Genomic DNA, 127342 nt, shown 5'->3' on the forward strand with positions numbered 1-127342 from the left:
TACATGCATTATTGTTTCATATTGCCCTCCGGTCCGTGGCACATTTATGATGGTATATAGGCCTATGAAAAATTAATGGCATTAATGTTCTTTTAAAGGATATCGGTGATTTTGTTCATTGGTTTAGTTTTATCCTTCAACTATGTGATTTCATCAATTGTTTGAACAGATTCGGCCAAAAATACAAAGAACACATACTTTTCAGTTTTCTTGATTCACTGTGGCAATTTTGGCCGTTGACGTTAAGGCTTTGATATTGACAAATTGATTACAATTTGACTAACGAACACAGCAATACAGAGTCTATCAGTGCACATACACATGCATAATTTTGGGAAACGCCAAGTTACAGTACCGTTACCGCGCTATCAGTATTCATATAACCGCAGGTTTCCATGGTAAAGACAAGAGACAATCGTCAAACATATCTAGTGAATTAACATCTATGAATAAACATTCAACTCAGGCGCAGATTCGTATTGCATTAACCAGGAAATTCCCTGTATGGGCTAAGCTAACAAGAAACAACCGGTTTCGAATCCATTCTAGTTTGTTCCGGAAAATGATACTGAACATGCGCAGAAACGTTGACTAAGAATGGAAATGACGTAAACAATTGTAAGCAAACGTACGGCACGTTTAAGTTTCCGTACAAACGTTTATAGAACTAGCTTATATATACAGTTGCGCATTTAGTCATAGAACGAAGACCACTCAACATCTGACACAACAGTTAAACGAAACAAACCTTACAACAAACACCAGAACAAACGTCGAATAGTTTACCAATTCTTCGTATCTTTTTGTACCTTTTGGATTATAATATTCCTGACCTTGGACGGTAAGTTGCTTATGTTTCTTTTATTATTTTTGTGAGTTGATATATTTTCTGATCTGTAATACACCTGCATGGCAATGCCTTACTGTAGTGTAACTTTAGCCGTGCTTACTGTGTGCAGTACGGTCTGCTCCAAATCGCTCATTGTGGGATTTACACCGGTATCCCAATGGCTGAAATTAGTGTTCAGTTGACCAGTGAAGGAATATACTAGAATCCTTGCATTAACCCACTGCAAAATATATAACTTTTCTAATAAAGACTGCCATGCTTACTTATTAATACTGTAGAAAGCTAGATGTAGATAATAGCGCTATGGGTGCCTTCTGTATGAGCAGTACAGTTACCGTACTGTTTATAGGGTTCGGCAGGTCTCTACATGACTGGGCTGTTACTAGTGTACGGCGTTTCATCCGTCTAGTACTGGGAATGATATTCTAACTTTCCTGTTCAGGCTGATCAACTCCATTGTTATGGGGGTATTAATACTGAATTAGCATCTAACTATGAATCAATCAACTGCTATTCTGATACTAAATGCAGGTTAATGCATTTACACATGAGTATACTGTAGGATAGCTGATAGTGTGCTAATATCCATTTAGGTTGTTACAGTATACAATCACAGTTTTTTTTTATCAACAGCAAAAATGTCAAAAAGCATACATATATGTTCATTACAGATGTTAGGCTAAAATGATGCAAAATTCTTTGGAATCACTTGGAACAGTGCAAATTAATTGGAACTTATGGACTTCAAATTATGTACATGTGTTGCACACATTGCTTTATTTTTATATCATTTTTCTTCATGCCTCCCCCCTTTTTGTCTTATAGAGTCTTGAATATGTCTGTCTCACCACCAATACTACAACAAATGGAGAACCTGGAAAACATCTCAGCAGATTCCACACCGTGTACAAGTGCAACCAATGTGGGGGATTACCAGACTTGCGAAAGGCGAATTTTGGAACAATTGAGAGACGTGACAGTAATGAATGACAAGTGGCAAAAATATAACAAGGAACGTGAAAGATATGTCGACGGGATACGAAGAGACCTCGAAAAAACGAAGAAGAAGCTGCAGGCCAGAGACAAAGAACTCATGGAGATGAAGGCCAGAGAGAGGGAACTTGAGAAAACTATTAGGGACAATCAAAATATCATTAGCAACTTCAGTAAACTCATGGACGATTTGGATGAGAAAGAGGCCAAAGAAAGGACATTGTCGATGAGAGTGTGCGAGCTTGAGAAGGAAGTTGACTCTCTAAGACGAATGAACAATACCACAGAAGCCAATGCAGAGAATGAACAGCTATTGCAACAACAGGTAATTAAAAGAGAGTTTATTGATCCTAAAAAAAAAAAAACTATTTTGAGTAGAGTCTCAAGCTTTGTCAGTAATTGTCTCAATCCCGGTTCAAATAATCAAAACATGTCTGGGATAGCCTGGCATGTGTGTGATGAACACTTTATCTTATGTAAGTGTCTGATGGGACAAATTTCAGATTATCATTATAATTGAACTATTGAGGATAGATATTTATTTTCTTGGTTGATTTTTTATCACAATCGTATGGGAGGAAAGATAAAGGTGCCTGAAATACGTTTGCCTGTTATGTTATAAAATTCAACTTAAATTGCAGCCAATACGATGTTTGTAAAAGTGAGGTTTGCAAATGAAGAGATCTGATTATGTCATTAATCACTCACTCATGATGAGATATACCTGTAAGACCAACTGTTCTAACCAAAAGTTGTCTCTCACAGTAGTTATAACCAAGGCAGATTGCAGCTTTACTGCTTGAATGTTGCAGAAAATTTGGGGAGTAATCTTTCCACCCATGAAAGAGCAAAATAATCTGGCGCTGTGTTTATTCCAGGCAGTAGAATTAGGTTATACAGCTCTGTGCAGTATTCTTGATTTTTAAAGTTTTCTTACTCTTGATCCTATTTTAGTGTTTGTTCTTCCTTTTTGGATATTCTCGTTTATATATTTTAAAAGAAAAAGCGTGAACAAAGCCTCAGGCACTGGTTCATGGCCTTATCATTTCTACTTGTGTTTCCTTTTCTTTTCAATTTTATATTATTATATACTTTATTATTTTTATTTTTCAGCTTCAAATATGCATAGAGGACTTCAAGACAGAAAAGAAGGAGAAAAACAAGTACAAACAAGAGGCTATCAGTTTGAGAAAGAAGTCGATGGAAGCAGAGTCTCTCCTTCAAGATTATCAGGAAAAGGTAACATTTTAAGGAAAAAGAAAGCCTAAGATTTACAGAGTGTGTGAACAGAAGCACATGGTTCCAACTCTCAGCTTAACACAGCTTGTTTCATTGTTGAGATATTCACTTCTATTTGGATGAGTACATTGTGTAATAATATGTGACGCCATACACAAACTACATCAACAGTTCTCTTTGATTTGTAACTCTGAATGTTTGAGGGCATTTTAGTTTAGGTTAGTAAGGTTGATCAGGTGTGTTCATCTAATCTAAACGGTATTACTGCTTGTGGAGGAGTCATCATTGCGTGATCGGAACACAATGAAACGCAGAGATGGTCTGATGTGTTGTCCATGACTGACATCATGAAGGATTACACAAGTTAGTAGCTCAAATAAAATGAGTCAATCTCATGATAATAATAATAATAATAATAACCACAAAATATCTCCGCAATGGAACAAGCTATCAAGATGTGTGTTGGACCAATGTGTATATTTTTTCTTTCTAAATCTAAGACTTAGTTTGTCCCATTAATTCTGAATAGCCTGCCCATAGCCAAACCAACAAGAAAGTGTTAAAGAATTACAAAAAGGATTTTGTGTGATCCAGATCATCTTACATAAGTTTGCTTTCATTCTCTGCCTTTTCTACATTTTTCTGCTGTAAACATCAGGCCAACGACTGACTCAGTTGAGTCCATCTTTTGAACAGAGAACCTACATTTTATAACGCACACATTCACGTTCAACATGCAAATTTTCTCTTATTTTTGCTGCATCTAGATCGCTCTGATCAAGTCACTAGAATTTCCGACGATGGCCAGAGAAGATGAAGAAAGATACAGGCATCAAAGAAGACAAAGCAGTGCACACCCCAGAAGACAGGTGAGGGAACAATTGTTACAATGTTGTGTTTTACAAGTCAATAATGCACAGAGAAAACTTTCAAAATTTGAAGAAAAAAGTTAAATATAAGAAAGAAGAAAATAACTCCCATAAATTTAAAAAAAAAGGAGCAAAAATTCATTACGAGAATAATTGTCTAGGTGAAGATCAGAAGCTTGATAGTTATGAGAATCTTGACGTCAGAAAAGTATCAAAGACATCATTTAGCAAGGCATGGATTCTTGTAATGTGTCCAAAGGGTTGTTATCTTTTTTTTGGTAAGTTCATGAAAATTTACAGTATGGTTTGAGAGAAATCCATCAGGAGAAACATAAGGACATTTAAACTGACGGGCATGACCTTCATTTGCTTGGTTAGAAAAGCAATTTTTGGTCACAACTCAGGTGAATAGCAGAAGTGATGGGGTGCATGCAACAAGAACAACAAAGATAATAGGAATTTTATAGTACAGTATATTCAATGCCATCGCCACTGAAACATTCATCTTGTATGATATCACTGTTATACAGTGATATAAAGTTTTATAAAAGGGGGCAAGGCTTTGTTTAGAGCATCAAGCATGGAAGAACTATGGATGATCATTTCAATCCGTTATGTTTAAGTGAGAGGGGAAAATTTTCAAAATTTATCAATCAATCCCATCTCTTCACTGATTCATTTACAAATGTTTACCAAATTGAAGTTACCAATTTCATTTTTTTCATTACTTTTGTCATGTTTAGACAAACTGCAAGACACCAAAGCCTAGTTCATGGCCTCACCAGTCAGACCTCCTAATGTTTGGTGATGTCATTGAAGCAGACTCCACCAGCATTCAGGGATCACAGAGTGACAGTGCTGTAGAGGACAGAGCTGTAGAGCAAGTGGGTGCAACAGCTCGAGTACCGGTGAAGCCCCTATTTGAATTGTTTCCTCAGCTTAAACTACCATCGAGGAGTTCTGAAAGTGCTTTCGAGATGGATTCGGTATTCGAACACGAACACGATGAAGGTGAACTAATTCGACGTTAGTCTACAGCAGGAATTCTAAAGCAAGTTTGACATGCTTCTTTCACTAGCTTAGTAGCCTTATCGGGGGGGGGGGGGGGGGACTTCATTTGTTTCTCGCTTTGATCTAAGAAGCTTCCTAATAAACCATATTTCTACCTCAGGGAGCAAGTCATCAATTTCTTGGTGAGGGGAGGTGGGGGGGGGGGGAGGTTTAGAGGGTTGTAAGATGCAGACCCATTTTCAGCAATTTAAAAACTAGATTAATAAATGGCAATAGAAATCCAGCTGCTTTCAAAGTTTAAAAAAAAGGAAAAATCTATGCAAAGTTATGACATTTCCTACATATTTACTTTAATGTTTCCTCCGTAAGGATTCACTATACGATTCATGCGGGGTAGTATCGTGCAATCATATTTATATTCAACGAGTGTGCTCTTATATTAACTGCTAGTAGCTGAAATTAAAAATTATATTAGTGGGTTGCTGGTGTAAACTTTGTAGCCAACTTTCACACAAGTCTTTCAAAGTAATTTAACTGAGGCAGCTAACCCCAAAAAAAAAAAAAAAAAAACAGGCTATGTATGCATGTTACAATAACATTTCCTTTAAACAGGTGCAATAAGAGTATCTAAGAAAAATGTAATTAATATGTAATTTTTGTTCTTGTCAATTATGATTGACTTAGACATTCATAGTTTTGCAAATTCAGCATGTTGTTGCTATAGAAAGAGAATAGAGCTTTTCATTTTATCATTTTAGATTGGGTGAAAAATCATTATGGTGATATACAACATAAATCAGAACAGATATGAGTACCACACATATCTAATATATCAATGTATTTTCAATGTATGAAATTAAATAATATTCTATGTATACTGTGTATATTTCTAATATCTAATTATCTGAATTGTCTCTTATTATAAGGTTTTACTTCAGTGTAATTTAATCATCCAAATAATAAATTTCTTCAAATTTTCCTCCAGCAGCAATTTACACCTATTTACACCTTTTTATTACACTACAGAGAATTAAGCACTGACTTTCTATCATCCATTTGTTTTGTTGTTTTATTTGTGAAGATGATATATTTAACCAGTACCATCCTATCATATTTGAACTTATCCTGTTCACACTGCACAATAACAGAAGTATTCATCCCATTTTTCTTGAAATGGTAATTAAAAAATGGTTTAAAAGTGGTTAAGAAGTATGCAATAAATTATAATCATATGTACTGGTAGCATTTAATATACTGTTTATATTTCATTATTATCCAACATTTTATTAGTCCATTCCAGAGTATTTGTAACGATTTTGTCATGATAAGTGGTTCCAAAATGACTACTTTCATGGGTTACTTAGTAAAAACGATTGTAATTGAAAATCTTTCCTAGTTATTTATTCCATTTTCTTGAAGTGGTTACAAAAAAAGTTTAAAAATGGTTAAGAAGTATGCAATAAATTATAATCATTAATACTGGTAGTATTTAATATACTGTATATATTTCCATTATTATGCAACATTTTATTACTCCATTCCAGAGAATTTGTAACATATTTGGCATGATAAGTGGTTCCAAAATGACTGCCTCCATAGGTTACTTAGTAATAACTACTGTAGTTGAAAATCTATTCCTAGTTATTCATACCATTTTCTTGAAATGGTTACAAAAAAGGTTTAAAAATGGTAAAGAAGTATGCAATAAATTATAATCATATATACTGGTAGTATTTAATATACTGTTTGTATTTCCATTATTATGCAACATTTTATTATTCCATTCCAGAGAATTTGTAACATATTTGGCATGATAAGTGGTTCCAAAATGACTGCCCCCATGGGTTACTTAGTAAAAACGACTGTAGTTGAAAATCTATTCCTAGTTATGGGTGACGGAGTCGAAATTTATATTCGGAAAAGTTTTACACAAGAATCTATGTAATATAAGAATGATAGACAATGATTGCCCTGGAGATGGGCTATTTGTGCTGGCGGAGCAAGGTGGGAGTGGGGTGTATGACATGGTCCAATTTGGTCATTATGTGCCTATTTTCAGTTTGTCTCCAATGTAACTATGTATTAGGTGGGACGAGATGGATATATGTCTTTACGTCTGGCCGCGGGTACAATCCAGACCTCTATCTGTACATCTCACTCCCCCCTCTCCTCCAGTTACCTTTCTGTTTCATCTTTCATATTTATGTTTTAAATTGATCTGTATCCACGTTGAAATTGTAAGGAAACCTAAGACGTGTTACCAGCGCAGTACTGTTAGCCGATAGAAGTCATAGTTTTGCAGATGAACCAAAATTATTTTTTTACAAAGAATTTTTACCAAAGAAAATGATAAAAGAATATATATTTATATGATAAACTTGAAATTGATTCTTTTTGTCGTTTTTCCTTCTTCCTTTCTCCTCTCACCCCTCCTTAACCCCCGCCCCTTCCCCCCAAATCTGAATTGATTTGCCCTTTTTGTGGACAAGATAGAACAACCAGGTGCCATAATATAAATAAGTGAACGTCCACTATCTCATACCCACCCGATGAATTTTCAAATTCAAATCTCTTTTCAAAGAAAAAAACTTGTCACTCACCAATTATACGAAACTGGTTATTCTCTTTCGCATCAAAGTGTAAATTATGTGCACATGGCAAAGGTTCGTACTGGTGTGGGAAAGTCCCTCAAGATTCATCAAGCTACTCTATACATTGATTTTCTTTGAAAAGAAAAGGTCTAAATGTTTACGTTACGAAACTTTGTAAAAAAAGATAAATGAAACTGGTAAAGTAAGGGCCGAGTGGTTGTATAGTGTTGTTTCGTAATCTCGATTCGTGTAGAACATAAACTCCACTAAAACCTTAGTAAAAGTATCTTGAATCATAATCCCAAATGTTTCCACGTTTATTTTATCTAAATTTGAAGACATTAAGTAAATTTTGAGTTGATATCGACTTAGCAAATACACATCTTACAATGATAGATTCAGCCAATCAAGACATGCAAATCGCGTGACGTCTGTAACCAGGGAGTTATTCACGTTGTATTCATTATTCATGTGATCTACAGGTCACACTTAGGAAAATGTGTGTTTGATGCACTTTGTATCAATTTAAACTAAGTGATAATTTAAGAATCATTCACTAAAACGTCATAGACAAAATTCATCGAAAATATTCGATTTTGGATAAACAAAACACAGAACATGGGGAAATCGCTAACAAACTGTTCATTTCCAGACCTGAATTGTTGAGGCCTAGTAGTACTACTACTACTAGTAGACCTAACGATAAACGAGTAACGATGGTGACCTCGACGACACATTCGCGTCGGAGCCTCTTATTTTTCCTGATGGATTTCACCGTCAAGGTTACCAAAAGTTTACAAATGTGTCTAGGATAGAGCAATTAAAGAAGCAACTGCAGTCTACGACACAGAAGGGTCAGTTCTAGTTACACAGAAAGAACAGAGTGATAAATGTATAGTTGTAAATATGTATGGTCTAGTTCTGCGAATTTAAAGTATAGTATTGACAATGATATAGCCTAGGCCTATAGGCTTAGGCTAGCCTTAATCAGGATACGCCCGCTAGCCTAGGTGGTGACTACTTTAACGTGAACTAAAACTAAAAGGTTAAAGTTTCAGACCTAGCCTAGGCCTAAACTGCTCTACTATAAGCTAGGCTAAATTAGTTTAGGGCAGCACATTGGCAGGGGTGTAAATAGGCCTAGGCTAGGCCTAAATCATTTTACTATATTAATTATTAGGGTGACATTGCCATTTGTTTTGGCACCGGCAATTCTGTTTCTTCTGGACATTTCCCAAATGCTCCATGGTATTACTAATACTGTCTAGCGGACCTAGGCCTATTACAGTATTAGGGTAGGCTTAGGCCTATTTCGTTTTAGAAACATGGTCGCCATTCGCATGACAGCTGTGTGAATAGTGGTTAGCGATTGCTTATTCACACAGTAAGTTTCGACGTCAGTAGAGAGTTGTGTTGGTATGAAATCATTATATAAGAATGGTTTGTATCAAACACCGTTGTGCAGAGAATTTGTGTCGGAGAAGGCTACTCTAGCAGCGAAGTATACTGCAGTGTAACAATCCAGTGACGTACGGGACGGGAGCCAAACAGGCTTGGGTACATGCATGAGCATAAACAGCATCATGATAACGTTGTCAGTGATTGGAGGCTGCGGATTCAACTTTTTACACACCAGTTTTTACCATGCTTTTTTTTCTTTTTTAAATATGCACACAAAATCTAAAACAAGAGATTTCTGATGGTCTTCTTGAGGGAGGGGAAGTGAAGGAGCACTAATCGGTCGCTGCTACCAGCTTATTTCCCACCCTGTGGATCCAGTGAGGATCCAGATTTGAAAATATCATGTGAAGCATGGAAGACTCAATTTTTGGTGGTGGTGGGGGGGGGGGGGGTGGGCAGGGGTACTAAATAAACTACTAATATTTCGCGAGAGGTCAGACAAGACCCCTGTCATAACCCCTGATGGCGGACTGAAATCCTACATCATTAATTTAGTAGTCAGAATTATTTGGAATGTAAGACGCCACGTTTACATGCTATTTTAAGGAAAATTGTACAATGTTTCTATTATTTTCTTTTTCCTTTTTTTCCCTCTCAAATTTTGATACTGAAAACAGTTGAGTTAAGTGTGTATCGTAATATACTATAGGATTTCACTTTATCACACTGAAGTAAATGATAATAATACATCGTCATGTGGTGAAATCAGTCATTAACAAATATATTCCATTACAGGATGTTTTTTATAAATACTTCACTTTAAACTGAAATTTATCATTGGTAATTTCCCAGAAAAAAGTAAGCAGCTGAAAAAGACATGTTTCAAATCGACCTAATGATATGCCTCACTGTATAAAAGCAAATCGAGACCAACCTCTTTCTCTTAATCTTTGAAAGTGAAACCCAACCATTGTCTATTAATCGTCAGTTAAATTACTCGTGACTTCCGCATATGTAATACACCTCATATTGATTCTGTATTGGTACTTCGAATTTGTCATTTCTTCTTCGAAAACAATTCACAAGGAACGGAATAGAAGAAAAGAAATTAGAGTTTTAAAATTACCAGCCTGTATCCATTTATTTTCGAAAATAAACCAATCCTCTTTGCACGTCCCCGTCATTTTCTCATCTCCCTACATGTATAGGGAAAGGAGATATTGTAATTCACCCCACATCAGAAATTTGAGGAAGAAGTGTGTGTGTGTGTGTCTGTGTCAGAGAGTGAGCAAAAACGTGTGTCGCGAACTCCTTCTAGACCGTAAGTAAGTCCGATCAAGTTCAAACTTGGTGGATAGGTGCCTGACCATATAATCTCTTGCCTGCGTTATTGGTGACATCATATATCCAAGTCTAACAGGCCAAAAATTGGTTTTAGCCATTTTCTGCTCGTCAAAATGTTAGGGATAAAATGTACACGAAACTATGTGCAGAGAATGATGAGACAAATTTAAAATAGGACAGATTAGGGTGTTTAGGGGGTCAGGGTCAAAGATCAATTGAAGTGAATGGTAAACTTGGCATGAATTGTGCGAAAAGGTGTGTCTTGAACTCCTCCTACAATGTGTGTCCGATCACGTTTAAACTTGGTGGGCATAGGTGCCTGACCATGAAAACTCTTGCCTGTGTGATTGGTGACGTCATAGATCAGAGGTCAAATACCCCAATTAAAAAATATAGCCAATTACCCCCAGTATGTTGGAAATGTCATGAAACCACAAGAAATGTAGTGGATAATGCGACAAATATTAAAATAGTACTTATGTGGTTGTTAAGGATCGAGGTCAAAGGTCAATGTAGGTCAGAGGTAAACTTGGCCTAATGTTGTGCATGGTCCATGGATTGTCCTTTTATTATATATCGTACTTATTTCGTATATCACCTTCAATCGCTGTTGTATTTATACCAAATAACATCGCGTTATCACTGAATAGGCCACGGTCCAGACCATTATATTCAAATGAAGGTTGTCCTATATATGGGTCAATATGCATTGAGCTTATTTTATAAGGATAGGCCACGGCCCAGACCTTTATATGCAAATTAAGGTTGTTCTATATATGGGTCAGAGCTTATTATATAAGGATAGGCCACGGCCCAGACCTTTATATGCAAATTAAGGTTGTTCTATATATGGGTCAGAGCTTATTATATAAGGATAGGCCACGGCCCAGACCTTTATATGCAAATTAAGATTGTCCTATACATGGGGTATGCATTGAGCTTATTAAATGAATAAGTTCACTGTTGATGTTACGGATACCTCATATAGTCAACCGCATACTGTCCGACTGAAGAGGACTCAAAACGTTTTAAAAATTCTTTCGTTTATAGGGCTGCCATATTTATTCAGGGTGTTGTTCAACTAAACCTACTTTAATTTTTTTTATTAACTTTGGATTTATTATTTTTACATATAGTACATGCTATTTCAAGCTTTAAAACTCTTAACTGTTTTTCATACCCTATTTATTAATATGAACTTTCATCTACTTATACTGGATTTTTAATAAACTTGAAACGGCGCAATGTAACTCGATCGTTGTGACCTACTCATCGATAGTCGTTTAAAGATGAACTATAATGCTATTCAGCATCGACGAAAAAATACGATGTTATTCACGAGTATTTAAGTTGGATTCCTGGGTACATAATTATCTGAAAAATATGGTCAATTTGATGTTGGGAAAGGCGGCAAAAAAAACCCCTCCTAAACTTGTGGATTATTAAAACAAAATTTCAACTTTTCGTGAAAAGCGGTTTGATGATCTCATGATCCACAGTGACCTGTGACGTCATGATGATAACAATGTGAGCTAGGCAAAGAATGAACTTCAGCTGCGTGCATTCAGTGTGTTTGTTCTGTTGCAACTTACTCTACACTGACGCGACAGACAACCTAAACCTATAATACAGCAGCCAGAATCATCACACGCTCAAAGAAGTTCGACCACATCACTCCTATTCTTCGGCAACTGCACTGGTTACCTGTTTCCTACAGGATAAACTTCAAGATCATCCTGCTCACATATAAAGCCTTGCATGGATTAGCACCAGAATACATGAGAAGCATGATCAGTCGGAAGACCACCACCCGCTCTTCCCGATCCTCAAATCAGTTACTGCTCCATGTACCTAAGTGGAAACTCCGATTTGTAGATCCCTTCCTATGGAGGGTCACCAAGACAATAAAGGTCAAAAGTGGGACCCAAAGTCAAAACGTATGAATACCGGGGTTTAAAAGGAGCCGACACCGACCCCAAACGTTGCAGTGGCGTGCGCAAATGTGACGGGGTTTACCCCCCCCCCTCCCCCTTCTTCTCTGCTCCATCTTCAATCGATGGAAAATTGTAGTCGTTATCTTGTGCTTTCTTCTGAATTTATAATTTCTTTATATCTGTTACATCCAGTCGGAGAAGAAATAGACCACTCTCCTTGCCCTATATAATTATGGTTATGCTTAGTATACCCATCCATATAAGGTATAACCGGCGACGAGTGAGTGTCGAGCTTTGCAGAAAGTCACCTCATTCGTGAAGAAGAACAAAGACGTCAACGAGATCGAGGTCAGGCTGCTGTTTAACAATTTGGTACACCCGTTTGTTTCCCTTATCTGGCGCAGATATACGTCGTCACATGACAATCAAAATATTTCACACTCACAAATATGTGATGAATACTGGTGTATTCTTTTGAGTATGTATGGGACTACAGATTAATCTTAAATAAGTTTGAAAACCCGTTTCGACACGATAATAACAATGGACAAAATTGCTTGGTATTTCCCCTCCGGCTTAAAAGAAAAAAGGAAAAAGCAATGGGCAATGAAATAATACAATAGCATTGTACACCAGTCAAACTGAGTGACATGCAAAAACACACGTAGGTAAATTCGAGTGCGGTGCACGTGTAACTTTTTTAACGTAATAAACTATTATTAGTTTTTTGTTTTTGTTTAAGGTAACAGAAATAAATATTCGGTAAATATACACAAAATGGCGCCAGTAAGAAAAGAAGGTATTTTATTTCACATCATTGGCTATTTCTGGAACATATATATAGTTGCGGAGAATAAATGACATTGTTGACAAAATGAAACATATTATTATAATAATTATAATTAAAAGCAATGCTAAAGTGGTGTGGTAGAAAACCGATAAAGCTGGGAGGTCTTCCCCAGACAAATTTAAGCGTTGGTAGATGATATACTGGCTCAATCGGCCATGGACTTACAAAATGTCGATTATTTTTCTCTCCCCTTATTTCTACCGTTTCCTTTGATATTATGACAATTTCAATATCTAGACTTTTTTTCTCGAAATTATCACTTGACTATACCTGGAGCTTTAACATTTTATTCCATTTTATCTTTTCGACTTGCTGCTTCTCATGGCGAGATTTATACAAAATATTAAACCGTTACAGTTTTACTGTCGTATTTTAAGCATGATCGAAATGACTGCAGAAGTGTCTAAACCAGGGCTCTATTTCATAAAGGTTATTTATGAATGTTTCTAAATTTAATAACAATTCTCGTCTTAAGAACAATTATTCTTCCTAAGTTTACGATATGTATATTCCTAACTGAAAAATGTCCATATCAAAAGTTAAAACGAATTACATCAATTCACTGTATTGTTCGTTTGTATGATATTTGTTTTGGAAGAAATTTTCAAAATGCTGAAGTCTTTTGAGTTTCGGTTACAAACAGTCGTTTCCGAACTAGTTATAAAATGATATTTATGCATTGACCTCTCAAACTATACACAGATATTCTAACACTACGGTATGTATATATAGAACAAACAAAACCAATTACGACAGATAGAACAAAGGAATTAAAAAGAAATAATTAGATTCTAAATAATACGTAAACATCACGCTTGCAGAAGAACAAAATGACGCAACATTTTGTGGCAGTGCATGATTATCCATATATGATTTTATTTTACATCCAATTTTTTTAATTGCATAACTGATGTACAACGTCATAAGTTAGGGAATGATGTCAAGAAAATTCATATACCTTCCATTATTACAAACTGGAGTCAGTGGAGCGTGTGTTTGTGATAGTACTTCTGCCAAAAATTAAATCCTTCCCAATTTATTAATGTCTTTAAATAGAAAGACTGAGTTGTCTCTTTGTCTTTTTTTCCCCTTAAATATTCTTTTTTCTATCTTTTTTAGGGTTAAATTTTTAAGTTTAACATTGACACTGTTTCGCAATTCTATAGCGCTTTTTTTCTTCTTTCTTTCATGTAAATGTTTGACCTTTTTCTGCTTCAGTCCCCTTACTTTTAACAATACGAAATGATCATATCCTACTCAAAGGGTAATCAATGGTAATATAAACCACTGGGAATATCAAACAACATTATATAAGGGACTTTTACACGAGAATTCTAGGAAATAACAAATGGATTCCAATTTATTAAGATTCCCCTACAAATTCGGGTATTTTTGTTTCATTTTCCTTATGTCGAATTTACAGTGTTCACAAAGGACGTCAGAAAAATTTCAGAAATGGTTATCCCGAAATGTCGACCTAATATTACGTAAATTTTCAAGTCTAAAAAACAAATCTGAAAATCTAAAGTTGAAGGACTACTTCAAGTTCATTATTCATTTTAGTATGGTGTCCCTTCATGACCACCGTAAAGTTCTAAAGCAGTATTTCAACAGTAGCTTTATTCCTTGTTTCTTCAATGTCAGATTTGATTTATCTCAATTTATATACTTCGTTTAGTTTTTATAGCGTCCCTTACCGGCCACCGTAAAAGTTTCAGTATATTGCAACAAAAGTTTCCTGTTCCCTGTATTTTTCTTGATTTATTGACTAATGTGTCCAATTATTATAGGTATCTCTCTGACATCTTCGATCTTAGGATTTTGGCCAGTTATAGGTTGAAAAGGACCAAGATCAATCATAACGTTTAATTTTTGATGGTAAAGTTGTCTCGTAATGCCATCTGTTACGTAACACAGATTTGACATTGTGCGTCTGTTTGTTTGATGAATTATTTTTCCTTTACTTGGCATTCCTGTTGAAGATCCACTTCTCGTATTAACATTATATTTCGATGAATTACCGTCCGCCCGTATCGAAATAGACTCATCCATTGTGCCCAATGGCGATTTTAAACGCAACCCTTCGGGAGTGATCATGACTATTTCAGGTGGTTCAGTTTTCACTATCGACATGAAAGTATTGCTTTCTGCATGCGTCGCGTCACCTTCTCCCGAAATATTTGCGTCACCATCTTCGGAAATATTTTCCTCCAAGAATGTAACCGATTTCACTCTTTTTGTTCGCTTCAGGTTATGAATATGCATGTTGGTAGGTTTATCCTTCAATCCGTCTTCATCATATGGTGATATCACATGACCGTTTCTTATTGATATTTCCTTTCGATAATGTACGTCAAGCTCATTAAAGGTGACGTCGGCATAATGATCGATACCACCCATTTCGGCGGACAGATGCACGTCTTTGAAAGATATGGCATCCAATTTAACCCTCGATGACCTCCTTCTCATGTGTCTAAGAGTTAACTTTCGCATTGCTTGGACGGTATTTTTCTCCGGTGTAAATAAAATGACGTAACATTTCGGGATAAAATAGAAGCTCTGCAATGAGAAAACGTAGGCGTAGATTAGTAAGATCTCGTAGAGCGTTTTGGTCCTCCCATGCAGCATGTATATTGGAGGAAGGAAGGCAACCCAACAAGAGTACGCACACCCAACGCCGTACGTTATATACCGCGATTCACCGAAATGTTGTGGAAGACTGCGCGCTTTGAATGTTAATATAAAACACACCACGATAAGTGCGTTATTGATGAGGTACAGAGGGATGACCGAGAGCTTCCCGTAGTCGCACTCTACGTAGATAACACTAGGAGAATTACCCTCGAGAAATGAAATAGAAGGCGGTCTTAGAATGACGTAGGTAAATACCGCGATTAATTGAACAGACGATATCGTAACCACTGCTAATATTTGGCGGTATCGACGTCGTGACTGTTTCGCTGGTAATTTCGATTTGAATAGTTTGATAACCTGCTGGGTTTTGACAACAAAACACATGACCATTCCGGTAATTAATGGCGACTTTAAAATGAAATACAAACCGCATTTGAAACGTGTTGGGTATCCCAAGTGAACCATCGTGATTATCAAGATGGCCATGTTAATTAGTATTTGGAGAAAGGTCAAAGGTCGATTAATAGCCTTGATTACTGGAGTATTCCAATGACGCCACATGATCGTTGCTATGGTTACAAGTGTAACGAAACTCCAAACAAACAGCCCGTAACAAATGCAAGCTTCTAAGTCAGTCCACCCAAGGTAGTTTAATTCTTTTGCAATACAGCCACCCTCGATTTCGCTGAACCAGTACCCATGCAAACAACTGTAACAAGATTGTGGATCTGAAAGGGAAGAAATACAAACACGAATCTATAATATCATACGAAAATGTCATTTTACTTATATGGAGAGTGTCTATCGTATTTTTATGTTTTTAACAACAAAATATCGGTATGAATTTCAATAAATACTGCAGGCTACTGGGTATAGAATAAACCAATAGCTTTGTACGAGGGGCGATGTGGGCGTGTAACATATGAGCGATACTTTAACTTGTAAAAAAAAGTCTGCTTTACGGGAAAAAGAGATGTAGTTCTCTTTTCAATCCACCCGATCAGCTTTCCGATCAGCTAACGACACCCGACACCCGACTAACGACCACTCGATCAGCTAACGACATCTCATTAAATACCCCGGAAGTCCACGTAGTACTAGCCCCCTAACCAACAATCGCTAAAACAACCTCGCATATACCCACAGTAAAGCTCTGACCAATCAACGGTCAGTAATACAATATATATATATATATATATATATATATATATATATACTGCGACCAATGGGGGGGGGGGGTGGATCAACCCCCGAATCCCTATGTTGTGCCTGTCTAAAATAAGCATGTATTACCTCCCATATGCACGTTAAGGCCATAAACTACATACCCTAAACATAGGTACATTTTCTCTGCGAGCTCATCGGAAGGTGGTATCTAAATGTAGCTTACGTAATAACTAATAACGTATACAGCACGTATGTGTGGTACAACCTAAGCAATCGAAAATTGTAAAAATGTAAAGTTGTAAAATGAATCACCATTTTCCATCTTAGCGCCCTCCCTTGTACCAAACTTTCCTAGTGGTGTGGGAACCCCCCCCCCCACGATATATCACATACCTCTACAAAAATGGTGGTCGCGTCGCTGTGAATATTATATAGCATAATATAGCTTCGCATACGATTACCTTCAGACTTTTGGTTTCTTTTCCTATTTATTTAGAAAATTAATTTAGAGGTCATAGTAGGTTTCGTCCATATTTCTATCATTTATATTTCCATTAATTTCTATTCATATTATCTATGGTCATGTTACGGTCACGATGCATTGATTTGATTGCAAAATTTCAAAAAAATAATATTTCATGAGAAGTTGATCCCATCATTGTCGTAAATCCCCTGACGTAACTGACATTTGCCAAAATAGCAGGTTGCAAATTTGGTTGGGTGATGGGGAATATCCTAAAATAGCGAAACCATATCCTATTCCTAGAACTGTTTACACAAACTGACAATTTATTATAGATTCCCACAGCAGGAACTACTTAACGTTCCTATATCGAAACCTTATAGAGAGAACTACATCTCTTTCAAAACATCCTTCAAAATGATTCCATCTATTGAAGAACAAAGTCGGAAGTTCTTTTTTGTTTTCTTTAAATTATTCGCAGATATTCAGAATTTTCGATTGTAAGCAACTAAAATTGTTATCGAATTTAGGAAAATGTTATAAGGATGGAAGCAAACTAAATGATATAGTTATGTTTTCTTTAGTATTTTCTGATTTTCTAGCACGTTGTGATGCTATATACTTTTATGATGATCATTAACCCAGAAACAGTATTGATTTCAAAGAGAAGTTTGGCCATGTATGGATAATATCAATTAATAATCAATCAATATACTTCCTTCACACTTTTATTATATATTTCTAATAAACTGAGGTAATATGTAATGATAATTACAACCACGAAATCGTTTTAGTAAAGTGACATTATTTCACTATCTGTTAATTGCTGTCGTTAAGCGTGACGTCATAGAATTAGTTCACCCCTATATGCAAATGGAAGTGTCCTGAGGTGCGGCATAACTCAAGTTTTGAAACGAAAAACAGACTAAGAAGAACATACTGGAAAAAGGGTGTTTATTTAATACGTCGTAGTACATAAATGTACAAGAGACAGGTTCCATTGATCAGAGGCGACACAAAGAGGGTTGCGAAAACAGTTTGGTGGGTATCAGGATTTTCAATACCTATTAAACGTACTGAGTTTGCCGACGAGACGGATAAAGTTTCTAATTTCTTTCTTATAATTTTCTTTAAGATGGAATTTTATTGTGTTATTTGGCTAAGAATGAACTGTATAGTAAGGTGTAATGATACCATCGAAAAGTCCACAGCATGGTTAGTCAGAAACTAAAGAGAAAAACTGATATTTTAGTCTGCGGGACCGAGTCATATTTTTCCTTCAAAAACTAAAAGAGGTAAAGAAATTCAACCTGGATCGAATGCATGTGTTGTTAAACGGTGTGCTATATCAAAATGAATTTTCTGCCTAAATTGAACCCACTGAGCTATAGGGATTCGTGAGATAAAGGTCAAGTGATTCTCGTGAGCCGTTAATCAAATTGTTGGTTGGCTTTGAATAGACATTTTATAATAAATTAAATCTCACGTGAAAATCCCGAATCTGTCTCAGCTATATTTACATTGTTCCCAGTGATAATGATAGGCGGGACCTACTTATTCTTCATCGCTTCATTTGTTTTATTTCTATGTAAAATAAGATCCCGGCATCTTTCGAATAGTCAATTCAATACAATTGAAAAACGGATTTTCGGGAACCGAGGGGGGAAACCCTGTTTCTGTTCAATGAATCCAAATCCAGCATACACTTCCGTTTTCTTTGCGTATAAGCCTGTTAAGAAATATATAGCATTCTCGTTAAGCCTATCAAACAGTTATGCCGTGCTAGTGCAAACACTATGATATACGGACGTTATAAGGTTTGCCAACAAGATGTTCAGATCTTTCTATATATTGCAGCATTTTGTTTCTGCAAAAGGTTGAATTGGTAAAATATAATGAGTGATTAATTTAAGATTTTGCTGCCGCGAAGTTTAAAATTGATAAATAATCATGTTGGCATCATTGCAGCGTAACGTTGAATAAACCTAACCTATTAGATTCAAGAAATTTGTCATTTTGTTGCAATCGTTAACATATCATCTGTGCAATTTATAAGTATGTTGCACAATGCTACCTTGCTAATACAGAAACTAGATTTTGACGTTTTTGCCGGCAACACGTTTCCGTGCAACACGACGAAACGTGGGTATATGAATACAATCATTTCATCGTTTGGAGTGATCGCTATGTAAATGTCTGGCAACTTTATGAATCGGTTAAGCCTTAAACTGCCTTTCTATTAATTTATAAATGGTATGCCGAAACTGACAGTTTCTTTCTGTTATAATGATAACCCCCCCCCCCCCCCCAATTGCCTACTTCGTAATTCGGTCGGACTATACGGAAATGATGTAGTATAGCTGACAAATTCTAGAAACGGGCACGACCGCGGTCGCCGTATACGAACGGAAATTGTACGTTATCCGCACAGTAGAAACCCTTCCGACACAGCCAAACGGCACCACACGAACGCAGAACCGACATTCGATCACCACAGAAAACAAACCAATGCAACCAAACTCATCGTCACGTCCCTCACCCCGGCCCTACCACATCCCTGATGAGGCGCTCGTATTCTGCTCGTTAGCAAAGTGCAATTATTTTGATTATGATATTGTACCATATAACTCTGAGTAACACCCACATATGAATAAACATATATGAATATGCATATTCAATATAGTGATTTACCTATATTAGGGATCTCTCGATTACGGAAACGATGAAAAGTACCATCTTAATGAACACGATTACAATGTAATGGGAACAACTGTTGACAGTTCTGGGAATAATCCTCTAGTGTTTATAGTTGACACGGGGGGGGGGGGGGAGGGAGTCGGTCCACTCATACCTGTAATATTCAGTCTTGTTACTAATTGCATGGTAAAGATGGCTTTTATTCTGGTGATTAAAAATAGCCCGTACTATACCAGTGGCGTCGAAAGCCCAGTTAAAAATATGTTAAAAATTGCCACTTTAGTTGGTTTATACTTAACAGCGTTGCTTGGCAAGTGACTGTGAATGTAGGCCCCTGTATGCATACAATATCAAGTACTTTTCGTTTGTGTGAGTTGAAATGCTACGAATTAAAAAAAGGGGTTTTATTCTTCTTCTATAGGTTACCCATTTATTACTAGCCTATGACTACTAACTTTTCCTGCTTAGGGCCATATTTTTGGGATGCGACTTGAATAGTACAGTAAGGTGTGATTAAAGACCTTCAAAACAGAATTATTAAGAGGCATGAGACTTGAATAGTACAATAATATTTTTGGGAAATCACCCATCCAAAGTTCATCTGCTGAAGTAATGGAAGTTCCTAATGTTACATAACACTATTTAGCAGTGATGTCAGCAAAAGGATTGCTACATTCCAATATGAACGTAAACATATAAAAGAAACAGAAGGGATTAATCCCCTTACATGGTAGCTCGATGACACTACAAATTGATTGTGACATTTAAATCAGGACGTCGCTAAAACGGAACACGTTTTATTGCTTAACTTTAACAGGAAATAAAGCTATCACAGAAATTGATACATAGAAGCCATACCGCGACTGCTAACAACAATACCCTTGCAGCTATTTGAAGGTCTGCGCGCGCCATCTTGGTACACCCAAAACAATGACTCGACGCAAAGGTTGCTTACGTTATAGAAACGAGGTTTCGACAAAATCCTGATCTCATCGTCAAAATATCTTTTAATTTTCACATATAGAAACACTTGATGCACAGTTAGATTAGCTCGAATATATGGTGAAACATGTCAATAATGAACGGAGGGGCACAATACTCATGTTACTTGTGAAGCTATTATTCACATGATGGTGGGACGCGTCCGGGGGTGGGAGAACACTAGTCTGAAAGTGGAGGGGCATGCTCCCTGTGCTCAGCCTGGCTACCGGACTGCTGGGGAGGGGGGGGGGGGGTCATGCTCAAATAGAGTCATATACGTAGCCACCTTAGACAAATGCTCAGTGAATGATAAAGACTGATATACACTGCAAGTCATGTTGAGGTAAAACGTTTCCTGGAACATTTTTATGGCCATTTAAGTCTACAAAAGCTGAAGCTCAGGGAAAGATCTTCGAAACATTGCTGCATTTTAAAGGTACCTCACAGTCATGAAACAACCAAGATGCCATTATTGCTGTATACGTATAAGTTGATGATGTATATAGGTGCTTGGAAACTAGGTCAACACTCAACACGAATTTAGAACTTCCCAACATGTATTTCTCTGTATTCATTCTGACTATTGTCAATAGATGTATCAGATTGTCCAAAACTAAAGTCAACATGAAAGAAGAAATATATATAACCTCTCCAAAAATAGTGACTCACATGTGCATACTTTAAGTTGTCATGAAGTACAATTTATCACTTCATAATCTCAAAAAGGATGCATAGTCATTTACCACCGTAACAGTTAAACTTCATCGTCATTTGCTTGGCGGAAAGGTTCCATTACTCTATCGTGTTGCATCTAAGGCTTCTTAATTAGCAATTTTTTTAACGAGCAGTTAGTCATATATCATCAAGAGCAGACTGTCATCTCAGTCCCAACAAAGTTTGTTATCACCATTAAATGAGTTGAATTCTACTTTCTTATCCTAGCCGATTGGATATAGCCTAGTGTAGGCCTATAGTTACTACCGTACTGTATCTTTAATACAACGATAACTGTATAGTTACACTAAACTAGTAGTAGTCAGTACTAGTTAACTTGTAGCTAGGCTAGGCAAGCCATATGTTATCGCCCATCTGTATCACTGCCAGTGAAATGCCAAAAGACTGACGTAGTCTTGCGGTAACCTTATACTGATCGATGAAAACTTCCGGTTACTTCCTATAAGTTTTATATTTGTTCAGTTAAATGCCGCATTTCAACTTCTTGGAACCTTGAAAACATCGTTTAACGTGCAGTACGCTTCCGTCGAAAGGCACTGTTACGTCACAGCAGTACAGATCGAGCAATAAGAAACTTTTTTTTTTTTAAATATAGACATGATAAAGCCTTTCCGAATCTTTTTCCATTCCGCACACGTATACTCTTAGAAGTGGCTCACAATCCTATGCATTCTTTACCATTAATCTACTTATTTTATGAATTTCTCAATCTGACGTTATTTGGTGAACTGTTGATCTTCGATTTGCTGCAAGAGACAAGCCGGGAAGCGGATCCGTGTATTTGTGTGGTCTCTATAGTATAAGATAAAAGATCATGGTTGCGTTCTCGGCTCATTTAAAAGTAGTTGGCGCTATCCCGAAATAAATACTTCTAAACATACTGAATGTAGACCGTCTGCAAGCTTCGGTAACATGTTCCGAAAGGGTATCGTAAGTAAAAAAAAAATTTAGTCCCTGCAAATAAATTGCTAGGTGGCATGTGTTCAAATTGAAGCTGGTCTGCACAGCTGAATCAGTAGCATCACCATTGCTAAGAGCTTGGAAGTAGCTTTATGTTTATCCTTTGTTTCTGATTGTTGGTTACCGCATTCTGCCTAAAGGGTACAATACGATTAAGGGTACAAGAAGATTAAGGATACTCTGCAAGAGCAACATGGCTATCGGAGAGGTGGAGGGGAAGGGTATGTCACAATATATTTCACTGCGGGTCCTTCCACAGGCGACAATTTCGAAACTATTGTACATCGGTATGACTCCTTTCACGGTAGTCAATCGTTACCTAAAATTCCATAACAAATAAAGTTTATCAACTTGACTAGTCAAGTTTCATTTCAAATAACAAAGTGACAGTTACTGTGCGTAGCTAGTAATGCCCCGTGTCACGAAACAACTTAAAGACCAAATATGGAGGCAATTTTTTTTTTGAGATTTTCCATTAATTTAGGAGTTTACATACCCATAATCAACATGTGTAAAAAATAATCTTCGAAAACCTACTATAACCCATCAAAAACGACCACGAAAACGGACATTTTGGGTAGTCACGTGACATGAACCTCTGGAATGTCTGAAAACAGAGATTGACCCAAAGGAGCCTCTGGTCACCGTGTGACGTCAAAGTTTGTATACCGCGAAAATCAAACGCTGATATAGGCACTGTTTGTACACAGATAGCGAACAATTGTACTGTTTTTGACTTCCAATTTCGAGCGTTTGAAAAGCTGTTAGCTTAAAACAAGAACACATGAAGGTTAACAACAAGTTTTAAGACAATTATAAGCACAAATTTTAGTTAAATTGCTTGTTTTATTAGCAAAATTTCCACTCAAATGGAGGCATCTTTTACATAGCGTAGCGTCAATAGGTCAGTACGGTACAATATACTTACGTAGTACTTACTCGTTTTAATATTCAAAAGTACAAACACAGAAAAAGTATCCTGTCAATAAACAAATTTAGCAGTGAATATCCTAATCAATCCTGGGCGAAAAACTACCGTGACTCTGTGTAATTCCATAGAGTTAGGTCTAGTTGAAACAGGCCTTGACCAGTAACATCCCACAATCACAAGACAGTCACTAACGAAATAAAACGTCCGATCGCTACATACTACCGTTTTTATTCAACTCCTTGGAACATGCAGATGTCGGAATAAACAGAACGGACAATATTACACATGTATCACGAACTCACGATACTGGAATACAACAAATGAAATAGATAAATCCTAACATGGCTATTTACACATGCTGTGAGCCAACGCCGGCGAGAGTTGTAACTAACTACCGTACATTTACTAACAATGCTATACCCTTGGCACGGTATATATATACGGTCATCTCTTACAGTAAATATATTACTGTCAATTGCGTGATATAATGTTACATGTAAGGACGTCCAGGGCGTGTTTACGGTCAATTTCACATTAGCTATGTCCGACCATGGTCCGACACAGCTATCGACAGTATATAATTTTCACAGAATGAGACATTTGCAGCATACACAGAAGCAGGGTCATGCATGTGGACTCATGGGCATGAGATACTCCGGGTGCTGAAAAATCTTTCCGCGTGGATCTCAAAAAATTGATCCAAAGTCTGCGGCGTTTTACGTCGGTTCTTTTACTCGGAAATCTAAAAAAGCTGATGCTTTTGTTGGATGAGGTATAACTGCAACCTCCAACAACACAGAATTGTGGCATTTTGAGGAAAAAGGAGTAATATCGTTGATGTTTTTGGCAGCTCAAGTATACGACTTTACACACTAAAAGTATAGTTGTGAGTGAGGTATACAAACGTTGACGTCACATGGTCACCTGATGTCTTAGGAATGTTTCAGGAATGTCTGAAATAGAAGCTGACTTTTCGTCCCATTTTTCACGTATTTAACGTCCGAAATTGGTAAAGTTAATTACAGCAATGTAATTGGAGTCAGTTAAGGATTACATACATGAAAAATGGTGGGATTTTATGTTCATCGAAAAGTCTCCATAGTTGGTCTTTAAGTCAGTCAGTTGAGCGCCCTCTAATTATCACGGATTAGATATGGGCAGTCCTTGCCGTGAACACCAACCTACACATACTATCGCGCCACCGTAATTTACCCCAGCATGGCTTACTGTGATTTTATTTGTCGAAAATCGGCAAGCCAATCAGTATCGAGAAATTCTGAAATATCTAAATATGTATGAATATTATATTACGTGCAAAAGAGCTTAATTGCTATATACCGTAGCTAGCGTAACGAAAGAATTGTTTCTGTGTTTATAACAAAAGTTTCTATTTATCAAAAAAAAAAAAAAAATTAATAACAATAAGAAATAACAGACCAGTCATTATTCGGAGGTTAAGCATTCCCACGGTAGTATCATGTCTGTGTCGAAATGAATCATGACATCGCATGTCATAAATAATAATCTTCATTGTTACAGTTAACACTGTTAACACTGTTAACATTGTTAACATTGTTAACACTGTTAACATTGATCAGGCTCATAGTTTTTTTTTCAACATGGTCTATGTTTTTTTTTCTGGCAGTCGGAAAGCTATATCCACACCAACATTTGGCAGCCTGAATAAAGGTAACTATAGCCCTCCAAGAAAACCATTCGAAATTTCTTAGCTAATTCACCTACATATAGCAATGGTTATAGTTCCAGGGCATATTGTTGATGCATGTTCGGTATTGAATGGTTTTAGGTTTTGGAAAAAGTATTTGTACTTTGTAATTAGTATTTATCTGAAATTAGAAATGTGGCGCCGAACCCAATGCACACTGAAATAGCCGAATTAGTTTTCTTTGAGTTTTCTTCAATAAAGTAATAACAAAGATTGATCGCTGTTTCGTTATTAAATTTTCGAGCATTAGAAAATAATCACTGGTAAAATTGCGTTTATTCTAAGTCTAACCTAGTTGGCCTCTTTCTTCCTTTCATTTTGTTTCTATTTTGGTTCTTCTTATTTCTCTCTTTTTTCTTAGCCTGTCTGTTAATCAATAGGGTATACACAATCAGTGTGAAAGCGGTCAGTAGCAATGATCATACTTAGTAGACTCATTGTCTGTTGCTTCTTTCAAATAACCTGTAAAACAAGGCTTTGTGTTTGTGTTCTAATGATAATAATTACTGTCACTAATTTGATGTTTTTTTCATGTCAGTGTTTGATATAGGCAAAGTAAACCGCACGAGCCTGTTTTTGCAGCGTGATTTGTTTCCTTCCTTCTACGTTAATACATGAACAAGAAAATATCCCCTCAGCCTCTTACCTAAGAGGATAATAACAGACATTTACTTACGTTATTCAACTGGATACTTTTGTCTGTTGGGATCATATGTTTAAATATTTATAGCCTATACCATCAGAGGCCCACTCCAGTATATACCTTCGCAAGCGCACATTCTTAGGTATAACCTAATTTGCATATTTATAGACGAAAGTTGTTATTCCCATTAAGCGATAATGATCAACTGATTGAACTTGATTGGAAAGATGTGACGCTCCCCCCCCCCCCCCCCCATAATGTAGTGAGACTATAGCAGAGAATAAGAGGTTTATCAATTCGACAAATTTTCTGCATTTTGTGAAAATAAAAGTGAGCAATTCATCAATTTGCAGACAATTTCTGTCATAATAGAAGGAGCATGTTGATGGCACCTTAATGTTTCATAGTGCAATACAGGGGTGGATGAAAAGGGGCAAGGAGGGAGGGGTACACTGGTAAGTTGTCTATTTTCAAATAAACCGAAGATCTATCTATTAATTAAATTCACTCAATTTAAAAAAAAAAATGAAAGTATCCATTCAAATGGAAGTTTGTTGACCGAGTGTGAATATATTAAAATTAAATAATATCTTTATTTAAATAATTTGCGCATATTGTACTTGTTAAATCATTACATTGCAATAAAACTCAACATAGCATGTTTTCCACAACACAATGAAAGGCAAAACAAAGGGAAGTATAGTCCCATTATATCTAATATAAATATTATCATTGAATTCCATTTCTCTCAATTGTAATTTTGTTTTGAAAATGTTAGCAACTGTAAGTCCAGGCCCTGCTACTGTTTCAGAGATTCATACTTCACCATTATGCAAATTGTCGGTATGACGTAGATTACCCTTGTATTTGTGGTTATTTCATGCATTTATACAATTTGTTTGGCTCTCAATCGAAAACGACAGAGCAAAAAGAGCTGTTACAAATGAAGTATCTGCTGAAAAAAATCTTCAAGCATTCCACCTAATGTATAATAGTTTGTAATTAATTAATTAATTACATTGTAATTTTGCCTTTAATTTGAGACCTTTGTACCCAATGTTGATTGTATTAATGATATTTTCTTAATGATTTAATGAGAGAGCGTGAAGTGTTGATCCTAGTAAGATCTTCTCCAGTGACAAACAATAAGACCCGAATCCTTTTCAACTGCACATACAGAAAGGAATATAAAAGTATAGTTACTATAGTTCACTAAAGACCTGATTTAGTCTGTATACGGTTCAGGACGCATCATTTCACGTATACAATTTAAATTCTTCCTATAGAGCAAGACCTCCAGACCAACCCCCCCCCCCCCCCCACCCTACATGGAAAGTCGCCTTCAACGATCGCATAGCCACATATTTACCCTCTTTGTTAAGTCAGGGATACGCCACTGTTACTAATATAACATCCAAACTGTAACTTTAAGGTCCTACATTTTACAATATCAGTTGTTTAACCTTTCCAATGAAATCTTGGACAAAATAAAGTAACAAATCTGTGATGTAGGCTACATGTTAATAGATTTTTGGCAAGATTTGGCCAGACATGCGCATAAATCCATCACGAGGTCCAGTGAGAAGAACATTATGAAACTTAGTGTATACTACTATAATATATTGATTTAACTCTCAGGATTTGCATATATTGAGAGTATACTTATCAATCAACGAAGGCAGGAATAATTAATCATAAAACAATGCTTGAGGGCGATACTGACTTAAAGGTAAAAACTCCCCTCTCTCCCCCATCAAATGAAATTAGAAGCCTTGCAATATATATTGATTACGATATCGGAATATTAGTTTTATTCTTCCCCGTCCCACGACCCAACCTCACGCGACCCCACCCACCCCTCTTCCCACCGTCCAACTTCACCCTCGTCTATTGTGATGACGGAAGCGACCGATCACCTTTCAAGTTTGTTCTTGTCAACAAAACTGGAAAGGATCTAGTCTCGATGGATATGAATTGTCAGAAAAATAATTTCAGATTGGTCTGAAGAGCTCACCCTCTCGCAAAGTTTTTCCGTTGCGAGAGACAACATGGTATTAATGGGAAGGGGTGTAATAGCTTCGGGGGTTTGGTTTAGTTTAACATTTGAATTCTTGCGGTGCAAGCTAAACAATAAGTGATTGAATAGTTTCCGTTAAATTATTTAAACATCACGTCATATTCAATAGTTCAAAATGTCACGTAACCACTTCAACGTGGAAAAGGCTATAAAGTGGTTAAAAACAATTATTATTGATAATGTCAAAGGTTAAATGAAACTAGACACTTCTGTTCTGCTTTCCCCTCCTAAATATCTCTCCACGGAAATTTGTTGTTCGTACAAGTCTGTCAAAGAAACTCGCCTTCTTTGAGTTGAAGGCCACGTGCCTTGACGCCATTTTGGATACGACTTTGTTTCAAGTTCAACTTCTGTCATGAAACTTACATCTGGAAATGAAGATAGTTCTCGACTATTTTCACTGCTTTTGTCAAGATTATTAGTATCGTCGCTATCAGACGCGATCATCCCAATATCTCCATTATGATTGTCGCAGAACTGGTCAACACACGATCCATTTTGAACTTGGTACTTTCTTTTCCTACGAACATTGGTTATTTCTAAATCAGGACTTAGGCTGTATTCCTGTATGGAATTTGATATACTGGGGATACATTGGGCTTCATATGAATACAAGACTGTAGAACGAGTAAAAGTGAGGTTCCTTTCTTCGTTCCCATTTGTAGTAGAAGGCGGTGTAAATGACGAGGAATTTATTCTACGAGCTACTTGCTTTTTCATATGATCCATGGTCAAGCGACGTATCTCCTCTTTTGTATTTCTATGTGGTTGAAACAAAACGAGATGACACTTGGGAAAAAAATAGAGTAACTGTATGCTGAAAGCTGTCGTGTAAAGAATCAAAATGGGGAAAATGGCTTTCTGCCTCCCGTGTGAGACGGCAAAAGAGGGCAGACAAGCTGCCCAGAAGAATAGCGAAATTCCGACACTGTGCGAAATGTGACGAGCTTCGCCAAAGTTTTCTGGGACATGACGGGCCCTATAAGACAGAAAAAAGCTGATGGCACACAGAGAGAATAAATAGCCGTTGTTTGGAATGACGACATACACACCGAAATCACATTCAAGGTATGTGGTTGTCGTGTGCATATCATTTAAGACAAGAACACTCGATGGACGAAATATAAAATACGCTATCAAAATAAACAGGTGGAGCAGTGTCCCTGTTAATACAAACGTTATCTGTAGGTTATGTCCATTGGAATTCCCACGGCGTCGAACTAATGTCGAAAGCCTGGACGAGAAAATCCGCAAAACTTGACGAGTTTTGACGACGAAAGAACACACCGCCAGTGAGAAGATTGGTCCACGGAGGATGAGCTGAAGTTGACACTGCATCTGATTCGGTTCCCCGATATAGACCAGGAAAAGGCACAGGAGACCGAAATTGGCGCATAGCTGAAGTGACGTCAACGGACGATTAATCGCTTTGATGATAGGGGTACCGCGGTATATGATGAAGATGATCGCAATGATACTGGCATTGCAAATGCCGATGGCGGTGATTGCGTAGCAAATGTATGTAAATGGATGGTTCCATTCCAAAAAATCCAGTGTTTTAGGAGTGCAGGTCTGGATTTTAGAATCCCACCAGGAACCCGATGGACAATTGGAACACGGCATATTATCTGATATGAAACAAACGAAAAAACAAAAATAGGAATGAATGAAAAGCAATAAGCATGTTCGAAGTGCACTATAGAGAACAATGTTATATGCTAGATATTAATCCTTATACATAACACAATGGTAACTTCCCTACTCGTTCCCCTTACTGTTTGGCAGGTAATCTTACTGTATCTTTGGTCACTGAAACGCAGGCAATTCATGCCCATTTATATCACGACCACAGTACAGCAGCATTTTGCTATAACGTTGATATATTTACGACATATAGTTTATGACGTGTTATTATAGTACATTGGTGATTTGAAATGAAAAGCAGGAACAGCAGGAAAGGAGTAGGAAAGACAACAAACATACGTCGTAAATATGATACATTTATAAAGGTATAGTAAAAAACTAAAACAACCTTGTCTTGCCAGTGGTAAGTAAATATACCACATTAATTTGTAATTAATCTTTCTGGGTTGATATTATGATGAATAATCCTTTACTTTAATCGTTATGAGTTGTTTCTTAATGACATAGTTCAAGAGCAGTTAATATTTTCATCCATTTCTTAATATTTAGGAAGTTAACTATTTGTTACATATATATTGGCACCAAATGATCCCAAATAACTACTTTTAGGCCGAATTAAACAAAAATGGGCGGGGTGAATTTCAGTGAATTATTATATAGATATTTATATCACATATGTGATGTTCATGCAACAAAATTTTCTGTATGGCGAAATTATGTTCTCCATGTTGTTTAAAAGATGACTTTAGGCAGAATTTAAATCTTTATTGATATGTTATATAGTCCAATCAAAATAAAAAATGTGAGTGCTAGCAATGTTTCTAAATATAGCTATTGGTGTTTACAAGATTCAACTATAACATATGCTAAAACTCAGGGACGATCCTTTAAGGCTTCAGAGATAATGACGTTGGCTCCTCAATGCAGGCCGGAATGTTAATGTTAATCCCTTGTTTAGCAAATTTTAATAACTCTTCTGTAACATGTTGTTTTAATATCATATATGAACAACAGAGCCTCTTTCGACGACATTTTAAACTATCTGTCCTTGAAAACCTTGTAACACAATGTTTACACGTCATTTGGGGCCATAAATATCTTATCTTTGTCCATTCAGTTTTGTGTTGCATCTGAGTAAACAACCTGTGTGTTAGACTTAGTAATCCAGCCACTTTCATTGATTAGACTCAGACGTTAACAGTTGTATATAAATATAACCTGGACTGACAGCAGTGCCTGTTAACGCTCTAAAAATATATATATGAAAATTATTTTTGTGCCTAAAGCGACTTGATAATCTAGATATTTCTAGATATAGGTCTAGTAATATAATACACATATTTCGATTGTTGGGCCTATATTTTAGTTTCTCCGGTGTCCCCAGTAAGGAGCACTAGTGATCAATCATCCTTGAAATACGCCCTCAGAAGGCACAATGATTAGTTATCACTTCGAATAAGCTTGAGAAAACGGTTAAATGGTGAAAGACGAAAGCATGGACGGAGTGAGGGAGGGAGGGGGGGGGGTGCGGGTTGGATACGGTGAGTGCAAGATGTATAATGAGTATTCATGTCTGGGTGGGGTTATGGGGGGGGGGGGAGAACGAATAAATGTCAGTTAAACCTGGTTAAATATATCTATGTCGGATGTAAAGTCCAGATATATGCAGACGCCAAAATGAATCGTCTTGATGCGCGTGCGGGTCGTATATTTCCGATTAGCATTTAAATGTCAATTTATAAGCCAACTTTGCTCTTTAAATCAGCTAACTATTGAGTAGCTGATTTGCTGAATGGCTGCGGTCCTTGCATGGTTTCCTGGTATGCATGATTTCTGGGCCTTCTGCCAGTCACAACAGCAAAGTAATGTCTATAGCTGTTATGTGTCAACACCGATTCCGTTGTTAAAACAGGATGGTTTGTTAGACATATTAAATCGAAACTTCCATGTGTCACTGTCGTTCTAAACCACTCATTCTTTCACTGTGATGGGTTGTTGCACTTTGTCACAACAGTCGTTCTTAACATCGACAAAATCTGTCACTTAGTAACAATCGTTTTTAGTCTCCAATGCTTTCAAATAGATTTGAATACAAGGGTTCAAGGCGAATGTTGTTATTGTCATTAACTGGTAATCCTCTGCACAGGTTATAAATCACAGCCTTTTGAGCAGCCCCCCCCCCCCCAAAAAAAAAAGTTTACAATGTTCTTATACGAATAATTTACCCTTTGTTAATGGAATTTTCTGGCTGGGATCGGAATGTGGTCATAAAGTTGTAATGATTCAACCAGCTGTTTGAAATTGATAAATTGAACAGACAAATCCAATCGATTTAATATTAATCCATGAGACTGAATGAAAATATTTCATCTAGATCGTAGAATATTTAACTTCTATAGCGAATAATAAACGTCTCATAACAAGAGAACATTTTTGCTTATATTAAATACATGCAGTAAAGCCAAGATGAAAACCTGTTTCAAATAACTGACTTAGGTACTTTCATTTTACAAAATTTCAGTGATCAAACCTACTAATTTTTAGAATCTGAATACCGGGTATAGGAGCAGTTTCTCATGTTTGTACTTTTCGAGTACCTTTGATATATTCCATACACAAGAACCATTTTATTATAACTGCATTCTCTCTCACGGTCTCGGTATAAGCAAATGATGTAATCGTATACCTACATCATATTTTCAAATGCGGTAGGGGTATAGGTGTAGTGGTGGGGTTTTCTGATCGTTTCCGAACCCAGGAAGTTACAGCATTTTTCAGATCCTTCTTGTTCCTTAAGCGGTTCCGTAATAGTGACTTGTCGGAAGGTGGAATTACTCTAAAAAGGTGTCAGAAATTTGGAATAGATATCCTCCATCCGTGTTCTTATATTTCTAATACCAAATTATTCAGGGGTAAAAATAAGCTATTACCTGTTCCTACCACTGATCTGTACACTGTCAGTGGTTCCTACGCCTCACTCAGTATATCAATTGTTACAGCACGAAATCAGCTGTCTCTTTTTATTAATTGAGTTTGAAGTTAGCAGTTCCATTCCAACGTTTATTCGATTCGATATCCTTAAACACATGCAGGTGATGAAGCGATATATGTACACTTGTTTAAACTAAGATTCAATCCCTAATCTGTTCATCTTGGAAAACAGGTGGAGAGAACGGATTTCCTTTCTATTTATTCATTATTGTGCTGTTACGTTTACATTCATTTGTGTAAAAATATACTGAATATTAGTCTCTTACGGTATTCATGCTGTCATTATTTTCTGATATTTAAATTGGACATATCAATATCAACCGTGCAGACATACTAACACACCGAGTTCTTTCCGTAACATCTTGGTATAAATTCTGAAACGAATGGCACCACCCATGAAACTGTTTATTTTTGATACTTAATATTTTAATTTTAAGTAGCAATATGTTCATGTTATTTCTGATACATTGATAATGAAATACAACATGTTGAGTTTGATATTAGCATGGGGATGTTTATAACTTGTAAGTAACATGCTGAAAGTTTGTTCCTAGGTTACCGATATTTTCCATATACCATTGTAAAACAGGTGACGTCACGTAAGAATGCACTATACTTACTATCAACTCTCGTCATTTTATAAAATGTGTAGGCCTTTTTTTTTTATAGCGATAAAAATCTCAGACAGGAAGTAGATCTATCGTATATCTTTCAACCGAAAACTAATTATCAAGTATAAAATATTTAGATATCATTCCTTAGCACAGCATGAAGTGTTCAACAAATGAAAAAAACCAAACATGACATGTTGCTTGTCTGAAGTCAATGAACTTGTCACGTGACCGTACAGCATCCACGTGCAGTTTTTTTTTATACTTTTATAGTAACGCCATAGCATCGATAGTGTATACATAATCGATCATGACCCTCCCCCCCCCCCTATCCCCCTATTTTTTTTTTACTACTGTATAAATCAGATCATATTTTCTTGAAATCAGTTAAAAGAACGTTTGTTGTTAAGGCAACGTAAAGGCATATGACGCTCGGGTTATCGACTTGAATAAATGTAGGTTGATGCACTACAGAGTTAATCGTAAGCTTAGATGTCTTTGATTGTAAATTGATCTGGGTTGAAACCTTCGGGACCTATGAAATAATCATGAAAAGAAAAGCTACCGTATAGAAAGAATCAGAAAAAAAAGCGATCTCCCGATGGTTTTTTTTCCTTCTTGGTAATGTCAAAGTACAAAATCTCTTATAGTTAGCATCAAAACCTGCTTAATGTTATAAAAGCAATTAGTTGGTTAACGGAAGACTAAAGCAATTGACAAGTTGACAAAATCAAGAAGAAAAAAAATTAAAAAGAAAAAGCGATTTTTTGAATAGAAGTTTCCTCAAAGGTTTTCACTTCATTTTGAACATGTCTTTTGCATTATTCTATTTTATCTCGATAGGCTATAACCTTACGTTCTGGATGATACTGAGGTTTATGGCTTCGAGTGTCAGTATCATTTCTGTATTTGTATTTGTTGTCTATCCATGAAATCAGATCGTTACCGTAAATGTAGATGGGGGTACCGCCATTCTCTCTTGTATCCTTATATTCAGTTATATACTAAAAGCGACTCATCGCACAATCATGGACAACGAACCAGGCATACTGATTATATAAGCGATATGTATACTTGGCGGAACTGATATTTTTCAGACAGATCTATCAACTATTAAAATAGAATAATACTTTATTTTTGCCTCCTTTGGTTAAAACGAGAGAGAGAAGTATTGAAAGTATAGCCATGGTTACCGACCACGTTTGGGTTTACTTCCTTTGATACATACCTTGTTAATTGCCTCAGTGAGAGCGAAATGCCATGGCTAAGAAGGAGACAATTTAAAAAATGTCTTGATAATTGTACCCTTTATTAAAATAGTCCTTAGTTAAGTCGTCGCGTATGTCAGCCATTCTTATCATATTCACATCAGGTGGGCCTCATGCAGTGTATCGGTAAGACGAGATACCTCGGACGCTCGAGTTGATACCCGCGCCGTGTGCGAAACTCGAAATCTCGAAACGAAAAAGTCGATACATTGAAACCTCGAAATGGCCCTTTACAGCCACGGTAGTTATTAGCTTATTAACTGATAAAATGGACAAAATCGTGTAAAGTCTCTTGTCAAATGTGTTTTGATGGCGATAGGAATCATCCACCCACTACAATGATATTATAACGACGTTATAATGACAACACTATACGTTACAGGCTATATAGGCTTTCTATAGCTGTCAACCCTTGTGCTTTTGTATCTGACAATGTGCACGCATTATTAGTTATAGAAAGCTTATAATACGCATTCATATTAGCTGAATCACTGTGGCTTATTGGTATGCGGACTCAGTGACACGGAGGTCCGGGGTTCGATTCTTATATGTATGTTTGTATTTTAGATCCTCCTGCAAGCAGGAACTCGCGAAGAAGCCATCATTGGCTTATCAAAGCCGCAAGTTGACCGAAGTCAGTCTCTTAGATTCATATTTAACGTCCATGATTATGAATTGTCAACAACTCTGTGACTGGACGACATATATATTAATCTTGGAGTGACTCGAACTCGGGACCTTATGATCGAAAGGCACCGGCGTTAACCGCTGAGCTAACAACAATCCTTAGTCTTATATCCTCGCCTGAAGAGTCTGTAGGACGAAACCTGTCGTGAGGTGGAAATTATTCTGGTGTGTTGATCTTTTAATAATTTATTATATATCTGCCATAGCACTTGCTACACATACAATCCAATAATGATAGCGCCATCAAGATCATATTCTCTCATTTTGACCTTCATCTAATCTTATCATGAGTGACTCGGAATGCCTTTGCAAATACAGACTTAATTGTACCACTGTGGAATATTTTCCTTTCCGTCATTTCAACACGGAATGGTGTTTGATTTATAAGTTGATTGGTTACACACTATTCACCGTATCTCGAATTTCTATATGGAACATAGAAAAAGAGATTTTCAGCTTGAGTATAGAGCAAACACAAGAGTTATGACGATAAAACACCTTCCCCAAACAAGAGGAAATTGCGAAGTATTTGCTAAGTTTTGTTTTTCAGATTGTTACATTCCATTATTCGGAAACGACTACATGAGAAATTCGTGGGTAAGTGTACATAGCTGGTAGCTAGTATACAAGATTTGAACATCCGATATGAGAACCACATTAAAGAAACTAAACGTGGGGTGAATCTCAATGACGTAAACTTATCAAAGGAATCGGAAAGTGAAGAAAAATTAAACGTCACTTGAGGATACCACATATTCAGTGACAGGTTGTTCAGTTTATGTTACCATGGATACTTATCATACTTGTGAGCAAAAAGATGGTTTGTTAGTCACAAACCCCCCCCCCCCCCCCCCCGTAGCTTGGAAATGGGTATTCCGAAACTGTCAACAGTGTTTTATTTTTGAAGGCTTTGAAGTACTTTGCACAGTTAAGAAGTATCCAACATTTTTGTTAGGTCACTGTATGTAGTCCCATTAAAGATGTATAACTCTTTTCCTCTTGTGACGTCATCAAGCATATTTCTTGATTCAAACTGACTGATTGTGTCCCTGTTTCCGGTCAGGGCACGTGATACGAGCTCATCTATCACAAGTGTGCAATACTGTGGTAAAATGCATATGTTAACATTAAAGGAGAAACAAAGCCAGCCATAATTGATCCGTATGATAGAAATAACTGTTATGAATATACTGAACTTTCCCAAACAAAATGAAGGAAAATCTTATTCCATTTGGGAGATATCACAGTTTTATTTTATTTTTTTCACTCACAAGACTGAAGACTTGAGGAAGCGTTGAAGATGACTTACATCATCGGCGAGACACATGTACTTCGGTCTTTAATGCTTTGCTTTGCTTTATTTATTACATTGATTAATGATGCAATGGAGATGGGTTTTGTAAATCCTGAAATAAAATATTGAACCTCTTAACACGATCTATTGATGACATTGGTTTCAACACTGTTAACATTCTATATACCTGGAAACATAGGAAAGCAAAGAGAAAGTAAAGGGTTTGAGATTCTATAGTAGCATTATGACGTCACATATTCACAATAAGACAGTTACCAGACACAACTTTTAGACTATAGGATATCTCTCAAACGGAACAACACTTTTTTTCTTAGCTGTTTGGTGGATTTTGGCTTCACAAAGACCCCTTTACAACTCTGAGGAGTTTTCTCTTTCTTTCTAATTTACGTTTCTCGATGAATAGTTTTATATCCGACTTCATAGCGGTAAAGAAAATATATTTAACGATCCGCAAATGATTTATTTCCATTAATATTTCAGGACTGTATTACAGTAAAGATTTAGCCCCCTGTGGCTCGTAACACTAAAGGTATAATGTTGCCCATTAGTTTTAAACTAAGATGTTATTATACTTTGCGACTAAGATGTCATTGTACTTTGCGTATAACAATGGGCAGTTGAACTCTTAAGAGTACGTCACATAGTCGGATTCTATCTTGCTTGCCAATATGCAGTGTCTGGAAAACAAATTAACAGACAGTTTAGACTATAGTAGAAGCATTGATAAATCATTAGTAAAGGATATTTTTACGTAGCAGATTCAAATTAACAATTTGACTGCGTTTTTTTTAATACATTGTTTTTGTGTGTAAGATGATATACATATAACATTCTCAGGTTGAAGCACTATTTACCAGGCCCTTGGTTATACTTCTTCACAGACGGGGGGGGGGGGTTGTTTACTCACGTGAACAATATATTTAGACATTGAAACCATCCCAACGCCCATCATTACCCAAAATATGGATGTAGAATCATTGATAAACACGGTCTCAACATATATATATATATATATATATATATATATATATATATATATATATATATATATATATATATATATATATATATATATATAAATATATATAATATATATATATATATATATATTTATATATATATATATATATATATAAAGGCTTCATGACTTTGCAAAAAAAAATAATAATAAAATCGGTTATGAGATTACTGCCGGCATTGCAAACATGTCTGGCGGTAAGAACATTCATGCTGCATCTAAGTACAACCAATTCTGTTCTCCATTTAAACATTCGTACCCAAATATAACTTAAATTGAGTTTTCTTCCCTTTTTATATAGTGCTTACACTTCACATGTAAGAAAGCGACGCGTCGATATGTACTGTGTAAAAAACCGTCTCAAGTTATGCATGGATCTCGTTACTGTAACACTTTGATTACGAGGGATGTACCTCCTCGCGTTCTATTTGCAGCCTTGCGTTATTATCAATTTAACACGTTCCTTAATAAGCTCTTCACAAATTTACAAGCACCATTAAATGTGTTCGGCATCTTTGAATCCAAATACAGGTTGTCCACGACTAATGGATTAAAAACCCAGATCGGTAGAGGAACGCGGGAAATGGATTATATGTAATTTACGACACTAGCAAATATATATAGTGATACCAATAGGTAGAAAATGCAAGTGAGCACGTCAGAAGGATTCCATCATTGTTTGTTATTTAACTAGCCTCATAGATACCCTAAAATACACGCTTAGCATGATGCATTGAATAATAAAAAGTATTCCTGGTTCTCTTGATGACATGAACACCTGCTAGGCTTCCACCATAAACAAATGTAATTTGGGTTTCTCTTCTTGAATGACTATTATCTGTATATCTGGCATCTATGTGAGAGGTTAAGATATGTATAGACGTTACTTCAAAGCAACAACTAGTCTCTCCAAAGTTACTTCCCATAGCCATTTTTGAGGGTCTAACAGTATCTAATTTGGTGGCAATCAACTCTTTTGTTTCAATATAGACTTTATATATATAGACAATATAGACCTTGCCACAGGGACGCAACCACGTATACCTATATATAGGGTGGGGGGCTTGGGCTCCGGAGAAAAAATCAAGAGGACACAGCCCCCCCCCCCCCCATCAACCGTCCCAACTGCCAGACAGAATATCACAATAAAATATCTTAATGCGTAAATTGTACAACATGTATGTAAGAGTTTTACGCATGTTACGGAGGTAATATTATGCAGATTCGCACTTAAAGAGTTGGTAAAGTGTTCCATAGAAAGGCTGGCCGGGGCTCAATCAGCGCTCTAAGATTCCTCGCAGACTTAATGAAAAGTATCGTCTCTTTATCTCCCATTTTTATTGGATATATAATTGAGGGAACCTTTGTTCTATATATTTTGATGGTTTTGTAATGTCGACGTTTCTCGATAGTAAAATCCTAAATCAATTTAGGTCAGGCGCAGATCCAGGCGGTGTAGTTATTAACTCAACAGTGCGTATACAGACTTAACTATGGAACTAGATCGTAAAGTCTAAATAGGCCTCAGCATACACCATTTTCACGTCTAAATTTTTTAATTAATTCCTGGGGAGGACCCCCACCACCCCCCCCCCTTCACACGGAATTTTGCTCCAAAGATCTCAGGGCTACGGCCTCCTTCTTTTAGAATCCTGGATCCGCCCCTGATTAATTTCATTTCAAATGATGATGTGGGAAATTAATTTTGTGTGTGAAAGTTTTGACAATTTGGTTTAAGTTTCTACAAGTGATTCCTAAGATTAACATGCAAAAGCGAAGAAATGTGCGGATCGAATCAGATTCATTAATTGCCCAGTCCGGTTAATTTAATTTATACTTGTTTCTTGCTATAGGCTGTGAATAGGCATATTTCCGGCAGAAAACTTATATGATCAAGAAACCATTGATTTTCTTTGGTATGCCTGCTTCCATGAACTTCTTCATTCAGTGTGTAACAGTGGCGTAGGAAGGCATTTTGAGTGGGGGGCTGAAGACTGATGGCCGGTCTGGGGGAGGGGTCTAAGGGGAGGGGGTGTCCCCCTCCCCATTGGAATTTTTTCGCATTTCCAGGTGGCCTCATATGCAATTTGGTGCAATATAGCACACTTCAACTCCCACTCCATTTTGTAAAGAATTTTGCATTTTCACCTGGCCTTAAATGCAATTTGGTGCTCCAAATGAGATTTTTTACTCATTTGGAAATGAAAATGGGGTTTTCTGACTTGCGGAGCGGGGTGGCGGAATGATACTTCCGCCCCCCCATATTTTTCACTGGGGGGGGGGTTGGCGCCCCCAGCCCCCCGGTTCCTACGCCCTTGGTGTGTTATAAGTGTTATATTTTCAACTGCAAGCTGAATAATGCCTCAACAACAACCATTTTTTTTTTTACGTTTTATATGTATATTCGTCCCCCATAATGCTAGAAGTTGCAGGTATATGCAGCCTATAACTGTGTATATACACGTATATGATTTGACCTAACATAGAACTTACAACCACACGCATGTGCAGGTGAAATCTTGACACGACCATTCACTTGATGTTTGTAAAAGAAACGGTCGTTCTTTGTATACGAAATACTATAATATTTGTCTACTCCAGTATTTGCACTTGGTTTTACATTGAATGTTCGATACATGTTATACAACATTACTCACAGAGGTGAAATAGAATAGTTCCTAAATATGCTATAGCAATTCAAGAAAATGGCCACGCATTCATTATCAAACTTCAACCAATATTTAACAACAACTGCCAGTTCTTTCATCCCTCACTAAGACGTTCTATATTCTAATTTTAGCACTCTTCAAATATCTGGAAAGTTACGGTATATTTTTGAAAACTTTTGTAAACGTTATATATTACTCTCAACTTTGGAGCACTTCTGATGACCTTTCAAATTCAACCGGCTTAAAATGGTACTGAATCGTCGTTATTGAACGTTATTTTCAGATTTAAGTATTTTCAGTTTTGTACGAAATGTCACGTGACACAGCGATTATGAGTGATATGGTGAGCTTTTAGTATATCGATTATAATATAATATATGCTAATGTAATATAATATAACATAATATAATAATACTTACCAGTGAAATTTGAGATGTTGGAAAAGTTTCGGATTAAATCCATCGTTGACGAAATGGACCTTCTTTCATGCAGAAATCTGTCAAATTTCGTAAAATGAAAGAACTCTTTTTAGCAAGTAGATTGAGTGGTTGTCTGTTTCTCGATCTTTCGCTCGAAATAGCTGCATAAATATGGTGTGCATTGCGCAATACTTGAATAACTTTGCCGCCGCGTCATCTTGGTGGAGTGAAATATTTCTACTCATAATTATTCTCAAATATCCAGATATGAGGATCTTTTAAGAAAACTGTCGGCAAGTCAAACTTCAGTGCAAGATTTATGATCCAGTTTGATCTGAATTCAAAATGATTTGGAGACAATTTTCTTCATTTTGACATAAAATTTCATATCACCAAGTACGTCCGGTTTTGAGGAATTTTGAATGAATGAAAGCTTTACAAAAGTAGGTTATTATATATAAGTTAGAATCAATTGAACAAACGTAATGCATATCTGTTTTATTGTCTCTGGCAGCACACAACTTTAATCAGGAGTTTTTTTTCTCGTCATCTCGGCATCAAGAAAGAAAACAAAATCACATGGTATTTATAGCCTATATATTGAATATTGGTATTTATTGAAAAGAGTAAGCGTGTGACGATTGCTTGGTAATGTTAATATTTCCATGATATTAAAATGAGGCAGCTACAGGCTATATAGACACTCGCTGTTTCATCGTCTATGGGAAGGGGCATTTTTATAATATACGGCAGATGAGCACCAAAATAAACTCAGGTAGGGGAGGGGTTATATCTCCTGTATCTCTCGCTCGCATCCTTCTCCACTCCCACCCCCCCCCCCCCCACATTTAGAAAATGCAAATTCCATGTTTAAGACGTTTGGAGCTACTGTTTAAGTATAGAAACTGAAACTAAATAACTAAACAGTGGTTTTTATTAAGAATGTGTTTTTATAGCTTTATAATTTTACAATGTCAGGTAACATATTGCCTTCGTATGCCTAAATTCTTATTTCTTTCCATTGCTTTAAGATCTCTGTCTCATTATACAAACATGTCTGTCCTCGGCACCTGATGCACGCTCTGTGCAATCCCATCCCCGGCGGCACGATATGAAAACAAACTAAAGGAAAATATTTCAAAATGGCAACCATCTCTCCAATAATTTACAGAGTATATTGCTTTGCTCAAAGTTGTACACATTTCTTTCAATACTTGTCAAGTCTAGCCTATTACGTAATTAAGCCAATTAACTCATTAGTTTATGCATGAGTTTTGTCATTATTATATGTTGACAAAATATATTAGCATATTCCAGCTAGCTGTATATATGATGATTTTATGATGCGTTTATAGTCTCTGTGACAAGAAACACCATATCACTCAGGAATCTACTAACCAGGCTTATGTAAGCCTATGGTATATATATATATTATGCCTGCAGGCTATACAGTCAGTTCGTGTATTGATCTTCAATCACTTAATCAAACTCGTTATATTTACACAGTATAGCAGATCTTCTCTATACAAATTTAGTTTAAAGTCAATTTTTAAAATAGAGCACAGGTGATTCGGTTAGTGAAAACCAGGATACATTCGAACCTTGATAATTTGATACTGATTATAAGGTACAAAGCATTGTTTAGAACGCGTCAAGTGCACGTATAGTCAACACAGGTACAGAAACATGAAAACTGCTTTCCGTTCGAGCTAAAATCATTCTATGCAACCTTATTCTCTTAAAGTAACATGGCTGTATTTATAACCGTGAAGGTTGGCTTTGGTATGAAAGAGTCTGACCCCGGGTACAAAATGTCACCTGGGCTCACCCTTTAAAATCTTCATTAATTCATGAGTATACATTCATAGATGTATTAGAATATATAAATATTCTTTCGGGGGTTCGATTCCCCGCCGACAGCAATGTGTGTCGTCTGGCAAGGGTGTTGTTCAATAACAACTTCCCGACATGGACGTTAAATGGATGTGTGCCGAGAGATTGGCTTCGGTCAGCTTGCGAGTCTACAAGCCTCCATGGCTTCTTTCGCGAGTTCCTGCTTGCGGGAAGATCACATATACATACATACATACATAAAAAAAAAAAACAGTTCGAATGCGGCCAGTTCCGTAACCTGAGTCAATTGGCCACAATTTAAGACCCCTTAAAATCATCAAATTGGGCCTAATTTTAGTATTACATAATCTTGCCGGGCCTACACAGCTGACTTTGTACATGAAAATAAGAGTTTGTACTCTACTGACGGCACTATGACGTCACACATGTTGCCCTCTAATATGGCTTTTTAACCACGGTATACTTTCCAAAAGGAATAAAATATTCATTACCTACTTTGGGGAACCTGTCAACACAATTTATACCTATATCGTATACGATACAATTTATTACTCTCCTCGTTTCTGCTGAAATTATTATCTTTTTAAATCCAAATTAGAATATTGTCCCGACATAACCTTATAGTATCAAAATGTATTTCATAAACAAGTAAATATTCAATTTAATGATTATTTGCGGACGGATGAAGTCAGTAACGTTTCAAAGTTCATTCGTCAAAGGAAAAGTAAAACCTGTAAAGTGACAAAGTGTGAAGTGTAGAGCGAATGCTTCGATTTGAAAAGAAAAATAATTTGAAAACCATTTAAAGAAGGAAGCATAAAATGTTCATAATAAACTGAATTTGAACCTCATTTTCTGGCGAAAGTGAAGATAAAGGAGCGCTGAATAAGATAACGGATTCTTTCAGAGTATTTATAGCGGTTAAGCCTATAGCATAAAAATAAGATCATCAAGTAAAGTCGATCATTTTTCTCCTTTATTTATTGGCAACTGATTATATTTTTCTCCTTATTATTTCGCATATTGAAATATGTTTATTTCTGTTATATATATTAAGTGCATATTTCGTCAATTGACGAAACAATTTCTCACATTACTTCTAGATTATATTCGTACATTTATTTTATATCTATAATTTAAACATTCATGGTGTAACATCGCTAAACACGTACTGTAGTAATATCTAACAGCTAAGAGGTGTTTACGTGATATTCAGTTATACTGTGGAGAAAAATCAAACATTGTTGCTATGGGTGTAACATCGCTAAACACCTACTGCAGTTATATCTAAGAACTGAGAGGTGTTTACGTGATATTCAGTAATAATGTGGAAAAACATCAAACACTGTAGCTATGGGTGTAACATCGCTAAACACCTACTGCAGTAATATCTAAGAGCTTTAAGTTCAGTGTGATTGCGAGATGATCAAGTTTGTGAAATTTGTGAATATGTAACGGTTATTGGTATATGCTACTTTTTTATTCAATATTTGGTTACGGTGAAAGGTTACACACAATCACATGGCCTCCGGCACCCCTATACAAGAATATGACAGGCCAGGAAAGATCTTTCTGTGGTTGCAACCATCTTGCAAATCCCTATATATTAACGAGTTATACGATTGGTCAAATACAGAAAAGTTCACTGTCCCGATGGTTCAATGTAATATTTTTAATTTGATATATAACTATATATTTGAAAATCTTTTCGAGTTTATGCTTAATTTTATGTCTGATAAAATTGCGGTCGATAAGAAAGAACTATTGTCCATCTCAAAGAGATTTAAACCTTCCCGTCGGTTAATACTCTTATTAACTTTCGGAACAATGCTGCACTTACTATAACTTTTTGTTCGTGTTTGTATTTTATATAATTTCAGTTAGATTATCATAATATGTTGACATATACACATGAATTGATACATGGTAATGGAATATTGAAGTAACATCAGTTCATTATGATCCAAAATAGAAAACGCACTCAAATTAAAATATGAAAATACAAAACATACTAGCCATTGAGAGCAATATCTAATCCAACAATGCTACTGATTCCATAACTATATATACCAACATAATCGACATAATGTATTTTAAAATTATGGAGAAAACTTTTCGACTTCCCTGTCCGAAGTTTCAAAAATATCCGAGACAGATTAATTACAATTTACACAACATTTGGATATTTTAAATGACGCGCATAATATCATAACAAGAAGAAGAAGTAGAAAGAAGTATAAACACGTGAGTTTATAACAACACCTCACCTTGATTTGGACCTTTCGGAAAACTTCTTCCAATGTCGTCGATTTATAACAATTAAAACAGAAGAAATGAAAAACTCAACGAAGAATAATTGCGTTCGAATGACCTTCTTTCGCCCGATTCTGTCTTTCGTATAAAAAACAGGTGGTTGTTAACTCTTCCCTGTCATTTGTTCAGAGTTACACTAGTCTTAAAATGTAAATAAATTACGAAAGAATGTTTTCCTCAATGTTCCGTGCGAGTTCTTTTAATATTTTGTTAAGAATCGCTTAATGTATACCATGACGACAACAGCATGTGTATGTCAATCCCGCCAAAATGCCAAATTAAATATAACTAACATATGAAGATATGAGGAATCCACAGACAGATATGCAATCTTTCAACGCATAGATTACATGATAATAACCCCACGGCATGCGCCGCGCAGTATTAAAAAAACTGTTTGGGAAGTCTCCAGGTCGGATGTCTTTACTACGGCGGCAGAAGAGACTCAACTCGCCGTCGTCGAATTCGCACTTCATATATCGTAACAGATCGCGCTGCCCCGACTTGTGAAGAATGTATTGATTGGTTTAGCAGGTATACGACCTTACGACATTAAAGTGCTGGGTTAAGTCGCTTTAAAAGACGGATAACAAATTGAATAAAGACATAAAGAGAAAAGTGCATGTAAGTTGTGTCGTGAATAGTAAGTAGCTTCATGGCTATCAAGATAGGTGTGTTGGCGACAAATTGCTTCTCTTTTCGAACATTACATGACCAAAACTACACTGTTCGTGTATATATATATATATATATTTATATATATATATATTTACATTGTATATATATATATATATATATATATATATATATATTTATATATAGCCTATATATAAATATGTGTGTGTCGTCTACTCGCACCATTAGGTATCGTACTTAGCCACATGCTTCAGTTAAACCACTGTCGCTACATGATATATATATATATAGAATGCGATTTTAAAGGGTAGGCTTTGTGAATGTTACAATGTTAAGATTACAAACAGCGACTGGGAGGGAGGTCAAGAGGTTTGATGGTATGGGCAGTTTGTTGGAACAGAAGTTTTAAATTTTAGTAAGCAGATGGAGAAGTTAAAGAAGTCCTCCATACACTTCCCCTACATTCATGGTACGTAATATACTCTCGAAAATCAGTCTCACTATATGGGCTAAAATAATAAATTTTAGACATTTTCCTTGATACAAACACTATGTATTTTAAACTAGTCTAATTAGGAAAGATTTGTTTTTGAAAATTTAACCAACCTACGCATGGTTCAATTACTGTTTGGATATATGAATGATGAAATTCTTGCACTTAAAGCCAGGCTGTAAAATGATATCCATGCATCGGAACAAATATGTTTCCGGGGATACGTGCATCATGGTCATAACTTATTACTTTTTGTCACAGTACTTGCAATGAAGGGGTCAAATTGCTGTTGTCTTTTTTCCGACAATATTGAAAATTTCAAGATGTCAGCCCACTGCAGGAAAATTACAGCAGACGCAGCGACAACATTTTAAAGTATCTATACGAGAATGAAAAAATGTTCTTATCGTCCAATTCTAAGAGAATGTTGCGGCTGATACGAATTTTACATCCTGTATAATATTTGTGACCAATGTTGGTTAAACCAATCGTCCAACTTAGTTACTTTATAGTGTTCAGATGAAAAACAAAATATCACGAACTTTTGAGGCTATAGATTAGATGAGAAAGATGCTAGTACAATAAATTAAATGTTAACATGTTAAATTTCATTTAAATATTAGAATATTATTATTGATCAGTCTCTGTCGTTACCAGCGACTTCCTCGTTCCCATAATTCCGTCTCTTTACACACACACACAGACACACACACACAGACATGTTTGTATTACATTCAGACCGAGGACCCCATTGTATTTTCCATTGTTCAAATCCACGTACCCTAACCTCAACAATACCCCATACAATAGAATTCTTCCGAGGACGTGGTGATTCTTTAGAAATCACAACCGAGGACCTGGAATTCTTTTGTTCGAGTCCTCGGTCAGAAACGCACACACACACAGACATATCCCTCCTCGACCAGTAACATATTTGATATTCCATCCGTTGCATAAGGTATATCACCAACGTCATTATCGTTTGTACTTGTGCTAACATTTCGATAAATTTATAAACATTTACCGGTCAGATTATTAAAAATGTAAACGAGTATTCATAGTGATGGTTTAGTAGTACCTCTTTAAATATATCCTAGACTAATTCTCAAATGTCACATAAGTCTCAAACATTGACCAAAAAAACAAAAAACAAAACCAGTAGCAGAGCCATCATTCTTTCCCCATCGATCAGTCTACATTTTAAGAACCCTTAAGAGCAAACACGCCTAGCTGTTTTTACCGAAAATTAAGAGGGAATTATCAGTACTTTATTGAAATAAAAGAGACATATAGCTTTATTTCAGGTCATAGTCAAAACCACTCGTTTTGTCTGTTTGCTAAAGTCTTCCGTTTTTTTTTTTGTACTTTGTCTTATCGAGATAGTCTGATTTATGGCAGACATTTCAATGTGGACGTACTCATCCATTAGACAAGGTTGTAAATACCTACTGTAGTGTATGAGGAGTATATATAGGGTGATATTCATGAAGAATCGAGTGGTGCGTTCGTTCGTGCACGATCAAAGGATCAGCGAAATTAAATGACGCAATGTAATATACATATATATATATATATATATATATATATATATATATATATATATATACAACGTCAGGTTATATATATGACGTCAAATCGAACAGTGCACTTAAGTAAATAAATATATTTTGTGCCCATGTAAAATCCGCACAGCAGGGAGATGTCGGACACGCCGTCTGTGTCCCAACGTCTGGAGAGCTAGCAGATTATAAGAAATATTAGCAGCATGTTAGAGTTAATATGCCAATATTCAAATCAATTATCAGTATATCAGAAGTGAAATTATCAAAATCAGTCAAACAATCTATCGACATGTTCATAACAATATTTACGTTTTTGCATTAGTTTTTTTTAACGGATTTAAAACAAAAGGTGTAGTAAATGTCAGCGAGACTTTCAAAATAACTTATCAACTCTTATGAGCATAAGATGAATAACCAGCTGAATGCACCAAATTGCGAGAGAAGAAACAGGATTTCCCGAGTGCCGGGTATACTGATCGCCGTCTTGGGGGAGGGGTCTAAGGGGGGTGTCGATTTTGAAGGTGCTCAGATGCCAAATGCTGGCACTTGTGTAGCTTTTTAAGCACATACACAAGTACTAGTTTTGCTAACAATTTACATTTAAAAATTTTTTTTTACTGAAATATATTACGTAGCTAGGCTGGTAATAGTTATTAGTTTGTTTCAAAGAGATTTTACATGGGACCGATTGAGAGCCGTAAGTAATGTTTCTCGCATGCGTAACTGATGCATTATTAGTCTGTATGATTTTGGCATAGGCTAGGCCCAATTTATGTTAATTATATTGTTAGGAATGTCGGGATTTTAGATGAAAATGGTGCTGGGCGTGATTCACGATTTTTAAGACAGTGCTGGGCGGTAATTTTTAGTGCTTGGCGGGGCCACCCAGTGCCGCCCAGCGTGGGCACATCCCTGTATAGTTATAGTTATATAGTTATACAGTTATTTAGTTAATTTAGTTATATATATTTATTGTTTGTATTATTATTATAATATTACTGTTATACTTTTCTTTCTTTTTACTTGTACAGGAAGTGATCTCTTTTTCTCAACATTGCAAGGGTCTTTAAGTTCACTTCCTCTCCCTTGTACACTGCATACTTTTCCTATGCTGTATTTGTTATAATTTATATGAAGAAAAACAAACAAACCACACAATGAACTGAAATGAAATGAACTAAAGTTGAAAACATTTATAGATATGAGTTACAGGCAGTACTCACATAATGTGTACATACATATATGTGTACATATACAGTACATACAGATATGTGATATATGCAGTTTAAAAGCTAGGACGAGTGACATTCTTGCATACATGTCAATGTAACACACTGTAGATCGCTCGGCAACCTTTGGCCAAGATAATGATGATTTGTATAACTTCCATCCCCGCTGTCGAAGACATTCGCGAAACCTAACTTCATGGTACACATTGATACAGTGTGGACGCATCGAGGTGTTAGGGATGTCCCTCCTTCAATAAAAGTGGATTAGGGTTGAGAATGAATCAATTTGTTTCCTTTTTTCCCCCGCTTCTATAGGTTCGAGTGTGACATTTTATGTAACAACTATAACCCTAAGTAATAGTAACTGCAGTTTAGCCTCATAATCTTCTTTGCCTTTAATTCAGTCGTAAGAATCACGCATTAATGTGATTGCTTACTTAACTATAGGAAAGACAAGTAAAGAACTCATGTGAGTTTGGGTGAATGATTTTCATATTAGGTGGCGCTATCTCAAAATGTTCTGTGAAGTTATGTTCTGAAATTACCATGGTGTTCGTAGATGTAATCTTAGGAGAAACGCGTTTCATCAGCTATTCAGTGGATATAAGCTGCACGCACACACTCCGAAAAGAGTGGTTAGACAAGGGAACTGTTGGTTAGATCCTCTGGCCATAATTAAGGATTCACGCACGTCGCCTAGAACGGTTCTGACCGACCTTTGACTGACCGATCCTCTCATCCTATCGGGTTCATTTGCGAAATTATATTTTATGGATTTTCAATAAAATGATTTAAAATAAGTCTAGTCAATATGATTTCTGTGTACAACGAACCCACTAGCCTAACTATACTACTATACGTTCTTGGGTTAGGCTGGTAAGACCAGAGATATGCTGGTATCGTAGTGCATAAGGTAACCATCGTTGGTAAAATCAATCAATCCAGTATTTGAATAGCATTCGCCATAACCCCTACCCATCCCTCACTTAATTATAATCCATATATCATGAGTTTGGTCAACAATTTACCAAAATCAATCAATTTTTGTTTTTTAAAATGATTATTCAAAAATGATAACGCTTAATGACCATACTTTTGTTTTTCACCAAATGAAGTTAGATGCAGCGATAAAATTCATTATTCGATCATCAACCTTTTCTTTCTCCCTGACATTAATTCTATCCACATTATCCATACTGATATGAAAAACGAAGAAAGGACATCTTTTTAAATTGTTCAAATGTTACTTCATTTTATTTCAAATAAGAAGTTGGCCAGAATGCTGTTGACTAAATTTGTTAGAGTATTTTATTATGGAAAAACGTTAAATGTTAAATGAATATATATCCTTTGAACGAACAAATGTAAAGAGAAAGAGAGTGGCCTTATAGTACAAGGTTTTAAATTCTCAATGTTAGGCTCTGCTTACTTTAAAGCTCTGCTGCCACCAAATTTATCACCCGTCTTCAGTACAAAAATACGAAAGATTGGTAAAGTGCGCCTTTAGTTGATAGTATCGTTCGTCCCTCTTATGCGTTGTTTTCATTAGCTGGGGCCTGTTTCACAAAGCACTAAGACGTATCTTAGTGAAAGTCGAGTCCGCAGAGCACTAAGTCCTGTGTGCGTAAGTCGAGTTTAGTGAAACAGGCCCCAGGTGTGGGAGAAGTGTGTCACATTTACGTAGTATGTGTCAATCAATCCTATACTGTCTCAACTGAGAGCAGTAGCAAACTGACGGTGTTATGGGCCCCGTCAAAAACAGTCATTGCGCCTCCCTCAGTATAGGCAGCCTTAACAAGTTAGGGGTACTCCCCCCCCCCCTCCTGATGTAAAATACCGAGATTTAGCCTACTTATCAATTAAAATTACCTACTTTACATAATGAGAATCACAATGTTGGAACTAAACTTGTACGCAGGCTTACTCAATATTGGGCTCTGGGCCCAAGGGCACTGCCTGATTGCTCGACAGGTCAGTCCGTCTCTGTTCAGGAGTTTGCATGACCTGTAGCGATTTGGTTCTTCGGGGAATTTCTGCATTAGTTTCTCTGCATAAAAGAATACATAGTACATTTGTTGAATTTTTTGATAAATGTTTACGAAATGACAGTGAAAATTTATTAGTGACAACGTAGTCCATATTGTCACTCGTTAGTACACCTATCATCCCCGCCCCCCCCCCCTCGGTCACCCCTATTCCCTTCCTCGGTCCTCAACTTACTATGAGATTTGTGTCTTATAGGACATGTAAACAAAACATTAAAATTAATGAAAGGGAAGAGTATAATCTCAATACGTCACCCTATGCAAAATGAAATAATATTCTCTCCAATGTGTCCTACCTCCGCCAATTGCGGAAAGGAGACAAGTGAGGATGTAGGGTGGGGGCGGGGGCAGTGGCGGAGCTAGGGGTATTGGTCAGAGGGGGCGAGAATGGTCTGTAGGGGCGCTTTTGACATTATCTAAGCGGAGCGCCACGACAGGTTGGCGCGGAGCGTACAGAATTTTTTGAGTAAAGATACTCCCTATAGATCGCCGGAAATGACCCTTTACCGGGCCTTTCTAATTTGCAGATAAACGAAGAATAAATAGCCGTTAGAGCATTTTGTCAGAAAATTACACCAACAAAATGTGACAAATGTCAATAGGTAGATGAGAGCGCAATAAAAAAGTCAATAATCGCGAATAAGTAAAAAGTGGTAAAAAGCTGAAAAGGGCGCCAGCAGTCCAATTGAGTCCTTCGGGGGGGGGGGCATTCGCCCCCCAATGCCCCCCTGACTATATGGACGCTCCGTCACTGGGCGGGGGAGGGGTAGACTACACCTAACAATATTTAACACAACGTTTTAGTACAACAGAAGCATCCCATGCAGTTGCAGATTTGGCTTCCCGTCCTCCACATACCCCACAGAAATGTCTGTTTTAATTTGCATATCCTTCCCACCAATTTAACCATTTCTACTTCCATTGTCAATTCTTCTCATCGAATGTCGTAGTCATGAATCTCAGTTTCATATATTGTATACTGTAAGCCTTCGGCCAGCTTATCTCAAAGAATGGCATTGCTTTATACCTGACGATTTTGTGAACCAGTGCGCCCTCAATTTTAGTGACTGACATCTAATGAAAGGCTGTAACTGTTATAATATTTGGTAGACTAATCGCGGCAACATTTGGGTGTTGCTGTGACCTGTTTTCTGCTCGATAGATTATTTTTGGGTTTTCATTTTCCACTTACACTCTTCTTTCTACTCACAAGGGACGACGCCGCTGTATTTTGATTGTGCAATCACATGTTAGATATCGACCAGCAGATATTTTGATAGTAAAAAGGTTTAAGAATTGTTCGTAGAAAAGAGGTAAAGACATACGTATAGTATCTGATTGGGAACTTTTCATGTTTTCTGTAACGTTAGGATTTTGGCAGTAAGATTTTTTTGTTTCAAAGAGGAGCCCGGTAATAACACTCTACGCAGAACTTGTAACCTGAAATCTGATAATCTGATCACACTGGATAATCTGAAAGATTATCTTCATTTAGGAAGGTCTGACCGATCCGAGAAGCAACAGATTACATTTTTATTTTTACGTTTTACTCTCCTTTTTTTTTGATTCTATGGAAATTAATCCAGAAATCAAGTATAGTTTTACATTACACTAATTTCCTGAAAAACAAAGTTGTTCAATAAGTTACGTCCCTGGTGTTTCCATCCAGTGATTTTTCCGCTCATCAGCAATCCAATTCTCCCTCAGCCCCCCCCCTCCCCTCTCCCACGTTACCCCAATGAACCTTATGCTTTTTGAATCAATGAGGGCAATCAATGTTGTTGTAACTGAATTGGGAGTTGCATTTATCATGCGTTAAGATGAGAAAAGGAGGGCCGGTTGGTGTATGGTGAGAATGGGGATATGGTAGGGGGAGGGTATGGGGGGGGGTAGGGAACGATTAAACGCAAACGTATAATACATTGGGTGGGAAATTGTGATAACCGTTAAGTAGATGCGGAGGAACTATTCATTTATCGGGCAAACTTCTATATTCAACTTTGATGACCGTTTCGAAGAGTGAATTTCATGTTAAAGCCACACCAGGGGGGCACGCTACTTCTTAGGTCCCCATTTATACAACTGGGTGAAAGAAGGCATGGCCCAAGTGTCTTGCCTTGTCCATGGACACAACGTAATGATACGGCTAGGACTCGAACCTGCAAGTATGTTGCCTTAACCACCTGACCAAAACGCTCCAACATGAAACCATACTAAACCCGACATACTGCACATGCAAACACACACTAACACACACGTTTTTCATTTTCTATATAATCTTGCAAATCGGCAGAAAAATAATTCTATAAGAAAACATAATGTAGTTCGAGAACCTTTTTTTTTCTTTCACGAGGAAAGTCAAATTCAGAATCATAAAAATTGCCAAGAACGGCAAACTGATGTGGCTGCCGTGCTTATTAATGACGTCACCAAGACGGTCTTTTCTGTTCATTTTAATGTGACATAAAATCACTCAGGATTTAGCCCGTACACGAAAATCCAAACAACTTGATCCAATCTCAACCTCACTCTTAATGTAGTACAGACACGTATTCACGATTTACCGCGAGACACAATAAGCAGACAGCCAAATTAACACGCATCCTTTTTGTGATTACAGCAGCTATATGCCATTGGTGGAGAATTTCTCAATATCTCATAGAGACATGATGATCACACATTAATATATTATTTCAAATATTTTGAGCAAACATGCCAAGGAGACATCGTAATGAAAGTTGTGACGTCATTACTCAATCGAAAATCGGTAAATTGAGAGTTATGATAAAAAAAAATTCCTCACTGATGTCGATATTATTTCTGCGTAGTCGTATCAATATCTTTATGTAATACCTATATTTGGAGTGAAATGTTGCAACCGTTAATTTTAATTTCGATATGCTCAATAACATTCCAGACACACAAAAAAAAAATTCAAATGTGTATCAAGGTTGTGTAAGAGGACTGCATAACGGAACTATATACAGTAAATTCCAGAACAATAATTTCGGCAACGCCAAACTATAAGAAAAGAAAAGAAAAAAGGGGAGAAATCTTCCATCTTTCATGAGCAATGAAATAGGCAAATATAAATGTAAGTGGAGTGTCCTCAAAACTTAATTACTTTATCCTACCCTCGGAGCACGCGTAGGATATGAGTTAATTGCTAGTTTGACGTCACGCCTGCAATTTCCTCCTGGGTATATATTACAACAAGCTATGTGTGATCGAATCTTTGGCTTGATTAACACACATGTTAATAAGTTATTATAAATATCAAGAATATGAAGAAAATTTCTTTATCCTTATAAATAAGAGGGGAATTCCTATATCCTTCTGCTTGTGCTCTTAAAACCTTTTTTGCTTATAGGTATATTCACTGTAACAACAACCGTTCACTTTATATCGAAATGACACAATATTGTGGAATCATGATAGTCGCGACCTTTCTTGGAAAAATAAAAATACGTAAAAATATTTGTTAGTTTAATAAAACCACTTATCGCACCAGGAAGGATGACATTTAGTCGGCATTAACCTCAAAATGGCTTACAAAAACAAACAAAAAATATTTGAAATCTGTGGGACACAAAATATTCTGTTATTGGATTAAACGATGGTTAGCGAAGTCTACATGTTCAATCCAGACGATCAATTCACTTTATTTCATATGTCTTCCTTAATTGCTAAAAAAAAGTGATAAACTTACCTGCATGCAGGGTCGCAGCCACCACTTTTGGTATGAAAGAGTTGGGGAGGGTGGGGGGGGGGCATCACCACGATGTGATGTCGCCTTGGGGGGGGGGTCTAAATACAAAATGTTGGTCAAGTGAAAAGCGCTTAGATGTGAAATAGTGCTATATTTAGCAACTTCGAAAATAATTAAAGAATGTTCAAGTGTTTTATTGTTGTTCCTTCTGTACATATACATGTAACATGTACTGCAAACCAATTGTGTTTGTTTGTTTGTAATATACTGTCTGTTAGTTGGGGTGGGGGTGGGTGGGGTGGGTTTAGCCTCCTTGGTTTCATTCTGGCTGGACAGTGGTGTGGCTGAAGCACATCTAGACGCATACGTGCAGGTTACGCCCCTGCCTGCCTATAATACAGGCACACCATATATTACAGAACACCTGTTAAATAAAATATAACGGCTCGCCTGGACTTTCTTCTTTTCTTTCTACTTTTGGGTTTAATTTTGCGATATATTTTCTATCATTGAAATGGAAGAGGACTATTGACAATGATTTTATCCGGTATATTTTGTCAACAGTTTCTTGGAAACATCTGTAATTGTCTTTTCCCTGAAGCTGAAATGAAACTCTGTTATAACGGAGTTATAATAAAACCTTAAACCTTAAAATAGAACATGTTTACTTTTAATCTATACTATAACTTACATTATGTATGTATTTATATATATAGGTGACACATTTAAGTACACTATTTCTAACCTATATACCTATATACCACATGCAATAACACATTTACCGTTACAACAGTCTAATTCCTCAGGGCATCATAGAGACATATGAAAGGGAGAACAATTATTAGGTTATATTCTATCAATAATTAAATCTATTTATAGCAACATCAGGAGCATGCAATTGGTGAACATGAAATACATTCAGGACTAAAATAAAATGTTAAAGTGAAAACTGCTTTCATCTTTTTGTCTCGAAGCTATTTATATTACGTCCGTGTGTCATATTAACTGCAATCATTTATATTCACGGTTTATATATCTTGTATAGGTTTGATTCCCGTTTTATGAATGATGCATTGGTTGACTTTCTCTATAACATATGTTCGGCTAAATATTGATGATCCGTCTAAAGATGTGAAGACGTATATTATAACTTCACATTAGCAAAGACATACTCCTGTTTGTCCATAGTCCATGTGAGCCCATACTATTACTTCAGTCACATTTCTACACGTTCTTTATCATATGTTATGTGTCTAATAAATACCACACCTGTTCCTACTGCTTATACGTGGCTTCGCTTCCATCTTTTCTTTTCATTACGTGTTCTTTTCTTTTCTTGACTTTGTTTTTGTCTTTGGTCTGCAGGAGTAGACCAAATTTATGACTCTTCGTTCTTAATTTTGTGATGGCCTTTCTACGTCTGTTCAAATAAATCTCTCCATCTCGTGTTTTCCAAATCACTAATCTTGTCTATATCATTTTTCAGCGAGCTTGAAAATGTTCCGACAGTTTGACTCAGCCAAACACACCGTGCGCCTAAAAATTGAAAAGGAAAGACAAAGACAAAAGGCAGAAAGTGAAAAAAAAAGACAGAGAAGAAAATACAAGGTTCGTCTGAAACTTTTGAAAGGAATTTATCTTCAGGTTATTGCGTGTAATTCATCAAAAGGATATAGGATTTATTTATAAGTAATATTATCATTTAATGTTGATATGTTTCCATGTCAACGTCATGTTTATGAATCAGTCATAATTTACAAACAAAAAACGTAATAGTTCTTTGCCCGTTGTCAAAATAGATTTTTTGTGGTAAGCATATTTATAATATTGTACATTCGTTCTTTATTATTAAAGCGTAATATTATCTTTGTCTTTATGTCTATGTAGGTTCTTGATGAATAATTTTTTTCAAGGGTTTCCCGCATTACATGAAAAGGATGTGTGAACGAAGACAGAATCAAACACACATATTAGCGGATACATATTTCACCAAATAATGTTTCAAGAACTATAACTTATAAGGCGCCTTTTATTTATACTATTTCAGTATACTGAAATTAAAAATAAATAAAGTTCAGTTTTATTTATTTTATATTCTTTGAATTTTGATTTGACACATGAATCTATTCTTCGATTTTTTGTTTTAAACTCGCACTGATAAAGAGGCATACAAATAAAACACTTTAAATATAGTCTGATGTTTCAAAAGTAATATTTGAAATCTCAAAATTTAATTTGAATGTTAAAGTGATAACTTATGCAGAATTTTATTGCCAATGTGTGTTAGTCCAGCCAGGGAGTTATTAGAGTTTCCGTGTCTGACAGTACAGAGATGTACTCGAGAGAATCCGTCTGGGTTTGAAATCAAAACTGAAGTGTGCTAATTCATAGCCGACGCATAGTTCATTTGCAATCGACAATAACATTTCCTTAAAAACATATATATATGACATGTAGGTTCTTGTGAACATTTAACTGCCACAAATTTGACAGAGAATGGAGGGAAACGTTGGTTACTTACGGTCAACCTATATCAGATCTAGGAAGCCCTCATGACACCTCAACCCTGCCGATCCCTTCCACCCCCTTATGTCGTATCGACAGTTTAGTCAGGACAAAATCGGGACAATACACAAAGCTGTGATTATTGCGTGATCGGACGATGTTTAACCTCACAAGTCCAAACAACTTGAATGAATATGTTTACACATTTAGTCGACATTAATGTAATAAGGCAGCCTTTCAGCCTCCTGGACAGTCGTTGTTGTCATAAACAGCCTCAGGGATATAACTATGTATTAAACAAGTCCAAAAAACAAACGCAGCTCGCAAAGAGATGTCCGTCAATTTGTAAACAGCTTTCGCTTATGGAATTAGTTTGTCCATCATCTATTGGCTCCTGGGCAGCCGTTTAATTTAGCCAGAGGGAAAGTGACCGAGTTTGATCAATTCTACGAAAAACATATTGGGCAAACGCGCCTTGAGAACTCTTCCGGGTGCATATGCACGCTTTATAAATCATCATCGTCATCGTCTTCGTCGTCATCGTCATCGTCTTCGTCTTCGTCTTCGTCGTCGTCGTCTTCGTCGTCATCGTCATCGTCATCGTCATCGTCATCGTCATCGTCATCGTCATCGTCATCGTCATCGTCATCATCATCATCATCATCATCATCATCATCATCATCATCATCATCATCATCATCATCATCATCATCATCATCATCATCATCATCATCATCATCATCATCATCATCATCATCATCTTGAGCCATCACAGATTTGAAATTGGCCGTTCATCTACGATCCCAAACTGGTTACACGTTCTGCAAGGTATTGCTAATTCTAATTTTACAGCTTATTAGTCCATACAGCTAACCGACAGTATGGTGTCACGTGGTTTGTAAGTAGGATTCTGTGAATAAAACACAATACAGTATGCAGCCTAACATTGTAGTACAGTATGTAGCCTAACATTTTAAAACAGTATGTAGCCTAACATTGTAACACAGTATGTAGCCTAACATTGCATGTATCCTAACATTGCTTCTCATCATAAACAAGTCCAGCTCTTGCTATAATTCGTAAGGTTAGGCCTATATCTTCAGAGTGCGAGTTAGAACCCACAGTATTTTGTGTGATGTGTAACCAGAGATGAACCATCCCCTGCCAACCCCCATCGCACCCCACCTTCCATTAGATACAATCTAAAAGAAAGTGGAAGGAATTCAAACAAATTTGTAAAATGAAATGTGAAATTTCTAATTTTTAATTTATTTATATACTTATGTTTGCAAGACCGTCCTTTGGCGTATAATACCTCACACGTTTACGAAAAGGTCCATAACGTAATATAAATTTATAAATCACGTCAACTGTAATTAATTTGTTTGAAGTTTAAATAACTGGCATTGAGGAACTTTATATCAGTGATATATTCGAAGATAAGTTCAGAAAGTTTTTTGCACAAAACAAACGAAGGCCGATGGTGAATACTTGCCAATGAAATTGCTTCCATATGTGTACTTACGACATTAAATGACTAAGTGTTAGTTTCTATCCAGTTTTAAACAAGTACTAATTTTAGCGGTTTGGATTTGGTATTTGTGTAATACGATCTTTCATATCGAGACCCTCTACTCGCCAGACCTCTGACGGTTAAAACGTCACTTCTCTGCTATACAAGAAAAATAGGCATCCTTACCAGTAAAATCCCCATATATAGGATACATATTTCAAAGTCTAGTCCAAAGGAATGATTCTCTTCGATTAATGAATAAATGATAGAACACAGACTATGCATCGTGGGTGACATTTGATTTCAGTTCTTTCTTATTGTTTTCCACTTAAACAACATTTGAAGTTGCAAATATGTTTTGTACCCAAAGTGTTAAAGCAAACGGGTATGATGTTATCGAGGGCGTATGCGTCTATATTGAGGACGTATGCGTCTCTATAGAGGGCGTATGCGTCTCCATAGAGGGCGTATGCGTCTCCATAGAGGGCGTATGCGTCTCCATAGAGGGCGTATGCGTCTCCATAGAGGGCGTATGCGTCTCCATAGAGGGCGTATGCGTCTCCATAGAGGGCGTATGCGTCTCTATAGAGCGGGTATGCGTCTCTATAAAGGGCGTATGCGTCTCCATCGAGGGCGTATGCGTCTCTATAGAGGGCGTATGCGTCTCTATAGAGGGCTTTCCGTAGGGCGTAAGAGCCTCTACACATGCATGGCATCATAGGCATCACATAGAGATAGCCAAAACTTTGTTCAAAAGGAATAAAGCATTTAATTGAATGCGCATGTCTGCAGAGTGACGTCTATAGTATACATATATGTTTATTGTTATTGGCCTATATCGCACTGAAGGTTGCATTTCTGTGCCACATTTCATATTTGAGAAGTGACCCTTTAAACATCAATTCAATTAAAGTGACTGAACTACTTAGTTTGGCAAAGAAAATATTATATCAGTGCGTTCTTCGGATACAACACAAACCCATTTGGAAATGATTAGACTTTTATTGCACCAAAAAGCACGTTCACAGTGTATTATCAATTTATCAAAGATAAATGATGTTTATGCCTCCCCAGATGCTGTGTATTTCATAAAAAGTCATGCATTCTTTGATTGAGTTATATAATTTATACAACGATCGATTAAAGTCTACACCGAGGAGCTAACGTCATCATCAAGTTAGCCTTAAAGGAACATTACAGAGACTTTAACATATTATAAAAGCTGAATATCTTGAAAATCGGAATATCTGTAGAAACGTAGAAATTAATTCTATCAGTTTTACCCAAATATCTTTCCAATTAAACATCATCAGAACGCAAAACAGTATAACCGACTTCCCTTAACAAATAGTCACAAACTATGTTATCCAACTAGTCCTAGGCTGATTTAAATATAACACTCTTGGCTGGTATATTGTTATTGTTATAAAATAATGATGCTCTTACCGCTAAGTGATAACAGCAGTGTTGACGAGGAATGTAACACTATTGTTCTGATAACAGCTGGATAAGAAACTAATCCATTTTTGGTATCATTATAATTTCCTTTAAAGAACAGTTAACTAGTCTGCAGAATTACAATTTTGTAGACTTATACCATCTTATATGAATGAAATAACTACACAACTTATTCCTGTTTGCTCATTAGTAAGCTCAATCTTAAACTGTCATATATTGCGGTGCTCCGTTGTTTATATGAAGTTACTAAAAGGACATGTTTTGGTTGGGCTATTTTATTTAATAAAACAATAGATTACCATTAATATTTAGGCTGGCATTGAGTAGCTGACTTCATCATCAATTAAGCTTTAAAGGAGCATTCATAAGATTTAAACATAATCTCAAATTTACCTATCAGGAAAACCGAAATAGATATAGAGACATTACTAGCATAAAGTCGTCCTTCAAACATCGCACAGTAAGATGACCCGCCTTATTTATATATCTTGATAACATTGTTCCGTGTAAAATGTTTGTCTGATCCCCAGTCAAGTTCATTATACTAATGACAAATTGTCTGATCCCGAGTCAAGTTCATTATACTAATGACAACCAACAATGTCTACCTGTATCCCTGTTACCACGTACAATATTTACAAAAGCTTTAACGTAATCATCTTCATAACGAGTGTGTAACACTTATCTTTCTGCTGTGTCACTGACGTTTGCCTTCGGCTGCAAACTTGTCTATCGCATATATACTCGTCACAAGTTTTTCAGTAAGTCTTCAAGGAGTGGAATTTTATGCTTGACTTTTCCTCGTGCGTTGAGTTACATGTTCGTTACATCCACTTTTGTTGTTATACCTGCATTTTCCCTTTATCCATCTTAAAACTCAGTCAATATTTTCATTCAATACAACGTATTGACATAAAACTGACAAAAATTGATGAAAAAATATTATCCGCTCCATTGAACTTTGTTTCTCCATATCTTTTTTAATCAATGGGGGAGGATTTTTTTCTCTCTTTCCAAGTTCACTTTGGTTAAATATACTGTAGTAGTTAAGCCGCATGTATAGTATGCATGCATGCAAGCATTCTTGTATGTGTTAAAAACCTGTGTGCAGTTCTATGTACCTCGAAGGACGGTACGACACACCACAGAAGTCTTGAACGAGGACACTATAGCCGTAGGGCTGCCAAGATAGACAGCTAATTGAATTTCTTATAGTGCTGTGACACCTCTACCATAAGTCTTAGGGACGCATGCTGGGGTTGTATTCGATTCCGGTGCACAAATTTATTGGTGCGTTAGTATTACGTACACGACAAAAGAGTCTAAGGATTAAAACTAGGCATTTAGGAAGAAACAGGCAAGAAAATAATAAAGAGTAACGGCAGTGTAAGGAGAACCGCATATCTGAACTGGAAGCAAACAAGTATAACATAACATTTTGTTTTTTCAGAGAGCTCTAAAATTTATCGATTTTGTTTTATTGCATTTTATCAGATAAAGAGTGAGAAGAGGGCTAGTATAAGTTACCGTGCCTGTGAGACAGCTATTTGAGTCGGATTATTTTCCCATCCAATTGCAGTAATTAGATGTGATCGAATTATTATGCTTCGACGTTTAGAACGGTTGTCAAGTATATATAAAAGCTGTCGGTTTTAGTCTTACACTGGAGAGCACAAAACCCTACACGAATGGCCTCGTGCAAACTTCATGCAGTATCAGGATAACATATTAGACTTTCCTATTTTTCTGTTGTTTTGTTGCGACGACGGTTGATCAATTTTGTCGCTGTCTGTCCCGGAAGGATCTTCCCTTACTGCAGCCCGGCAAAGAACGTCTCTTTTTATTTTCAATCGTGCCGGAACATTCTGCACTCTGGATAACGAGCGTTGGATATGTTTCATGACCGAAGGATTGTTTATGAACGGCCAGTATCATTTATCATCGGATAAGCACTGCTTTACCGTACGGTGAGTGATTTGAAATTAATTTACTAGCCAGGCTACTATATACCTGATTCGCGTAACCCATAATATATCTCATAACTGTGCGCTAGTGAACTGCATGTGTCTGCTTGACTAAGTCTGAAAGGGGGGAACAAATTACTACTGCAGCAGCTCTTAATAGTAGGTTAACTATATGTCGTCATGCATTGTTTCGTCTGATGTAGGGAATTCGTCAATTTGACGTAATTGGGATCTTTCGTAATCCCGAGTGTTCGCAGTGTATATATATATATATACGGTATATATATAAATAGATATATATACGGTATATATATATATATATATATATATATAATTGAAATATAAACGGTAGATATATATATATATATATATTATAGCTGATGTTGTCAATGTTTTGACTGTACGTCTGTGTGTTATAGTTGCACATAGACGGTTGCAAGGTTATCATCAAGGGACCTGTGAGTTAAATATTTCTCTGGTGCTACATTATCATTGCTGTCTGTTTTAATATGGCTGGCCGGTGTCTTTTTACCCAGAGGAGAAACCTTACTATCACTAGACGACCGCTCGGAGCGCTAGACGATTCCTCCTCATGCAATTACACGCGCAACTCTATATAGACTGCATCATCGTCTTTTGAGAGTTTTGTGACATTTTGCTGAGATTCTTTACTGATTAATATGTGACTGTCCACGGGATTGATTTAGTAACCAGACGAAAAAGAGCGTAGGCTACTTGTTTTCAATTAACATAAGAACATTGTCGGATGCATATATATAGCTACCGTAAAACAATCTCGCACACGTTTAAGCTATTAGCATGAGTTGTGTGATTTCACACATGATCTGTGTTGTGTTGTCAACCATTTCATATCGACTATATAATCTATATTATATGATATATATATATATATATATATATAAACATACACATGTATACATATATACATATACATACATATATATATATATATATATATATATATATATATATATATATATATATATATATATATATATATATATATATATATATACATCTATACAGGATGAGCATTGTTCGATACAGGTAAAAAATGCCTACAGTGAAATTACGACATTCCTTAACGGTTTATATATATATATATGTGTGTGTGTGTATATTATATAGCATTTATTCATTAAAATTATTGAATTCTTGTGGGATTCACATCAATCATTTCCTTTTCCATCTCTGAAGGAGAGAGTAGGCCCCTGTATATGAATCGACAAATATGTAAGCACACTTTAATCGAGCCATAGTTTCACAAAATTATTCAATGTAAGGAGCGATAAGAGATCTCACGTATTTACAGTAATCATAATAATACTAAATATATTTAGTCATATCTGCAGTTCCTTGCAGTATATCCTGCATGTCAACGTTATACTTATGAACCAATAATACTTAGATGACAATAATTCATCCTATTGAACCAATCTCCAACCCCTCCCCACCAATCTCCAGCCCCTCCCCACCAATCTCCAACCCCTCTCCAGCCCCTCCCCATCAATCTCCACCCCTCCGCACCAATCTCAATCCCCTCCCCACAAATTTCCATCCCCTCCCCACCAATCTCCACCCCTCCCCCATCAGCCTCGTACATGTTCCTTTGAATTTATAACTACATTTCAGAGATGATGCACCAAGTTGTAATATGAGCAATGCCTAAGCGAGTTAGTGACAATTTACCGGGATTTTTCTTCAATATCATTACACTCGTTCAGCGAGAGGAGCTTACTGTAAGCTAGTGCTAAATTATTTCCCCCCAAAGGCGAACGGTTAACACTGACTAGCAGTACATAGTGATATCATGCAAAAGGTAAGTTAATCTCCATGAAAAACAGATGACGTCATCGAAGCATCACATTTTGGGAAACCTTTTCTCCATACTACATAAAGACTTTAGATTGAAGATAATTGAAAACGCAATATATATATATATATATATATATATATATAATATAAATATATATATATATTGCGTTTTCAATTATATATATATATATATATATATATATATGTGTGTGTGTGTGTGTGTGTGTATATATAGTTGTGTGTGTGTGTTTATAATCGACATCATATATCATGGAAAAATTCTGTAACATTGTAACACTGCTGGCTTATAGCAGCAATAGCCCAGAGTTTTCGTGACAAGAATCCAAGCCTCTTACTCACCTGTAAACCTACTTGCTAATTATACGCATCTTTTTGAAATCGTAAAATGGTTTAAATTCCACTAATGTCTGCACCACAAAACATAGAAATCGATTCATGAATTTCAACGTCCAAATCTTATTTGGTGACACATTTAAGAAATTGTCCCCGTGTTGCCTTACAGGACATGAAAGAATTGATTATATACTTAAATTCCCCTCAAGGGTTTGTAGTTTACTTCCTTTCACATTTATCTTAAATATGTACTTTCATACTTACTCTTTGTCCTCTAGAAGTGATGAAACAAGTGAGTGAATGAATGAGTGAATGATGAATGATAAAACATATGAGCGAATGAGCCTATACACTTTAACACTCTTATGACCTCTAGATGGCTTAAAAAATGTAGTGCTGGTGTAGTATTTTTTATACGAAAGCTACATGGAATCACTCACTCATGATACAAAATATTTCTTTTGCGTTAGTCAATCCATGACAATAACAAACGATAGTTCAAGTACTATAATAGGGCCTGTATACTAATTACAGGCGTGGGTCCTGAAAATGGAGGGAGACTATATAGTCTGTCGATACCTCTCACGGATTAAACAGTTTTTTTTACCAACGTTGCAATCATTTTGAACTGCACTGGAGCGTAACACACTGTTTCTATAGATTGCAGACTGTTTTAACGGATTTTCTCTCAGTTGCTTTTATTTTGTTTTTCATTTATTTTTATTGAATCGTTTTGTTTGTTTATAGGACCAAGATTTCTATAATATCAGCCGTGAATACAGCCAAAATGACGTCATTTGTTATCGTCTTTTTCTGCATCAATGATAGCAGCTTTAATTTGGTTTTAGCGTAACCAACTATACAGCACTTTTGTACTGAGACAATTGAATACCTGCAAAACCTTACAAATTCTGCAATGTTGCTGTAAAGGTAGACACTCGAAGCATACTCGAGGGTTCCTTGTATGCTATATGGGCATAAGGAATGTCTGTATAGGTTTTGTATACCATCATAAGTCAATTTACCATATGGGTATTGTCACGTGTGAGTGTGTTTTACAAACCACGCTGGTATATCAACGATATGGAGTTAACATTTTTTTTTAAAAACTTAAAAAAAAATATATAACAATCATCGAAAAATAGGCCAAGTGGAATTCGGGTAAAATATATAAACCGTCAAATTGATAATAGATAACCCAATAAAAGGATGTGGTGAGTTTGACAGGACTGTATGACGGGATAGAGGGGAAATGGAACATAAGGGCTCAGTCACATACAGTATATACAGTGAAAGTTTGCTGTATGTGTCGCTGAAACTGATGCAATATAAGGTACTTCGACGTGGGATGAGGATGGATGGAAGGAGGAAGGAGAGAGAGAGAGAGGGGGGGGGGGTATAATTACTTTCCCCTCAGTCCCGTATTTGAAAATCGGTGTAAAACATTGGAAAATCGCCTCCATTCACTCAAAGGATGATGAACCATATTACAACATTGTCTTTGTAGCAGTGTTGTCACGTGTTTGATTCTCGTACAAATCCCCATTCCTCACTTCTTCTCCTCTCTGGACACATTTAGTTTCTTACGCCTTATGTGAAACTACAAGGAAATAATGTATTAGTCACAGGAAAACCCTTTATATCCTTGTACCATGTGTGGAGTTGGGGCAGTATCTTTTGATTGGAAACTGTTTCATCTATACAACGGCCCTGCAGGTCTTCAAACTGCTTCGCTTAGTGACCCCAATTGATTACCTTTATCATCTTGGTGACACTCCAGTGGTGGATGTTGTGGATGCTACGGCCTGGGCAACGAGCCTGCGCCCTCCCTATTGAAAAAAATGTATATATTTAGTGGTGCTTATTTGTAAGGGTGTAATAGGCTATTACCAACTTTTAAAGTAATGTACGTTCTAAGTTCTCTTCGCTTCTTTCACTCACAAATATCGGCATATTTTTCCTTCCGAATTTTGGCCACCCCTAAAATCTTTCGGCGAAGCATAAAATGGTACCAGGGTACTACAGTACACACCATGGGTGTTTAGCTATATTGAGGCTGATTACGACATGACCCTTGACATCGTTGACATGGTATAATTATAATGCCATTATATTAGTTCATGCAACGACTGGTTCATACCTTGCCTCAAATGATAGCAAACATATGCCAAACACACAACTGTATCTAATTCCCTCCTTATCTCAGTGCTACTAACTACGTATGTTGAGATGATGTCACGTTGTATACATGGTGCGCAGAATTAAACCGTTTTATGGAGGTCATTTGAGGTCACCAGAGGTCAAAGTATATATGAATAACTTGTAACTGTTCAACTACGAAAGTAAAAGTTGAATTAAATTCATACATAGTTTGTAGATTCACCCTATAGTCAGTATCCTATACCAGAACTCTGTCGGCATCTGTGGAGGTCAAAGGTCAGGTGAGTTTAAACAAAATTCTTGCGTGCAGTATTACATTATAATGAAGGTGACCTCATATTAAACTTGGATATGAACCACTAAGCCTGTTGGCTTTCTTGGTGTGGAGTCAACATATCATAATTGACAATTATGTCATATCCACATTTTTGACCCAAACACGCAATGTATATTGTATGTGTCAAAATCTCGCCATCCTTCGAACATTATTTTACTATTATCTTATGTTATGACATTAATAAACACCATATTTTTCAATACCAAAATACAATACAGTTTGGTCCAAGATTAGGTAGCTCTTGAGATGAATGTCTACATAGCAGAACATTGGCATACAAACATGTTCATACTTTCAAACTTACGTGTAATAGATCTGTTATCTGCCCATAGTATTGAGATTTAGCATCGTTCCTATACTCTTCTACCCTATTGTTATGGATATCACTATTTCGTAATGTTTACCGGTATACGTTCAATCACAAAGAGTATAAGTGAATATTGTGGTCCCTTGGGGGAAAAAAAGTAAAATGACGTCGACAATAGGCAAATCTAATTTTAATTGTGACGTAAACATGTTTATATCTTCCTTCGGAATATATTCATAATGCTGTATATATGTAATAAAGAAAAGAAGGGAGAAGAATAAATAAAGAAATAAAGAAAAGAAAATTAACTGCGAGGCGTTTGGAATTTACAATGTGATTAGGCGTGTGCATGAACCTCGGTTGATACTCAATTTGACTTTCATTTACTTCCGAAACATATGTTCTTACCAACCATGCGTGGAATATGAATGTAATAGGCAGCTCAATGAAACGTAACGGTGTAAGATGCACAGTGTGTGAGGCTTGCTTATAACATCACGAGCCCGTATATTGCCTGACTGTATCAGCATATACGTTATATGTTATATGTAGCTTAATACAAGCAGCTGTATTTTCCATGAACTTTTGCTATTCAGCATATTGGGACGGTTCATAAACTACAAAACAAAAGCAAAAACACTCCATTAACATCCGCTTACAGAAATAGCTCTTATGATTTATTATTATTCTCGTCGTGTTTTTATATTTCAAAATCTGATCGCTTTTCTTCCCCTTTCGTTTTAATACAACCTTTTTCCCCAATAAAATAACTAAGCTTGATTTTTTTCTCTCTCTCCACCTCTCTCTCTCTGTTTCTGCTGGCTAGTGTTTCTCTCATTCAATCCTTGGTTGGGTATATTTGTCTTTATTCTCGTGGAAGCTGTATATTGTGGTTCTGAGTACAATATTTCCCCGGCCTCGTCTACAGATTCGAAGCCGTGTTGTATCAGCTGCAGTGCTAGGAGCAATGCCAGCCATGAAAGTCACAATTAAAGCCCTCATTCATTCTTAAAAAAAAAGATCATCGGCCTCAGTCAGTCAACACGCTTTAGCTTGAGTTTGCTATATATTATTTTACTATCTAATGTTCACGCATTACAAATTGCTCCAAATTCGAGACTCGTTCGTTTTATTGTGTCTTTTAATTACACTGCCATATATGTTTCCGTCAAAAACATAGGTGTACCTGTGAGGGGTATTGAGAGGGGGGGGGTAAAGACCAGTGGCGGCACCGGGAGGAGGAGGACATTGGGGGATGGGTACAAAACCTCTCCCAAATCATGATGGTAAGTTCCTCTTAGTTGTCCTCCCCCAGTTGGCTGCGCTAAATCAGAACTCTCCCCTACGTCCAAATTTATTTTATTTGAGTAATATTAGGCTAACCAAATGCTGCAACTTCCGGGGACTTCACCCCTTGGACCCCATAGGGACTTTGAAATGCATTCCAATGAAATTGAATGTTCTGGAATGTATTTCTGTGATAAATAGGTACAGGAGAACTGTTTGAAAGTGTTGCGGCTTCCGTGCTTGGAATACTTTCCACAGAAGTTAACTTCTTTTTATGCTTTAAAGTAGCTACGAAAGAAGGAGAAATAGCTCCAATCAAACAACTTCAAGGTCTTCGCCACTAGGGCCCTCTGGACCCCTGATAGGGCCGTGATATACATTCCAGAGAAATGTAAGTGTATATGCCTCTTTCTGACATGTATTTTTGAGCTCCCAAATCGCTACACATGTGAACAAGTACGATCCAAAAGTGCCGCTGCTTCTTTGGGCCCTGCACTCCTAGCCAATAACAGTGTGCATTTGTAATTAAAAAGCGAGTAGCCGCTTCTCTGGTGTATTTTTCGAAAAGTTGCTCGTTTAATCACTGCAGTTTGTCACAAAATGCCAAGTCGGTCTCGAAATCGATGAACATTCCTCTTGAAAATCGGTGAATGTACAACGGTGGCTATATGACATAAAAGTGTGCACAACTTTGAATTTCACGCAGACATCAATATTTGGTTCATGTGTAGTGTGAGGTTGGGGTGGGGGGGGGGTGGGACGTGTTCTGTCCCCCTAAATTTCCCCGTAATGTAGTGCACTTTCTACAGGTGTGTCCCCCCCCCCCAACTTTGTGTTTATCAATCAAGGGACTGTAAACATTACTAAATCCAGAAATAGATTCTCTCTGTTCAAGCAGCTGCCTGTTTGTGACGTCATTTAGGTCACACAAAATGAGAACATAATTTATCATTTTGATGTTTTTTACAGCAACAGACGACTAGCATTGTCAACAATTCGTTCTGTTCCAAGTAAATATCGGCGTTTTGTCTATTAGCTTATAATGCGATCCATATCAGGTGTATGCCTGATGGAGGATGGGAGAGGGGTGGAATGGGGGGTTCCATTTGTTGCAGGTATTGACTACCGGTCTGGTGAGGGGATATAATGGGACGTTTCCTTTCTCTTTGAGAATTTGTTGTATAATTAAGGGTGTTTAAATGTGAAGTGAAACTTCATTCAACTTCATTCTTCGTGACCACATTTTCCTCAGTCTAGGAATTAGTTTAACATGCAAACGTCATTGCTGCACTATTTAGAAGCGGTACATTTGTACTTTTTCCTCGCCTATCCCCTTCTAGGCTCTAGAAGAATTTCTACCCACTTGATACTGTGCAAGGATTACTACCCATTGGCTGTTACATGAAACTCTGCAAAGGATTACTATACCCTCTGGCTGTTACATGATACTCTGCGAGCATTGATATGCACTTGCTGTAACATGATACTATGCTTGAATTACTCCCCACTGGCTGTTACATTATACAATGCGAGCATTACTACCCATGGCTGTTACATGATACTCTGCGAACATTACTTATGCACTGGCTGTTACATGATACTGTGCGTGAATTACTCCCCACTGGCTATCACATTTATACTCTGCGTGAATTACTCCCCACTGGCTGTTACTTGACACTCTGCGAGTATTACTACCCATGGCTGTTACATGATACTATGCTTGAATTACTCCCCACTGGCTGTTACATGATACTGTGCGAACATTAGTTATGCACTGGTTGTTACATGATACTTTGGGTGAATTACTCCCCACTGGCTGTTACATGATACTCTGCGAACGATACTATGCACTGGCTGTAACATGATACTGTGCGTGAATTACTCCCCATTGGCTATTACATGATACTCTGCGTGAATTACTCCCCACTGGCTGTAACATGATACTGTGCGAACATTAGTTATGCACTGGCTGTTACATGATACTGTGCGTGAATTACTCCCCATTGGCTGATACATGATACTCTGCAAAGGATTACTATATTCTCTGGCTGTTACATGATACTCTGCAATCATTACTACCCATGGCTGTTACATGATACTCTGGGTGAATTACTCCCCACTGGCTGTTACATGATACTCTGCGAACATTACTATGCACTGGCTGTTACATGATACTGTGAGTGAATTACTCCCCACTGGCTATTACATGATACTCTGCGTGAATTACTCCCCACTGGCTGTTACATGATACTCTGCGAACATAACTCATGCACTGGCTGTTACATGATACTCTGGGTGAATTACTCCCCAGTGGCTGTTTCATGATACTCTGCGAACATTACTATGCACTGGCTGTTACATGATACTGTGCGTGAATTACTCCCCATTGGCTAATACATGATACTCTGCGTGAATTACTCCTACTGGCTGTAACATGATACTCTGCGAGCATTACTACCCATGGCTGTTACATGATACTGTGCGAACATTACTTATGCACTGGCTGTTACATGATACTGTGCGTGAATTACTCCCCATTGGCTGATACATGATACTCTGTGAGCATTACTCCCCATTGGCTGTTTCATGATACTCTGATGTTGCCCTTCCGCTGTTGTCATTAGAGAAATAGTTGGCAGAGTAATGCTTTACCTGATTTGTGTGTCTATGTCAAAATATATTTTCACAGTAGTGTCGTCCACAAATAGGTCAAAGGTCATCGTTGACACGATCATAGACTACTCGCTATTGCAAGCTCATTCAATAAATCAAGTCCAAATGTTACAGCTACATTTGATGTATTGCAAACAGGTTCCTGAAGAAACCCAGCACGGTTTAAAGCAGGATTTCGTTGGTGATATGCATGTACACATTATAACACAAATGTGTGCAGATTACGTTTCTACAACAATTTTGATTTTCAAAATATTCGCCATTAAAATGTCCTCACTGTCAGGAAAGCTGCTATTAAGATATATCGATGAAAACATTGGCTCCCCAGTCCGGACCTATAGTCGTTCTACCTGTACATGGTTTCATTGTTTCTAATAATCAGCTATTAATTAAATGTTCTTTAACTTCATTTGAACAACAATGCTGGGGGTGTAACCACCACTTCTGTACTGGGATCAACCCATGAGTTATACAGTACTTCATGCATACCAAAATACTGCAGATAAAAGATATTAATTGGAGTGGAGCTGATGGAAGATATATATGATATGTATGTATGATATACCAACATGTTTGAGGTGCCCGATCCTCATAGTCTGGCCTCTCTCTCTCTCTCTTTTTTCCCTTTAACCCCCTCTTTCATCCTCTTCTGCTTCTCTCTTCATCTATTCACAACAAACTAGCGAAAATAACAGCGACAGGACATATAGAAAGAAACAATTGGAGCTGTTAAGAAGTATTTATCTATATAAATAGTTTTAAATTGATGATGGAATGCGAAAGTTTTTAACGATCAGAAGGTCGTATTCTCTCTACTATGTGTGTCATACTATTCTCTACATGTTTGTCTTCGTTCGGGTCTTCTGTGCTCGGGTGAGCTATGTTCGAGTTTTCAGGAACTATGTCGGGTCTTCGTTCGGGTCTTCTATGTTTGGGTGAGCTATGTTCGGGTCTTCACGAACTGTCGGGTCTTCGTTCGGGTATTCTTTGTTCGGGTGAACTATGATCGGGTCTTCGGGAACTATGTCGGGTCTTCGTTCGGGTATTCTATGTTCGGATGAACTACGTTCGGGTCTTCGGTAACTATGTCGGGTCTTCGTTCGGGTCTTCTGTGTTCGGGTGAGCTATGTTCGGGTCTTCGGGAACTATGTCGGGTCAAGTCTTTCGATTCACTCCCGAGACGCAACCATCACTACATTGGTGAAAAAGCAGACGGTATTATTTGTCCAATTACTTCTTTCGGCACTCTCTGGCGAATGTAGAGTTAAATCAATTTTATATAGATTTATCTTTGGAACTATGATCTTTCGCGTAGTATATATTCATACTGCTAATTACAAGATATAATGGCATATCTTGAGCTAGAATCACATGTAGGAGAGCAAACTGCAAATCTGCGAACACATAATATATTCTGTGGCCCACGAGTTGGGCTTCAAAACTTTATATAGCATACGACCACGGAACCTGATAGCGAAACTTTAATATTTGCAGTCTCTTTAAATAGACGGTATCATGGGAGAAGTTTGCTTACTAGAAATAATGGCGATCGATTCATAAGGATACAGTTTGCTATAAAAACAAAACCCCCAAAACAAGCAACATATAATAATGGAATTACTCACAACTTGCGGGTCGTTTAAATGTATTTAGTTATCTAGACGTTTCTGATCTTTAATTACTATGTTAGTGACATTTCTATTATTGTCATCTGAGTATGTGGTAGGCTACATCCTTGAAATAATAATCCAGTGGTAACATTTTGTTTTGTAGTGATGAAAGGAGAACATATTATATAAGCATACTCGTGAAATCTACATCCAACTATGTATCGTTTAAGGGATAACAACATTTGAAGTTGACATGTTTTGTATACCAACATTAATTTTGAAGCAAAACAAGTGTGATGTCATAGTTGCAAACTGTCAAATTATATATGTTTCATCTTAAATTGTACATCCCGATTTTCTCCTTCAAAACTGGGATGCATTATAATATATGAATATACTAGCCTATATAGTCGTTTGAGATATGCATACCTTCAACGCAATGATCCCAAATAGAAAAATTGTAAACCTTATCAAACAATAAAGTAACACATAACTCAAAACAACAGTTTGCTCTCAGTGGGCCACTATGACATCACATCTGTTTGCTTGGAGCTTAGTTATGGCACAAAATGTGACAACTCCAATGATCAATGTCTCGAAAACGCAATGTGGGAATTATATCCAAATTTCCTGCACGATTACTACTCTTTTATTTAGTGCTGCAGCCCACGGATTGGTTTACTAATGTCACTGTGACACAAATGATCGTGCCGACCCCTGGATTGAATTTACTGTTGACGGAGGGTGGCGTGGGGGTGGGGGCAGGGTGATTGTAGCAAACGATTACCATCAAGGATCATATCCTAATCGATGTTCCCTATTTTTGATGACACAAAATTAGGATGTACAAATCAGTCTTCTTTTGTTGCCTGAATGATCCCATCAACATCTCTTATTATAATAACAAGAGTACATTAATCGTTTAAATTGTCTTTATAATTGCTTTCAAGAGATTAAAAAAAACATTTCTAAAATGCGTAATTTGAAAATGAAAATAAACGTGTACTGAACTGTTGTCGGGTTCTCAATAGGTGGTAAGGAGGGTCAATGCCAGCCCCACATGTATGCCAGGCTTTTATTGCGGTAGGTTTCAGCTCCTTACCTACCGACCTATCCTGTACATTGTTCGATTAAGATGTACTGATAAGGAACAGTATTTTAAACGTTACAGCCTTTCGCCTATAGCACAAATTGAATTCAACCATTACTCTGTGCAGTGAGGCTTAATCTTACATGTCCGATAGAAAGTGTATTTCTGGAGTACTCAATCGAACACTATATTATCTATATACATTAGCTGTCTCAAAGTCAAGTACACGAGTACAAATCCAGCGGTATGAGTGAGTACAACTGTGTTATGAGTACCAATAAGTGTACAAAACTGTTACCGCGAGTACTCAATCTTGCACTAGTATCTATATACATTAGCTGTCTCAAAGTCAAGTATACGAGTACAAATCCAGCGGTGTGAGTGAGTACAACTGTGTTATGAGTACCAATAAGTGTACAAAACTGTTACCGCGAGTACTTAATCTTGCACTAGTATCTATATATATTAGATGTCTCGAAGTCAAGTATACGAGTACAAATCCAGCGATGTGAGTAAGAGCACAGTTAACTAGTCAAACCGTGGAAATAAGGGATAAAGAATAATGTATTAGACATATCCATTTTAAGGGGGGGGGGGGCACGGTGACAATTGTCCCGACCATTGACCCGACCTGGCTCTCGACTAAAGTTACCGTCCTCGAATAATAATTTTAACTGTACCTATACGAACAGTGAAGAATGCATACTAACAGTTTCCCAATATTATATTAACTTGTCCATATGAGATTCCATTAGGCCTTTGGTTTTTATGTATCAAATGTTACAGAACAACTTTGATTGACTTTGGTTGTATGTGGAGAGGGTGTTGCATTATTGAGTGATGGAGAAGTTGGATCAATAAAAGAATCGAAACTGTAGTTGACTTTGTAGATGAGAGGACGACAGGTTGACGTAGTGACGTCACCAACTTGGCCATCCATCAAGCAAACCTATAGGGGCCTGTAGTGTACGTTTCAGTTTTAGTTTAACAATAATGTGTAGCAGAGATACAATGGTTCTTGTAAAATCCTGTTATTAATATACGAATAATCATCGTAAACGCTTTCTTTACACGCAGCAACCATTCTCCAACTTAACTTTAAAATGTAAAAAACGAAGAAGATTTGTTATTATCTAAGATTCCCTTAAATATTGTATAGGTGAGGTGGTGTGCATTCATACACTCATGATCAATGTATTATCTATACGTGCAATATAAGACGGTCCTTATTTCTCTGTTTTCGAATTTATTCGAGGGGCGGGAGGGGGGTTATTCGCGAGGGGTTAAACCCCTAGGGTATATACGCGGTTGCGTCCCTGATCTTTGTACCAATGAAGTTCCCTCTCACGCCATGCCCTTATAAACCGTGCTTATTTAAGAACCCGCATGCCGTCATATAATACAATAATTAGATAAATCCGGAAGCAGATATCTTACGTTGATGATATTTTACGGGTATTTTTTATTATTTGTCCACCTGTCTCATACCTTTAATATGAATGCGTCAAACTCAAAGCAATTTGAGATTCCGATAGTAAGGATAACCAAATGTCATGGAATTGAAATATTTGATGTTTCGAATAACGTTTACTTTTCTGTCTATATTTAAACTTGTCAAACTTGTGGGCAAATTATCAAGTGTATGATATATTTATTCAACAGGAGTTAATTAGTTTGTCGACTTCCATTGTTTGAGGAACCGTATTCGTGCTTCAAACGTCAATTACATTTGAGACTTGCAAATGTTCTATGAATATTCATAAATAATAAGATAGCTAACTTTTTATTTCTTCTGTGTGTATGTATGGGCGATTGCCTTAACAAATTCCACAATTCAGGCTCTCAGAATATACTGCCCCTAAATAAAATAAAACGCATCAGTTTTTTCTTGTTCGTGTGTTAGTCTGCTCAGGTCGAAACGTCACCGTCTCCAACATTCCAACAGATTCCTTCACATGCTCCTAGCCGTTTCTCTCTTCAAAGGTTAAATGCCAAAACATTTCCAAATGTTGTAGTTTTGACACAGTTCTTGATGATAAATTCTCCAATATTCAGTGTTTATTACACGATACTTCTTTTTCGGAAATACCATACGAAATTGATTTTGGACATCTCTCTTTCACTCGAAAAGAGTACAAATAATATCTAGGATTGATTGCAGTAATTTGGACTTTATAGGCATTCTTTGGCCATTACCAATGTGTTCGACCCCATAACCGCCTCCCCACCCCCACAAAAAATGATAGACGTCACGCCCATAACAGGTGACTGCCGTTGATGATAGAAACTTTTAAACAATTGATTAACTTTCAGCTGCCTGCTCCTAATATATGCAAGTAATTTACCGTTTAGTACAATGTAGAATATTTTGTGTCCCACGAATTAAATGTAAATGGTTTACTTTTTTTTGAAAACTCTTTGATTTATTTCCCGCCAAAACTCGGTGTATATATATATGTGGAGTATATTATCACAAGGCTGAACCATATATAACCCATAATGCATCATTAACGCGGCAGTCTGGCTTTGATCTGAAATTGCATAAATTTAAAAAAATATTAATCTCACTTTGAATTGATTTTTTTGTTTTGTTATTCAGTGGTAGGGAAGCCCAATCTGCCTGCCATATCCTGACACTATAAACACATTCTCAAATTCGTCGTCTTAATAAACTGCGAGACTTAGCTAGATTATTCTCTAATTCTAATCGGCGTGCTTAAAACTTAATTAACTTTAGACTGAAATATTATGACGATATGACAAACAATGAAATAACATGATCGAATAATCTTCCAAATTCTACTCATTACCGTATTCAAAAGGGATATAGATATCTCGGGTTGGAAATGGATCCACTTAAATTTTTAAACTGTTAATGGGATATGACATTTCCAAATTTTAAGGCGGATACATAACGTTCAAACCGGTTATTGAAATCTGAAAATCTGAAAAGGAATACTGAAATTTTAAAGCTCTAATATGGGATTCTGAAATGGCATACCCAAAGGGGAAACCGAAATGTCAAATTTTGAAAGGGAAACCGGAATCTTCAAGCTTAAAGGAGGAGGTACTGAAATACAAGTTTAAAGAGGAAGAGCATATCCCAATGTTTAATTGTGATACTGAATTCTCAAGTTTGAAAGGGATGCTTGAAGTCATTAATTTAAATCGGATATTGATTTTTTAAATGAGATATCACATAACGGATACTTAATTCTTAATTAGTCTGGTGACTTAATGATGACAAATTACTTGGGGGGTGGGGATGGGGGGTTTTGAAGGATCACTACATGTAACACCTGTAGGTTATGTATAATGCACAGTGTTGTGGTGGGTACGTGATCCAACGGAGGTTTGCAGTATATAGAGCAGAGTGAATCTGTGAGATCGGATCTACATTCGCACTATGGCCTTTGTTTCCCTCTGTGAGCTAGATAATAAAACTGACTCGGACGCGTCCACACTACCATGATTTGAGAACGGGGTGGCGGGTAGAGAAGTAGAGAGCATTACGCACTCGCAAACGTCTCGATTATTGTTTACAAATCAACTAGGCTATAGTTATAATAGTACACAGTGCACCCACATTGGACTCTCGCCGGTCTGTGTTTATTCGGAAGTGACAAAAGCAAATGGCCATCGCGTGACCCCCCCCCCCACCCCACCCCCGATCGAGCGTTTATATTACAATTTTGATCGCCCTTGTAGGGGTCAGGGTCCTCACCTTGGAGTCGGGTTGGGCTTTGCAATGGGTCATTTTCATACAGTTATTTTGTTCTCAAAATGTTCTCATCAGATGAGAATATATATACTTGTAGTGTTGTTTTTCATATATTTCGGATTATACATATCTTGAATATGAAAAATATACAACCGTTCTTTTAAATTCTGAGAAGAGCTGAGTTAAGCGAAGAGACTATAGGCTGCTATACACACTCATCGATTAACTATGCAGACACTGATTTCATGAGACGTGTGTGGTACATTAATCTCCTTATAAACCAAACTAGTTGATTTAGATTTGGCCTATTTATTAATCACATTATCTCCATGTGAACTGCATGACAATATTCCAAATTATGAAGGACGCCTTAGCGCTGCAGGCTGTGTCTGCCTCTCAGTAAAATGTTACTATTTGTTATGATGAATTGAAAAAATAAAATTATTATGATAACAATAGGAAGGAGAGGCGGTTACTGAGTCATCGAGGATGAAGAATGACTGACGTCACTCATGAAAGCACGTGAAACATAGAGCAACATGACGCCTACAAAGAGTATGCAAAACTATGCGAAAAAATTATCATCATTATTCTCTCGTAAAGAAGTTTCAAAAAGCCTTGGCGAAATGAGACATATGCCAGACTGTTTTCTAGTGGATTATTCAACAAGTCTTTGCAAAAGAAATGAATATTGATGAGCTATTAATTGGCACCGTTCCTTCCTTATTCCTTCACCTATTAGATTAGCATAGTGCAGGAAGGAACGAATCGACATTTGGTGAAATATTTCCATGAATGACTCGGTCTGTGAGAAATGAAACCCTACAGTCTCAACTCACAAAGTATTGACTTCATATATGTACAACATTCATGTGTTCATATTCATTTCAGTAACTTTGTTTGCATCGTCTTGCAAAACATTAAGAACCTATATGTATCTCCATCGTAACACTTTCAAACAATGAGACATCTAGGCCTATACTACTCAGATATACCTTAGAACGCTAACTGCATGCGACTCTTGTTTGCCATTTGAAATTTGGCTTCTGAATCGACTTTTGGCTATAAGATCTTGTTCAGCACCCATTCTTTCGAAGGGGACCTCGTGATACTCATTTGGTGTAGCACCGTCTTGATCATATGGTTACAGTCTCCATATACGGGGACTGAGCTGCGAGTGGACCAAGTTGTTTGTTTCGAGCCCAAGTTCTATCTTTAGTAACATTTCTTAGACAAAGTACTTCATTAAAAGCGGACCAAATTGTTTGGTTTCTTGCTTTATCTTCAGTGACTTTTCTTACAGAAAGTAAAAATAATAAAAAGTGGATCAAGTTGTTTGGTTTCGTACCCAAGCACTATCTTTTTTAGAAAAAGGACTTCTTAAAGAATAATTTGTATGGTGTTTGTGCAAAGGCTGATCTTTGGTGACAATTATTTTTAAATGTACCGTATCGGTACTTCATAAAAAGTGGATCAAGTTGTTTGATTTTCTTGCTCGGCATCGCCGGGATTTTTTTTCCTGAACTGTTGAAGGCCTGATTTTGTAAGTCAAGGTGTTTCTCGGGGTTGTAGAGACATTAATTAGGTTGGTAATTGAATACAACTAGTATTAGAGCATTAGAAACGCATTTACTACGTTCCCCCAGATGTGATAGAAAAACACAAACGTTCACCTGCTGTGGTCAAACTAAATCCCCTTTTTCCTATCTCATTTCAAAACATTTTTCCTTTCGAATTCTGCGAATATATGAAGGGGCGGGCGGGGGGGGGGGGGTTGTGGGAGGTGAACGTCCTAGATTTCCCCCTTTTCTTTAATGTTAAAAATCTTTGCATTTTTTGCATGCGAAATATTCGGGGCAATATTGATAATAATTAAACTTCAACGCTTGTCTTTGTATGCACAAACCTGTACAATATTACGATAGGATACAACAACTATATCAATAAAGAACATCAACAGTACAGGTTAAGACTAATAATAAAATATAATAAAATAATAACAGTTTAAGAGATTCAAAAAATAACAACCATATAAAGTTCGTAACAAAAGTTACTTTCCTATAGGCCTGTTATAATCTTCATATTGATCGATCCTAGAAATGTGATACATTTGTAATGTTTGCCTAGGTATGAAATGTTCTCCGCCCTTAAAATTTCATCAAAATGCTTCTTTTGTTTTTCTAAATCTGATTTTCCTCTGTGAATTAGGGACTTAAATGTTATAAACATGAAAAATGTTCAGCTGAAATGCTGTGACGTCATTATTCAAAAAATATCACCAAATTTGACAAATTCATATCTTCATGATACAAAACGCTCTGAGGGATATGATTTTGATGTTGACAGGCATATCCCTTTAAGATTATAATACTTCAACGAGAGAAAAACCAAGCAGAGAGGACAGTGATCGCAATGTCCTGTCGATGCGTTCTTACAAATACCTCGCATCACAAAAAACAAAAAAACTATTACCCCTGGACTCTTAAGTACCGTATCTTTCTTGAAATATCTTGATGTGGATCATAAACCGAGTTCTGGTCAACAGATATAATCTTACAAATGTCAAGGCCTATCAAACTCAGCGTGAAAAAAATATTAAAATAGCACCGACGCGAAATTAGACGGTCCAAGAACGTATACGGTGATGATACGAAGAGTGGTTAGGATATCAGTGTACAAGAGCTATACAGATGGTGATATATATATATGTGGCAAATCTTGAACTGTCTACATTAATTTATTTATAAGTGAGTAAACAATGAGCAATTTTGAATTAAATATGAATGTGTATACAAAGTTATTTCAAGAATTCATATACACGTGCATAACCTTCAGGGATGTTCAGATTGTATACCGTACTATTGATACCTCTATGTCATGAAATGTAAGGAATTTCCAGTTTATCCATGACGAACTTGACGAACATGAAACCAAGCGAAACACTCAGCGAGAAAAAACAGAAGAATGTTCTGTTGTTGGTTTCGTATACGGTGTACACATTTAACGTTTGTTTGCGGGCGCATTCACTAGCTCATGCGCAATTGTGCACGTGGAACATGGCTGGTGCGAATATATATTTATAAAATATAAATATACATATATTTATATACATATATTTATATATACATATATTTATATATATATATATATGTGTGTGTATATATATATACATATATATATAGCCTATATATATATATACATATATCTATATCTATATATATATATATATATAAATATATATATATATATATATATATATATATATATATATACATTTTCGTCCACTTTCCGTACTGAATTAAATGAAATTGGATATGATCCCTATACAACACGGCATATCTAAGGGTCTATATAGTTACTCACAAGCACCTGCTCGAGCGGAGATTAAGATTATAGGATTTGGGTAATTTAGATTAGTGAACTGATCAGTGAGGGAAGAAGAATGTAGAAAGAATTTGATACCATGAAAAGTCCCTGGTTGAAGGTAGTCAAATTGAAGCAGTCTGATTTCATTATTTATATCTTTTTCTGTCAAAGAATTAGTGGGCTTATATTAGTTACGTTCCTTCAGTTCGAATTTGAACGTTAAAAACATCATACTTATACCTGAATGATATATCCGTTCGATATACAGACATACACCACCGTACATACCTTATATTCATCTGCAAACGTGTTCCAAATTTATTTTTCATCGCGACTGAAATGTCCTTACTATTCAACTACACATTGGATCAATATCCTTCTAATATGTAAAATACGACAAATTCATATCGTTGGCAAGAAATAAGAGCGAGCGATGGAGAGACAAGTGAGAAAAGGAAGGAGTAGAAGAGACCTTCACAGTACTGTGTAAGGATGCATACACAACAACAGAATAACGTGTATATATATATATATATATATATATATATATATATATATATATAAAAACACTCTGTTAGTATATAATGTCCTATACTGTTTGCTATATACTTTAAAATATGCTCGTTGCGTATTCATGTAATATAAGCCAAGTTACAGGCTATATTTAGAATTCGGCAGCAAGTCGAGACTATAAGGAGTAATACTGCAGACGTGTATGCGGAGACCGTGTAGACCTGCAATCCACGTCTATTACTATACACGTTGACTTAGATTTATGCATACCTTAAACAGTCTGTCACCGTGCTCCTTAGACCTCATGCAGGCTATTTATTACCGAAATTCGAATCTAACGTAGATGAATACAACAGTCTAATACGTACCACAATGTTCTATTTCGCTAGTAGCATTTTACAACAATCTCGTGGTGGCATGCGCGATAAATCACAATATATGTATATGTATATCTATATGTATATGGATATGTATATGTTCATATATATATATGTATATATATACATATGTATGTATATATATATGTATATATATCTAAATATATATATCACAGTTTGTTTGGCGCTATATCAAAATTATGTATTATTATTATTATTATGTTATATATATATACATATATTAATATATATATATATATATATATATATATATATATATATATATATATATATTCATATATTCGTTGGAGATTATATGTGTTGGTGTGTGTATGTGTGTTCTACAGGTATTAAAGCATTGCCTCACCTATAATTAATGACCATATGACCAACCTATAGTATACAGTCTTCATGCATACACCTGGCTTGCGTATACATATCCTATACTTACCCCCTACATAGTTATTGCTCATAAGCAACGAATATTCGTTTCGTCATGTTTTTTGTATTTATTATTATTCCTATCTCTTCTTCTTTGCTTATCTGTGTCTTTTAATGTTGAAATTATTTTTTTGGAAGCGTTACACATATTTCGTCGGAGATTGTGTTTATATATACGTTACAAATATTGAGACAAAGATACCACAATCACTCACATGAGATATTGATTATCTCTCATTCTGATACAAATATTTGCAAACACATCACATACGTATTGAACAATGATACATGAGTCAACATTGTTTTACTTGAACTTTTGCTGTGTGAAGACTTTTAAAAGTAGTACATTTCAGCCCTAACGTGACATCTACTGTTTGTCCAATGATCAATGTACGTCTATTTCGAGAGCTTCTACCATTAATTTCTCAAGATAGTTTGTTCTCAAAAGTATATCAGCAGCAAGATTTGAAATATAGTGACATTTTGTTTATTTTCTTCCATTTGCGAAATTAAACTGAAGACCGTGATTTATGGTTATTATTTTCATTTTATAGGTCTTACTCTAATCTGGAACTGCCTGTATAGAACCTGTCGTCGTAAACGGTCTCGGCGTTTCTATTTTCTTTTGTTATTTCTTTTTGGAAAGAGAACGGACACAGAAAAATTGAAATGCTTCTATTTTTCCCCCTTCTTCTTAACAAGATAAACCTTTAAAAGGAATACATTGACTGAATCAGAACTCTGGAAAATAAAGTATCATCGACTTTATTCCACTGGGATGTTTGTGTTTGAAAATAACTGTCGTCTCTGTCTTTATCTGGAATAAAAATTACGGACATAGAAGTGCATGGCAAAATGTTTGGATAAGTTGACAAATAGTTACAATTTGAAATCAGTTGTGATTAGCATTAGACAGAACATTCTGTGTGTGTGTATCACATACTTGTGGACTGGAGTTTCATCAAATATAGCATTCCTTTATACACTTTGTGGAAGTATATACGCGTTGTACTGTCTGGACCGGCGCGAATGCCATATTACGCTAAATCTACGAACTGAAGCAAATGATTGGATATTCTACAAAATTGCGAAACTGGAGTTGTCCATTCAGAAGATACGTCTTTGTGGAATGAAGATATAAGTTATACCCTTAAACCTGGATTTGGATCAACCATTATTACATAATTTTATATATTCAATTGGATTCGAGGTATTTACAGTGTTGTCTATATACACGTTGACTGGAGCTTTTGTTAATAGCAAACGTGTCTAGTGGATTGGAGTTGGAATCCACCGTTATTGACTGGAGTTTATATATACCATTCCTTTAACTTCCCTGACTGGAGTGAGCGATCATCGCATGCTTTCAGTCTTGTTTACTGGAATACCATACTTTAAGTACTGTGTTTATAATTGCAGCATTCCTTAAACCGTGTGGCCCGGAGTTTATCAATCACAACATATACGTTAAGATAGATTTTGTCAATCATAAAATACGTGTTATTGTCGTACTGGAGTTTATAAATTATTCCTCAAACTGTCTGGTTTAGAGTTTAAGAATAATATCATACCTTAAAACACGTGGACTGTGGGTTTTGTCATTCTTTGACATACTTTTAGCCTGGACTGGATTTTATCAATATTCCTGGTTAACTGGAGTTTATCGATCATACTAGCCCGTCCAATCGTGTACACTGAAGTTTATCAAGAACGGCACACTTTTACACATGTGGACTGGAATTTATCATTCTGAACTTAATGTACTTCAAACCTTGTAGACTTGAGTTTATCAAAGCAACTTTCAACATTGCAATATATTTATTATTCATATTAATTATTTAAACCTGGATTTTAGTAATCGCAATATCCTTCAAATCGTGTGACCGGGAGTTTATCAATCACAACATACCTTAATCGTGTGGACTGGTATTTGATCATTCTTAACGTCCGTTACACCCGTGTGGACCGGATCATATAGTGCTTTGTGGCTTGGAGTTTATCAATAAACCTCGTGGACCAGAGTGTATCAGCCATAGCATACTTTTAACCTTGCGGACTGGAATTTACAATCATAGCAAACTTTCGAGCATTCGGACTGGATTTTTTTATTAAACCGAGTAAACGTGAGCCTATCAATCAAAGCAATATTTCAACCTCATTAATTGGAGTTTATAAATCATAACATACTGAAAACCTTTGTCAACTGCTGTTTGCGTACTTTAAACCATAAGACGGTTGTTGATCAGTTATATCTCACATTAATCACTGTCGTCTGGAGTTGATCAACACACCGTGTAACCTGGAATTTATCATCAATCATAACATACTATGGATCTCTGGATTTAATGTTTTGATCAAAGCGTAATTTAAACAGGTGAATGGTCACTTATCCATGAGAACATACCAGGAACCTATATAAGACTGGATTTAGTGAATCTTAGACTCTTTTAAACCTTGTGAAGTGGACTTTAGCACTTTCAGCATATATATGAAATCATTTGTACGGATGTAAGGTATCAATCGTAACGTACCTTAAATTATATGTGGACTGTATTGAATATCAACTGCAATATAATATACCTATGCATCGTTTCGCTATTCGCTGAAAAAACGAAATAGTGATTTGCACGAATTAAGAACAAAAAAAGTACAATTCGACAAAAAACAAATTGACACCAACCCCAAGTTAGATGTGTTGTTTTTTGTCAAGAACATGAAATATAAATCTGAATCTCTATCAGATAGTAAATTAGTAAACTTATTCTTGTTCATAAACATTTTATAGCAACGCAATTTGACAGCTCATTTAATGTGAATATAATTATTCTTGTGGATAGACTCTGTCATCTTCCTATTTGAGCAATAAACGTTCAGGTGTCTTTCTTTCAACCAAGTTATAAGAGAGTTTTCGAGTGATAAACACTGGATAATAACTTCTGGAATATATTGGATTTAAATTCTTTGGAAAAAACAACATCAAGGTAAGCTATAGTCTACTTCTACTTTTTAACATTTTATCCCTGCGGATGTAACCTTCTCCCCCCCCCCCTCCACCCCACCCGCATCGTCACTGTTTATAGATACCACGTACCAATTCCACGAGGTCCTATTTTTTCTTATTTTCTGTCGAAGTGTATTATGTTGTTCAGTCGTTTCCGTATATATTTAATATTCCTTATTGTCAATTGGCAAATGGCGTTTGATTCGGAACAACTTCGTTCGCAGAACAATGGTGACAAAAGAACCCCTTTGTACCTGCGAGAGGGGATGGTTGGAGGAGGGGGAGGGGGGGGGGTTAAAACTCTCGTCCGTCGCATAGAGCGGTCATGTGAGCAGGAATAGGAACGATAATGAAACGTACTTAAATTTTCATTGAACTGAGAATTTAGTCACGGTTATTAGTTTGTGTCTACTAGATGTACAGGGTTTTAAAATGGGCCACAACAACCATATCTCAAACCGACCCCTTTGGGTTCACTAATGTCAATTATAGCCGTAAACTTATTCAAATGGTGATAACTATTCTAATGGGATGCAAGAGAAACAACAATGAAAACGACATTGACATTACAATGATGGTAATCGTTTAATTTGCATGATGAGTTATGATTGTCTGCTTAATAAAGTTACAACTGGCTAATTAATGCCTCGTGTCTGACTTGACCAAATGGCTTGATACTTTGCACCTTTCATTTATTATTGGTATAAAATTGACAACGGATTTTAAGGTCACTTTATACATTTCCGGAATTTCTGGCTCGGTATCTTTCATATAAATGTAAAGCCAAGAAAAACCCCATTGCTTTGAAACTAAATTTTGCAAACCAGAAATGCAACAATAAAAGGTGACTTTTTTAATTTTCTTTCAACACTCTTAATCCCATATACGAATCTGAACATTGAAGGGGCCTAAAATAAGGGAGGGCCTGAGGCTATAACCTTATTAGCCTGTGGGTTCATCCACCCCTGTCTCTCGTCCGTCCGATGGGGACATTATAAGTGGTGATTTCAGGAGCAGGAATGCCCGAGATAATTACACTCCTGCTTTCATAATCCTCTGAAAACTCATCGAAAAGAGACGGCTTGATTTATCCACAAGTATCTTCTGGGTAGAGTTTCCAGTGCACGTATTATATGTTGGCTTCGTAACCCCTGGAAAATACTAAAGTAAACTGAATTTAGCCAGGTCCTTGAATGTAGGTTATACTCTGTGCATTTGATATGGAACGATGATGTGATGTGTCTAAGGGTATAAGGCTAAGTGTTGGTATTTCGTCTGAATTCCGTTCCTCGAATGACATACATGCAGGATTAACGGTTATTGTTTTTGGTGGAGTTTATATTTGCATTCCGAGGGACGTTACACTGCAGACAGAGGCGTGCACAGGATATCAAAGGTTGTGTGTGTGTGGGGGGGGGGGGGGGTCAACATAAAATAAATACAATTTTAAAAATCAAATGGTGAATTCTGTGAATATAATTTAGGTCTATATAGGTAGCTGTGAACGCAAGATTGTGCTAATAATTAAATAGAAAGGGTAAACCCCCGATTAATAAGGCAGGGTCTTGATAGGATCGAATATACATTTATGACGCGCTCATTATATAGCTAAGTTTATTTGGTAAAAAATATCAAAGAGAATGTTTTATATTTTGATCAATTTCGATCTCATTTTGAGTAATAATTTAATTACCAATTTTACCCCCCCCCCCCCGCATTTATTACTCAATATTGCAACAATTTTGCAACAATACGACAAATCATCAAATTGATAGTTTTGTGTGCTATTTGAATAATTTCCCAATCAATTTATGAAAGACGCGGGAAATAATGTATTGTTATAGGTAGGCATTGGCATGTTTAGCAATTGGTTTAACTATATATAGAGGTAATATATGGTTTCTTCAGTTATTGTAACTTCAAAAAAGTCTAAAGATATTAAATTCGATTATAGACACCGCAATTCTAAGAAAGCTAAGCCTGTGTATGTAGGAAATAACAACAACAGAGCATTCTGTTCGAAATCTGTCGATCTCCTCTCACGAGTGTGTCTGGTTATTAGATTTATCCATGAAAGCAAGGATAACAAAAACAAGAGGAATAAAAAAAAGCACAAATGTTAAGCTGATTATAGTAACAACAATTTATCCATCGGATTTCCTATTTATCATAAATTCCACACTGTGCACCGTTAAACGCTTTTCTCAGAGACTGAATAGTTTCTGTACATTCGTTTATCTTTAAATATATTTGAGTCGTTTTCATATGCTATTTAACTTTATTTTCATATATAGGGTGTGGGTGCCAGTGGGATTCTCTATAGCGATGTGAAAGTCGACTCGGTCATGGTTCTAACAGGATTTTGGGAACCAATAACAGACCGAGAAACATTGTATATTTCAGTATTTGTAAGTTTGTCATATAAACAGCACTTTTTAGTTTAACCAAAGAGATCTTCCCAATTAATCATATCTGTTGCTTACTAATGAAATACAATCATTTCATTCTTAGTGATTTTGTTTCGCAGGCAGGCATTGCAACATAAATATCAGGTAGATATGTTAACCTTCTGCCGGTGTGAGAGTAAATATGTCCGGTCGGACATTATTAACCAATATATATATATATATATATATATATATATATATATATATATATATATATATATATATATATATATTGACCTCTCACCAAACCCCCACCCCCATCCCACTCATAACCAAAAAAAACCCCTGTATAGCACCTTAATATGGAAAGCAAGATTGGGAACTACATGTCATCTTGGTATTTCATAAAATTCTTGAACGTAAATTTCTGGTATGGGTGCATGCATGGTTATCTTGGGAAATCAAAAACATTTCCGAGATTGCTAAAGGTCCAGGTACCCCTATTGATTCTGACATACAAATGACATGTGACATTATCGAACGATCTAAATTTTATTAAATAACAATAGCCCGACAAAAAAATTGTTAGTTAGTGGAGCATGCATAATTTAAGATATGGTGGGGACTAGTTTAAAGCTGGGGAGTGTTATCGATTTGAAAACACCTGTAAAACAAGTTCAATCGATTCGTTCCGTCTAAGGATGACGACTGTCTCGAGACTAATGGCAGAGGAATGAAGGTCATTGATTTATGGAAATTAAAGTCGTCTGTCTGCAAAGATGGAATCTCGATTTTAGAGAGAGAGAGGGAGAGAGAGAGAGAGTAGTCAAAAAGCTGAGATCTTCTGTAGAAATCTGACATATTCTAAAAAATGATGCAATCATGCACTACCACCAAGCAGTTATTTAACATACGGTTTTGATATCAAAACTAAAATGCATCAATGGCCGCGTAAAGTCTTTAGTGAAGGTAATTGAGTTATTAGGAAGCTGTTCAGTTACGTGTCTCGACAATTATTATTATTAACATGTACAATGAATGAATAATGTACAAAATGGAGATTATTATATTATAGTTCATACGGTACTACAGGTTTGCAACGTCAGAAAGAGGAAATTATGAAACAAGTCTGTCTGTCTGTCTGTGCACTGAGCTATACAACGTAGATATAAGCCGTTGTCTACAATGATTGAACGTTGAACATGATGTTAATCATGAACATGTAGATCTATATAGTCTTTCATGTCAGAATGATGGACTGTTGTACACAACAGGTAGTATTTTAAATCGGTTCTAGTCTGTGCATGGTGCTATATCGTCCCTACTATTAGCCGGTGTATATAATGATTGATTGTTGACCTAAAAACAAGGCAATCTCAAATCACGCCGTCCAAACAGTCATTAAGACCTGCAGTATAACCGTCAATCGCAGACTGAAGACATTTTGAAGGAAACAGGTAACTGTAATCATTCATATCTAGCTCAACATGGAACCACATACATAGTCTGAACAAGCAGAGATGTACAATAATGATTGAGTTTTGTACTTAACAGGTTCTTTCCACGTGATCCGCCCCGCGGAATGCACATCGTCACGGCCAAAAACGGCACAATAAACCGAAACCGATCTCTACAAAATCCTAGAATCATATACCAACAAAACATCTCCTCAACCCCACCCAGAGCCGAACAAAACGTCAAGATCTACAAAAGTACAAACCGGCGGCCCGCTCGAAGGCTCACCAATCCCCTTGCCCCCCTCCCCCTTAAGAAAACACCATCGGCCCGAGAAAACAGGTCTCGGCAAACGGTGAAACTCCGCCTCAGAACCATGCACTAGAGTCTCCAGTATTGTGGTTGTAGTTTCTACTAACAGGTTCATTAGTAAGTCATGTCCATACGTACCGTACAGTAAATGATGTCATGTTGTAGACAATGGGTAATCACTATCACTTTTTGTTGTTGTTATATAAGTCACATTTCCATGCAACACGAGTCTCTGTTAAACCAAATCTTGTTAATCCTACCCTAAGTCTGTAACAGCAACTGCCAATTCTGCAAAGATTGACTCTTACATGAATCTCTTTGTATGGAACTGTTGTGTTTGCAAACGCAGACTGTCCTAGATAGTTTGTCCTAGCAAGTGTTATGTGTCTGCAAAGTTTGAGTGATGAACCAACTTTTATTTAACCTCAATTCTCTTTGTGGCACGTTTGTGTCTGCAAAGATGGACTGTGGAACCAAACTCTGTTAATCTATAATGTGACATGTATTTTTTTAATAAATCCGGGAACACTCTTTCCATATTTACATCACGGATTATGAACCGAAACTATACGTTTAAAGGGAGAATGGAATTTTAAGGACCTCTTAGTGTTTTGGTGGTTCTATGTTCAAGGATTATCGTTGAAATGCTCAAGTTTTGAACACCTTAGTTTGAAACAAGTGTGTTCCTCCAATGTACGAACATCCAACATTAACACACCAGAAAAATTCCACTTCACGACCGGTTTCGTCCTTTTTGGACTGGACTCATCAGGCGAAGGAATATATATATATATATATATATAGGTGTGTAAACCTTATATTCACTTCCATGTTACATCCAACAGTTCAACAAAAGTTGACTTGTGCTATTTATAAAGAAAACCGACTGAAGTTTTAACTGAATACATTTGGAGTTTGGTGACAATCCAATCTAAAGATATCGCTTATTTTGTCCCTGTCCATTGATTTAAGGATTTAGTTTCTTTCTTCTTGGATACATCTTATGTTATTTTCTTCCTCATAAGTCAATTTGGAATTCTGTTTCCCTTCTCAGTTTATTTCCCCTTTTCTTTTCCCTTTCTTCTTGCCATGTTTTCTCTTCCTGTTTGAGGGTCTTATAGCATCACGTTTTATCAATCCTGTGGGTCTTTAACGTTTAATAATATTGTAACTTTCGATTATAGAAACATTTAAATCAATCAGATTTTTATACATCAATTGTACTTGATTTTTTCAATATCCGAAATCCCTAAATTGATTCACAAACAATTGCAGTTCATGGGGTTAGCAATGGCCAAGTTTCTTTTCACAAAAATGAAGCAAAGTATCAAACATTTTTGGAAAAAAATACAGTTCGCGTATGACACATGATTAAATAAGAAATATGCACAAAACTTTTCTGGGCGAATAGAATAGTTAGACTCAGGATTCAAGTAATTCTTTTTTTGTGAGAAGAAACCTAGAAGAGTTTCTATTTAGTTCGCATAATATTGTCATCACATTTTAATGTGAAACTAAGTGCATAGTTACGGCAGGGAGTCTCCAACAACTCCCTGGTTACGGGGAGAACGAAAAGGCTAGAATGTTGGGCAGCAACTGGATTTCGAACAAGTGAGTTCGCTGTTGATTAACTTAACACGTATAACATCAAAACTGTTCCTGTGTATAGTGTTATAGGTGTAAGATATGGTTAGCACACTTATTTTTATCTACCTCATTAGTTGCACGGTAAACTCTGTGTGATGTGCTAAAATATACGGTACAATCTGACTACTGTATAGTGTTACAATGTAGTTTGATCGAATATAACAGGTGGAAATGCATATTCTGTTCCCATGGTGCATTTATAGTGCCATATCAGCTCAGCTAATGGCGCTTACTTGGAAGAGATCCCCTACATAACCATTTCATAGCTGGGGTTGGGGTGGTGGGGGGTTGGAGGAGTCAGTCAGAACCCTCCGTAGGCGTCATTCCATACCGTGCTATATCAGGTATTACACCCCACTTTTCACCCCTTTTGACGTAAAAATTAGTTTGGCCACTTAACCCGTTCACTTCTGAAAGAAATTACCGCGCAAGTGACGTCAATATAACATGCAAATGTGTTCCTCAAAAAGCTTTGCATTTCGTTATTAAATTGACCTTGAAATGTGTAAAAATTTGAACGTCTGGCTAAATACATGTATCCTGTCGATGTACACTTGATTGAAATATTGGATGCAATGTAGTGTTTCTAAAATGACCTTCTATGTAGAGTAACTTATTGATTCTTGTTACATAGAAAATGGTAACACAATTTTAACTCGATTGCCGTTTATGAGGTAATTTCTCTGCTATTGCCAGATAGAAAATATTACTAAATATGATAAATTCTCGACCATAAATTATTTACGCATGATATTGTTCCAACCTAACGTGATGCGGAAAAATTTAAAGAATGACTTAAGACACACATTTAATGATTTTAATATGTTGTTGACTATCATCCGAACCACTTCTAGCTGCAGTCCAAGTTGCATTTTCTATACCACTTTTAAGTTTTTGATAAATGACCCATTAAACATCAGTGGTTCATCAATGAAAACGGCTGGACTATATAGTCTAACACACAGAACCAATAAGTCAGTTCTTCAGATGCAACACAAAAATCGATGTGTAATATTAAGACCGTTATGGCCTCAAAATTACATGTTTACAATAAATTACTAATTGTCAATTAGAGAACAAATGGTGTTGAATGTTATACAAGAATAAACAGTGTTGGTTTAAAATGGCAAACGTTTGTTTTTCAAGTACATATGTTTGTAATTGCTAACGCAGGAAGTCACTGAATGATAAGATTGACATCACACTCACCGAATGAGTGAAACTCTTTCTCTCTTTCAAAATTAAGCGTGTTTATAAAGTTAATATGCTTAATTTTCCTGTAAAATATTGAATTCTCCTTTCTATTTATTGACTGAAAGAACCGATAGAGTGTTGAAAATATGCAATATGGGGGAAAAGCTTCATATTTTCCGCTGTCAACAGATATATTTATACGTCGAAGATGTCTCGTCACGAAACAGACTTTTACCACCTCAAGACGAGCCGTTAAAATGTCTGTCCATTGATATTCTTCCTCCTGTGTGAGTGGTTGAGATAAAGTGAATACGCCCGGGAAATCAGAGCAAGACTAAATAGACGGGTAAGGATTGCGAGAGAGAGAGAAGGAATAAATTAATTTGTAAGCATTTACTAAAGGTGTAACTAAATATCTCAACTTTACATCGCTTTGATTTGACAGCTCGTCTTTTCTTCTGGTATTTTCTCCTTAGCGACGGGATACGTCTCCGTTTATCGCGGAACTGATGTATATATACTTGAAAACAGGAGAAATTGAATACGCGCTGAATGCTGAAATATTAGTATGTGATTCTGATGTAAAAATGCAAGAGGTGATGTGTGTGCCTGATGTGTGTAGTGCTTTGCTCTTTTTTCAAAATTAAAGGCTATTAAAACCAGAAGGTCATACGTTTCATGAATATGTAAAATAGCATTTTGAATTAAAAGGTACCTTGTATATAGGCAGACATAAATTTCGACATGTTTTACACTGTTTCTGAAAATACACTGCTTTCTGTGCCCTTTTTAAATTTAAGAGATGACTTTTAACCTTCGCATCATCAGAAGCAATGCAAACCTCAGTAGCAAAACATATAATATTTGTATACCGCTCAAATAACATGTTCACTATAACATCACACAGTTTTCAAGGAGAAATGGCTTTGAAAGACATTCAAGGGTGCTTTGTTGTTCATAAGAATGTATGTACTGGTTGCGTTGTTAGGTTTTACTTTTGTCAACCTGTACGGCCTATAACCCTAACTAATTATATAGGTTTAATATGTTTGAGATATGAATTCGAATCTATCATTGTAGCGGGCCACTTTAAAGAAGACACATGCCCAACCATTATCTTTAACTTATATATGATACATATGTAAAGAATAACCTCCCCCTCCCCACCTCTCTCAAACAGCTAAGAAAATGTTTGCTCTGTGTGGGAGGTATCCCAGTATAAATGTCATGTCTCGGGGTAGTCATGTTGTAAATCTGTGACGTCATAATACCGCTAGGATCTGAAACCTATTACTTTCTCTTTGTATTTTCAATTTCATACTTTCAATGTAAAGTGATAAAATTGTTGACATTGAAACCAATTATGTCAATAAATCATTATGTCATGTTAAGAGCTTCAACACTTGTAGATTCAGAATTTTAAAAACCCTTCTAAATGACAGAATATAAGCATTGTAGTAAATATAGAAAAATGAAGCACGTGTCACTTGATGATATAATATTTAGACTTGACCAAGTCTTGGGGCTTGTGTGTGAAGGAACGTTAAATCTGTGATATTATATCTATCAAATTGAATAAGATTTTCTGAGTTCTTTGTGGAATTTGTTCATGACAGTTATCTCTACAATATTTTGTCTCCTTAAATTTATAGATGTCGGGAAAAGGGGGTGTCAGTCACCGTACGTATACTTTAAAGTGCGAGATAAGTGTTTAGAGTTAACGATAGCTTACAATTTAATAGACATATATCGATAGATAAACTACTCAAACCGATATGAGTTTACTTTGAGCTCATTAATTCACTATATACACGGACTATACAAGGTAGGCTGGACTTTTTCCTTATATGACACGCCATTGTCTCAACTTGTACGTATAGATGCTATTTCTTCTGTTGTATTCGGTCTGACCTCTCTATATAGTCGACATTTGTATTAGGACAGATAAGTTCTTCAACGCCGGTACCTTCCAATCATAAGGTCCCCGGTTCGAGTCACTCCAAGATCAATGTATATGTCGTCCAGTTACAGAGTTGTTGACAATTGACAATTCATAATCATGGACGTTAAATATGAATGTAAGAGACTGACTTCGGTCAGCTTGCGGCTTTGATAAGCTAATGAGGCTTCTTCGCGAGTTCCTGCTTGCAGGAGGATCTAAAATACATACATACATACATACAACGCGGATCGAGATGCCAGCTTAAATTAAATATTTCTTTCATTGATAGACAAGAATTATACACGTATATGATAAATAATATTATTTTAACTGAAAAAAGAGGCTTTTACTTGATTATAATGCCGTTTCTAAAAGGGAATCTTTAATTAAAATACAGTGTCCGGGTGACCCGAATTAATTAACAGTAAAGACTAACAGTGTATGCTACACATGGGATAAGGCTCTCGTCCTCAGGTCACGGGCCAAAATCCCATATGAATGCACTCATGATCAAGATAAGGAGTCGGCAAAGGATCAGATCACAAGCGCGTGATCAGATGACGAGTCAAAATATGCATATGAACGCTCCTGTGATATGATGACGTGCTTTGGTTCTATCGCAATGGGTACTATACATAGCCTCGATACTGTATTTCAGGGCGGGAATTTAACAACATTATGCAATTGAAGTTTGCGGTTTCTAGCCGGTACCATTTATGTTACTGTTGTATAAGGAACACACCTTTTTATAGGAAATTCTCCGAGTCGTCAGCCTCACCTTATGATACGAAATAAATAATGGGGTGGGGGGGGGGGTATTTACCGATTTTAGTTATTGTCCATTCTGCTCTTCTTGGTTAAACGACAAAATGTTTTTTGTAAAACAAGCATGGGCACGAAATTAAATTTAGTTCTTGAACCAAAAGCTCGACCAGTTTGTTCACGGAAGCTTCATCAGCAACTGTATTTGTAGAAGGCTAGGGTTATCCCAATTGAGAGATTATAGTTGAATAAGGCTAGGGTTATCTGCAATTGAGAGTTTTAGTTTAGGAGGCTATAGGGTTATCCACAGTTGAGAGGTTGTATACTTGTAGTTGTAGTTATAGAAGGCTAGGTTTATCCAGAATTGAGAGGTTATAGTTTAAGAAGGCTAGGGTTATTCACAGTTGAGAGGTTATAGTTTTAGAAGGCTAGGGTTTTCCGCTGTTGAGAGGTTATAATTTAAGAAGGCTAGGGTTATCCACAGTTGAGAGGTTATAAGAAGTCTATAGGTTATCCACAGTTGAGAGGTTATGTGGTTACACCAAAAATACCCCTAAGCCCTTATTTGTTCATTATTTGCGCGGAGATACTTTATCTACCAAAGGGAACAATAATAATTTAAGTCTTTTGCATATGCTCCAAACCTTCAATTCTAAAAAGGTGTCACAATGCTTGGTATCAACGTGCCTTCATCGTTGGGTAAAATTAGTATTGTCAAAACTTTTGTTTCATTACATCTGGTTTATCTTTTTAAAGTCCTCCAAAATTCTCCAGCACATTTCATCGGCGAATTGGAGACCACTGTTTTAATTTCATCTGGTCTCAGAAAGCACATAAGTTATAAAGCGACCTAACCTTGTTAATGATATTATAGTCAAGGGTGGCCTAAAGTTACTCATATTTTATATTTCATTCCTACCTAATTTGGATAAAGGCATAATGACAAAAGTGATTCGTATCGAAAACATTTTTACCATTACCTCGAACAGCCAGGGAAAAATCTGCTTTTTGACTGTAACTATATCCGATGTTATTATTCGCAATGGTTTCATTAAAGATGTTTCTTATGCTAATAGTCCTGTTGAATATTAATGAACCGGTAGACAAACACGGCCACCAAAATGTATGGAAAAATGGTCATAAAATTAACTATAAGAATACTATTTATTACCTTTCTTGGACCGTAAAAGGAGTGGTGTATGCGAAAAAAATCTATTTAACGATAACAGTGATGTCCTAACGTTTACGTATGTTCAAAATATGTTTAATATAGAGGCTGTCATTTGACATTAGATTATAGCTTGCTTCCCTCTATTCCCTTGAGGAGAGTTGATTGTTTGATAAAAAATGTTGCAGCTATTTCCAAGTGCAACTTTCGCGAAGCTCAATGCAGCTTAAATTTTTCCCCAATTTCTTTTCAGATATTGAATCGTTTTGTTTATAGAATTGTTTCTTGGTATATGTAACGTTTTCTTTCTGAAAATGAACGACAAAATGATATTGAAATAAATATAAAATAATTTTCTGTGTGTACTTGGTAATGAAGTTGATCATTTTGGGATTGTAACATAAGGACATCGTCCATTTTGAATGTGGAACATATACATTTTAGGCCAACAATTCTTTTTCTCAAGGCAGGGGCTTATTTTCTAAAACAGCTGTATACTTTTATTTAATTTTCGTTTTAAACCGAAATGTTAAAGTTTTATAACGAAATCGGAAGTAAATAGTCTTACACTAAACGAATTCTTATTTCAATTCAAATTTTGGTTTAGGTTTGGTTTGAAGTTGGAAAATCTGTTCAGACGGTGAATTGTCGTACAACGATTGCTTGTAGTTCATTAATTGATGAAACTGCTTTCCCTAATTGTAACTTCCATTTAATTAATTGGCCTCGACTACTGTTTAAGCATATGGAATACGTTATAATGTTTGTTATTGTTTTCTGTTGGACAAGAAAAGATTTGAAATAAAAAAATGGGAAGATAATCCGTGGAAGAACATTCCTGAAATTGAGCATGTTTGAAAGCAGTATATCCTAAAAACTGTCATAGCTATAGAAACATTTCTAGCATCATATTGTTTACTTTTGTTCTTCAATTATGAGCATATTAAGACTAACTGTTGCCTAAAATTCCTTTCAAAGCTGATAAGTGTTGCCCTACAGTGGCGTCTGCGTTGTTTCAAACTTAGAAGCAAGGTAATATTAATTTCCCCTTTCGAATGAAAGGGGTATGAACGTTTATAGAAGGACTATAGCGGCTAATCAATGGTTTAAAAAGGGGAAGAGGTGCGGCAACCTGGGGTCGTTAAAGCCGACTCCCATTCATTAAGGAGGGGGTCTGGGGTCATCTCAAGAAAAAAATATAAAAGTTTGGACGTCTGAGATTCTGATGCTTTCATATTTATTTAAGATATTAGCATATTACGATATCTCTGCTTGTTGGTGAAATGTTTGCTGAAGTTTTAACAATCATGAATATTCATTGTTTGACTGTCTATAATATTTAGGAAAGGGTAGGGAGGGGATGGTGGTGCATGGGGGTGGGGGAGAGGAGACGATATACCGTACTGAGGAGTGTTATAACGCACGGCAGTACAGTATCATTATCTCATTGTTATGCTTTTTGTGATGTTATTCTTCGATTCATCAACTTAAAATAATATAGATCTATGACATAACTAACCTCTCCAATATTTCCTCTCATTTAAGACGTGCAAGTGCCTTGCACTCTTTGAATAAATAAGACAATGTGGTGCGACCTCATCGTAAAATGGCATAGATTCATACAGAAAAACGTGACTTTAACTTGGTTTATCTTATATATAGTACACCAAGTGAAATATGATACCAGTAGTTTAAATTCGGCGTTATGCTCCTTACATTGTTTACTATAACAATACGCATCCCCCCGCCCCAACCCCACCCTCCCTTATACCGTATTCACTTTTGTTCATAATACAGCTTTGAACTACGTACAGACTGGTGTACTCTACTTGAGTCTTTCATGAAAGTCAATAAAGTAGTTTGTTATATCACATCTCTGTATGTAGCTTAATCTGTCTTGAAACGATTGTAATCATATTGTTAACATGCCCAATGAATTTTGTTTTCAATTGGTAGCGCACATTTTATTATAGGCTTTAGACAAAGATATATTGTGACGCTTATTTGCAATAAAAAACTCTGTTGTTATTATTATGATGATGATGATGATGATGATGATGATGATGATGATGATGATGATGATGATGATGATGATGATGATGATGATGATGATGATGATGATGATGATGATGATGATGATGATGATGATGATGATGATGATGATGATGATGATAATGATGATAATGATCATCGCCGCCGCCGCCGTCGTCGTCGTCGTCACCGTCATCGTCATCATCATTATCACTATCATTATCACTATCATTATCATTATCATTATTATTATTACTATTATTATTTTGTAAAGTGTTGATAGAAGCCAGCTTATAAAATAGTTTTATTTTTTCTCCTTTGTTTTGACAGGAATTTGCTGAATTTTAACCGACTGCAGGAACAAACGAGTAGGCACAACTTGTTAGGTGATCGTGGTGAAGATTGTCTATAAAGGGACAACAAAAACCCAACCCATATCACAGAAGGGCTCATAGGTTACACATAAGAGTACAGGTTATTTCGACAGCAATATGACTGCATCTGGCTTCCGTAGTGTTGAGGACGGTAAGTACTCATTTTGGTGGGAGACTTGGATGGGTGAGGAGTTGGCGAGAAGGCAAGTATTTACCCACAGAACCCCGGTACCACCGTCTCGAGGACCCCTACACATACACACACATACATACGCACACATATCCCCCTTCCCCATCGAATGAAAATGTTAACTTTGTGGTTCCTATGTTCTGACAATTTACGTACAAATGCGTATTTAGACAGTTCTGTACCGATATGAGTATAGGCTAATGTCACCCGTTTGGCTCCCCTTGGCTTTCGCAGATAATATATTACAGTGTTTTGCAAACCATGGTATAGCAGGGCGAATTTGTTTGTTTTTATTTATATTCACTTCATGATCGGTTTGTCTGTAAAGTACAGAGATATTTTCGTTCTCGAAGGACACACACATGCACACACATAATTTGCTGTACATATAATCCGTCGATCACTTTATGAGATTGGTTTCCGTTGACAAGTGTTGTCGTTGTACAACGTCTCTGTATGTTTTTGTCTCTTAAAGGGATCAAGAAGGCTCACGATTAAACAAACACATTTACGCAGAGCGTGTGAAACAAAGCACGTTGAACCAACTCCCATGTAGATAGCTTGTTCCGTATACGACATCACAAGGTTTTGCGCAATATACTTATCTGAATAAAATAAATGCATTTTAAAATGTTATTTCTCAGCAACGCAGCCTTCGTTAGGCTCTTTAACTTTCCATCCTATAAAGTTTGTCTGCTTTTAATCAAAGGTATAAAACTCTGAATTTATAACCACTTAGACACTAAAAAGATTCCTACGAAAAGCCTTGTTATCCAATGTCCTGCAAAATGGCCAAGACAAGTGCCTTCAAAAGTGTCGACCGTGTACCGATGGGGTACTTCCTGATTACATTCCACTTACTCTACTTCCTGTGTTGTATTCGGGAGAGCACTAATAAATTGAGCACGCCCTCTTTTTTTTTACCGTTATAGCTCAGTGCCATATATAAAAGCGTTACTTGTGTTGTATTGTCGGTTTGTATTGTCGGTTTGTCATTCTGACGTAGTTATGTAATATTCACACTAACGTCACCCCTCTTCCGCTCCCACTCACCCCATCTAACCACGGGAGCTACATGGGTGAAACTAAGTTTGTTTCAATAACAGATACTTTGACGACCATGCCTATGATCTTATATATACTTTTCGATTTTGTTGGGCCAATGTACCAACTGATATTTTTCAGCGATAATAATTTGACAACGATCATATACACTCCATCGTTAATTTTGGTTGCTTCGTTACTGTTTAACTTCTACATGTTTTTAAAGTGAGAATCACAGCATACCATTAAAAATTCTCTCTTGAAATGACCTACTACACTATAAGGAACTCATTGCACTTCATGACCATAGAGCGACTATTATCCTGTTAACAATTATGAGATTATTATTTTTTTTTTTACCGTGAAAATCACAGTTCATTTTTTTTCTCAGGCTTACTCTAAGGTTGCCAAACACATGAATATTTTATAAGCACGCCAGATTGAGTCTGTCCAATTTTTTTTCAGTATTTGAAGGCGGACTGAGTGGCGTGCGCTGGGGGGGGGGGGGGCGGGGGTGGTGCGTGGCCCCACGTTTATCGTCAGTTGGGGGTGACATGTTCTGTTGAGTTTTGTTTTTAAATTCAAAGTTCTTATTAGTACAATGTTGCTTGATCTCATTGTAGAAAGTTTAAGTGTGTCTCAGAATGCACCATTTAACCTCCAATGACTTTATTTGTTTTATGGAGGAAGGCCCGCAGAACCCCTGCAAGGGGTTGTTATTATCGGCTATACAACCAAAACCTTTATTCGTAATCTTTTCAATCCTTGTACAACCCGTGGCATACAGGTTCTGGCCCCTACTTAACTCAGTCGGAGGAAATTTGGAATTAAGCCCCCCCCCCCCCCCAACCACCATTGAAATCCTGTGCACGTCACTGATTCATGAAATCTTATCAACTGAACGCATACCCCGATTCAACTCCCTCCACTTTACCCCTCCTCCCCCCCCCCCTTGTTTTCAAAATACACCTGATGGCATTCAAGTAATTCTGAAGATATATTTGATTATATTATTTATGTTTTCAATACCAATTCTAAAATCTTTTGTCTCGTTTAATCTATGAGTTATTCATGCGAGCATGATTTGCCTTAACAAAATGTAAAGTCGGTTAACCAGCATGATGTCATAAGAAAGTTAGAAACTTCCATATTTGTTATATCAATATCTATCGAAAGCATTTCGTTCTAATTAAACCTATCAAACGCCCTCACTTTCGTAGATTTATCCAAGGAAGTCCCTATACATGTATATTGTTATATTCAAATCCTAACCAAAGCCCCTATAGTTAAAACTCACCAGTCTTTCCTTCACCTCCCCACCCCCACCACCACAGCCTCGATGCAAGGGGACATGGGCTTGAGAGCGGATCAGTCGTTCGGTTTTCGTGCCCAGGTTCTTTCGTGGGTGACTTTACTTGAAAATTTTTGTTGTGGAAAAACCGATACGATTATGAATATAGTAATAATCAAAATAGGTTAAGCAAAATACAGACAGTTACTTTCGACAGATAGAAGCAGATAATAAGCAAAATCAAGACAAGGAAACAGGAGGATGCGACGAAGGAAATTTGAATTCAGTTGCAGGGGAGAGGGGGTGCATTATTATCTGACACCACCCTCCACCGGTGAAACGATAACTTAAACTAGAGCCCACCTGGTGACTATGCTGTCCCCCGCGGACGAGTTTAAAATTAAAGGCCTATATGCGAATTAGACTATGTATAGGTATATAGGTTTATACGCTATGTAATAGAGCAGCATCTTTTTGTGTGTCTTCTCATCTACATTTGTTTCCGAGATTTGGAGGGGGTGGTGCTGGTTAAATTTGGGGGTGCTAGCAGCCCGCCTTCCTGGACGGTGACGTTGGGCGCGTTCTCCAAAAGGAAGCGATTATATCACTAACTTGATATTAAAGTGATGGTCCGTGGCTTTTCTCGATAATCTTGCCTCTTTTCGAATGTGTATACTAAATGGAGACACATCCTCCGTGACCACTCTAGCATATTCTGTTAAATAATGCAATGAATGATCGTTATATTGAAATAAAGATTGGAAGCCCTTGCCAGTGATCAGAGACCTTATTACAGGTCATTTTGGTTAAACACTACGAAAATCAAATTACGATATATCTTTATTTAATAAACGGAGAGCCCAGCAGGTTTCCTGGCTGTAATTGTCTCTCTGAGATGCGCATGTGATATCAGAAGGATAATTTACAGAAAGGAACATGAAGGATTGCAAGCCTCTTCACAACAATGTATAAACTTTAACCGATATCACTGATGTTGGAGGGAAAACAGGAACCCAGGTCAACTTTTCCGTGTAACAATATAGATGTCGGCTTAGATCATACGTGGAACCTGTTTCTACGGGAATCTGCCCAATTTGCCCGAAATGCATAACATGAACATTAGTTGAATTTTACTTTTTTTCTCACGGTTTAAATTAGTAAGTTATTCTTTCAGTTTCATGATATCACGTGATAATCAATGCTCTTAGAAAGTATCACGTGTAGTATTATGTTCCCCTTCAGCGGAATTCGTGATATACACCTGACGATGATCACAGTCACAGTCTCGATGCAAGGGGACTGGGGTTGAGAGCGGATCAGTCGTTCGTTTGGTTTTTTCGTGTCCATGTACTTTCCTAGGTGACCTTTCTAAGAGGTATCATTATGTTGCCCTTCTAGGGGAAACGTGATACACATATAACGATGATCACACAGTCACAGTCTCGATGCAAGGGGCTGGGATGTAGAGAGGATCATTTGTAGAATCTGTGTCTACGGGAATCAACATTTTGCATAATGTAAGACGTGCACCCTCGAATAACGTTGAATTTCACTTGTTTCTCACGGTGTATATTAATAAGTTATTTTGATGACAATAAATACTGTATATACGCCCCCCCCCCCCTCCCCTCTTCAAGGATGCGACGAACGTTTTATGTATTCTGACGTAAAGTTAGAAAAGAACCAATCACGAAATAGCCATCGTTTTTTAATGAGTTAAACATATCTTATGAAGGATAAGTTGTGATTTGTGAATGTATGTTATTTTAGAGTTCTAAAATTGATCGTAAATGTAGTAATAAACTTTCGCAAAATAGTTGAAATAACCATGTTGATGAAGGTTTTACTTATATTGAGCTATTTTAGTGGTACATTTTACTGTAAGTTGTTACTTGGCAATACAGGCTGGATGAAGAACTGGTACTTTTTAATAAAGAGTCGCCAAGGAAAGAACCTGGGCACAAAACAAAACCACCGAACAACTGATCCGCTCTCAACCCCAGTCCCCTTGCATCGGGACTGTGACTGTGTGATCATCGTCAGGTGTGCATCACCATTCCCCTCGAACTTGAGGGAATAGGTACTACACATGAGTTGAAACTCATACTACACTCATACTACACATGAGTTGAAACTCTTAGCCAAATGCCGAGAAGCGATGAAAAACTGGTAGGTCATGATTATCCTATGTCCTGTATCCTGTCCATGTCCTATATGTTCTTGTACGAGTACGCAGTATGCAGGTGCCTGCTGTGAACTTCAGTCCCCCCCCCGACCACGACCCCACACAGTTGTGTTGTATAGTATGACAAGTGACTGGTAGGAGGCACAAATCGGGGTTGAGGGCTATTCCTGAAAAGATTATTATATTTGTTAAATTAGGCAAGGTGGTCCAATGAAATATACTGCTTGAAAACTTTTAACTACTTATGCCCTTTGAAATTTCAACGTTTTGCCTAAGATTTTTTTGGATGTTTTATATCTGGATCGTACACTGACGTAGGCCTATGTATTTTTCTAGGGACCAACTTTCGACTTCTTGTCAAATTTATTGATATAATTTGAACTGGTGACAGATATTAAGACTGAACTGGATGACTTTTGTCAAGTAATTATTCATAAATGCGATGACGGTGTCCGGGATATATACATCTATAGCCCCGTCGACTACGGTCGAGAAATCTGGGACTTGTTGGACGTGAAAGCCATGGCAACAAATACCTCAGCCCAGTCGTCGAACCCATGTGGAGCAACCACGTACACTTCAGGAGGGACTTACCCCCCCCCCCCCTCATTGGCAGACATACAAAAATGTATATATAGTGTACAGTACATAAATATATAACATATTCCTAACTGCTTTAAATTCGAAATTGTGCGATATTTGCAACTGACAAACAACACTTGCTTATAAGAAATTTTAATACGACAGTTGACCCTACAAACATATTCTTAATTTGGTTGAAAATCATCAATATTTTAGAGATCAAATTTTACACATCGCATTAAACTATACACAACAAACATTTTAATCTATACAACATGCAATCGGAGCCTGGGTACACATTTTATATTTTTATATTTTATATTTATTTTTTAGACGTAATGATTTTTTTACCTCCGCCCGTTATTATTAAAGGTAATGAAGTAGAACGTGTTTCATCATACAAATATTTAGGAGTGGTGTTGAATGATCAATTCATGTACTAGTCAAAAGTTGAATTCTAGGCTATATTGCCTTCGGAAAATGTCATTATTCAATGTGCGTTCAGAAGTTTTAGAGATGTTTTATAATTCTACTATTTGTGGAGTCTGGAGGTATTGTCTAATTGTTGGGGGTGGTAATGTCAGTAAATCAGAAAGGGACCGTATTGATAATATTATTAAGAAAGCTGAAATCATAGTTGGGGTTCTCAGTCTGCTGTTGACACTGTCTACCAGTGCCTTCTACAATCCAAGCTTGATACAGTGTGGAGTGACTCTAGTCACCCTTTCCATCACCACCTTCAAGACAACTTAATTAAGAGAGGTATTTGCAGACTAAGACTCCCACAACTAAAGACTAATCGGCACCGTAATTCATTCATCCCCCGTGCAATAATACTTTACAATAATAACTTGAGTCGTTAATTGTTTGGCCTATTTAATGGGTATATGCTTAATGTTTTAATCCATTTAATCTGTTTTTATACTTTTTCAGTTCTTAAGTGTAAATATGAATATAGGTTTACATATTTTTGTACTTTTGATATGTGCGAGTATCGTAATTTTTTTGTATGGAGCAATAAATTTATACTTAATTACTACTGTTAAAACTATGGCGAATGCTAATCACTCGGTAGATTAACCGAGTACTAATGATGAGGCAGAAGAAAACTTAATTACTGTACGTTTCCCAGGTAATTCCCAAACCAAGAAGACAAAATTTGCTTAATTTATCAGCTGACTTGTTTTACATTCAGTGATTTATGAAGTTTCCGTTGGTAATATTTTATGGGGTACTCTCTTTTGTTTGTTTGTTAACAAATTGCATTGAAGTTTAATTAGTGTAATATTTTAGACTTCAATGTAAGCTTGTTTTCGTTTAAATATTTGAGGAATCATAACGCAGTCGGCCCGTCTGACCCTGACGTAGGCCTATTTTTGACATGAAAAACACTACACGATTTAGTAACTGAAATATGCTATCTATATGGTTCCCGAGCTTATATAGAGCTGAACAAATGGAAGAATTAAGCAGAAAGTAAATAAATATTGATTAGAGTAATCAAAATAAATTAACATGGAAACGGGTTGGTGATTGTCTTTTCATTTTTTCCCCAAATTTTTCTTCATTTTTTAAAATAGTTTTTGTGAGGGGAGGGGATGAGTTCGTCCGACTACTGTTAGAACCGCCTTTGTACGGACATGTGCGTATTGGGTTGTCATAGTGAGTCTTATTAGGCCTATTTTCTTGTCTCTCTGTGCACAGAAAACTGTATCATTAATTGTATTTTTTTTGCGGAGTATGACGACAATTTCGTTTCATAATAACCGAATATTCATATCGAAGCGCTGTCGTATTTATGTTCGTGTTTCCAACAGTTTGCTTTATTATTTACTGATGGTATGCACTATGTAACAGGTGCAGCATGACACTCCCAAAGTTACGCACGAGGCTCCCAAAATAGTTTGTGCTGAGCTCCATCATCACAGAACGCTTGGTAAATGTTGTTGACAAAACCGTCCAATGCAAGTTCAGTATTCATATCTCGCTTGTAGTCTGCTCAATAGTTTTGACAATGTCTCTCCTCATAGCACTAAAATCAATCTTCTAAAGTCATTGAAAGTTATACTTGCAATTAAACACGATATCTTGACATATATATATCCTGACCATTCGCCACAAAATCGAACCTGAAAGATAAACAATAATCGTTAAACCTGAATGGGATCAGCTGATCACCCTGGTTTTCATTCATTACTAATTCGCCCGCCTAGTCACCCCAAGGATAACAACAACAATAATACTATTGCAACGATTACACCCGCACTTTACGTAACGGATCGCGTTAAACTTTTACAATACCTCCCGTCGTTAATCAGGAATTATGAGTTTTCAAAAAAGAGGTAACTTTAACGTTTTCATGTTTATACTAAATTGACTGACGAGTATATATCTCGAAAGTAATTTTACCGTTTAAACTCATATCTTTCTTTTACAGTTGGACACGTTCTCAAGAGAGTTCGAAGTAGACGGAAAAAGGAATTGAAAGGTGGGAGAGTTAGTGAGTACACTATTTGCTGTTTATCTTTTCTTACTAACCATGCCAATCTTCTCTATCCTAACATGTCACCTATGGTAAGCCTACAGGTAGTTTTTTTCTATTATAGTTTATTTGTGGTTATACTATCATTGATCGCAAGTAGATTATGGTCATTGTATGAGTCGTAAATCCGACTATTATCGGAGGCCCGCCTCGCTCAATATATCGATTTTACTTTTGTGCTGGTCATTCAAGCTTTCTCTCGGAAAACAGTTATAGAAAGCTAGGGTGGATCTTGTTAGTAATCAAAGCCAGTGTGAAAAGTACTAGTAGTAGTGCCTAAGCTAGATTTAAAATATTTAATGTTAACGAAAAATCATGTTCTTGTAACAACATGCAACTTGGCAAAAACTTCGCAATACCTTTTTAACTTTTAGATAATGACAGCATGTGTCACTGAATTTATGGGTCAGCAGGAACTAACCAATATAAGAGAACCACTTACCAGAATTGTTACTTCAATTTAATTCATTTTAAAGTTGAGGGTGGAGTAATCTTTCCAAGTTAAACAAAAAAATTCCTGACTTGTGTACAGCACTGCAAGTTACACATGTAACAATACGATGTGAGCATCCGACTTAAACTGTTCATTTTAACAATCATGTAGTTTCCAAATTAGGTCAAAGGGTTTGAAAATGTTCTTCATTGTCTCAAACTCAGTCTTCTTTAAAACATTTGCAATTAAGGTATTTGGAACTGAATGGTTGTTGGCTTCAACTGTATCTTTTAGATAAAACCAATTCTAAGTGAAGGAAAACAATTCTGGGTGAAGGAAAACAATTCTGGGTGAAGGAAAACAATTCTGAGTGAAGGACATTTTATGTGATTGATATTAGTTCCTATGCAATATGCATGGTTACTCTAGAAACCATCATCGCAATAGCATGTTTTGGAATTGAAATATTGAAATGAGCTCTTCCAGCTGAGCTCTTTATGTTAAAATCATATCTAAAGTTGCTAATTAGCACTCCAATATTTCCATCAATCATGGAGATCCAAGAACTCTGCATGAATGTACGGTATATAAAATAAAACCCTCAATTCAAGTTTATTTGGAAGCCTCTACATTTTTAATTCCTGTGAAAACTTTGCAATAATAATGAATCTTTACAATTGCCTAGATATTAATTGTCTGAGTTCGACCAATCATATCATTCCAAAGTGGCCGATCCCCTTAAAAGTTGAATACTTTGTTGTTCAGTTCAAAGGAAAACAGACAGGAAAAGGTCTGTCTGTAATCTTTCAGAAAATGTAAGACTTGGTCTTAATTATGGCTTCAATTAAAGAGGAGCAGATCTAATGATGTGGGAAATACATCATGCTGTATATAGCAGATATTCCACACATGTTTACCTTGTTCCCTATTTATTTAATATCAGGTGCTTCACAGACATAGGCGTAGGAGTAGGGGGGGGGGGCTGGGAAAGTGCAGCTTGTTGGTTGAACGGATGTTTCATGCTTACACTTACAGAAATGTTATCTTGTAATATTAAACCAACAGCATGTTTAGTTCTTACAATGCTAGTAGACATAATACATGATGAATCAATTGTTAGAATCAATATTGCAAATTGATAAAGATATTTAATTATTTAGAACCAGACTTCATCCAAGCAATTATTGGTAAATGGTAATTTCAGTTGAACTTTCAATTAAATAATTTAATATCTCAATTATGTATTATGTACTATTATGTATCGAGAAAATAGTGTTGAACTCTCAGCAAAGTTCTTGCGAACCGCCTTGAAATATTTTTCCAAACCGCTAACCCACAACAGGTCTACTCGAATTTTAACAAATATGGAAGTATTTCATTGAATTGGAAATAGAAGGTCAGTAAGTTCTATGTGTACACATACATGTCAATATTTCATGTTAAAATACCCTAGGTCACATACATGGTAGGCATAAACATTTAACTCCCAATACAAAGATTCACGCTTAAAAGTCCTTTTGCTCATTCAGGCAATCCATTGTTTCAGGTCATTAATGGTTAGATAGAAACATTGTTCTGATATCATAGGGTTCCGCGGGCTGCATTAATAGGATTTTGAAAACCAAGTTGTGGGCGGCCCAGGAGAGAATTTGTGAAAAATACTGCCCCTGCTATTGAATGAAACTACAGAGTTGTCTAATGAAACACAAGGATTTCAACTCATTATGATAACAAAATGTCTTAGATACTCTTTTTATGAGCAAAATGTTTCAAACAATGAATGCACAAACAAATGATACTTTATTAGACATTTTATTCCATAGATTTCTTTTTATTAATTGAAATAATTTTTTATTTTAATATATTGGTTGCATGGTTTAGGTTATTGTGTGAGAAGTTAACTTATAGCTTTCCCAATGTTGTTAAAATCTCACAAACTGCAGTTTATTTACCCTTGTACATGCAAAGTTAATTATGATATTGTGAAGCAATACAGACTTTCCTTTATATCAGAGTACATAGGGGGAAAAAATTCCAAGTTATTAGAGATACAAATTAGTCAAAGAACATGGCTGGCTTACCTGCAAGTCATCGGCAACAGACAGGGTATGGGAAAGACTCATCCCAAGGCCCATCGCACCCTTCTGTGTAATATCTTTGCACATGTCAGTTACCATAGGTAACAAATAACAGGAAATTAGACATTTGCTGGAGAATGCCCGAACTTGCCAAAGTTGAACCGCAAATTTAGCATTCAATGGATTAATCATTTTGTTCTTAAAGTAAGAAACAATCACTATTTGTTTAGGAACTTACGCTTTCTTTTACGAGTAGCTTAAAACTATAATAGTACTGCCACAGCTCTGGCTTCACTTTAAAATTAAGAAAAACAGTATTACAAAACTGGCTGAGAAAAAGCTATATTTTATGGAAGCTTGGAAACACATGTACACTTGAAACAAGTTGTGGCAGAACTGATTGACACTCTGGATTTCAGAATTAGCATTCCATTGTCCTAGTACAATGTTTACAGAGCTAGTACTGGATGTCAAAGTTTAAAGAGCTCTAGTAAAAACATGTGTCTGGATACATCAAGTTGTAATTACCTGCTGCAACTATGCCATACTTCAGTTTAATACGGATACCCTTCTGTTATATACACACCATGGTAACGTTCTCGAGCCTATAAACATCGTGAACGAAACACCAAGCCGATCTGATTGGAAGTGATCATTGCCCTTTTGGATTCAAGCTGGTGCGCTCCTAACTTAACCAGACGGGATGGAATTGCACAGTAAGTGACCTTCTGTAGGAATGCGTCCCTCATCTTCTTGTTCTCTCTCTCTCTCTGTATCTCTCTGGGAACTACTTCAGGGATATATTTAGTGAACCTTCTTCATAATTTTGTATTAAGGGGTACTTAAATTGAGGTTCATACATGTATTATTAATTTATTTATCATTAAATGCTGTAAATATACTTAATACATCTGTACATTTGTAAAGCAACGTAGCTGTTTTTGTGTACTATACAGTATATGTGCTATGGGATATCACATACGTTATGTCCTGGTTATACATTGAATATTAATTTTTTATATTTTATTTTGGGATTTTAAGTTAGTTATTATGAAAGGAATAATACTTAAATTTCCATTTCTCTTGTACTGTAGTCATTTTAAGTTTCAGGACTTAATTTATACGGTAAAATACTATACGAATGTATGTATCATTCTGCCATAAGTGTGTCGTAAGATAGGGGAACAGGAGGGCCTTTCCCCTCCTCATGAAAAATACCGTTGTCTCCAACTCCCCCCGTTTTAGTACAAAAAATAACCCAGAATTATTTGGACTTATCTGAACTGGAGGTTGTATAAATAAGAAAAAAAAATGGATAATCTAATTTCATTTGCTATTTTATTAACAGTTTGCTATTTTATGGAAATAAATAGTAGTCTAGAGTGTCTTTCAACAATTAAAAAACATTGTATTTGTAAAGCCCTGGTATTGAAAACTTTTATTGCATAGCGCATGACATTCAGTTTTCACCTTGATCTAATTTGGCAACCCTCAAGTGGCTAAATTGTTGTAGCCTGGGAAAGAGGCCTACTGGGAGGAAGTCTCCCATCATATTTTGAGAAAGTTTTGTACGATTAAAAGAATAGTCCAGGTAAAAATTTCTTTTTGATATGTTGAAGAGGAACATAAAAAATTTACGTCTAATTTGATAATCCACATTGGATGCATCCATTATGTGAATGTACCATATGTATGTATTTGTATGTATTTTAGATCCTCCTGCAAGCAGGAATTTGCGAAGAAGCCATCATTGGCTTATCAAAGCCGCAAGCTGACCGAAGTCAGTCCCTTAGATTCATATTTAACATCCTAGATTATGAATTGTCAATTGTCAACAACTATGTTACTGGACGACATACATTAATCTTGGGGTGACTCGAACTCGGGACCTTATGATTGAAAGGCATCGGCATTAACCACTGAGCTAACACTCGATAGGTATTGGTATTTTATAAACTTCACGTCCCCTTTAGACAAACTAGTAACCCTATCCAATCCAAGGTCAAATCAATAGACTGAAAAGTAGAGAAACAAAAAAACATTGTTTGTCAGTGTGCAACTATGACATCACAACTGTTTGCTTCAAGTTCACTTTTGGTAGAATATCAGATAACTTCAACTGTCAATATCTCAAAAACGGTATGTAGAAATTGAATGCAAATTTCACTAGAATGCTTCTAGATTATGTTCCTCTGTACAGTAACATATCAAAAAGAAATTTTTTCCTGTACACTTTTCTTTTAAGTGCGCTTAGTCGCAACATGTTTTAATAGTTTCAATTAGTTTGTAACTTTTGAAGTACATTTATGTTCAAGGTTTATTTCCCTTTTGTCTACCAAATATATCGGCAATGTTTCTTTTTCTTCAAAAGTTTTTGTGACTATCCATGCAACATTCTGGCAACCCTTTTAAGGGTTGCCACGGCCAGTTTGAAATTCCTGGGCTGGACTTCATTGACTACATAATCATATTTGGGAACTTATCTTTTTTAAACTGTATTTACATAGCTGATGATGAGGGTAAATAAATTTTATAATAAAAGTATTATGTAATAGTATATGATTTGGTAATTGGATTGGACGTACACAATACAGTAATCAAACTTTGAATATTAGAGATGTCAGATCAATAATCGGGGTTTGACTCAAATTTATGACGAGTATAAAATTTGCACCTTAAAAGTAAAAAGGATGGACTGGGTCCTGTTTGGGATGATTTTAGGGCATCAGGATTTTAAGTTGCGCATGCTCTACAGAATTTAATACCAAATGTTGGTGACTTTTATATCTGTTACCTCTTACCATTATAAATCTCCTATTGTGTCTCACACACTAGTGTCTAAGATGCAGCTTATTTCTTCAGATGTTTGAAGGTTTCCTTAATCGTCTGGTTAAATTTTATGTGGCAACACTGAGCTTGCAGCTAATTATCCATGCAACATGCATGGAATGTCTTTCAATAAAAAATGTGGAATAACTATTTCTTATTGTTAAAAAGGATAACAATTTTTTTTTCATTACTTGTCATTCAAAATAATTTGTACCAAAATTTTCAAGTGATATTGTCTAATACATGACATGTGCTATTGTTGTGTACATCAAACATTAGTTTCATGTTACTGTGTGTGCAATACTTAACTGCACAGTACATGCATCATTTACTTGTACAGTAAAAGTGCAAACAGGTGATTCAACATAGATGATGTAAACCATGGTAATTATTTTACATCTTTAAAGTCACTAAGTTTTAGCATAATTAGCACATATTAAACAGTGCGTGACAGTTGAATTATTAATTTGACTCTTCAGATCTGATGGGAATATATATACTTTAGAGGGCTTTGCTTGAATTAAATTAAATGCACGTAATATAAATAGTAATCATAATAATCGTCTTGCAAGGCAGTTGTTTTCTGACGCTAATGCAGCCACTTACAAACATGTATGTGGGAGTAGCCGAATGGCTATTTTCTTACACTTCATGAAGTCGGGAGTGGCAATCCAATTTTCAGTGTTATAGTTCAGTTAGTAAATTTTTACAATAAAATTGGAAAACCATAAATTTCAGATAGGAAAACCATGGATTGTGTCTGGATATAAAACCCACCTTATGTTTGGTCAGCCATTGATTGAACCCACAAGCTTCCAGATGCTAGGTTTATTTGCATCTAATGCCATTATTATGACTTTCTAGCATATTTGATGGAATTAGCTAAATAATTAATGATAAAAAGTCTGGATTTGTCATCTTACTCACTGAGCTCATTCAATCATGAATACTTTTATACGGAATAATTTAGTGTTCAAATGTTTGTGTAAGCAGTTTTTGAAAACTCTCTTAAATACAAAACACTATGGTTCCTGTACAGTACAAACCTGCTATATATCTCTGCACATGTATATGTACAGTATGATAACAACTTGACCATTTTGCATAGCATTTACAATGGGATACCAGAAACTATGCCCTGACAATATGCTGCATTCTGGTCACAAACATGATAATATTTGTATTTATTATTAAATGCCACATAACTGCTACATAACTTTAAGTTGATGGTTTGCTGTATACACTGAAACTGGTAGATTCTATAGGCACTCTATATAATCAACATCTCAGATATTTAGAAGCTTCATCCAGTGTTTGTGCCCCATGCAAACTTCACAAGCGGTATATATAGTTTAGAAAAGACATATTATGTTAAGTGTTTAGTGTTACATACCATGAGCAGTCGGGGGTTAATAAGCTGGTGTCCTTTAACGTCATTAGCATTCGTCATATGGTGTAATAGAAGTAAATCATTTGGTTTCAAGCCAGTGGGGTTACTACCTGTCCCTAGTCTCCATGTCAGTATGCGTGTACACTGAAGATGGCCATTGGTATTTTGATATAGAACCAAGATAAAAAGAAAATAAGATTATTACACGGATCTGATGCTCTAATTCAGATGAGAACAGTAGTGTCATCGCCAGACAATTTGAAATGGAGGAAGGAGGGGGGAGGGGGGGGGGGAGGAGAGGCCAACAAACAGATGAGAACAACATTTTTGGCACAGAGTCAGGGTAATGCAGGCTGGTGCTGTGAGGTCCATCTGTACACCATAGGGCCCATGGTGTGGGTCTTGAAGGTTAGGCAAACCACCTGAAGCTTTGTGTTTTTCTTAATTTTTACATCAGATTCAAAGTTATATATGTAAGTACATAAAACTTATATTTATATGTATACATACATATATGTGCATATACATACATATACATATATACATACATATATGTATATATGTGCCCCATGTTACCCTGGTCACTGTGGTTAAAAAAAAAACATAAAATGTATTTTAATTGCTTCTAACTTCTAATCTGTACATTAATGTAAAACGGAAAGAAATTGATTGGATCTTTCTTATTAAGTCTCACATTACCGGCCTCAACAATGACTTGGGACCCTTAACAAACCAGTGTTACAAACGTATCTAATCCGTTCTTCCTATTCTTTCCCTTTCGGACTGCATTGTCATGGTTTACTAGTGTGCTCTAATTTCACCAGTGCCACACACACTTATCTAATGTCATACTGTGTTACATTTTGTACTTTTCATGCCACTGCCAAGCATTGCTGACGAAGGTCCCGGGGGGACCGAAAATTCCAATATATTTGCTAAAACAGTACTCCTTATTTGTCAATTATGAGTCATATCTTGTTTCTCTGCTTTTGTCTAGTAATATTTTCTTTTGCAGTACACCTGGATTTGTAGTGTGTACCTGTTTAAAACAGTTGACAACCAGCATATTTATTAAAGGTATTATAAGCTCTGAAAGGTGCAGGTTGGATGTATCAATTTGTACATCTATTAAGCAATTGGGCTAAACATATCAAGATGTACATATTTATGTACTACAATTATCCAAATAACTACAAAAAAGATATAAAACATATATGTACAGCGGGGTCCAATGCATGGTACATTAGCTTACAGTACCCATGAAAATCTATTTCATGAGAGTTGAACAGTCGATTAAATTAAGGACATCTGCCAAATATGATGATTCCTGGCAAGCTTATCAACATGCAAATATTCTTGAGGTCCAGTGACATAGTTGACTGGATGTTGTTGATTGCAATAATCTCCGGGTCTTATACATAATCTGAAAATTTGCTGTCTATTGCACAATCTTGAAAATAACCTTTTTGCTGTTTTTAAACAGAAAAAGCTTTCTCACATATATGGCAGTTGACGCAGAAAGTGATAGAGATATGGGAATAGGGTTGTTCTGTACAGCTCGAATAAATGTATCGTGATACGTCAACATCAGTTTTGCAAAATCTTTAACATTTATAAGAACATATATGCATGGTATTGTTCTAACTTTCAAGCTTTTTGATGTAAATGTGTTTCAAACGTGTGGGCACTATCCGCAAAGCTGGTATAGAGTGTCATCCATCTTAATACAACAATCGTGTCGGTAGGAAATAAAGATCGTCAGCAAAGCAGGCTACTTCCCGCCAACGTTTTGGCGAGTCACTTTGTGGTCATGGACTGCTTCATCCAATTGCAACTTTTAGAGAGAGGAGCGACGCAGAGGCCCTCCTAGGGTACAGTATGATAGAGCATCACCATGGGAACAGGGAGTGACTGCATTGTCAGGAGTATGATATTTCCTTAATGAATACAGAGTGAATGTAACAAAAAATACACCATGACATTTAGTTGAGTTATTTTATGTAGCAATTGTAAGCAATGCTGTTTGCATATAGTAAAAAAGTTGTGTATCATCCTACCTATTTATTATTTTTTTATGGCAAATTTCATTTGGGAGGGGGGGGGGGGAGGGATGGTGGGTGGATTGGCTATAGTGTTATTTCTGGCCAGGGACATGTTTTAGCACCATAAATAGGGCACGGTTGGAGGGGAGAATGGAAGAACGAGGAAAGAACAAATTTTATCCACAATGCTCAAGTACATTACGGTTAGACTGCAAAGAAGGAAATCTTAATTGGATAGGAGACATCTGAAATATTCCTTTGTAATCTAGAGCTAGTTCAGCTCAAGGCAGGGGAACAGTCACACAGTCAATGCTTGTTATCTAATATTGCCCTGTCTTCTATACCTGATGTCCCTTGCTGTTGTGTGCAAGTGAGGACTGGAAAACCATATGGCTTTCACCTCCATCATCAGATGTAAAAAAACAAACAATCAAATTCAGTCCACTTGGTTTTTACACTCAGTCAGGGAAGGATTTGACCACTACTCTGGGCCTAGGATGCCCTAGCTTCCATAAATACTTTCTGATACCCCTATGTAACTCAGTCGTGGTACTGTAGATCCCACCCCCCCCCCCCCCCCCCCCCCCCCGTGCCATACCCCCTTTCCAAACATCTTTGAAGTTTTCACCCACTGGTGCCTGTAAATAAAGTATATAGAGTGAAATACCAGCCATTATAAACATTCCCCAAATCTCAACACAAAGTGCAGTAGTACAGTTTGTATCATATTTTCCAACTGAACAGGCTTATAGTATTAAAAGCCAAAACTCTATATCATGGCCAGTACATTTGATTTGTTTGACATAGTCTTGATAATATAGTACTTACTTCTGTATACTTTCACTGTACACTGTACACTTGATTGCACTTTTTGTATCCATGGTTCCCAGCCTTGATATTACCACTTGACAATGTTTATAGATGTACTGTGGGAGCTAGATGAATGGTAACATGATGAGTTTGTGGTATTGTATTTGCACTGGTACAGACTTAAACAGTCACCTCTGCTATGATGTCATAAGTGTAAACATAAAACATAAAGGTTGCGTGTCATCGATCATTCCTCAGTGATTAAACTTTGTACAATCTTCTGTGAATTAAGATTCTCTCAACATATAAATTTGATATATTACCATATGCATTATTTATCGATTCGCTCACTTCTTTGTTTCACCATATTTTATCAAATAAAGGCAGCTTTTTGAGTTGATCCTGATAACCTGTTTTTTTTTTTTTGGTTAATGCTAAGCACGTACACTCGATACTAAAATACCATCTGATATAATGTACTCTTCATGAGCTTGATTAGATAACTTTCAAATTATTGGGTAGTAGAAGGTTGAAATTCTCCAGTTTAATTGCTTTGAACTGAATATATGTTAGTAAAACTACCGTGAAAAAGACGAACATATCATTCTGAAACATTTCCTGGGGAAATTTTGCAAGCAGTCCCTACCATAAACAAACTTGAGGCAAGACAGGTGTGAAAGTCATAGTAGCTATACAGTACATCTATAGTTCTCACTTTGGATAAATCTAGCAACTTCCCTAATTAAGAGGTGTTTAAAACTGAGTAATATACCAATGACTGTAGCACATTAATTCATATTGAGATGTATCCCAATTATATAAAATTGATGTTAATTTTATACGAAACCTATTATAAATTTGTCATTATGTGTTGTCTATGACATCACACCTGTTTCCTTCAAGTTCACTTTGGGTACAAAATATGTCAATTTCTTGAAAAAGATATATATAGGAATTAAATGTGATTTTCACCAGAATGCTTAGAATACTGTTGTCAGTCAAACATAAAATTCCTCTGGTCTATATATAATTTTAACGGGCCCATACATGTAATTGGAGTTTCAATGCTCAACTGATTACCTCTAGACGTGACCTTAATTTGTTTGTTGTTTTAGTCCTATTTTTGTGGCTGCGATTTTTCGGGTGAGCGATTGGTTGATCATGTACAATATACTGATTTGACATTATTCAGTCTAAGAGCTTCCAGTACAATAATTAATACATTATGTGTACAGCTTTATATGCAAACTGTACTGTCATGGCATTTATATTTTGCTCAATTTTCCAGATAAAGTGTACTAGTTTGGTATTTTAAAACTTGGTTTTTGTAATGACTGTAAAAATAAGTAACACTTGGTTTGAACTATTATGTGCCCCCAAAACTGGTGACATGACAGACGGAAAAAATTAAGATGAAATAAAAACAAAAACAAAGCAATTAGTCCAGCTAATTGATAGTATTGACATGTAGCCAATTACTGTAGGTCACAGGTTCTTTTGGAACAGCCATTTGTTCCACATTTATCTTGGTACAGTGTCAACAGGAATTTTGCCCCTCACCCACAATTTTGGGGTTGGGGATGGAGGGGGAGGGGGGTTGTTACACTAAATTTGTGTATGAAAGTTTCTCCCCATCACTGAAGTTGCATGCAGGACATATACTGCTTTAAAATGATTCGTTCTGTAAACCATCATTTGTGACTCGCCGCAAGTGCAGACTTATTCCTTTAAGATGACAGGGAAAAAAATTGACAGGGACTAACACAACATATATATTGGCCTAACCTATAAGAGCATCAAATTCAAGAATTTAATTTGTGAATGTTTTCATGATGCAATTAGATCTGACATTTGCGCTTGCAGCAATTTTTGGTAAATATATCTTACTTGCAACATTTGATAAAGCAACAAACTTTTTTACGTCTCTCTCTCTCTCTTTCTATCTTTATATAAATGTTTATAGCCTTGACATATACCCCTGAAGTACAACATATTAATCCTTCCCTAGCTATATCTCACAAACATGCTATCATTTCCTGGATATGTACTTAATTTTAGCAGAAAGTATAATTAGACACAGAGTACAAACTACAGCCTTTCATATATATCAAGTCACGTTCTATCAGACACTTCTATAGTTGGACAAAAACATATACCTAATTTCTATATCATCTATGCCATCTATCTTTTCACACATTGTACATGTGTGTGACGTCGTCGCCTTATTTCCTGCTTTGATATTAGTATCTGCCGCCCTCTCTGATATTATCTCGTCATCTTTTCAAACCCATTGGATTCAGAATTCAAATTTAGTTTTTTTTTAATAACGACTCTTCTGCACCGAGGTTCCGTGTTCTGCATTCAAAGCCTCATTCACGTAGCTGGAGGGCAAGTTTTCATTTACTTTGGATTTCACAGGTAAGAGGTCGATAAAGCTGCCTTTGTCGTCCTTTCTTTTCTCAGTTTTAATGAACAGTTTGTATCTGTTAATTGTTTGGCTGTAACATATACACATCGTACATGTGTGCCGTCTCGTTCCAGAGTTCTGTCTCATCGGAACAGCCGCTTACTCTCGAGTGTGTCAAAGTAATGAATGAATGAATGAATGAAAAGTGTGTAACAGTGTTAAAACGGTACATATTAATACCTGTATTGTGTGATGGTGTGTGATTCTCCTATGGCCTCTATGTGGTAATGCTGTACACATGTGTTTGCATGTGAACTTGAAGCCATGCAATAAATTGCGCTATTGATCTGCTTCACCAAAAGAGAAAAGAAGAAGAAGGAGAAAAAAAAAAAAACGAAAAAAAAAATCGTGACGAGATCAGGTGTGCTAATGCATATTTTATGTAACTTTTAAGACTATTTTTATATTAATGTTGTATAATATTGTAACAGAATTGGTGTAATCAGGCGATTAAAAAACAGACGTTGTTTAACAAGGTGCATTGTAGTGGGATCACACTTAGGGAAGTAAGGCTTTTTACACCCTTGTAAAAGAAAGCTCATATCCATTAGGGAAGTTAATTTGCAAGATGAATTTGGTAACTTATACACCTAAATAGACATGTTAATGGCTGTATATATATATATGTATACGTTGAGTTACCTGTACTGTGAAAATACAGTGCAATTCACACAACGATGACCAATTATGATTCAAACGAGAACAGTTGTATTTTTTTCCGACGACAGAAATTTTACAGAATTAAGAGAAATATTCGAGAAAACTCCGTTGAGTAAAAGGTCACAAAATTATGGAAACTATAGCCTTGTTTTATACGTTTTATTCTAAAGAAGCCACAGAATAGAAGAATAAAGTATTAATGGAAAAATCAAAGACCTGTGACAAGTTACAATTGAGCTTTTTATGAATATTGACAGAAATATTCATGACATGTTTATGGGAAATCTGAAGCTCTGGTCGATACTGAATACCTGCAGAATGCGTTAAAATGTTGATCAATGCTGTACATGTATATAGCACTTGAAGGCCTACAATTTCACAATTTTAGCCTCAAAAATAAAAAATCTACCGGCATAAATCAAGTTCCCATTGGCCATATTCCTGAATTACAGCAGACATCAGTTACTGTACTGTACAGGCTAATGGGAACAACCCAATAATATTTACTTATAATAAACCAGTTGTACATGTACAGGACTAGATGTTAGGTACAGAAATCATGCAATCAAACCCACTTATCATATGTTCATGTTTCAGAGTGTAAAATGTCAAAGCTTAGTACATTATTTTATCTACTGGTAAACAGCAAAATCTACTGGCATTTAATTAGCTAGTAAATTGCCTGAATTTCAAAGCCTGAAGTATTTTTTTATTCAAGATCAGATTAAAAGAAAATGCGCTTCTGGTAAAAAGAAAAATATGCAAGAAAGTTAGTAATCCCTTCTTCAGTATTTTAAGACTCCACTAGTTTGGTTACTGTACATACAAACCTGTTTATCAATGTAATGGTAGAACAGCAATTTTGAGACAACGCCAACAAAATTCAAGGTAAAATGAAATGGCACCATGGCACAAATTTTACATGTACGACATCCTTAAAAACGGTTACAATGTGTTCAAAGCAACATGAAAAAAGCAAAAAAATAAAGTAAGAAGATACACATACATTGTAATTACAGGTGTTTCTAGTATTTTCATGATCACAAGGGGCCGGCTGCTGCTTTCCTTATATTTACTGACTCCGTACAAGTTAAAACAATACTTTGATATTGAACAAGTCATAACGTTGCAAATTTTGATTGAATGAATATATACAGCATTTTGCGCCATTTGATAGGTTGGTATTTTGAGAAGTGTAATAGCAGTGCCATTGGGGTTTTCTTTCAAGCCCTGCAGCATAGTTTTTTCTAGAGTAGGGGGGGGGGGGGAGAAGACAGGGTTTGGGGATGGGTAAGAGAATGACACATGCAAGAAAAGTTTCCATTCAAGAAAAGAATTAAGCAATGATAACTCTATTTGGGAATAACTGTTCCTTTTCCAAGCTCTCAGTAGCAAGCCAGACAAAATGGGGGTCATGGGGGCAGGGGGGGTGAGGAAGATATAGCCCCTCAGACTGGATTCGGTGAAGGACCCAGGGAAATATAGGAACAAGAATAATAATCATTCTCATTTTTCATAATATTATTTCAAAAAAATGAACACTTAAAAAAGTGGGTGCTGGGGATATAATTATCCCTGGGGCGCCCAACTTGGGTCTCATTGTACCTGGTTGGCAGCCATTTGTATATATAGTACTTCATTAAGTTTCCATGAGACTACAGGTACTTGCTGTGGACAATTCAGAAGTTATCCTAGTTGGTAGATTGCCCTGTCAATGTGTCAAGATAGCAGGAATTAGCTAGAGCCAGCTCTTCATTAGATATTCATTTGTTTCAATCATTGCATAAATTGCATAGTTGTTTTCAAACAAGCTGTTAAAAGATTTGCGTACAAGTGAATGCGAATTATGTAAAAACATGCAATGAAGAGGAACTCAATAATGAATTTGACTGTAAGAAAGGTCCTTTTAAAGATGTCTCTGATACGTACTAATACCATGATCCGATTGAAGGGAATAATTTAATGCGAACATTTTGTGTTAGCAGTTTTGAAGTTTCTGAATTTTATCTCTCGCTACGTGGTAACTGTTTCAAAAACTGCTACATTCATCTTTGCACTTGTGTAGCAATTTGACCACTATTTCATAGTGTTTTGTGATTCGATTCTGGATAATAAAAAAATTAAAACAAACTATTACCAGAAGGAATCTGTATACATGCTATTGTAATTTGATGAGAACTGAGATAAAACATAATTAGCAAAAAAAGCCCCCCCCCCCCAAATATAAACATATTGCTTAAAATAGTATGAAAATGTACTATTAAAAGATAAAAATGTCAGATTTGCTAATATTTATACAAAAGAAAGCTGTACGATTATGACAGAATTAAGTAATTATATAGCACTGTACAAGTATGAAGTATAAACAGTATGAAGAATATAAGAATCAGAATATGAATAATAATGTGGGATAAGCCTACAAGGGCTTATAATTGCAACTTTCACGTTGGGTGGCTTCCAATTCAACATTTAAATTCAAATTTGGAATCTTTTTTATTTAGAAAGTCAATTCAGGTGGGAAAACTATAGATTGCTCTCAGATGAAACACCAAACTTTACTACGACCGGGTCGGGGATCAAACCCCGAACCTCCCGATTGCTAAGCCTCGTTGCTTGAAAATGCTACTGCCCTTTATCCGCACGGCCCCGGTACCAGATATGAATGTGTCTTCACATTTTGTGCAAGACATATATGCATCCAATATTAATACATCAAATTAAAACATACAGCAAATGATATTGCTGACAACTGAAGTTCTCAGAGGAAGAGCAAGCAATCGGGGAAAGATTGATCTATGAAATAATGACAGGACATAAAGATGGAAAAAAAAAAATTCTGCTTGATTCACTTGTTTTTGTCCAAAAAAGACTGATCTGCAAAATAAAATGTAGGAATACATGGAGATGAAACCTATTACTTTCCCTACTCTACATTCATGAATGCCCTATAGACCAACAATGCGATAAGAGTGAATGATCAACCGACTGTATAGTAGTCAAACCATAATGTTAAAGTAGTAGAAAGAATAAAACAGTCTCATCAATCATTATGTGATATATTTCTTTTTGTGATCTTTGTTTTATTTGGGGGGGGGGGGATTCATTCCTATTGCCAAGATGGAATTGTCAGATTCAAGTTTCCCATCAAAGTGGAGTGATGGAGCTTTTAATGTGAATGAACAATTGTTCAGCTGGGCATCTGTAACCCACGCTTGAATTTCTTCTTTATCATCTTTATAGATTGAGCAGATAATTTATAAATTGTTAGAGAGATGTAATTTTGGAATATTTTTTGCCCATCAGTTGTTGTAATGTATCATATTTTTTTTTTTGGTGATTATGAAAATCTTTTCTTTTATGATTTTGATGAAAATATGAAATGATTTGAGCCGCTGACTTGCTTTGAACATAAACAAGACTGTCATAGCTTAGGGCAAATCTAATTGAGGATCATTTGAAGAGCTTTTGAAATACATCTTGGACTTTTGCCTGAAAACTGGAGAAGTTTTCGTGACCTTCCTCGTTTGTAGACATTCCAAAGACACTATATGGCACTAATTCGCTATCATAAATCAATCCAACCATAGGTGATGGACTCACACACGGTTACTTGTTCTTCTTACAACTGATATAACATTTGCATAGTGTACATACACCACAATCTTCCTATATGTGACATTTGGTTTCCATGGCTACTTAAACAGCTTTTTGAGATGATTTTGACCATTTTTTCTGTGCTCGTTGATTCTTCATAATATAAACTAAATAATTAACTGTAAGCTTGACAAGCCAAAGTTTGTTTAAACATGGAAAGTAAAATTCAAAACTTTTTGAGACTTTTTGAGATTTTTCCCACTGATGTCTTGCATCTGATTTGCTCCTAATTTATGCAAATTATGTTGGATCTATGAGATGTTAAGAATTAGTGAATGGAATTGTACTTGCGCAATTCTCATCTATAGAAGAATGAAATTTCACCTTGCCAACCCTTCCGAAATTAAAACCACTTTTCTCTATGTAGGTATACATTTTGTTTTACAAGCTGCAAGTACACTGCGCCCTCTGCAGTTTGTAAATTAGACTTCTGATAAAGTGAACTATATATACTGACCCCACATAATAAGTTATTCTTTGTTGCATAAGCAGTGCAAGACACAAGACCCGCTTTTTTCTACTTGTAGAGAAACGGTCTACATACTAAAAATGTGCAAGACTCATTTAGATGGAGATCTTGATGCAAATCTAGAGACTGGATGAGAATAATAAGAAGAATTTTGTTGCTTGTTTCAGCTTGGATAACAGGGATCAAACTATTTTGTGTTTTACCATTTCTGTCTAGAATTTCACTGGACTGATTTTCATGTTTCACCTTTAAACAACTTGTATCAGACTAGAACTTTTGCCTTGCTTGCTTTTTGTCTGTTGTGCTTTGTTTCTGCTTGGTAATTAAAATTGGGGAAATTGCTGTTGAAATTTACATTAAAATGGAGGAAATTACTTTTTAATGATACACTAGTTTAAGTAAACTACATTTTGTTCTTCATTTCCCAACTTTGTAAACATAGTGTTTATACCTGAAATAAAGGTTGCGAATTAGCCTGATGTTATTGTTGTAAACATATAAATGTCTGTCTCAGATTTCAACACCATAACCCAGCCCCTTGCAATTATTTTAGAGGCCTAGTTTCAACAAAGTTATCCTATAATTATTGAAGCAAATATCCCTCTCATTGTGTATATGAGCAATAAATGTCTGCTTTTGTAAATAGAATTTATTCACATATTACATGGCAAAATTTTCCCCTTTTGCATAACATATTCAAGTTTCATGCTTGGCTAATTTTTGCCTAAGTACAGTTAGAATGTTACCTCTAATGTTCTGAACGACTAATGTAGAGTGACTAATATGTTATATGATTGGATCAATGAGAACAAGGTTATTGTCCTCAACAAGTCTACGTAGTAAAACAAAATTACCTTACATTTATATATGTAGATGTTTCCATAGCAACATCTTGTAAAGAAACTGTAAGGGGTATATTGATGTATTCATGCTACACATGGTTACAGTTGGTAGATCTAGCACATTATAGCACAAAAAGTATGTGAACCAGAGCTAACAGTAAAAGTTCAGAGGGGTACAGTGAAGTAAATTTGAACCGAATTTGACAGCACTGGCCGGTTGCCACACCAGAGGTTGTTATTTCATAATGGTTTTACATTACAGATAGTGCAATTCCGTAAGGAAAATTGGGGTCACCATTCAACATGGCGTGAAAGTTGCAACCCCAGTAGGATGGAATATCCTTCAGGGAACGAAACGCTTGGAACCGGTTTTCCTTCTACATATGGCCAGATGAAATTATTTTTAGGGTATCCTACAGATCACAGACGTCAATACCGTTCAATGATCCTAAAAAGAGGTGATGCATAGAAAAGTACAATTAAAATCCATGCTACAGAATACAAATTTTTTACCCTGACATATTTTTTGCTCTATTTGCGTATTATTTCAAATAATGTGGAAATTTGTCACAATTTTCGTATAATTTGTCTTCTGACATGTGGCTTTTACCGTTATGCTAAAAGGATATAAGAAAAATTCTATTAAAAATCCTAAAACGTCCAGTTGATACTTTCTCATACAAGTACATGTATAAATTAGACCCATTGTGAACTGCATGTATGGATACTCAAGGAATTTACCCCTACTTTTTCGCAAAATCCTGACATTTCTGGGAGTTTGTTTTGTCTCATAACCATCCTCATTTAGTTGCTTTGACTTTGAACCATCTAGCTTTTATCCTCACAATATTTGCTGTACCACTTATTCTTTAATATAGGCTTATATCGTAGCATTTTAGCTTGTTTTTTTTTTGTTTTGGCGACAAGTAAATTAAACAGACTGGATCTTTTATACACATTTCGAGCATATGAGTTTCTATTAATATCTGTTTTCATTATTATGATATGTTTTCTTCCTATTAATACCAAAGGTCATTTTCAGCACGCGAGTGATCTTTCATGGTTGTATTGCGTAGAGTGATGAAGTTTACAACCTAAATCACCAGCTCATATTGGTTATATTCTTGATAATTTAAGTCTCGAGGCTGGCTCCTCCTCTCTCTGGTTAAGTCGTTTGAAATGGTTCAACTACTCTGAGATGACTCTTCACAAGAAGAGATGAAGACTGTTGTACTACCAACATTGATATTCACTTGTCTCAACACTTGTAATTATTATTTTTTTTATGGGGGGGGGGGGAAGGAGGAAGGAGAGGAATGGGGAGAGTAGGTTTATAGTTCAAAGGATTTCAGTCGGTTATACAAAAATGTAGTTTGCTCCTAGCTCAAAATGTCTTGCCCTGTTTGATACTTCTTTGAGTATTCTAAACATAGGCCTGCTGTGTAAGCCCAGTGGTGAGGTGACATGTTATTGCACATGCAATGCATGTCATGCATAGTGATTTATTTATACAGACATGCACATGTGATTTAGTATATACTTCTTGTATTTGTTCCAGTTAGCCTCCCTGATCTTCAGCCTACTGCAATGTGTGTGGGAGGGAGGCATATATATATATATATATACTGCAGTAGTACTCAAATTATTCAGTTTGATCTAATTCATGTCACTTTGAGTTTATGATGAGATCTTAAAAATGCCTAGATGGTTGAAATTTTGCCAACAAGATTCCTTGAGCTACTTGAAGCTTTTGATGTGTACATGTAGTATATGTGTATGGGGCATTCATGAGTACAGGATTGTAATATATTAATGGAACCGTACATTAGACACTAACAACGAACCGTAACAAATTTGATTGCACAGGTCCTTGTGTTTGTCTCAATTGGTTCTAATTTTGAGTATGTGCAGTACAGTGGCTATTTGGTAGCTGATTTGAATTCAAGCATCGACTTAATTTAGTTAACTTTGGATAAATTTGTCTTGATGTAGGTGATATTATTTAGTAAAAATAATTAACGTGGCATAATCTATCCGTTATCGCAAAACAAAAACCTATATTCAAAATAGTCAATGTATGTACATGTGCAGAGATTCATTCATTTTTGCACAGAGAAATCGTATTATATCTTAAAAGAGACAAAACGCTAAAATTATTCCCGGCTTAATAATACAGTGACTTATCGTTTTAATTATTACAGCTTTGGCTACTGTAGTCAAGTTTCATGTCATATAATGAAGCAAAAAGTTGAATTTTTTTTCAATTTAGCTCTTACAGTAGCATGAGTGTGATTAATAAATTTTATGAGATAATATCTGGATGATGTTGAGAAGACAAAATTAAGTAGAAGCAAATTCTTTTTTTCAATCACCTATTCATTAAATATTTAACTGCTCGGTGGAAAAATCTAGAAGATCATATCTTCTACTTGGAGTACAGTAAATGCAGGAGTCATATCTCAGTTTGAATACATTTTTTGGTAGCTTTCTAAAATTGGTCAAATTGTCGACCCGAAATAATAAAAAAATGGTCACCTTTCGGGGAAATTCAAGTGTAATTTAAGATGATATTAACTTAATTGATTCATCTACTAGCTTGCTTGCATTTATACCTTTCTGATCTGACGTCCAACATTACAATGCTCTTACAATGAAGCATTTACTAGCTTTATGTGTTGAAAATCATTAATGAGTAATAGCTCAAACGATGTAACAGGAATTTCATCGTTTGATTTCGACCAAAGAAAGTATCAGATTAGGTTTTAAGGGGCCCTAATCTCTTCTCAAATGAATGATTATGGTACCGAATTTTCATAAATCATTATGGAAAATTTTGCCTTCAAAGCTTGAGTATATAATAATGCTGCATTGCTACAGAATTGATTATCTAATGCATGATAAGCTAATACACATAAAACCAGTTCTCATAGTTGGCATTTAAACCTTTGTTTTGTTTTGTTGGGGGGGGGATGGGGTGAAACTGATGTTAAGGGAAAGTAAAAAGTGTCCGAGTATGACAGTATGCTAGCATCCTTAATGTCCCCTTGATGAAATCTGCACAGGATACGGTTTGTGATTTCTGAATGCTCATCACACTACTTGTGATGTTTCTCGTCGCCGTCGTAACAGACTGTTCTGCGCAGCAGAATTGGAGCATAAAATAGATATTTGAAGACAGTGTTCGCCAGAGAAAGAGACTTGAAAGCAGAGCTTCGGCTATTGATTCAGGAAGTTATTGTAGATGAGAAGAACAGAAACGATTTATGGTTTGTATTCTTCCGGTCCGGCATGTTAACCAGTGAAAGTGTTTGTCAAATGTTCTTAAATTGACAAAATTCCCTCTAGAGGAGAGACAAACAAACGTATTTAAAAACCATGTCTGTTGCAACTCACACACACGGTAACTCACAAGGGCATCATGATTACAGAAACAGTTGGTTCAGGTTTACCTAAATGTTTTCTAATGTTATATAAACAAAGGAATTGTACG

General features: G+C 36.3%; 2 protein-coding genes across 8 annotated transcripts; one reads left to right on the forward strand and one right to left on the reverse strand.

Moving 5' to 3' along the window:
- Positions 1-680: 680 nt before the first annotated feature.
- Positions 681-7346, forward strand: LOC139967572 (uncharacterized). The gene is made up of 5 exons (XM_071971518.1): positions 681-841; positions 1676-2168; positions 2957-3082; positions 3850-3951; positions 4695-7346. The coding sequence occupies exons 2-5, from the start codon at positions 1686-1688 to the stop codon at positions 4980-4982; spliced, it is 999 nt and encodes a 332-aa protein (XP_071827619.1). The 5' UTR covers positions 681-841; positions 1676-1685; the 3' UTR covers positions 4983-7346.
- A 5654-nt stretch (positions 7347-13000) lies between these two features.
- LOC139967568 (extracellular calcium-sensing receptor-like) lies at positions 13001-45281 on the reverse strand. Of its 7 annotated transcripts, none has more exons than XM_071971505.1 (3): positions 44840-45279; positions 40719-40795; positions 13001-16444 (listed from the first exon to the last, which is right to left on the reverse strand). In XM_071971505.1, the coding sequence occupies exons 2-3, from the start codon at positions 40759-40761 to the stop codon at positions 14844-14846; spliced, it is 1644 nt and encodes a 547-aa protein (XP_071827606.1). In that variant the 5' UTR covers positions 40762-40795; positions 44840-45279; the 3' UTR covers positions 13001-14843. The 7 variants fall into 7 exon arrangements, 6 of the variants coding, with proteins under 6 accessions (XP_071827606.1, XP_071827610.1, XP_071827609.1 ...); XR_011793041.1 differs by lacking the exons at positions 40719-40795; positions 44840-45279 and adding an exon at positions 22045-22595 and having other exon boundaries at positions 13002-15641; positions 16145-16444; XM_071971506.1 differs by lacking the exon at positions 13001-16444 and adding an exon at positions 27931-29724 and having other exon boundaries at positions 44840-45281.
- Between the last annotated feature and the right edge of the window lie 82061 nt (positions 45282-127342).

Source organism: Apostichopus japonicus, chromosome 5 (assembly GCF_037975245.1).
Source record: "Apostichopus japonicus isolate 1M-3 chromosome 5, ASM3797524v1, whole genome shotgun sequence".
NCBI lineage: Eukaryota > Metazoa > Echinodermata > Holothuroidea > Aspidochirotida > Stichopodidae > Apostichopus > Apostichopus japonicus.

Excerpts from the sequence above, each read along its gene's own strand:
- LOC139967568 (XM_071971505.1), bottom strand. The coding sequence starts at position 40,761 with ATGGATTTAATCCGAAACTTTTCCAACATCTCAAATTTCACTG. Across the intron at positions 16,445-40,718 it reads CAACATCTCAAATTTCACTG|ATCCACAATCTTGTTACAGT; the intron begins GTAAGTATTATT and ends CTTCCCTTTCAG.
- LOC139967572 (XM_071971518.1), top strand. The coding sequence starts at position 1,686 with ATGTCTGTCTCACCACCAATACTACAACAAATGGAGAACCTGGAAAAC. Across the intron at positions 3,083-3,849 it reads TTCAAGATTATCAGGAAAAG|ATCGCTCTGATCAAGTCACT; the intron begins GTAACATTTTAA and ends TGCTGCATCTAG. Across the intron at positions 3,952-4,694 it reads GTGCACACCCCAGAAGACAG|ACAAACTGCAAGACACCAAA; the intron begins GTGAGGGAACAA and ends TGTCATGTTTAG.